Raw genomic sequence first — 136,019 nt, forward strand, 5'->3', positions numbered from 1 at the left:
TCAGTATATGTGTCCAATTACTTTTGAATGATTCTGTGTGTCAATAGGAATTTGACTCTGGCTGCATCCACAGCACTATACTTTAGTTTCAAGTCACTGTTACTAAGTTATGTTTGTCGTTCACCCTACCCTGGAGTTACTCGTACTTTGTGAAAGGTCATGTGATGAGCTTTTCAGCTGTGTTAGTGTGGATGAAGATTACTTCTTATATGGAGTTAAAATGCTTGTCTGGACAGAGATAGTTTTCACTTTAAAATGGCATTCAAAACTCAAATGTATTCGTACAGATGTAGCCTATGACCGTAATGGCCTAGGAGATGGAGGCATAAAACTATCTGCTGCTCTGGGATGACAAACAAGTGTGAAGGACAAAGCAGGTGATAAGTGCTGCATGATTAGGCCTACATGATGCCTGGAAAAAGGTGCACTTGAGGAGAGCTTGTTTTGTTCTCCATCAGACTACCTGCAAGAACTCCACTCACAGATTTGGGACACACACATTCACACACACAAAGACAATTCTACAACAAGGAAAAATAAGTCTAGAACCAGTAATAGGATAAAAGAATGTGTGTCCTACCCAGTCAAATCCCTACAGACACCTCTTAAGATGCGCCAAAATTTAATCAACGTATTGAATGAGGTGTTATTGCATTCCGGCAGCATTACATTTCAGCAAACATGGTATACAGACTGGGAAGTTAATAAAGCACAAGGCATTAGCATTCAAATGAAAGTTAAAGGCAAACTCTTGCTGAATATAAATCTTGACCAAGAATGTATCAACTGACGGAATCCATCTTTTGCAGTTAAGGAAGAATGTGTGGGAAATGTGTGTGGAGGCCAGAGAGCTGGAAGTAAAGGACCTGCTCAGAAAGATGAATGCCATTATGGAGTGAGAGTGAGACGGTTAGGTGGAATAATAACTTCCTCTGCCACATTATGTTAGTGCACTTCTGATAAGATCATTGGAAAATGGCAGCTGTTGGAAATAATGCAATTCATTCTGTGTTGCTGCAGGACACTACAGGGGCCTAAATGAAGCATGTCTTCTATTAGACCCCTAAAGAAACAAACTAATAGCCCTGCAAAGACTTGCCATTTATAATATGACTATAATTCGTATGATTCATTAAGCAGGAACACAAAATGATAGTATACTCTGATTAGAATAGTCCTCGGGGGAAATTCTTATGTTAATTTATTCTCAAATCTCTCATTGACTAAGAAACTTGTCGTGATATTGTGTAGATTAACTCCCCAGGTCACATTGTATTGTAATCTCATATTGTTTCTTCATTTCGTGCAATAGATTTATGTTGTTTACATATTTAATAAGTCAGCCCATATTTGTCTTTACAGAATCAACCCTTCCTCTACCTTTACTAAGTACTGATAATGCTCCTCAAGGAAGTTGTTACTCATATACACAATAAATGTAAACAAATAGTAAGTATCACTTGTTACCAAGTAATTGAAATCAATACACAAGAATTTAAATTATTCGCACTGGGCCGAAGAACTTATTAAAAGAAGCTGGAGAGCAAACTAACTTAACCATTCTTTATTTAATTGATCATATGTATTTAATACAAAAGAAATACAAATGTATTTCACAGAATTAAACTCCTGTATCATCAGTGCTGCAAAAATGCTGAATAGATTGTTCTGTTATGCTATTATTCTGAATAAATGCACTTGAAGACAAAACAGTTTTGTTTTACAGCACCAGATTGTATTATCTTTATTAGATTTCTGCAACATTCAGGGAGAGTCCATGCATTTATTGTTTGGAACTGTAGGTTGAGTTATTACAGCACAGCAGTGGTGACTGGGATGAACAGTGTCTGCCTAGTCAGTTGAAGCTATGAATCACATCTGTACTGTACCCAGTGTTACATTTTGTACAGAACAAAAAAGGCAGCCCTTCCTTTGTTACCAGCGAATCTGACTTGAAGCTTTTTGAATTCAACTCAGCATTGTTTGGCATTTCTTTAAATTCCCAGTGCACTTAAATCAAAAACCCTCTGTTCTTTTCAGTTTCTTCTAGATGGCCTCCTATGCCCAGCTAATTAGTTTCCCTTCCATCAGTATTAAGGCATTTTTTCAAAGGTAATAAATGACTTCCCAATGGCGTTTTAACGTCACGTTAGGTTCTGCCAGTCGATGGTTGTTTAGTGGGGTTGCGATCAACGAACATTGGCACTTGACTGTCGTGAATGCCTGATGATTGTATTTGTTTTGTGTCAAACCAAACTGTACATGAACATAATAGGATTTTCATTCCCTCAAGTGGTGAATACCAAGAATGGAACTTACAAAAGGCGGATTAGCAAAAATGAAACGTTACCACATCAACATGTTAAGATTTCATCTCATTATCATAAAGCCAATGATTCTCCTACCTGCACTGATGAATGTAGCTTTCATTGTGTTTGATCCCTCCGCCATCTGGCAAAGAGTCGTGATGGATAGATCAGCCTTTTCATCTTCTGCCGGTGTTTCAAAGATCTTGTAGTGCTGTTTGGCGCTACTTGCTATTGTTGCCATCCTGTGTAAATAGCATTGTAAATGCTTGTCTGTTCGGTGATTATTAACAATCTGTATTTCTCTGCAAATAGCATTTACTCATTAAAATGTAGTGTACTTGTTTAATAGGACATATGATCCTTCTGTCATCATCACCTACATGGGCTGCGTCTGCCTATACTTTACATTGATAGGTTGGTAGATGGATATGCGTCTGACATTGGCAGACTATAGTAATGATCTTTGGCACTATGAAAAAAGTAGTCTTTCTGTTTGAATGAAGGAAATGAACTGCTAGTTTCATTGCCACTACAATATGGTCATTAGGAGTAGAAACTACTACCATCCTAGAAGTCCTGTCAAAAAAAGCTTTCACACTGCAAACATTAAATTTTACTCAGGACCTTTGATTGTACCAGGTGAAACTGCTGACTCTGCTGAAACTGCTGAAACATGAAAGTACAATCGTCAGGAGAATGCAAAAAGCTTGTTTGTTCTTGGAAATGAAGACATAGAAATGACTGGGGTTATACAGCAACCTATGCTACTTTCACTATCCTCTGAAATGATCTCACAATATCATAGAGTACTATAGCAGCCATTATCTTAACGTAAACATACAAACAGTGTGCTGACAAGTGTTGCTTTACAGTGGGCTCGTTGTAAGCAGTCGACAGCAGCAGGGTTTCAAACTGCGGCTGGAAAAATGATCAGCCCCCTCACACCCGAGTCATCTGTCAGGAGGATAATTGGTCTCTTCTTTGCTGTGTTTCACCTTGCAGCTGTACACCCTCTCCTCTCCTCTGAGAATGATGGGGATAAACCTATGTGCATGTTGGCATTTGTGAGTGTGTGTCTCTGTGTGTTCACTTGCAAGTTTAAGTCAGTGGTGGTCTAGGTAGAGGTACTGGTGGGTTCACCTGCTTGGTCCAAGTCACAGTCCATTCATCTAGCTCTATCAAGCAGCATCCTTGCGGGCACCCTTGCTGTGGGGCTCCGTGAGAGTAATGCATCCACATCAAGGCCACGCTTTGTTAGCCCGAATATCACTTCTTAATTATCTCAAAAGTCTTGACCATCATCATTTTCCTGCTGTAAACACCACCAGGGATGCAACTGTGAAAGATCAACCCTCCCGTATGTTGTGCAAGGGCAAAATATAAAGTATTTTCCTATTTTCTGTGCACACTGTTCGAAGGCAGTTCTGACTTTTTTTTTAGTCTCTCTTTCATCTAATAACACTAAAAACACAGTAAACAAATATAGAAAAAACACTGTATCTATGACATTGTATGAGCATGTGAAATTTGCAGAACGATACCACAAACATTTTTTGAGGGATAACATTTCAGTGCATTTAAAAATTACTATACTACAAGGATTTGACATTGTTTTTGTCCATGTCTGTGTCTCTTTCTAACTTAAATACAGATCTTTAGTACATTTGAAAATGATGATATATAAAATATACACTTGAATAATTGCAATCAAGACCTTTAATCTGGAATTTATGTTTGACTGGTGAAATTTGTCACAAAAATACCCTTTATTTGAATTCTTAATGCATCAATTATTATGGCTCAGAAAAGTAACACAACTGATATATGAGATAAGGAAATGACAACGACTGTGGGTGTGCCAAATCTTTAACAGTTACTGATAAGCAAAATTGACTTCTCTCCAGTAAATTAGTAAATAACTGAAATATACTGTTTATGGTGCATATACAGATATATGACCTCTTTTATTTGCACGTTACTTGGATCACTGTAACAATAAGCAAGGGCGAGTCTACAACCACGCCTCATTAACACGTATTAACTGTTAATTCCTGGGTTTATTGATATATTGATTGACAACAAGGTAGACCAATTGTTTCATGTGCAGTTACTTAGTTGCTCAAACAGTGGATAGGATGGAAGCATTTTACCAAACAGTACCAGTTACCAATGAAACCAACAAGTAGGGTACTCAAAATGTCCTTAAAATATGTCTAAGAGCAAAGAATAGAATAACAGCGAAAAGGTAGGAAAATAGAACTATCACTGAGAGCAATTGCAGTGAGTAGAGGAGAACTATTTTCATTCAGTAGGTAGAAGGTGGTGTTGAACCTATGATGGACAATTGGTTGCAATTTTTTACAATTCAGACAAGTCTGAAGTAGGAAGGTCAATGCAGAGGGAAGCAGAGTGCAGAGCAGGTGGAGTGATACCACAGCAGAGCAGAGAAGGGAGTGCTACATGAACAGAATCATGGTATGTGAACTGCAAAATGTCCTGGAGGTACTGTACAGAAGTGGATCTCTTGTACTGAATTTCCCCAAGTTGAGAATTTGATAAGAGCAGCTGGCACCTGAATTCCTGTTGCTCTCAAAAGCAAGGTGACCTTGTAAATCCACAAACCACAGAATAAAACACCCCAGTTTTATCACCATTCAATTTATGACTTATCTCACTGCTGCCCCTCATTTTCATTTCTTTCAAATCACAAGGACTTGCCCTGAGCTAAGAAAAAATGCAAGCTTTTTTTTTTTATAACCTCGATACGTCTTGGATCAATCATAGATGCGTGGGGACTGTTCTGGAGACTTTCTGCTCACAGGGTCATCTGAGAGTCAAACACTCATATTGTCAGGTCACTTTAACCTCTCTCTCTGCAGGAGTGACAGCAGCAACATGACAATAACCACACGTCATCTGAAGGGCTGCCTGCTGATAAGACAAGTGCAGAGACTCTGAGTGACAGCTATCATATTCACTCTCATTTCAAGGAGAGTTTTGCTTCACCTCTTCAGCTCTCACCCCTTTAAATGCAGAGGTTTGCATCTCATATAAAGCCAAGGTGTACCACTTCATTGGAGGTGTGATTTAGAAAAGGGAGAACTGTGACCATGTGTAACCTTTTACTGCTCCAAACTGACTGTTATCCATTTATTTTCATGCCTTTCTTTTCTCTCAGAGAAGTGTCTGTACACTGTGCAGTTTCCCCTGTGGCAGATGTAGCTGTACTACCCATGATGCAATTCCAAATACATGCAGCTTTACTGTAGAATTGAACCACATTCCTCCTCGCAGTTACCTCCACTAACAAAAATCAGATCACTTCAGAAGCCTTCCGGTCCCATCTCTCCTCGCGGCTAGAGATGCGGTGTGACAATGACCGGGGCTTTCACAAACAATGGAGTCATCTTTGCCGGGCCTGGCTAACTCCACCTGACACCTGACACTGAGCATGAACTCCCATCGGGAAACTGAGAGCTCTGTGGCTGTGAAGTCTGACTGGGCACTAGAGTGGCCCTGGGCTCCGACAGAAGCCATGGCAGGAGTTGATCCAATAGTTGAGAGTTGTTACCCTGGCATTGTCCTTTGCCAAAACACCAGAACTTCAGAGTTTAAGGTTGAACATAGAACACTGAACCACAGCCCTCATACTGTCGAACAATCTATTTTCTAATCTCGGTAAGTACAAATGACAACATGCTGACAGTGCACATGTCAAAGGCTCAGGTTCAGTGATAACTCTATTGTTATGGGTAACTATTGTGGAATTCTGAAGGAGAACAGGCCTATAAGAATTAGTAGTCTACGATATCAAAGTTAATTTAACTTGAACTGCATTATGAACATCCGATAAATGTGCATTCTTGGCTTGCGGGGATCCAAACTTTGCAGTATCATTAACCACCAAGGCAGAAGTAATTTGATCAAGGCTAATTTTGTTATTAGCCTGATTGTGTCCTCTGCCTGACCTGGGCAAGGCGACAGAGATAAATAGAAGATCCTTCCCTTTGGTTCCTTGGGGCATGCAAATAAAAAAAGAAGCAAATAATTTCCAAGTGTTTTCCCTCTTTTGATTCTTTTTCATTAGCTCTTAAAATCCCATGTGGCTCTTCATTTCACAGTTTGCAAGAATGTGAATTATTTTCACTGTCAATTAAGTGGCACAAGGACATTTTAATTAATACTTTCATGTACACAAGTTTAAGTTATGTTTGAGATACAAATTCAAGTGATTCATTGGAAAAAAAAACTGTTAAGGAACCTCTAAAAATAATTGTAAAAAAAGTGCAAGAACATTTTGATCCTCACTTGAAAATCTGAGAAATTCTGACCTCTCAGTATTTTTTAGTCAATCTGTAAAACAAACAAAGTTCTTATGAAATTAAGGCAATCACACACTGTGATTGCTCCTCAGTCGCACAGCTGCCTGCGGATCTGAAAGGCTCTACTACTTCCTCCTGCACAAGCACCTTGATGCTAATCAGCCGTTTTGTAATTGAGACTGACAATCCTGCTCGCTACATAGGATCTCTCGGTAGCCATGGAAACCAGAGAACATTCTTCATCATGAGAAGCCCACGCCTCCTGATAACATCTTTTTCATTCCTGATTGAACCAGTCATCCGTGGCACACAGGAGACTTGAAAAGCTTCAACAAAAGTGAAGGCCGGATGAATTATCTGTTGTTAAAAAAATCAGGACTTAATTGTTATTGTAACACAAACCCAACAGCACTTCGACAGATTGCAAAAATCTTTAAAGTGGAAAGTGAATGATGGATTTACCAATGACTTGGTTGGGAAGGGCGTCATAGGCCAAAAACCATCATTAAATTTAGGCACAGATCAGGACAAATGGGCTGATTGAGGAATATTTATCACTTTAACATTGCATGACAGGATGCTTTTTGACATATTCACCAATTACCCAGGATAATGCATGGATCTTGATGGAAAGAAAAAAAAAGCATATTTAGTGGACTGATATGAGTGTGTGCAATTTGTTCCGTTTTGATGGATTATAAAGTTACTGTTGGGAGTTTGTTGTGGTGTGTGCTCCCCTGAAGTGGTTCTATTCCCTCTCCCAGTTTAAAAACCACTGGTCTTTATTCAGATGATGTCATCACTAAAACAGTGTGAAATGCTGATGGCTTGCAAAAACTGGGATGCATGTCTGAAATGCGCACAAATCAAACTGTAGAGTTGACTCTTGTTAGAGTGGTAGTGACAGCCTGCTGGCCTCTTGGGCAGTTGGAAGGGCAGCGTGCTCTCCTGAGTTTTACCCTAGTTCTTCTGCTGCAGCCCCAAATACAGAGAATGCATGAAATGCTTGCAAAGCCTGGAAACCTCAAGCCATGCATTTCCTTTGCCACCTAACCTAATGTGACATGTATCCCTACAGCGATGCAGAATTAATGCTGGATAGTCTGGCTTTTCTGACTGTAGCCATGTGGGATCCTGTTTGGAATTTGGCACATCTTCCTCCTGCGAGAATAATTTCCTTTTACTAACCCAACAATGTTAAAATTGAATCTTGGGTCCTTTTTTGCAGCCTGTCGATGACAGCCCAGCTGAGAGTAAAATCACAGACGCATTATTTATTCACCTTCAGAGAGGTGTAACTGTTCCTTTTCTTTGTGGCAAGCAAAAATTGGAGTGACGGCTTTAAATGTTCAATGGAATGCAATGTCAATCTTGTGATAGTTTTCCTGCAAGTTCAGTTCATTGGGAAACCCCAGTGCTCTGTTTCTAGAGGGCTAGTTTACATATGTCGCTTTTTCCACTGCTGGTAAGAGATGACAAGCTGTATGTCACATTAATTATATTCTATCTTTTGGCTATCACACCCATAATAAAGTCACTGTGGTTCACCCTGCAGCATACATTGTCCTCATCTCATTTTTGCTGTTACACACACTGGCATCACAGCCTGTTTTACTATTCATACTGTGAACATACAACGCCTTGGTGTCCATCCGAGTGAAAACATCTGTTGAGGAACTAAAACGTATGCCATACGGTAATCAAAAGCATGATAATCACTGCACTAAAATCAGATCCCTAGGACAAAATACATTATAACAGCATCATATGGCAGCCCCTACTCTTATTTCAGTCCCTTCATTACCTCTGATGTCAATTTATTATATTTGCTGAGACACACTCAATTCTCCAGGGCTTGTTGTCTCAAGAAAAGCTGCATCAGCAGTGGGATCATCTGAAAAAATATAGCTGGGATAGAGAAAAGCCATGGAACATGCATATAGTTTCTATTTTGATTTATTGCACTTTGTAATTACAATAACCAAGGGGCATTGCACTGATGTGCAGATATTCAAGTACAAGCTGATTTATTTTCTTGCCACACAGTGAAAATTGTTATACCCTCATGTAGTTTGTGTATCGGGTGTGTGCGCAGTATTTGTGCATGCATGCAAATGTTTCATTGTGCAAAAGTGAACACGTCTTGGGAAATGAGTGCTGACGTCTGCAGTTATAGGAAATTATATAAGCAAAGTATCTGGTTGTGATAGTGTTTAGAGTTTGACGAAATGAAATGCCCGTCTGCTTTAATTTAGAACCAACAATTAAACAGTATAAATGAGGCAACAGAAAAGCCAGAGCTTCCACTCAGGGATAAAGCCAATGGTCCAAGTGTCACAGTTCATGCATTCATTTATTCAATGTCTGTCTTCTCTATATCCTGAAGTGTCAGACCCTCTTACCCTGGCTTTCCTGCCTTTCAGCCACCTGAGCCTTCCCTGCCCCATTCACCTGTTCCCAATCTTCCCATTTTCACTCATTCTTTGCTAAATTGTCTACTATAACTGCTAGCTATAGCTCGGAAAGGAGGGGAAATGCAAGTTCAGCATTTCTGTAAAGATATTTGTTAGGAAAAGAAAAGATAGAAGTGGACCTTAAGTTAAGGTTACCTTGGCCATGAGCCATCATTTCTATCTAAGGTTATCTGAGAACAAATCTTAGCAAACAGACCCTCTCATAACCCTCCCTGATGTCCTGTGTTGATCAAGGATCGTTGGAGAAAATGTTTAATGTAAAACTGCTTTATTAAGTCTTTTAATGACGTAGGTAGTTTGTTTGGAGAGAAGGACACCTGCTGATAATCGGCTTTCAGTGAAAACCACCTGAGCAGTGAACACCGATGGCAATCTGAGGTAATGTTAGCAGCATCTCTGCTCACAGTTTAACTGTTCTACTGAGCTTGAAGCCTCTCTAATATTTTGTTAATCATAAAAACATGGATTAATTTAAAATAGGTACACAATGAACTGGCAAGTGAGTGAATCAGTAGAATATATCGTTAAAGATTGTCACTATAATTTCCGGGGGTTTTCAAGCTGTAAAGAGTCACCTTATGCAGCAGATTTGCGATGGATTATAATTCTCTAAAAATCAATCATATGGAAAAAAATGTCACAGGCCCAATTTAACATGTAGGGACACACAGTACTGTTATCAAGCCTGCAGCATTCAAATTAGGAGACTGATTGCCATGTAGATTTATGATGATGTAACCTGATGTCCTTGTTAGTCACTATCAACCAGCAACAACGTGCTCAAGCTAATCACAAAGTCTTCAAAGACTATAATTTACTCTAATTGTGTCTCTGGAGCAGCTCCATGCCTTATTTTCTTGCCATATCTTGATATGTGCGAGTGTAAAATAAATAAAATGATACAAAAGACGTGCACACACATTAGTTTTCAATTTAAATCTCTATGATTTGCTAAATAATATTTTGTGATCTAATATAATAAACTTTGTAGTGCCAGAATCAAAGTTAAACATCTTGCATCCAGTGAGTTTTAAATCCATCACATCTTTCTCCTTTTCTCCTTAAACCTGCCGTGGTGTCTCAGCCAGCCGTAGGTATGCTTTGGTTTCCAGCCACTTGGCATCTCTGAAAGGCCTCATTATAGGTTCCTCTCAGCGTTACGGCAGAGCTCTGACAGGCTGTACTTTGCAGCCCTCAAATCAACCGGTCAGTAATGTTGGGCCTAAATCACACTGTTACATTAATCACTGCACAGATTCGCGTGTGGGGAGCCATGTCAGTATCCTATTCTATTACTGATCCCCTGTATAAATTCCTCGGACCGAGATCAGCGGTGAAAAAAATAATTGGAGGGACAGGATGTGCAAAGGCGATGCGAGAGGAATTACTCATCTGCTGACAGCTGTGTCTTATCCATTAGGCAAGATAGAGGAAAAACAGAAGCCTTTGATAAAAGAGACATTAAAGTAATACTTCAGGGAGGCTGTTCACTAAAATTACTAAATCAAAACTACATTTCTCTCCACAGTGCTTTGGGTATTCACAAGGTTTTCACATTATGATATGTTCTTTTTTACTTTATTTAATGTAGCAACATTTGGTCTTGGAAGATATTCAGGTGAAATTAAAGCTGTCCCAATCTTTGTGTTATCTACTGTGAGAGCTCTGACACTGACAACTTCGTAATGTTTTGCTCCCTCCACCACCATGAAGACTCTAAACTCACCAATGTATTTGCAACAGCCTGAAGCTCCACTGATCTGTTGTACTGCAGCATATGTTTGCAAGCAGTTTATAATGGATTTTTTTTAAAACAGGATGTATATTTGACTTTGAAGAGGTGCAATAAACCTGCAGCTGAACAGATTGTGGGGTTCTAATTGTGGTGGGTGTTTTTGTATTCACTGAGCCATAATAAGCACTAATGGCTGAATAGATTCAATGAATGGTTTGTTGGTTTTTTGCTTGTGAATACAACCATGTTTTCTGACACTGCACTAATCAATTGGTATATCAACAATAGATTGAATTAGTACTTATAATATTTTTGAGTTTCTAACAGTGACAGAACCACAATTATCACACAAAACTCTCATTCCCCTCAGTTCTTCTCAGCTTTTTATTATCTTCCAGCTTGTGGCTTTGGTATTATTTTCTACACCTGCTTGAATTCAGTGTCACCGCTCTGATCAACCTCACTTTCAGCAGCAGTAGCAGCAGATAGATGTTTCCCCCATCTGTCTGCTGTTTGGAGCTGGGCAGGTAGCATGAGCATATAGCGAGCCTTTTAAAGTCTACGACTCCCTGGCGAACACAGTGGAGCGTGTTGCAGCTAGAGCCAGATATTTGCCTCAGGAGTTAGAGGAGACTAAAATAAAAATAGGAAATGAGAGGGAATATGAGCCTTACATTCACCAGATGGTCAGAAACACAACTCCATATGAATGATAATATTTCTCTGTGCCTAAAGTATGTGTTTATAGAAAACTGTTTGTTAATGTGATATCAACAATTTAAGTTGAGGTCTGTTATGTTGTTATTGAGATTTTACCCCTGACTCTCTATGCACACATTCTTTTTCATGTACTTGGGTTAAGCATATCTATGCTGGCATGGTCTGACAACAACAAGCATGGCGATAGTAGAGGAGGTTGTGATGATGTACTTCTTTAAAAGAAGCAAAAGCGGCCATGTTGTAAGCGGTGGTCTAAGTTACCAACTTGCAACGTCTATTCTCAGGATGTTTTGCCAATTTTGAAATTTCTTCCTTGTGGCCCATGGTTGTCTCACTTGAATTAATCAATACAGTACTACTTTGTTTTGTCTGTTTTTTCCATATCGGTAAGCTTTCACAAAATGTGCAAAAATACAGACAAAATTAGTATGTCTTCACAATGTGTCAAACCTTCCTCAACATCTCCAAGAAATAACTCTGACCATCATAGTTTTTTGTTTATAGCTCGTTCAGCTGACCCCATGTGGATTTAAATCTGCAACATAAAAAAAGACTAAATCAAGAATTAGGGTATACATAAATAATAAAATAGATTGAGAGGATCTACTTTACCATTGGTCAGTGAGATCTTCAGATATGAAGGCTCCCGCAGAAGAATTTGAATAAAACCTAGCTTGTTTCCAGCTTTTGCTTGAATAAAGCACTAACGAGATAGCGATCACAGAAGGCCCAACTCCAAAGGCAGCCTGCTTGCCTGGCAGCGCTTGATAATCTCTTCGTTGGTTTCACTCAGCTTCCTTTAATCTGAGTTCACATAATCCTTTTTTCCCCTCCTGATCAAGTAAATGCTTAATTATGGCTAATGAATTCCATCCAGAGCTTGGGTAAACACGTCTATCAAATAAGATCACGCTGATTTTGAAGAGAGAAGAGACGGGACAACAAAAAAAATAGGAGAAAATAGGAGAACAGTCTCTAACGGTGAACATTTTAGCACCAAAATGACTGTGGTCCCACTTAGTACTTGGAAGAGAGATGGTTCTGAATCTCTAATAGCTGCAATTTACTGCTAAAAGGAGAGAAAGATGTGCCGTATACTGAATTCCCCTATGAAAGAATTTATGTGAGCACATTATCTTTTCCAGGATCAATCAATCCTGTTATGATATGCACTGTTCCCTCCTTTGATTTACAAGTTATAACTGGAGTTTCAGCAAAGAACTGCACAAGGAAGCAGGGAGAGTAATGTTAGTCGAAGACATTCAGCGAACATACAACGCCTACAGAATCTTTACTGTGGATTCGTAATATACAACATATGCATGTAAAGATTGGATTTTTTCTAAAACAAAAGATAGAAGGATGAGGTTTACTGTATTCATCAGAGGGATAACTTTTATTGAGCAGATTTAAGGTGCATTCAGACATGCACTCAAGTCAGGACATATACATTCACATTTTCAGGAGGGGCTGAATGTAAAAATGTGAATGTCACAGTCAGTTGCTGCAGAGTAAGTTGAGGTAAGAATACAGCAGGAAAATGTCTTGGAATTTCATAGCAAGCGAGTTGGCTTGTTGATGACATCCACGAAGAATACAATTGTCTCCAGATGAAAAGGCAGTGCCATGCACGTTAAGGACACCATTTAAGACGTCAACTTGGAAAAACAAGGAGTTACAAGGAAAATACCGGTGTTGATGTGCTCTTACCAAATATGTGATTTCCATAGCGGTTTTTATACATATTGTTCTGCCTCCTGCATGCTCTACCTGAGCCTGGGCTGCTGCACTCTTTATACTCTGTATGTGAAAGACATGTTTTTTGAGTTCATGTCTGAAAACAGTTTCATACTAGCAATAGTCAATGTGAAGGAAGAATATCAAGCATATTCTACAAAAATTTAGTATTGGAAAAATTGGAATTGGGCTTTGTTAGGGGAATAGGAACTTTTGTTATGCTGGCTTCTCATATACAGCAGATGCTTGTTTTTCTTGGCCTCTGTGCCTATGTGCGGATAAAGTTCATAAATTGTTGATGAGGGGTCTGCCGACGCCAGGAAAGCCAGAGAAAAAGCATAAAGCACTGGCAAGCTACTACTGTGTCTTTACAAATGTAGTAGTCCACTAATTTGGGGGACTTTCTGCTTTTTGTGCCATTAGATTGAACCATGTAGCAAATGCAAGTAGATATTGTTATTCCATGGAGTTTAACACTGATATTTATTTAGTCAGTCAGTGAAAATCAATAGATCTCAGCTGAAATAAAAGTAGTAAAATAAACATTTGTGTTTTGTAGGCAGTTATACATAAATGAATAAAAAATGGAAGTGTGTGCATGTGTGTTCATGTCTCAGTAGTCAGTTGATTGGCGACCAAGCTGCCCTTCCCAAGATAATATTTATTTCCAGGGGGCGACCACATTGAACCAATTTACCATGGTGATACACAGGTGATGATTATGACACACTCCATCAGTTTTGGAAGCTCATTGATTATCTTGGCTTGAATGTTGTTTACTGTAGGATTTCAGCGATCTGCAAGAAGCGACTGTTTACTTTGGGTTGCCATTGTCATTCTCTACCTATGCTTGACAGTTTGGTCTGAGCAATTTGTGCTTGGCATCCCTGAATAGGTTTCCCCTAATGAGGCTGATAGAATGACCATTCATCCACAGGGGGGCTCTTGATGTGCCACAGTTCAAATGTTAATCACCCGAGCTACTTTGGCAAATTGACAGAGTTCCATTCACTGCTTGCTCTGTGAATGTGTTCTCTCTAAAAGCTAGGCCTGTGTGTTTCCTCTCATCTCTTGATGTGGGACTCGACACAGGCGGTCCCCACTGACCCTGTTTTACAGTCCTCAGCTTACCTCTCCCTCATTTTTTCTATGTTAACGGACAGAGCGGCACCCTCATCCGCTGTGGCACTGCTTATAGGGATTGGCGGTGTGGCCTGCTGACAAGGTCCCATCCGGACTCCCTCCATCATTATGTCAGCTTTCAGTGGGAGTTCAGTCTCCTGAACAAAAGGGTCTTGTTTATACGTACAACTCAGCTAACCTCCCTGCCCCGGTGTTTACAGCCCCCTTCATTGAATCTGCATAACCAAACAATTTTAATCAAAGTGCTGTTTGAATTAAAAAAAATAAATAAATATATATATGCACTACATGGATAATCTGTTAACGTCCTCTGTTTTTTAATTAACTGAAGTAATTCATTCGGACTGGTATTTTTTTCTAAATTATCTGAGGAATCATGTAAATAACACCTTCATGTCATCAATATAACATTAACATAAAGCCCTAATCATCCAGTTCATGGTATCTTTAGAAGTTGTACATAGGCAGCTGGACGTGCTTGTGTTTCTTGAAGGTTGTTCACCTCTCATCCAAAAGGCTTTGTCAGTCCTCCACTGAAGTCTTGTTGCCAATGTACACTTGTGCAACTTCTGAAGACTACAAGAAATACTTTTTTGATCTCGACTCTTGTCAGGCAATTTTGCCCTATTCGTCTCCTCCCATAACATCCAACTCCAGATGAAATACAACCCTCCCTCATACAACAACCATTCAAGTATCAACCAACTTCTTGCTGCTATGTTGTACATCCACAAATATGCTCCCTCCACTGAACCTCTTCAAAACAAGCGCACCAGTCAAATCCATACAGGTTATGTTTCTTTATAGATTGACCTGTTTACCTTGAGCAAACAAAACTGGCCTTGGTCATATGTTAGCAGGGATCTAACCCTCGCAGGTCTTGGTTATGGATTTTGCCCCCTTGAGAGCAGAACAATATATATTTATTTATAAAGCATGAATTCTACATGATCCAATGAGATTTAGTGTCATCTAGGTACTCCATCACAAAGTGCACAACCTGCTCATACAGATCCACATGATTACACTCTAGTAGTGTATGACTACACTGCATTGCTGGGCTGTGGTTAAACCCTCAGTGGTCCTAATGGCTGGCAGCAGTGTACCTCCCTTGAAGCAGGTGATGAATTACAGCTAGTGTTACATTTCAGCTGGGGAATCCTGAAGTAAATGGGCTTCTTTCTTGTCTGAGGTATTTTTGTGACACCAAATTGAGCCAAACATCAGAGGGACACTTGTTGTTGATACCTCCTGTATCAACACGTATAGCTAGATTGATACTCTTCACAGAATAATGCACACAAGGAAGTCTTTCTGCTCTTGTCATGTTAGTCTATTTTAAAGAGCCTCCTCTGCGGCAGCTCGGTGTGGCGGGAGGGGGGATCGTGCCATCTGTCGCTGACTGTAATGAAACAGCCATTTAACGCAAGGCGACAACCAACACGTGTAGAATCATCACTTTCTCAAGGTGTGGAAGTGGCAATGTCATATTCTTAATCATAATATTCATCCCTGCTCTGAGGCCAGATTAAACAGACCGTTACCCAGAATCTCATTAAAGTGAAGACAGACACCATCATAGGTAGAATCCATTGTCCACAGTGGAGGGATATTTTGCACATAATTCTCTATAGTATGTCTCTAATTGAAATCCTTTTCAGTATTATAATTTTGTCAAAACTATTTACCGGTGATCGATGTGTCTACCTTTCTGTTCAGCTTCATGACTTACAGCCAGGGGATAAACTAGTGCTGTCACAATTGGCCAAAAACGTCATTGTTGCTTCTCAACAACCCAATTTTACATCTAGCTGCCTGTTAGTGAGCCCATTGCTAAGGTGGCTACAATTAGTCCCACTAGCGCCTAGAGCTGGGATTACAGGCAAGCCCACAAGGAGCATCTGTTAGTAGCATTTGAAATTTAACAGCTGATCTGGAGTTGCTAAACTAATATCACATCAAAGAGGATGGGCACAGCAGTAATATATACACACATATTTAAAGAGCATGCTTAACCCCTCTGCATACTGGGTATAGACCCACTGCTCTTGATACAGCCCTCCCTAGGAAGCTATTCCTGTTCTAACCAGCATCAGTGCACAGCTTTTTATCTAATCTGACTTCAGTTGAGAGTCAGCCACAGATTGTGGTTATAATAAATATCATGTCTCTGGCTAGCATGTAATAATAATATTGAGAAATACTTTCATTTGAATGAACTTAATAATTCATGTTTTGAATTTGACTTACCTAGTTTCAGAGTGGTCCTATAACTAAGATTACTTTGCCTTAGCCTGAATATTTTCTGGATTAATTGATAGTCGATAAATTGCTGCTGAATACCTGGATTGAAAAGAACACCTGTTTGACATGAACTTTACAGACACATTACCAAACACTGATGAGACTGGCTGAGATATTGCTCTCTACATAACCGCAGCCAGTGCTGAGTGCTTGAAATGTTAACATGGTTAGACCTTGGGAAATAACAAAGATTTATTGCCTGACAGATGCACCGTCTTAACCCAGCCTTAGATATACAAGTGTCAAACGGCAGGACAGATAACATGCTTTAATCACTGTTGTTTACACTGCATGTACCTCACTCGGAATGTTACACTGTAGACATAACGGAGGAGTTTCTCAACCAAATTACAAAAAATCATTTTGTACTTGACGTGGGCGGAATATCCATGAATATCCAGGCTGTTCATGTGGAATCAACACAGCTGCAACACAGCTGCAGGGGAACATTTAATACAAATAACTTTTGATTAATAGTTCATATTAATTAAAACAATTAAACATGTATTACAATAAGATTCAATAGACAATTCTATATCATAGTATCACATATTAATACACTTTTTTGCTATTTTGACATTGCGATCAATATCAGACAAAATTAATGTTTAGCTGATTGTGTCAACATTACTTTGTAAATGTAGGGAACATACTTACTTAACTTATATTAACACAGTTATGTTAAAATAACTTTTCAGCAAATCATGAGAATACCTAGTTGAGGACTGAATAAAAATAAAATAATAAAAAAAGAGCAGAAAAGCCAGAGTTACATTTCAATGTCACACAGCTGGAAAGTTTGTGGGATAAACTCCATGACGCTATTAGTAGATAAGGAAGAAAATGAAAAAGATTATAGATTAAAAAAAAAAGACTTTTCCTTGCCCGACATTTGGACAGACAAGTGTCAGTATACATTCCTCCAGATCCCAGAGCATTTCAGGAAATGAGAACACAAGCAATATGAGGGCAATATCCAGTAAACACTCAGGAACAGGATTAAGATTTTCACTTCACAAAGATAAGCAATGATGGACTCAGTCAAACCTGTTAGCTTCATCTAATTGCTATTTTGTTACTATTAAGTACCCACTTGAATATAACTACTGCTCACACATTTGGGTTTTAATGTTTGGAAAAAAATATCATTGGAATTTTAAGTGGAAGTTTTCTGTCGATAATGTTCACTGTAAACACTTTAAAGTAAAAAAGGTCTTTTTGAATGAAAACAGCCAAAAAAAAAATGGTCCATGTTATCTGAAGTTAAAGGAGACACATCCTCATATTCAGGTTTATAATTTTGATTTTGGTTATTACATTAAAAGGTTTGCATGCTCTAATCTTTAGAAAACATATCACTTTTTAAATAAACACACCAAAAGAAAATGAAAAAGTACATTTTGTCTACTTGAAGCAACAAATCTGCTTGTCCTGGACAATAAATAAAAATTGATAATTTGACTATTGTTTGAAATACATAAAAATCCTCAATTTGTATTTGATACTATCTGACCATGAAACATAATTTTATGAAGATAATCTCAAATTAAAGTGGTGTTTTACATTTCTTAACTGTGCAGAATGTTTTCTTTGATTGAGTCATTTACACTAAACACTAGATCCACATATGAAAACTAGCCGTAGGGGGAAAATAAAGCACCCTTCCCAAAGTTTTTACCTCCTCCCTCGGGCGCTGAAACTTTTAAGGCAAATCTGCCAGTGGGTGGAGAGGGAGGCTATGCTCTTCATGCTACAGCTCACCTGGGAGCCTGACAAGACCTTGCTTTATGGGTCTGCAATTCCCTTCATGTACAACATTTGAGTTAATAGAAGTCTTCATCCCTGACCAACCTCATCAGGAGCTTACTGCCAAGGAAATTATGGGGCTAAAAATGGCGGCATGGCAGCAGCAGGGTAACTGTAGGGGGGAGGGGGAGGCCTGCTGAGGTAGGACAAGGGAATATCATTACAAGGTTAGATGAGATACGGATATCACAAAAAATAATAATCAGAGCTGCATTCACACACACACAGAGTGTAGCAGGGGGGATACTTCAGGTTAGCACATTGTAGTGTAGTGCCTTTAACAAGCAATGTGCCAACTTTCATTCCTGCACTGATCAGGCAGTAGTTTGTACATGCAGCTCAACAGAGGAAAACCTCTGGGCACATAAATTATGTTAGATATACCAAGTGAATAGAAGGTGGTGATCTAACAACCAAATAAAGGCCCCGTTCAATTTTGTGTGTGGCGTCTGGGAAGTGACTGCCTAAATGAGCTTTTTGGATTGATGCATTATAGGAAGGACAAAGGGAGTGCCAAAACTATGCCGTCAGTGCCACTTATGAGGGGAAAAGCTCCAGATTAACATATGGTGTATTCAATCTTGCTAAGCCTTGTGGTGGGGGGGCAGCAATGAGTGATACAGTGAGGAGTTCCATTAAGGAACGGCTGCTTGTATTTGCACTTTATTATTACAAATAGATGCTCTTTCTCCTTCGCTTCCATTGTTTCATGAGCGCTCCATTTTCTCTGCTGATGTCCCCCTTGACAAAGTGCCGTTCGGGCTCTGCAATTTAGATTTTTGCTCATCTTTACTTCCATTATTTTGTTGAGTGGAAAGCTTGTACACCAATTGATCAAGTTGTCTGCGTAGAATGGTCAAGTACAATGCACTGCTTTTCATTTAAGACAGCACTGCTAAACAAATAAATGTTTGTCTAACATATGAGAATGTCAAGCCCTGAAATCAGTCACTCAGGGTGCAGAGTAGGAGTGTAACTTAAAGCAAGCATTCCTTTGAGTATTGGGGACAGATTCATTCTCTATGTCAGGAGAACTGTGAGCAGTAAGCAGGCATCTCACTTCAGGGTTTATTGGTTTTTCCAAACAGTTTTGAATCCAGGATTCTTGCCAAGTGTTTTGATATAGGACACCGCTATTCACCCAGATTACAGACCTCAAGCTCTGCCAAGTTAATGTCCTAACCCTCGCTAAAGATTGGTTAAAAGAGAAGGTAAACCTCCTCACAATCATTCCAACCTGCATGGAAAGACATCTGTCAGAAACATCGGACAAATTGGGGTCATACATTATATTTTCCTCGTAGTTTATTCACCCCGGTAGATGTCAGGAGAAGGCATTTAATTCTTTTTACGTTGAAGCAATTTCTCCATAGAGCCAGATGCAATGTGTCAGGGGATTATAAATAACACCTACCGTTTTTGAGGAAATAACAAGTGATAACCTTCAACTATTCCAACAGCTGTTGTTCTCCAGTAGACATATCATCACAGTAATATGTTAAGACACGGGGAAAGGTGTTTTCTGGAAACCTTGTCAGGTAATCGTTTGATTGACAATGAAAACATGGTCTGTCTATGTCACGGCGCTGCATGGGAGGAGGGAAGAAAAGGAGTGAATAAAATTAGAGTGAGAGGAAAAACAAAACATCTTCTGCACCTGATTTGCAAAATATTTGTCGTGACATCCAAAATACTCGGCACACATGTACGGCGAAGACAGTGCTGGCTGTAAGCGCTGTCATTTTTAGCTGCTTGGGGAATCGTCTTGGCAGGGCTGACATGTTGCCATTCCTCAAGATGTATAACACGCGCTCCAGCCAAATGAAATGTTCCCTTGAAATTGAGGTCATTTCTATTCAAATATTTGTTGTCCTGACGATCGAATGGTAGGGGAAACACATTACAAAAATAACTGTGATGACTGTGGAAATATTCAGTCTAATCATAACATTGTCAGGCAGCAACCCATGAAGAGAAATCTTATTTTGTGTGTGTGTATGTAGCAAATTATTTTACAAAATTACAGTGAGTAATGAAACATGAATAAATGCATGCCAGAGTTTTATTTGCATTAATGGTGTCCGTTTATAACCCTGACATTTGTGGAAGGGTCAGTCTTTACAGTGTTAATCTATAACTGCTGACAGATGAAGCCTGTTGTTTTTGTTGAAAATTTTTGCACATTCGTTATAAACCATGTGATTTGAAAGGATTTGTAATGCAACATAATTTGGCTGAGCGTCAATTATAATATTTTACTTGCTTAATCAAACTGCAAGAAAGGGTAATACACAGCACTAATTGGATTTAGTAATTTCATTTAATAATGAACACGAGAAAAAAAATAAACAAATGAGCACCCTACTCATTTATGCAATTTCTTCAAAATTATACTGTCAGTGTCAGTAAATGTAGTTATGTTAAAAGCTTGAAATAATGCCAGTACATGGTCAGGTGAAGTAGCTGTACTCCGTTTGATTATGTTTAGCTGCTCAAACAGATAAAGTAATACTCAGATGTAGTACAGCCGTGTTACGCTTTCCCGGCTTTAATCTATCACCTGCATCACTTTGCACCTGCAATTTGCGTCCATAGTGAACCGTATTTCATTTTACACACTTCTCTATCAAGTGTCACTCTGAGGCCAATGCAGTGATTAGCTACAGAAACTTTCTAACCACGCTCCCTTAATATCAATGTTTCATCCACTGAATATTTGATATGGTGAAAGATTCTGCACCTCACCCTTTGGCATTATAGCCCTCAGTGACACGTCGTTATTTGCACAGCTGTAAAACACAAGTTGAAGTCCTGACGTTATGGTAGCACGGCTGAGTTTAAGTACCTCATAAAACATGGCTTTGGATGTCATGATCTGATTCTGATAAAATAAAGTCTGATTTTATTATGCTTTTAAAGTAAGGCAGCATAGTCCATGATACCCCACCACACTACACCAGATTACGCACAGTATTAATCATCACACAGTTTGTACTGTAATTGTGGATTTCTATTCAGATTAGGATGCAATTTAGCTAATCTTGATTCATCTTTGCAGAACAACATAGTTATCAGGCTTGTCCTGCCTGAAACTGACAGGATGGAGACGGGCTGTGGTTTGCCGGAGGCTTCTTCCCCCGGGAAAACCCAGGACATATGGCTGTTTCAATGCAGAGACTTGTTATTCTGCAGTAAAGGAGTCCCACAGGACCAGTTAAGTAGTAATGACAGTACGGAATGAATTGACGAGAGTCATATTTCCACAGGTGCTGCACTGAAGTCCCACCCAAGGTTTATGTGGCCTCTTTTAAACTGATGCCCTGGTTCATCAAAGAGCATATTTGCCTTTAGAAAAATGAAGTGATATCTGTTGTGGTATTTCCCTGAATGCTGTGAACCTGCAGCACTGGCTGGGGTTGTTATGGTGCTAGAGGCTAGTGCTTACCTTCCCTAGGCTAATAAGACTCTGATCACATTTGGTACATCCTGATCTGGCAGGTCAACAAGCGTGTAAAAAACAGTGTTCTCATTAGAGCACGGAACATTGATTAAGATTAAAATGCGCAACGGCACAGTGAAGCCCAAGGACCATGCATAGGAACATAAGCACGTTTTAATGCAACACAGCCTCTGTTTACTCTATCACATATTTTACGTTTTTCTTTGACTATTCTCACAATTAGTATGTAAATGATTATGCATTATGCTATAAGAAAGAAGTAAGTCACAAACACATGTACAGCCATTGCTGAATGTGAATGTGAATTAATAAAGAGGATGGGTTAGTTTCCTCAGACACAACTGGACATGTAGGGCCAGCTGAGTGCTGCATAGAGGTGAGCAGCTTCTCAACTGTCTTGGGTCCACTGATTATGATCAGCCTGCGTCAAGCAGCTCCCAGCAGATATCAGCACATTATCTCAGGTTTAGTACAGCCTCTTAATCACACCAGGCACAGAATTCCATTAGTCTCTGTCACTTTCTCCCCAACTCAGGAAGCTAGATACCAATCTGCCATTTGAACGTTATGGTCTCTCCCTCTCTGTCTATTTTCCCTCCAACTTTTTTTTTTCCTCCATCCATCAAGATGTTTCCCAAACACACTGCCTTACCATTACCTTTTCTGCATTTGTTGCATACTTTGTATTTCCATTTGTGTCTGCAATCTCCCTGTATATCATCCCACGATTCTATCAGCTTTATCCCTCCAAAAACAAATTTTCTCCTCATGCCTGTGTCAACAAGATGTATGGTGTACAAGACAATCTTGCAGCTGGAGAGCTGACATTCTTTCCAATATCATGCCTTGGGCATGTGAAGTTGTGATGCGACAATCATATTGCATTTATTTTCCTGAAAATTGATATAACCTTACAGAAAAGTTGTACTGACTGTGATTTACTTTATTTCTAGAAACAATGCATCAATTGCAAATGATGGCAAATTATTTCAATATGTATACACAGTGAATATGCAACAGTATCTAAAGTTACAATGTCCCACATGAACCAAACAAAAACATTCAAATCTTGATCTTTAAAAAAATTGAATATTTTCTGTTGCCTTTTGCAGACTATTTTTGCTTATAGAAAAATCAATAGAGCTTGAGTTATCAAATCCAACGTGTGTTGGAAGAGAGTGCCAAAGGGGAGAGCGAGAGGCAGCAAAATCGATCCTGAGATATTGCCTGATTTAACAGGTGCCATAAATAGCCGCATTATGATGTTAACTATTGCTGAAGTTACAGAGAGGACAAGGAGAGGTCAGACTACATGTTACACTCACTCTTTACCCACTCAGATATGTCCAGTGTCTCATCCAAGTATACAGTAGCCTCTCCTGTCGAACTTCACTCCTGTAGCCAGGTGCACTTCCAGTGTCTTCCGCATTATACTGCAACCAGACCACACTTACCAGATTTCATCAGCTAAACAGGGATCACTCATCTGCTTATGATATGGTAATCTGTAAACCAAACCTTTCTGGAGGAGCCAGAGCATGCACCCTTGCAAAAATAAATGTTCAGTCTAAATAAAGGGGACATTTGTGAAAAGATAGTGAAAATGTATCAATGGAGACAATTAGGGGAACACAAGCAGTTTACAGAAATCATTCTATCAATAAGGCAATACATCATTTTGAAGAGGACTGGCAGGGCTAAATGGATTCCATTAGTTAAATAAAAGTATAATCAGTGTGATTAATTGACAGATGAGGTGCATTAATAGAAGAAAACTACTATAATAAAAGAGAGAATGAAGGTTAGGAGGGTCTAAATGCTCAGAAGAAATGAACTTTGTTAATTGCACAGTAGCAACAGCAGCAGATTTATGTTGCATGAATGTACTGTAAGAGAGGACTGCATGCATTTATTTTAAAATTTGGTTTCATTCATTAACTCCACTGTGGATTTATATTACTATTGTGGTGAGGCTACTGTCAGCTGCTGCTTTTCTTATAATTAGCTAAGGCCTCCATACATAATATGTGACTATGTGGCAATGCTCCAGCAGCATTTGCTGAAGCTGTGCTTCCACCCTTAGTGTGAACTACTGCAAGTGAGCCTCAAATTTAACCTCTTCCTAATCCTTCCACCACCTCCCCACTTGCCTCTGCACATGAGCCATCTTGGCAGAACTACAGAGAAAAAGGGGGCTTAATGGAAATTGTATTTATGTTGCCCAACGTCAAAACTAGGTCTGCTTGACATTCAAGGATAAATCTTGTTCCTCAAGTCTAAAAGTAGCAGGATTAAAATGGGTAAACTAAACGTGTGGTTACATCTGCAGTGTTGTGCATTTCAAACTAATGCTATGAACTGTAGGTTTGCATTAGGCTCTATAGTAGACGGACGTTGATTCCATAGTCTTAACTATTGAGAGTAATGTTATGATCCCACTATATTTTCGTTACAACCTTTATCTCAATTTTGTCACCCAAGATCAAACACAGATCCTTTGCTATTTTTGTAAATTGATTCTGTAGTAGTTCATATTTGGTAATTTTGTGTCCATGTGTGCATAGAACATCTGTGGTACAGCTATACATTAGGTAGGTATATCATTCTGTTTGATCAGAACTAGCGATAGCCCTAGCAAATCAAATCTCTCTTCTCTTTTTTTGTTTAACAGTACTGCACCCCCTGCCACGGTGCAATGACAGCTTTATAATGGATAGTCGACAGGAGCTGGGACCTGCTTCTGTGCAGATGAAACTATTTATGAAAGAACTTGCAGAGTTGCAAGGTGCAAATAAAGTATAGGGTACCTCACAACTAATCTAGGACACCTAAAGCATAATGCTGATGACAGGTGATGTCCATAAGTCATTTGAAAATGCATTTCTAGGCAACTTAAAGAGCACTGTTATCATTAGATTTAAACAGCTAAGCCATCTAACCATTACTTTGGTTTAGATCTAAAATAGACAATATGACAATGTTGCACAATTTGAACACCACATTTCAAATACTACTGTCACTTTCATACCTATATAGTTACATATTTATAAACCACGACACAAAGCCCAGCTAATCAGTGTTGTCATGTTTAACAAGGCCATTTCTTGCTAGTGTATATTACTGCAGCATCTCAGCACATGTACTTGCACTGGGTGTTCTCTCACTGCAGGTTCAACCTAGACATTCATAAAACAGTATTCCCTAGAAAGGCTTTCTAATTAGGCTGGCAGACATTTTGTTTCTGGCGAGCAGAGATGCACCTGTTTTGTGTCTTTGTATGTTTATCCAAACAGGAACGGACTGTTGGCCACATCCATAACAGAGAAAAAGGGAGAGAGAAAGACGAGTATTGCTGTCTTTGCTGTGACAGCTACAGAGGCAGAAGAAGAATCTTTAGGTTACAGGTGCCATGCTGCAAATGCCACACTAATAGAGGAGCTCATGGGGTCTCCAGCACGGAGACAGAGGAGGGAGATGGACGAAGGGGTTAACCATGCAATGATGATGAAAACCAATACTCGTTACAAGACTTAAGCTTGACATTGACATGTTTCATGGTAGGAAATTGAGAATCAGAAGTCATCCATCCAAATTGTGCTGCTGACATCAAAACCTGAAGGTCACTGCTGCCTTTTAAGGCAACAGCGGCATACACCACAAACCAAGCAGTTCTTTCAAGTCAAGACAAATGTTCTCTCCAATGAGGAATAATGACAAAGGCTGTGGCCCGCATCCGCGTCGATCCATCAGTAGTGAATGTTATCTCAGATGCTGCTAATCTAGGAATGATGAATGTCATTGCTTGAGAAACACATCATCAAAGTCCCACTTGACAAGTGAGGGCATTGCCACAGTTAATGCACATAATGCTACTGATTGTATTTGTAAATTCTATGGACCAGTTTTTGAACATTTGTGTGGCTCTGTGGTTACAAACACACACAAATAATTACAAAAACTGCTCATTTGTATACTGTATTTTTTAAAGGTGCAGTGTGTAAGATTTAGGTGAAAGGGATCTATTGGCAGAAATTTTATGAAGAATAATCCTCATGATGTTTTCACTAGTTTGTTTCATCTAAATTGTATGAATTGTGGTTTTCTTTACCCCAGAAAAGGCCCTTCATATTTAAATACTTTATATTTACATCGAGGGGGCCGCCATGTTTTTTACATTAGTCAACACTGGACAAACTAAACATCTTTTGAGTTTTTTTGACAACTGAAGCTTCCACAGGTTCTTTTTCATGTTTGGAAGGGGAGGGTGAGGTGAGGGGTGTTCAGCTGCAACATGTAATCTCAACACTAGATATCACAAAATTCTACACACTGTACCTTTAATTACCTGCCTGTAAGTGGTGCTTAAACATTTGTTTACTTCTTCCTGATTGGTCCAAAGTAGATGTATCCTTTGTAGAGAATGACAGATTGTTTACTGTTTTAGAAATCTCATTCTTGCAAGTGACTGTCCCTGAGGGATTTAGTTTTCAAGTTTCTCGTTTGCTGTCATTCTTGTCATTTTTTTAAATCTACTGCCGTTCCACTATTTAATGGTTCATAGTCAAGCACTGGTGTATGTTCCATACAATACCTCTCATTATTTTGGAGCTGTTTGTTCAGTTACAGCAGAGTCACTGGTGGATCGAGCTCAACAGATGAGGTCTCTCTCTCTGAGCAGCTGTTGCAGGTTATTGATGACCTCATTAGAATGCTGCCTGCGGCACAACGGCTGACTTTGAAGGACTTCCCATATGCAATGGCACAAACTGCCAACGTAGCCCGTGCCACTCGTTTCATGCCAGACAGCATTTCCTAACGGTCTTTTAGTCGCAGAAGTCAAAGGAAAGGAACTGTAAAGGAGTATTGTGGTTCTGAATCCTCGCTCTGAACTGGAGACTCTTTATTGCAAAGTATAACTTGAGAGCTTGGACAAATTCCAGTTAGCAGCTTTACAGTTTTCACTCTTGACACAAATAAAACGAGATCCTCTTCATTTAACACTTCAACAATACCCACAGAATTTAGTTTTTCATATAATTGATCTCAGAATTATAGATAACACATTATATCTCCAAATGGGCTCTTAAATTGAATTACTCAGCTATTTCATGCGGACAAAAGAGGTAATACACCATCCCATTTATGCTCGGCTACAGGTGCTGCCTCTTTATCTTTTATATCTGAGACACTAGCTTGCATTAACAAAGCCTCATTGAGCAATAATGCTCTGTAATTAAATATGACTTTACATTTGGCCCCACTCATAAATACAGGCAAGAAGGATCCACAAAAATAAAACACAGTGGGGGGGACATAAATTGTGATTTTCAGAGGCTACACATTAACATTTCTGCAGCTTTGTGTGGACATTAAAACTAGTCTAGCACAACAGAAGTCATCTGCCATAAATACTGAAAGCAAAGCGCAACACACATTTTAATCATGCACTTTACAGCTACAGTGTGACTTTGTTTGCAACCGCAATATTTATTGTTCTATAAGGTGATGTAAGTTAAATGTCTTAAACAAGGTAAACCCTGTCAAGAAAACATATCCAAAAGAGTTGAAATCAACTCTTAATAGATATTTATCAGAGTATAATTTGAAAGACTAAATGAGTTAAAGTAAACTAATTAAATGAATTACTATTTAGATGTCCAGAGTCTATTTATTTTAAGATAAAATGCCAATAAAATAGGTGTTTGTGGGATATAAACAAAAGTACTTGTTTGGTCATCGAAGTCCAAAGCAGCTGTTCTGTCTCTTAACCACCACATATTGGGTTAAACAAAGCTCCCAGCCATCGCTTGCAATCCCGCTTCAGGTGCCAAGAGAGGTGTATGCCAAGTCCCTCCAACTGTCACTTCCTTATTTAATATTAATGAGCAGTTTATGGTACACACATGCCACTACCTCTCAAAATGTCAGACAGTTTTGAACAGGAGTTTTGATTGCTCGGTGATCGTCCTTTTCCGTCAACGTTCCATTGGAGCGCGACAGAGGGAGGAAGGTGACAGTTCTGTTTTGGCCTCCATCTGCACGCAGCTCAAATTGGCCTTCACAGCCCATAAACTTTCCCCCAGCTAGCCAGACACCCTCTAGCACCTTCCCTGTGGACAGGCCATATAATGTCCTCTTATAGAGGAGAGGAAAAAAGGAGAGACTGTCTGACTTCCATCATTGGGGATTTATCATGTTTTACTAAGGAGGCAAAGAGAGTTTTGAAAAAAACACTTTTTTAGCTGGTGGAATAGTTACTTTTTCTCTGCAATAGTGAAGCAAAATTGGCCTCTGCATCTTGTTGTAGAAGAGAGCCTCCATTTCACTTATCATCATAATCAAGTCATTATAATTAATATACCAAGTTAGGACAGCTGCTGCTATGCTGCCAATACTCAAAATGTACTCACAGCACATAAATGGCTTTGCAGAGACAAACCCAGCCATCTGTAATGGTCATAGATGAAAATATTGATTCTATACAATCTATATGTTTTGGATATGCATACTGGTGTTTTGTAAGAACATTTTAGGGAGACATGAAATAATATTGCTGCATGCATTGGCAGATTCCCAAGCCAAAGAATTGAAATGTGGGGACACAGTCTGATAGAGAATACCAAATCATCTGCTAGTGAACTTCATCCCCCTCTGGAACCAAATGGAATCTGGTCCTGGGCCAACATCAAACAGCCTTGCTGTAGGCTGCAGGCAACCATGGGATAAAACACTGACAGCATTTCCTCAGGTAGAAACAAGCAAAGAGGTTTGGAGTTCCTGTCTGATGAAGAGAGACTTGCTTTGCACTAAAAATCCAGACATACCATGGGGCCATTTTATTTAATAATTCTAGCCAGGAACACTCAAGCTCATCTGTTAATGTTGACAATGAGAATGCAACTCAAGATACTAGCTCGTAACTTATAACCCTCGCTTACAAACAGATCTGCGTTTACCAGAGTGCCAATTCACCATTAGGGGGAGCTGATCAGCTATTGGAACTAAGTAATTGTGTTAATTTATGCCACCTAGAGGAAAGAAAGCAACAACAACAACATGCTCTGCACTTATCAACGGTACAGTATACTAAATTAGAGATCTTTTGTGTTATTGCAAGAGGTGTGAAAAAAAGTGTTTATTATGAGACCATTGCTGGACAAATTAAACTGTGGTGGTCCGCCACACTCAAGGTGATTAATAGGGAACATTAAGATATGGTGATGGTACATCCCACTGGCAAAGAAAGTAATAGCTGCTGCAATTTTTACTGGAATACCTCCTGCAGGCAACAAGCATTACACCTCTACAATTAGATGAAGCTTGCTTGCAACTGCATTGCAATGTCAAAGCTGTCCCTGTTTCATCAAGAACAGACTCAGTTCTTCAATGCTTGGACTCAACCAATGCTTGAGGCTTTCAAGGGAATCTGTTTTTGATGACAGGATAACATCTAGCATTTTCTGAAGTAACTACAATGAAACATTCATGTTATGCTACTGTTTCAACCATCTCAAAGGTTTTCTTCTGGTTTGTGATCTGTTGTTTGGGCTGATGGTAGGTCTTGTTGCAGCAGAAAGACACGGCAAATGCTGGATGTTTTGAGATGTGTAATCTGGGTGAAATCACTTCAAATCTTACGTTTAAACAATCCCAGTTATGACAGTTGAGCAAAACTGTAGACAATGAATGTTATAGGTTATGAAGGCTGTTGGTATCCTTAATGCATGACATCTTTGTGGGGCAGGAAGTGTCTGCTTTTTGCAAGTGACTGTCATAATTGTCAGATTTGATTGTACCTATGCTTGAAATTTTCTTCAAATCAACCTATGATTGGAATATTTAATAGTACTGTAATGGTGTAACATACATCTGAAACAACTTGAAACATCCATTTTGGAAGGTTGATTAAAACTGTACATGTTTAGGAAGAGCGTGCCATTCCAATAATATGTTATGGATATAAATTATCAGCCTAGTATTTATGACCGAAAAATCCCAAATGACCTTTGAAATACTAAATAGCAATCAAACATTATTCATCTTGCATTATCATTAAGTATTATTTGATATCAGACAAGGACATTTGATGTTATGTGCATTACTTAATGAAATCACATTAGCAAAAATAACACTGGGACAGAGACACATGAGCATGTGACAAGTTTACAAATTACAGCTACACTACCAAAATATGGAAAAAGGAAAATGTCTGGAATAAATTCCAAATTTATGAAACCCAGGAAACCTCATGTTTGCCAAAGAAAAACGACATGTTCAGCCAATGTCCTTAAACTTGAGGTAAAATCGGAGCCATCTTGCAAATATTAAGATATAACATCCATTTATTATAGTATAACTGATGTCAGTGGATGCTGCTGCATGCTAACAGTAAAACATTGAATAACATACACACACTGTAGAAGAATGATTTACATAAATGAAGGGGTGAACCTAGCGTGTCTATACTGAGTGCATAATATAATGTTAAACTGCAAAAGTACAGTACCTTCTTGACAAACACTCCTCTGCAGTAAACCATCAAGAGTTTAGTTTTATGTACACTGGAGCAAATTTGCCTTCCATCCAGTTCTATATTTATATTCATAAAAGCCTTTATTCCAGTCATTATCAGGGTCAAAGACGGAACAGAAAGAGCAAGTCACTAAAGCATTTCATGGGCAATGTCTCTAACAGGCTATTTCACATAAAGTCAAATGGATAATTCAACATGGTAGTGAGAAGATAAAACTCTGATACTGGTGCTGTGAGTGATTTGCAATGAAAGAGATGGGGTCTTGGATAAACAATTGTTTTCTCTCATTCAGCCATATGGCATCTCCCGGTGCAAACACAATACATGTAATGCCAAGCTCAGTATGAAGGGGAGAATATGCACAAGTATTCCCACTGTGGTACCACTTCATTAGAGCAGTACGGTGTGCTGTAATTACACACCCATTAATTGTTCATCCTTTTTAATGTTACCGGGATGGAAAGTGTTATCGACCTTCTATTAGTCATGTAATCCAGCTCTGGCACGCTGCCCATGTATGCAAGTGAAAATGTATTCATAGTTTTGATGTTTGACCTGGAGCACGTAAATACATGTGATGAGTCTCTGGTTTTCCTTTTAGTTATGAGGTCAAAGTTAGAATTTTTATATCCCTCTAATGTGTGATTAACATTCAATGTTTGCCACCCATTGTCTCTAATTGTAAAGTACATTTTTACCTCACTGAAAAGCTGGATGTGCAGTTTGAAGAAAAAAAAAGAGGTTTGATATCATACAATCCTCAGGAAGAAGTTAAATTCCATGCCCAGTTTTTAATACTTTCTTTTATTTTAAGGTGATATCTACAGCCATTCCTCCAGAACAATTGTTATTTAGCTTCATATCCTATTACAGCTACATATCCTGTGCTTCCTGAAGGGAATTCAGTTTTCTTGGATGATGACATTGCCCATAATAGGGTTCAGTGCACACTGGCCCTCCCATCAAGCCAATCCTCTGGTGCAGCTTCAGCCAAGATGGGTCTCTCACCCACTGGGTCCACGGAGATGGGCATGGCACGGGTCAGCCATTCATTCACCCCCAAATGGGTCAATGATGCACAGCCATTGGGCTCTAGCACATCACCCCGGAGTGTGAAGCAGAACATCACGCATTGACGGCACTGTCAAGGTCATCAAAAAGAGCACTGCTCTGGACGTGTGCCATCGGAGTGAGAAATCCACCATGAGCCTGCTTGAGCAACAGACCAAGGCAGTTACCATGATGGCAAAGTCGCTAGAGGTCAGCTTTAGGTTGTACTTTGTCCATGCAGAATCTCATTTGTACACTATATGTGAGTATAAATCTGAGGACATGAAGATGAATCTGTAAATGTAACGCAAAGTCCAAATGTCATTCATTACCTCAGCTATTCACATCATTAGGGACACTATATAACACCACTCTAGATAAATAGTTTATTGTCCTGCATTAGGCTGCAGCCCATTAACATTAAATCAAACATAGACTTTCCATTATAAAGAATGGAAAAAAAACCCTGTCCCTTTGAATGCAGCCTTAAAAGCCTCTCTAACATAATTGAGCACCTCCACATAGAATTGCCTTTGAAAAAAAATGATTATTTTTAATAAAATCCATTTTGTAACTGTGTAGTTTATTTTCAGGAAGGCTTGTGTCTTAAAATAGTCTATATTCACTGACCTACTTCCAGAGATTGCACTCGGTTTTCAAGCTGAACATATAGTTAATCTTTAAAGGCACGTGCACAAAGTATCTTGTGGTGTTTCAACTTCTTGTTTGTTTGGTGTCGATCTAGGAGTTTTTTTCTATTTCCTTTAACATTGTGAGATTTGACATCTTTTGACATTTTCCCTGATAATGATATAAATAATAAAACTCTATGAGTGTATGTTATTTGGTCCACATCCAAATTCATTTTGGGATCTTACAGATTTCAAATGCACCTTCACAGGCAGAATGTAAGGCCTTGGTAGAGGTGTATGCTCTTTTGAGTGCCATTCTACATTCACTCATGTCCTTTTGATATTTATCTCATCTAATTCCTGACTTGTCTTCCATTGCTTGTATCCTATAACTAAATCTTCCTCTCTTCACACCAATCCCTTTCCTTCTCTTTTCATGCACTCTCCGTGTATCGCTCAAATTGTTGTGGGTGTTCCTTTGAAATCGTTCCCTTATTCTCTTTGGCTTTTTTCCTAAAGTCATCCCATCTTTTTTCATTTTGCCCCACTGCTCCTGCTGCCTCCACCTCTCATGTCCTTTCACATCTTTCTCTCTTCATCTGGCTGGCTCCCATCCTCCCTCTATTTCCCTCTCTCTCTCTTTTACATACTCCCGATGTGCTCCTGCTGGCCCCGGTCTGTCCAAAGGGATTAATTGATAGTGAAAGATAATAAATCTTCCCATTAGGCGCAAGGCCCCTGCCCATCGCTCATTATGAACCCGCTGCTCCTCAACGCCATGGCCTGGGGTTTCCCCTGCTTTTTTAACAGGCACGTCTACCATCTCGATGCCAGCAAGGTTAATCTCTCTCTATCGCGGTTGATTGGCTACCTCACGTCACGACACATTCTCATTCATGCATGAGCACCGTTTGTGGCGGGTGTTTATTCCTTCCTTTCTCTCTCGATTTGCAGTGCACTGGGTTTTACATGAGAGATCCCAGCCTCACCGTGCAGCAGCTGTTGCATGTGATTGCAAAGGTACTCTGCTGTAGTGGTTTGAATTTTATGGATCTCAAAGAATTTTCATCTAGCAATGTGCATTTTTCCTTATTCACTATTGTAATGATGGATAAGAAATATAAAAACAATTCTAGTATCTGGGGGTGGTACTGAGACCTGTTTGAAAGATCTTCAGACATTCAATCTTCAATGGTTCCTCTTTTTCTTTGTTCAGACCACAGGTCTCTTACCTGCATTTGCCAGTTAATGTATTTTTCTCCCAGTCTGGGCAGCTACCTTCTTTATCTATCCTTACACCTATGGTGAGCGACATGCCATTATCTGCCCTGCTTTGTTCCTGAATAATAACTGACAAAACATACTATGAATATGTTGTTTACCATAAGACTTTGTAGTAGTATTTCAGTAGAGTAATACTATAAGGATGTTCTGAACTGTAATCGCAGAAGCTTTAAAGTGTGGGCATCAACAGTACATTTGATATATAGCAGTCAGAAACCAAAGGTCAACTAAATTTGTAAATTATTGAAGATGTTTCCCTGGAGACATAGAGATGAAAACCTATAACATTTTCTTTAAAAAGAATCATAAAGTTCATATTTGACTTAGTTAACTTTTTAACTTCTGCAACACTTTAATAAGATCTGTACCAAGCAAGCAGAGATACAGTATTGGTGATAATCCAATAACTGTAAGATAAGTTATACTAAGTTAAACTGAATTGCAACAGTGGACAAAATGATACTCACTGCACATCATAAATGACTGTCACATGTTTGCTTACATGATTTAAGCACAGCAGCACAACACAAATCAATCGGCAGCAGAACAGGAGGTATAGATAGTTTGTATTTTTTATTTAAAACTTCATATAACCCATACAGCAAACTGTACAATTGAATTATTCACAGTGAGTTAAAAAGAAAATAATTCAATAGCTTTTCTTAAACATTTTGTTTAATTTCCCCGTGTTTTACTCAGATGTCGGTTATTCTAAGGTTCTCTTAACACATACAGTTACTAGGAAAACAAAATCTTTTTTTCCCTTTGTTTTTTACAAAACCTTACAAAAAACTATATTCATATAAATTCTGCATGTCCACAAGGAAAACCCTGGTTGGCACCAACATATTAATCATATTGTTTGAGAGGTTTTCTGCCAAATTATAGAAGCTCTGCAACTGAAAAGAAAGGAATACATAAAAAGGCATACCGTCATGACTGTTGGAAAATCAAAACTCACACACTGCTAATGGAACACAGGTTATGTAGCTTACATTTTGCATTACTTTTCTCTCACATTTCATACAATTTTGTGTAAAATGACATTATTATTAACATTGATCTATAAAAAGATATATATATATATATATTTATATATTCAGTAACCAAACTGACTGAATCAGCCAAATCAGAAACCCTGTTGTAACTAATTTTGATTATGATTTCAGTTCTTTTGACATATTAGAGACGTGTAATACACGCAAACTTGAGTCTTTGACCTGCATGAAAAGCTACAGTACACATGAGGGTAACGTAATGTAGTGTAGCCAAGTATCAACTGTGGCCATGACCAGGGGCCCTATTCACAACACTCTCAGACATCTCCAAACTTAGCCTAAAACTTTCCAGCTTTCCAGGAAGTTTTTGGAGGAACACAGTAAGAATAAGACAAAAACTGTTGATTGCTAGTATGACAAGTTATATTTAAAGGTGTGGAAAAAGAAATGATAAAAAAAAAACAGTGGAAGCACTGGAGAGATGAGCGATGTTTAATCTTAACTTAGTTTGTGGACACGTCTAACACCATTTTATAAGGAAACTTCAAACCTGATGTTACAGCGCAAGCAGAGAGGCAGGTGAGGGTGAATATAGCAAAGCGAGTTAACGCCTCCTTCCCGTGCAGCACCAGTGTCATAGCCATGTGTTCTGCAGTCTAAAAGCAAACATGGAGATTGCAGCACAGAAATTGGATTCTTCATGCACAGGTGAGCGCTGTGTCACTTACTTACAACCACTGGCAACGTTATCTTAAAAAAAAAAAAACGTAATAACACAATTTTCTGGTCAGCTTAAAGAATTTTAAAGCCTCTTAAAAAATCCTTGTCCCTGCTCTTAACAGTTTTTCACTCAAGGGGGCTCTCTTAAGGACTAAGACTCTTAGTGAATACCAGGATCTTGTCTTACCTGTAACAAGTTTCAATTCAAGTAACATTTTTTTGTAGAAGCTTCATGAATATGGCCCCTGGTCCTTATTGGATTCTCAAGAGAAGTATAGGGGCAGTTACATAAGATTATACTCCAAGGGAGTGTCCCCTAAATTCTTGGGAAAGTTCAACATTTTCATTTCACATTCACCTTGTAGAAATATACTAACCATCAAATAATAAAATGCATTTCCATTAAATAAAAAGAGTTTGGGGGCTATGGAACTGGGGAAATAGTTTAAAGTGATCTCTCTAATGAAATAAATAGCATCTATAACATATTTGACTGTGAACAGAATTCATTTATAACAGTATAAATTTAGCAAAATACATTTTCTCCTGCTGATCTTATCTACATACTCTACTTTGCAGAAGGGAATCAATAAACAATTATACAGAGACTCTCTACCAAACCAACGCTAAGTTTTACAGATCAGAGTTTCCTTGAATCATATATTTAGTCAGATTTTTTTTTTCCTCGACATTTCCACAACTTGAATCTCACAGAGGTTTGTTGTTTGTTCAGCTCCCACTTGGCAGCAGCTCACAGACTCTTCGAATCTTCCCACAGCTCTCACTTACACTTGCTTAACATATATACTTACTCGACAGACATTAAAGTCAACATGAACACACGAAACGTCTGTCCTCAGTCTATTCACCATCTATTCATCACTTTGTCCTTCAGCAAGTTCACACACAAGAAGTATGGAATTACTCTGTTCACACCAGGTAATGGGGTTAAAAAAAAGATAATCTTCAAAATCTTTCCTCATTTAAAACCAAACCGTGGCCAGTTTTCATTACACTCAGTGAAAAATAACTAGTTTCCCCCCCCCCCAAAAAAGTCTTTTGATTCACGCCTGTAAAATAAAGTAAGTGTTCAAAAACATGTTCAGAAAAAATGGGGACATTGAGCAGTCAGGTTGCCATGAACAAAGACCAGCACATATTTTGATGGATATGTCACATTAAATGCCCTCCAGTTTTAAGGACACAGTCTCTGTGCCTTACAAGTCTTTATTGATACAATGCCTTCCACCCCATTCTGTAGCATGCTACCATTTAATCATGGTGAAAAACTGAACCTGGACTTTTGGAATTGATTAATCGTTCACAAAGGACCAAAGTTATTTTTACGGATTAGGAAGTTCATCCAGTAGTTTTCTTTTTTTGATTGCTTTGTTGAGAATGACAGTTTGAGGTGAGGTTGTTTTTGGAACCAAGCAAAGACAATGCTACAACTGCCCCAAATACAATTCCCCTTCTACATATTACCCTGCACCGAGGGATTCGTAGAACCCTTTGATAATCCAATTTACACCAGTCCAATTTACTTTGCATGGACCACAAGGTGAGTGCTCTCTAAGAAGCTAAGTGAGCAGCTATGGCTCTTATTTGTCAGTATATATTCTGTTTAATGTTCAGATCTTTGGCAATTTAAATGATTGAAATTCAGTCATGTACAAAATAATTTTTTGAACAATTGATGAGTTTCTGGTCAAATTTATCACATAACACTGATCCAGTCATCAATGGCGGAATTTCGGGTTTAATATGGATTTCTCTCCATTGTAGCTTGTTTTGCATCAATGATTAACTTGTGAGCAACAATATACACATCGCAACTATAACCAATGAACTGCTGAACAGTTGTCTCGCTGATCGAATACTTTTACAGTGTCCCTGTGAACCAAGCTTTCAAACGATCCTTTATCATATCCTACTGCCTTTAACTCAAAAATAACCATATAAGCCTAGACAACTGGTTTGAGGTAACTTTATTCTCTGCTGTCAAAGGCCATTTAGGATTTTGTATAAATCAACAGGATAAAGGTTAGAACGTGATATTTAACAAAACTGATCTTCAATCTTCAACTGCCCTTCCTTGTCCTTTGTATGTCTGTAATTTATTGCCATTCTCATCAAAGCCTTTCGTCTTACTTCAGTCCAGTGCAATTCTCAGTCTTTTCCTTAACACTATGTGTATTTCCTTGTGTTTTTGTGTTGCGCACGTAAACATCAGACTTAAAACTGAATATTTGGGTGTACTCTTTTCCCAGAACCCCCCCCCCCCCGCATATTTTTTATTTTCAAATCTTTTGTGGTTTGGATTAACGTTGTGAATGTTGTCATACCTGTGTGGCTGATGCTGCCATTTTGAGATGCCCGTGTTTTGTTAGTGTCCCCATGTCACTGTGGTTGATGATGTATCTGGTGATTCCGTCTATGCCATTGTCTCTAGTCTCTGGCACTGCCCCTGACACATTGCTCATGAGGTTCTTGCCCTGGGGGGAACACAATGTCATGGGAACACAGGAGTCATCCCAGTGCTGCAGCTCATGTTGTCCTTTCCTGGGAGTCGTCGGTCGTTGTAGGCGTGCATGTTTATCACTGCATCCGTCTTCACCATGACCGGAGGCTGAGGCTTGTGTTTCACCCGCCTCTCGCAGGTGAACGACAGTCTGATCTCGTCCACCATGGCACTGCACAAAGACCTCTGGGCAAAAAGGGAGGATGCGGGGAGGAGAAAAAAAGGAGAAGAGGGGAAAGGGATGGGGGGTAAATGCCTTAGCTTTAAATTGTTCTGACAGTAGAGAGTGTCAACAGTCTAAAGAGCACAAAATGCATTAGAACACAACATTCATATTGTGTTAATGCTTGTGTGTGTGCGTGTGTCTGTGGCTGTCAGCAATGTCAAATTGCAGCTCCACCACATGAAGCCTGCACACAGTTCATTATTGTCGCTGTGTCAGAAAGCGTGAACAAGTAGGGTGCACAAGCATGCATGCAACAACTCGCTTAGCATGAGTCAAATTAGGTATTTACAACAGTAAAGGGTTCATGCTATTCTAACATCTCCAATGACTAATAATGGATTAATTCTCTATGCTCCAATTTGCAATTATGCCTGTTAAAATAAGTAAAAGTTGTAGTGTTACGGCCAAGTACTCCTGGGGATTAGCCACAGGCATGCAAATCCTTTTCCAACATGTTGTAACTAAAAGCCATGAATAGAGCACAGCTTTGGTTTGGAGGCTACGTGGTAAAAAACAAAACAGGCATGATTAGAAACTTCTTTGGTAAAACAATGTAAAAAAAAGAATTATAATGTGTGGAGCGTAATTAAATTAATTATAGATTAATTTTCTATCTATTCAGCCAAACCACAGAAGAGAGATCAAATTAAGATAAAATAGCATGTTGTATGTGATTTATGGGGATATATACCTGCTCACGTTCTGCAGTCTTCCTTAGCTTGTAGATGAATTCAGCAATCGCCACAAAGACCGACAGCACTAGGCCAGAAGCCAGCACGATGAATATACCACCCAGGTTCTGGATACCCATGGGGCCTGTCTCACGACGCTCTTCATCCAAGCAGCTGTTCCCGCTCCACCACTTCTCTTTCAGCATGTGTAGGCGCCCATCCTCCAAGATGCTTAGGATCGCTATGGTGATTTTGTCCCTGTATGGGGAGCCTGGAAGCGACATAAGGCCTGTTTTACTTGGAAGAAATGCCAGCTGCAGTCTGTGATTATGTGGCTCATAAACACATTGTGGCACACAGTCTGAATAGTACGGAGAAACAACCATCTTGTCCTGCTGCGTTTTCTAAAAAGCTTCACCCTCATACTTCAAAAGGTGACAACTCATATAAGAGCTTGATTTGTTTTATGTCACCATGATTCTCAAATATATTCACAGGTGATTTGCATGTCTTACCGAGGGGAGTGCCAATGCCGTAGCCTTTGCTGTCGATGAGCCCTCCCACCTGGGTCAGGTTACAGTTCCTCCTAGTGATGTAATCAATGGTGGTGGACTCCATTATGAGGGCATAGTCTGACTTCAGCACCCTCTGAATCCCATCCTCAATAGACTTCACCAGTGACGTGCTTGGCTTGCTGCTCATGAAGGCCCACATCTTCTCAAAAGTAGAAACCTTAGATTTCTGGAAGAGATGGAAAACATTTTTTTGAACAATCTTTCTCCCTACAGAAAATAGTTGATAAATATTTTTACCACTGGGAAATAATAAAATACCTATATTTTGAAGCTAGAATTACTGCTAACTTTGAAATATTGTTAGTGTCCCTGATGAAGGGCAGAATAACTGTACACCCATGGGGAGTTTTAAATGCCTGATTAAAAATGGTGAAAGGCAATACATTTGTAACAGTATAGACAAATTTCTTTCACGAATATGGATTCTTTAGCCAGTGACCAAACAGATTTATGTGATTACTCCCACAGATCTCCACTGTTACAGGATTAAAGGGGAGTAAATTGAAGCTTTGTGCACATCTATTCTCATAAGTGCTACTGAAGCAGCAATAATAGAATGCCTCTCCATTAGTCTTGCATCAGGCTATGTGGTATTTCATGCAATTTTATGTGAGGTCACATTTATGCCATGTCTAATCCTAGATAATTACTGTCTAAAGACTTTAAGCCATTTCAAATTGTGAAAGATGCTGTTATACGAAGCCCTCCATTATGTGTAACTCCAATAGACACCCAGTATTTGTTGTTTTCTACTGTGGTACGATAGTCTGATATTAAAACTTAAAAGCACCAATTAGGATTACTTGCAAGTATTGCCATCTTATAGGTCGGTAAATTTTAAAAAGAAACAGGACCATATGGCAACTTATGACAACTGATGCTGGTTTGAATTATAGCAGTATGTGATTCAAAAGGTCTCCTGATGATGAATCCCTCTCCCTGCTTAGAGTACAACATGGCATACAGCCACATCCAGCAATTTCTTTCAACCTTTTCACAGCAGACGAAAACTTCATTCTTTAGAAGCAGTTGACTTGTCTACATGTGCCCTTCAGTGCTCTTCATATCTTGTGAAATTTAACAAAACAACAGCCTCTCATAGGAGGACATTCGTTTGACATGGCAACCCAGCCCAAAACTTCAATTGTGTCTTCTTATACCTTGTCATCACTTAATGATTAGCTCGGTGGACATTTATTGAAGTTAGTATCATACTGTATTTGGTATTTTGGGGTCAGTGTATTTACTTACTGCATTTCATTCCAAGAATATTAAATGTGGTTTAATAATGCATATTTAGAGTTACATATGTCTGGATAGACTACAGTGTCTCCAGACATATAAATAGATTGCAAAGATTATAAATACATGTATGAATTAAAAAGTACATCAATTTAAGTTATTTTATCACACGTAGAAAATACTTCATTACAGTATCTGGTCCAATGTTTTCACGTTTATTGCCACAAAAGCGATTTTCCAATTTTTTTCTATCCACTTCCACAAAAATCTATGACACAAAAAAATGTCCATGCTATGGGAGATTCTCTAAAGCAGTCCATATATTTAGAAGGTCGTGAATAAAATCAGATATCCTAAAAAAGCTGGAACAAAAGCCTACAGGCAAAAATTTGTCAGCAGTGGATTTTGCAGCAAATCACAACCACAACTACTTGTCTCTAGTATTGTATTGTCACAGAACAACATCTGGCTCATAACTAAACATCTGATATCTGGTGGTGGTTACTCATTTGAGTGGTCTTATCCTAAACTACAAATCATATCACATATGAGTAGATTTAAAGCAAAACAGATCATTTAGTACGTCACCCTAACATAACTTTAGGGCCAAATCCCCCATTTACATACATCTGCAAAGCCCTTATCCTCAGTATTTATCCTGCTTCTCTGCCTCACTGAGTCGACATCATCAGGCCCTTTCTGTGAGCGCAGGCGAGAGCAGAGGGCACTCGAGCCTTGCAACTTTGATGAGGTAATTAGACACCTGCGTCGCTTCTATTTATGATGCGACAATCACAACTACAATTTAGAAAAGTTCACAGAAAGATCTAAAATAACTTCCCTTTACATGGCTAATCAGAAAAAGTGAAGGTTGATTTGTTTTCAAAGGGTCAATGAGTTGAATCAGATCCAAGCTCCTTCTTTATCATTACACCCCATTTAATATTCATGGGATGAAATGTAATAAGTAAGAAAACTCACATTATTATATACTAACTAAATACTTTTCTTAAAGGAGACATATGCTTTTTTAGATTTTCCCTTTCCTCTAATGTGTTATATACACTCCCTAACAAAGCCAGGTAAAGAAAGAGTGGAGAACGACTTTTCCTTCATGTGCTTGAAGCGTTTGACCAAACCCAACATATTGGTCCAGTTAGCCAATCAGAGCAGACTGGGCTTTACAGGGAGGGGGGGCCTCAAAGAGACAGTGGCTAAAACCAAGCCTTCAGATGTGTTTTTGTGAACATAAGAGCTTGTAAACCTATTTAAGTAATAACCCAAATTATCAATTTTATTAATCTTAACCTAAATAATAGCATAATTGAAGTACATTTACACAACAATGTACAAAAGTCATCACTAATGTTTTAAGTGCACGTCATATGCACAAATATCCCAAACCCAATTATGTTCTCAAAGCTGTGGGATCCAATTCATAAACCTTTCAGCAAACTCAACAATGAAGCTTACAACATTTATGAGCAGGGCATAAAAATATGGGAGGAGGGTGCCCAAGTTGAATCCCATCTCTTTTACTTTTCTATCTATTGACTGTTGTAAACTTATGGACTATCTTCAATATAAATGCGTAGTGTTTTCATTTTCTTACTTGGAGAAACTGTAACTCTGTTACATGTGTTATTCAGCACCAGAGCAGCAGCAGCAGCAACATCTATTGCTCAAAAATAATAAAATAAAGTGAAGGACCCTGCAGGCAAACGCTGAAACTTTGGAATAAAAAAATCATTATGGAGGAACACATCAAACAGTGTAGAGGAGTGGAGAAGCTGAAGAATGTATCTTTGCTGTGGGACTTAAGATCTAACTGCGGAGAGATAAATAAATAATAAAGATATAGAAAGAAAAGATATAGAATTTTTTTCAAAAAAACTCCACTTAAAAATTCAAGATTCAACATCTTGCCACATTTCTGAACACACACACTTTAAAGCATTATTACTGTATGAGTTTATATTTGACATACTCTAGCTACAGTATGTTTTCACATTGGAAAAATAAATGATTACAACAATTTCAGTAACGATAAAATTACTGACTTATGTAGTTTTAAATGTGGCTTGATTCAATCATAGCTACTCATTAATGTTGGTATCGTACCTTGAAGAAGGACATGGTTGCACCATCTTTGACGACTCCATACTCAATCTTTGTCTGCTTGGCGATGTCGTCAGCTGAGTCCACAGCCGAGTCCATTCTCTCCACAGTGAGAAAAGCTGTTAAATTAGCTGTGTAAGATGATATGATGATCAATGTGAAGAACCACCATATCCCGCCAATGATCCTGGTTGACAGGGCTTTGGGCATCAGTTCTGAGCCTGTAAGCAACACAAAGAAGAGAAAGATGATATTGTAGCTGCCAACTCTGTAACAAAATTTAACAAATGCAGAAACATGATCACTGACATCGCTGTTAATAAGCCTGCAAACATTTCTGGCAGTGCAACTGGTGTTGATCAAGGTACTGTCAGTGTTGTGGCAGGTTAGCCAAAACTCCAAGCTACGAATATCAAATAGGAAGATCAGACCTCTAACTGTAAATTTCCCAGGATTCTACACTGGTTGTAAAAAAAAAAAAAACTCTCAGTTCAGGCTTTTGTTGCAGATGGCCTTTCAACATGACCCATAGTTTGTGTGTCACTACCATAGACTGTATATAGAGATGGATGACACATTTCTACTTCCTCCCACTATCAAGAAATGTAGCCAAAATATGCTGGATATGAACACTTGCACATTTGGAGCCAGAGTCTGCGTGGTAGACGTGGTAGACGTGGTAGACGTGGTAGACGTGGTGGATGTGGTGGATGTGGTGGATGTGGTGGATGTGGTGGATGTGGTAGACGCGAGGTCTGATTGTGAGCCATCTCAGGTGTCCATCATGAGGTTTCATTCAGTTTTTATGGCATCAGATAACTAAATAAAACGAAATGAACACTTGAACATACATCAGTGTAATAACAAAGAGGATGAAACCACCTTTGAGTAAAATTGAGTTTGACATGCACTTTGACTCTGCAGTTCGGTCCATGTCCCATCCACTAACATGGAGGAGGGTTAATGACCTATACTGCAGCTAGCCATCAGGGGGCTATCAAGTCCCGTCTGCTTCACTTTCGGGGAGCAGTCTGCTGTTATGACCCATGAGAGTATGTCCTGTAATGTAATGGTGCCCCTACATGGCTACAATATAAACCAAACTGTGGTAGTTTGATTTGGTTCTCCCACAAAAAAAACACATTTGTTTGACATAAGAAATCATTGTTGTTTGGGTTTTTATTTTGCCTTTAGATCTAACTTTAATAACAAAATGTCTTAATTGAAAATAAAATATGCATCAACAACCTTTAATGAGCCAATATAGAAAAGTATTGTAAGTTATAAGTCCCTGTAAAATTCTAACATTCCTGAGTCATACTGTCTGGACAGCACTCCTACAGATTTGCAAAAGGACTTTTGGCATTAATTTCCCAACTTAGATTTATCTTTTGAGGATTAATAGCAGTCGACCCTCCTCCCATTCTTAATTAATCTTTTGAATATTTTGACTGAAATGAGTTTTGGTGAACATACGAGTTGATGTATTGCTGTGAAAACAGCATTGCTGTAGGATGTCAGATCAAAGATAAATGAGACACATCACACTGCAGTGGCTCTGTTAATGAATTCTAAATCACCAGAGGTCTTGTTTAACATGTCACATGTAACAGACACAATTATCATTCACTCGATTTTCCTTTTCTTTTTTTATCGTCGTCAGGTTTAAGAGACGTACACACGGGTCTATTTTGCAAACACATCATCACAGTCTGTATAAATAAATGCAAAAAGAATAAAGATATACAATTGTGCTGAGCCCGAGTGACAATACAGCTCTGAATCAGCCTTGACTTTGAGTGGTCCTCTGCTGAGTAATACTATGTTTACAATGGTACACTGACTGGTACTAAAGTTACTTTATATCTCATCTCTGACAACCTTTAAAATACCCTTGTGCTTTGTGCACTCTGTTACTTTACTGAGAAGATTTATGAGGGCAATTCTGAAGAGTAACAAGCCCACAGAAGGGGGGCAGAGTGGTCAGCTCTTTAACCTCTCCCACCAAATTTGATTGGATTTGTCCTTTGAGGTTTGACAAAGACTACATGGTTGCAAACAAGGGAAGACAGGAGCGTCCCTTAATTCACTCTGACTTCAGAGGGGGAAGATCCAGATGCATTCCCTGGTCGCACTAAAAATGAAGTGAAGCAACGGGTAACTCAATTGAATTCCACACTATAAAGTCCTGTTGTCAGCAGGGAACGGTGTGTTGCTGCATCAGAAGACTAATAAATTCAAAAAACAGATCAGTCGTATTGTGCCAGGGAAACAAAACGATGTCAAAATGGTATATGTTTACTTGAAGAAGGACTTCCAAGAAAACCAAGAAAAATGTAACGTTCTTTCGGGGAAGACAACACTGACTCTGTTACAGTAAATATCACATATCTCACTGACGGCTGTGCTGCTCATTCACATGAATGTCATAAATGGTTGTGTACAATTATACATACTATTGTTAAACAAGAGTGTGACCAAGTTCAGGATTTTATACAATATGAATTAAATTAGCATCGCCTAAGAAGAAACAAAAATGAAAACATAAGGAGCTTTGAGTTATAAACTATATCACATTATTTTATTGTGAACAGCAATAGTCTGGTTCAGAGAGACTCAGGTTAACTGTATTACCCTGTTTTTAGTTTTTATGCTGGCTTCATACTTAGACAATTTTAAGTTTATTTTAGTTCAGGTCTAAGAGAAAATTCACTGCATTATGAACTCCTGTTAAATTAATCTTTTTATGCAGTCTCATGATTAATGTATCAGGCTAAATATGTAGTTTAGAGTCTTTACATTTCCATTCTTGATGATTCAGTTATTCTGTAATATTAATATTATTGAGTTTGAATATCCGTGGTTAACCAGCACTTGAGGAAACTGTTGTATAAGTAATTTTTTGTGAGAGTTAAATAATTCCAGTTGTCTATTTCTTCTGTATGTCTTACGACCATAGTGAATACATGTGTAGTTACTATATGGATATTTCTGTAGCTTCTACTAACACGACAAAGCCCCCCATTTCTGAAGAGGAGATCACAAAGAAGTCACTCTGCAATTCTCCTTTGCGTAAATGAACAGTCTGTTTTGCATCTAATGATGCTTTTTGAGTGCCAGTCTTTTGGGACACAAAAAGCTGTTCTCTGTGAATTTACGAGTGTCTTGTGCTTAACATGATGCCCCCAATGTCTGAAGTGTTTCTCCCCACTAGCAATGCCTCACATTAACATGAGAGAATATGAGAGAACTGGGCTTTCCCATGAGAACATTACCTGCACTCAGCTTTTTCTCTATAGAATCATCACACAAAAGCTGCCTTTTAGTGCTGAGGGCGTTTACTCATTGTTAATTGCTTTGAAATAATGACAATTGTGAATAGAAATATTATTGCATCGCAAGTGAATCTTGATCTGAATCTCGAGAAGGGTAAAAGTTGCAGCTCCAGTTTCTTAACCACAGACAAAATGCCACTGCAAATTAGATCTTGCATGAAGAACCAAATAAAGAATATAATATTCCAGGCTTAAAAACTACGGGTAGAATATGAAAGCAATAATGTCACGGAGGTTGAGAGAATAGGGAATAAATCAAATATGCTTTCAAAAATTATTTTATATGGGGAAACCAATTTGCGGAAAATGATCAGACATATGTTTGTTGTGAGCAAAACCCTACTGAGACCCCCAGGAATGCATTTGAAGCGCACAAAGTGTTTGCTTTTGCACCTCCTCGTATTTTGTGTTCTTTGTGTTATCTGTGACACCTCCCTCCCACAGACAAGCTGGTAGATTTTTTTTTTTTTGGATCCCCTCAAACACGCCATTTGCATTTTAAACATGTCATGGAAATGGCTCCCGTCTCGGTTGCTGTCACTATTTGGCAGACGAGCAAGAGTAGCCCGTTTATGTGACACTAACAAAATATACATCGCTGCAGATACCAGCGTGCAGCATGTGCTACAAGGCGCTGTAGGACGACTGGGCGTCGCAGGATCCCACAATCAGTTGTGTCAAATCAAAACACAGATGACTCACATGTTCAATTTCACTGTCAAGATATTTTGACAGTGTTTCATTTAAAGATCATGTCAAAATTTTAATGTAACATGACGGAAAATATGCACCATATGTTCAGACATGAACTTCATGTTAACTCTGATTTCCCAGTGAGATTTTTTTTCCCCCCATATATTTTCAGGGAGCTATGAATAGGAGCTGATTAGCAGCTGCTTTAGTCAGCCACAGTAAATATGAGAAACACAGAAGCTCAGGCATTGACAGACAACACTGTGGGCCACTGTATAAATTATAATAGCAAATTCTCCACTGTTTAGTTTAATAATATGGGCTACTAACTAGCTCATTTTGTTTTGATTCCCTCTCCTCTCCCTCCTCTGCAAGCTGCAGCTACATCCGTAGCCCTCTGTCTGCACCAGCAAATTGGCAGAGCTGCTATGCAGTTTCACAAGAGTGCTGCCGAGCTTCTGTGCTTAATGAATTGCTGAATGTGTTTGCTATCCTTACGGGCACAGATCCACTCCCGGGTCTCTCCGAGCCTCCTTGATTTGTCTTGTTACATTGAGGTTAAACATTTTATTACTTGGGTCTTTTTCCCTCCACAGTTGACTTCATTAAGTTATTTCTGGGGCCTTCATTTGATTATCTATCCCTTTAAGCGACACCTACTGAGTGAAAACCTATTTGTAATCATTTGGTTTTTACCGTCTAAAGGTAGAATTAAATCTTCAGCTGAAATTTTTGTATGTTGGGATTTTCCTGTTGTAAGATGAAAGTGCTGCTGTTGTTTTTATGCTATAAATGTGTTCAGTACATTATACTGGTGCAGTGCCCATTCTAAACCAGCCTGTTTGGGGTGGGCTTGACTTGTAATAATGCTGGGTGCAGCTCTCCTTCTTAAACTGTAAAAGTAAAAACAGCAGCAATAGAGCTGCAGCTAGTAAAGACCTGCTGTTGGACTCACTCCACAGAACACTGAGCCTGCACCACCACTGCTGCACAAAGAGCTTTCCACCTGTTTATTTAAAGCTTGATAAAGCTCGACTCAGTATGCAGAACCCCCCAACTGGAGAATCAATGGTTGCTGTTGTTGTGATCGACAACATCACTTGCATTGAAGAGTCCCAGCCTCCACTGTCCCAGAGTGTCAGTTTATTCAAATATTGTCAATATTGAACGTTTCACATGTCCAAATCGCACCAAATTCAATTTTGCATTTTGCCACTTCCTTAACAATACACTTGCTAAGTGCTCCCCTACAAAGATGAACGGTTTCTGAAATATGCGAGCCACATACAGACAGACGGAGATTTCTGAAATTATTAGATAGATATACGGCCCACTTGCCCAAGTCAATGGGAGCTGTCACATTGTCCATATTTGTGTGTATACACATATATATATGTAATTAATAGGCTCGGTGTTTGGCTATTTTTACTGAGATATATGGATTCTTTACAGCAGGTCACCAAAAGTCCATTTCATACAGCACTGAAAACATCACACCAGTCAGTTGGAGCATGGCTGACAGCTGGCATTTGTCAGACATGTACTCCGAGTTACCCTTTTCTGTCCCGACACTCAGAAAGCTCTTGTGCAGGGCCAGCGACTGTGTTATGGAAAAATAAATGCGGCAATGTTTTCTATCCTTACCTGCCAATCTCTGACAAGTGGCTGGCACCTACTCTTCTTTTTTTAAACAGCAGGTAGCTGACAACAGCCTTCCTTTGTCATGAGCTCTGCAGTTGTTCTTGACAGGTAAATGTCTTATGAAACAGTCACAGAATGGAAATCATGGAGCTTAAAGAGGCAGAAAGTAGGAGCTAGCCATGCACAGGAGAAGAGGGGCGGTGTGACAGTATTGTTTTTGACAGGGAAGGGAATGTGTGTGTCGCTGTACCTTGTTGCATTAAGGAGCCGACACCAAACCAGAAGCTGTTGAAGAGGGTGAAGTTGTTTTCCACCACATCTGATCCGGGGTTACACGGATGTGCATCGTACCATTCATATGGACTGAACCTTGGGACGAAACAAGAATTTAGAAAGCTGTTTTTAAAGCTTTACCGATCTGAGAAAATGCTAAACTTCCTCTAGTATTTATCCTTTCTGAACACTGTGAATTGGAAAAACTGAATCAGATTAGCATGAGAGCTATTCTGAGATTTGCTGCTATTTTCGAGTTTCACCTTTTGTGTCGAGTAAAAAGAGAATGAATTATTAGGAAGGCAGCTCAACAAAGTAGTTCTTAAAACAATCTGAATTAATTGTTCCACTTGTGGCAGTGGAAAATACAGCAGACAATGATCCACCTTTGCAATACTGTCGTTTGTTGTTTGTCTGCCATTTGGAGGTTGGCACTCAATGTACATTTGGTTTATCTAAACATTTTAGCTGAAAATTGCTGCTTGCTGCGTCTAGAAATGAGTTTGACATTAAAACAGCGTGGCTATCGACTCTAAAACAAACAATGAGCTGAAAACACACACATAATAAGACTTGGTATGGCTGATGGTCACAAAAGAGTTGGTTTAAACTTGTTTAATCATCACTGACAATGACACACAGATGTTTGAAGCGTTCTTCACACATAAACAGTGACTCATGCAGCTTTGTGTTTGACCATGACATGTATGTGTAGGGAACAATCTACAGTTTTGTAAATGTAAAAACATTTCATGAAATGTCAAGTCAAATACATTTTAGATCAAAACGATGTTGGTTTTTAAGTCTTACCTTTAGAAACCGCCTGAACTGTTTCTAATGTGCTTTGTAGGTAAATGTGACCAACGAGGCACTGAGTATTTTTCAGATGGTTTAAAATGGCACGTTTGAGAATGTGAGGACTTCTCTTAAAGTAGCATGAAACCAAATATTTCCATATCTCTGCCATTTAATGTGACACTTGCCTGATAATGCTTCACACCTTTATTGCTCAAGTCATTTTAAAAGGCAGAAGTTGAGATAAAACATACTTGATGTCACAGCCTTCCCCCTTTTGAAATACATATTTATATAATGTGTAAGAATTCCAGATGAATTCCAGCAGAATTGAATCACTGAAAGTGCAGATACTGTCTCTGATATAAAGGCATATTTATTACTTTAAGGAGATACAGAAAGTGCTAATGGCAGAAGAAGGTCTTACAAAACCAGATAAGTAAAAGAGTCCATATCACTGGAACCCACCAAGCTGATTCCTAAAGACTGCATTCTCCATTGTGATGGGCTCTAGTGAATATAAAAACATTTTACATTATTCAAGAGATAGATACACTCCAATTTAATTACATGCTGCAGAAATATTTGGTAATGTTATCCAATTTAATCAGATGCTCAACAGAATTGTTGGCTAATCATGAAACTGCTTCCTCTATTCAAATCATTCTAATTTAATGCACGCAATTTAAACATCTGAGGTTTTGAGCAAAAGGCTTTATTTTGGTCGTATGTTGACTTTTCTAGGTGCAGTCTCTGCATTTAAATTATAAAATATACTGACTAGTGTTTCCATTTCAGAGTGTTTCTCTTAAGACTCCAGAGAGGCCTTAGGCTGCTGCCGTACTAATATGGTGCTCCTTACAATTTCAATTAATTCCCCTGGTCTAATTTTTGTTTTACTTTGGAATTGAAAGCCATGGTCAGATAACTTAAGCAGGTTGATAGTGAAGAGGCACGGTAAATGTATTTGCTCTCCGCACATCCAAACCTCTCATGAATGGGACATAAACATGACACAGATTAATGAATATTATTTTTAAATCTATTCTGAGTGCTGTCTCGACACAGGAAATGTTACAAGACTGATTTTTATCGCCACGATTTTCTGCTAATTTCTAAAAAGCCATCACATTCAGACTGTGCACTGTGCGACCACATACAAAATTGCCTGCTAAACAACACTATTATCCGTTGGCCAGGAGAACAGCCTTACATGCAAGAGGAGCTCTGGAAACCTGCTTGGCATCCAAACATCATATAAAGCAAAAGTGCCAAGTTTGCAGACCTGCACTTTCCACTAATGTTTCAGTTCTGCTAGTCATTAAATTACACTTATTTCCATACTATAACAACACTGACTGCATTTTATTTTCCCACACAAAGCTCTAATGCATTTGTGATTTATGGTCGTCGGCAAGAATTTACAAGTTTAATGAAAAACATTATCCGCTATGGATAAATTTGATCACAGATGCATTTTATGACAAATTTGAGCTGGTTACAGCACAGTCCTTTTAAACCGCATTAAAGTAAAATCTTTACCTACCCAATTATTTTGGTTTTGAATAATATGATTTGAATGATTAATGTTCTCTTACACTTGACAAATCCTACAAAAAGACAACAAATGTTGTGGTCTTCCTGCTTCCTTAACATTGACATCTTCAAAAATAGGCATAATTAATTTTAAGGAATAAATGATACCAAAAATGTATTTGCAAAATGAATCTACAGATGACAACATAATTCGGTAACACTTTAGTTTAGGGAACACAATATTAGTCATTAATACATAACTAATAAGGATATCTATTAGTGCTTAGTAAGGTTTTTATTAAGCATCTGCATACATGTATTAGGTCTTAATTGAACACATTCTTATTTTTGCTTAACAACTGGTTTATTCTTGGTAAATGCTTAGAAGGCCACTAGTTGGCTATGATCGTAAGTTATTAGTATTTAGTATGGGTCAAGATAAAGAGGCTATAGACTCCGTATACACTGTCTTAATATACTACTAATTGAGACAGAGTAGCAACATATTGCGACAATGTATTAGGAGTCTACTTTGATCCATACTATATATCAGCAACTTAACCTCAAGACTAACTAGCTGCTTATTAAGGGTTTGTCAAGAAAAAATGACCTATTCAGTAAGAATAAGAAATTGTTGAATAAATACCTAATACATATGTAGTGATGCTTAATGCAGATCTTATTGATCATTAACACATACACTTATTACTCATGTATTAGTGGCTAACATTGTGTTCCCTTAACTAAAGTGTTACCCATAATTCTCACTCCTGGCAAACCAACATATCTTAGCCTCTGTATTTTTGGGGGATATTTTCATTCTTGTATATGGACTTAATAAAATATGCTAATCTAGTATTTATTTACATTCACCCAAATCATTCTTAGTTTTAAGGTAAAGGCTAATACAGGCTAATACTCTGCATTTTATTCATTTACAGTTAGGAAGTAACGTGTACCTTTGAACAAATAAGTCAAATGTACCTCGCAGTGTGATAAATGGGATCTAGCAGATGTTTCGAACAACCAAACCTTGAAATCTTTAAATTTTAAACTGCCATCTTGTGCTGAAGTGTCCTCTCATTGTTCACTTTTTCGTATCGTTACATGGTGCACATTTGAAGATGCAGCTTTTTAGCTGCTTAGGCCGACGTCCCCCCACCCCCCAACAAAAAAAAAACTGATGCAACAATTTAGGATGATTTTGTATTTATGTGAAGCCACTCGAGAATTTGTTTGGTCTCACAACAACGAATGAGGAAAGAGGAGTGCAGCTGTTTGCTCTCAAACCCCAGAACTCCTTTCAATGCCCGATTTTCGAGAACTTCCTCAAGCACCACTTTGCATGAGAAGCAGCAGGAAATACTGACAATGATACTAACAGGATATTCATAACGTTCATGACCAAAAAGAAAGAAAAATACAAGTAAAGTACTTTTCAGTCACATTGATAATCACTATCCATAATAAATTTCACTTATTGCTGCCAGGAATTTTAGTTTTTATACTGAAGATGAACTATAAATACTGTAGATTCTACTCATGGTGCTTCATATCAGGTGTGAGAACCCATGCAGACATAACTGCCTTGATCACTACCTTGCAGCTAACACAGTAAGAGAAACTGGCTGACGTCCTCAAAAGTCTGCAGTAGTAGTTGAGAAAATTATGTTTATTCAAGGGTCCCATGGACAAATGCATGAAAGACTTGAGAGAAGACTTGCATATACATTTTGCACTTACCTAGCAATGACAAAAAGGACACAGCTAACCCCTAGGTAGGCGAGCAGGATGTAGACCCAGATGTCAGGAGTCATGGGATTCAGGAAGGAGAAGAAGCCGTTGTTGGTGGTATTGGGTTTGCGATACAGGATGCTAATGCCCATGCTCATGAAGGGCTTAGAGAAGTCAATAAACTTTTCACGCATGTAGGTTATGGTGAGAGGAGCCACTGCCAAGTCTGCTCTCTGTAGAGGACAAACAAAACTGTTTAGTTTTTTTTTCTCTTTGTTGTTTGTTTGTCATAAAATAATTGCCAATACATTTTGTACAAAAATTCATTGTACCCAGAGGATAAATCTTAATAACACTGGTGATGAACCTGACTGTATTATATATCACTTTTTTAGTCTTCTAACAAACACTGCCGGCACAGCAATCAGGGGCCATTTTAAACTCAGTGTCTTGCCCAAGAACAGTCATTTTGATAAATATATCTCAACTATGAAATTGTTTCCTATTACAGCATTTTAGCATTGTTTGTCCAAGCATGTTAGCAAGCTGACATTAGCATTCACAATTCAAAACAATACTCTGAATGGGTAAAATCTCCAGAGAAAATTCTATGGAGTATTAGTCATGTTATATCATTGATACTGTGACTTGTGTGTCAGGAGACTATAAAATGTTATTTTTAAGATTTATTTTATTTAGTGTGGAAACACGCATGCATATACAGTCATTACTTTTAATTATGATAGTAAAATTGGTAAATGGTAAATGTGAAACATCTTTCTCTCGCCAATGAAAACAGACATTGTTCTAATCACATGCAGCTCCATCTTTACTGTCATTATCTAATGTCGATAGAATGACATAATGACACCATTATAGCATTATACAAAGGACTTGACTGAGCATGACAGATAAGTTTCAGTCAGCTATTGTGTGTGAATGACTGCATATTCGGAAGGTTACCGTTCATTTCAACGTCCCCCACAGCTCCCCCTGCACCATGTCTGGACAGGAGGTTAATGAAACCAGCTGCTTGGTTCATGCTTGAATACCTCTTTCTTGCAAGAAACCAGACCCATCACAAAGAGAGACTTTTTTTTACTTCCTACACAGCGAGCGGTGGAAGAGGAAAAGGACCTGCTCATACAGCACTTCACCGTACAGCATTTTTACCAAGTAATATGAGACAGCTTATGTGTTTTTTATGCAAAACCCTGACATCTAACCCTACAGGACTGGAATTTGCCGGTTCCACAAACACATACAATCTTAATGAGATGAAAGGCTGAGCTGAGTGATGCAGCTATGTCCTTCCCTCCTCTTGCGAACTGATGTATTCTATGTCATCTTCTCTGTTTTTACCAGCTTAACCATCGTTTCTATTCATTTTCGGGGCCCTAAGGCTATTCATAACATGAATTTAGCTTCCCCTGTGGCTCAGACAGCTCTTCCCACAGATTCACTTGATAACTACTACACAGCAGTAAACAAAGGTCAGAAAGAAAACATTTCCACTTTGCATGTGGCACTGTGGATTATGTACTCCTGTGGTCAGCACCATGGTGGTTAAATGCACAGTGGACTCTGAAGAGATAGAAAGATGGGAAAACCAGAGCATCCTGCCGTGCCTCTGCTGTCTCTCTTAAAATATTCAAATTTGTACATCACATACTGCTCCCTCTGTTCTCTGCTGCCAAATGCAGCTCTGAACCAACCTGCCACTCAGCCGGAAGATCAACCAGCATGCGATTGCAGACATCCCTACGGCAAGTTAATATACATGCTGCATGTCCTTGTTCTGCTTACCGCTTAGGCACACAAACTGGGCATATGCGTGATAACCTGATAGTGCATGCCACATGGCTTGGTGTTATCTGGGTTTGCAGATGGTGGGGCTTTGCAGTATTCTCCCTCTGGACCTTCTCACCTGACAAACAGTCTGGAGGATTTATGAAGTTAAAACTAAGATAGTCTGACTCGCTGAATATAGGCTTCAGGTTTGAGCCAGCCATTCTCCCCCTGTCCACTTCCTGCTTGTAAACCTTTTCGAAGTCCATTTAGCTCTGTGAAACGACAACTACCTCTGAGCTAGTAACCTACAAAGGCATGTTTTGACAATCATTTGGATCATAGAATCACTCCTTTGCTGTTTTGTGCCGTTTCCTTTCTGTCAATTTGGTCATTTTCAGTGAAGTGATTACTTCCCCATATGCACATGTTCCAAAAGTCCCTCCCCTTCAATACAGTTTTGCAGGCGCAGCGTAACTGCATCTTGGGTTTAGTGGCACCCGAGACAATTGTGATTAAAAGACAATTGTGTGTGGTTAAAAAGAAATATAAACAAGCCACAGCATTTTCCCCCATAGCAGAATGATAATGGCTGCAGTCAGACCATTCTCCTGAGCTGACGCAGCTCTGTGGAGATACGTATACCTTTGCAAGACTGCAACTGAATTAAAGTTCATATTTTTTACCCACTAACTGTATACTGCACTTACTTAACATCAGTATTTTGATCTGCTTCTTACAGCTGTTAATGAAATCATTAAAACCAGTGGATGATATTAGTGCATTTATTCTAACTCCAAAAATGCAGTAAAGGCTTTTGCCACTTATTTGCACACTCTGTAGTTTATATGCATCTTATTGCAGGTAGTTTAATATAAGAATAATTTAAATAGTATGATTGTGTTGCAAATGTGTTATCCTAATGATTTAGAACAGATTAAAATGCAAATTATCAGAGGATTGTGATGTAATTTTAGAAATACACTTTGCTGAAATAATGGGTTGGACAACAAAGAGCTATTTTTTGTATTGGCATAAAAAAAAAGTTTCATTAGACATTGGTATGCTTATACAAAAATGCATTGTGGGAAACAAATGCACTGTGTGACGTTTATGTACTGACGACACACAGTAATATAGATACATCCGAACACTCTCATATGCTGTAGTCTGGTATCAAAATATACAAAGGGCTAATGATGAAGCACACTTAATGTAATCAAGAAATTGGTACTTTGCATAAGCAGTGGGCTTCAGAATGAGGTCGTCTGGAATGTGATTTACTTAAGAGAAATGTTTGCTGCTGTAGCAGTTTAATGCTCTTACAGCTATTGGTTAGCCACTCTCACATCTACCTAATCCTGCTTCCGAGATTAAAATCAAGATCACACACACTTGCAGTTACATGTTTCCCTCATAAAATGCCCAAATATGGATGTTTTACCTGAATACAAATTAATGACGTTGCTTCAGATTAACATTCAGGCCTAAGTCTTGTCCACTATCTATATGTGTAAGAGGATTTGGGCTGGCTATAACTTATCTGTTGAAGCAAAGATTGATTGCCATGACTGAAACAAATGATGTGCTATGCACGCTGTTAACATTAGCATCACAGCATGATTAAAGTGATCATCTATTGTGACTAAATCAAGTTTAACAAGGCCTGTTGCATCATTTAGCACCTTCCAAACAATGCCCTTTGGCACCACAGCAAGCTTTGTGACTACACAGAGGCTAATAAAGGGCTGTATGTTACACAATACTAAATCTCTGCACTTGGCACCGTCGCAGTTACTCATTCAGAAGCATCAGTTTCACAGGGATTGAAATGTGTAATAGTATCGCATTCAAAAGACATAAAAAGCTTACACAGATTTTTACTCTCTGTCACATCTCATTCTCTGCAACAGATCTTGATGGATTACAGACATGACTGGACGCTTACAACTGATTTTAATAAACCCACTTAAAAATAAGAGTCATTCAAACAGTTTTGTGTAATTTCTATAGTGCAACTATGATTTATGAGGCTACACTATGGGAGCGGATAGTTTTAACGTATGAGACTTAGTGTTTAAACACCATTTTATCAGCCGAAACCAACACTTTCCCCTGTTTTCTACACTACCACAGACCTTATCTAATGTCATGACCCTTTTTTAAGTAAAGCCACTGATCCCCAGTAAACTGTTACAGATCTTATTTATCTGTTTTACCGCGTGGGGACAATGGGTTTTTAAGAGGTTAATAGAAAGTAGTTATGAATACAAATTGAACAGATAAAACTATGACTTTGGCCAACTACTACCTTCACTATCTATTTGTATGTGGTGTAAACAATGAATTCTTACAATATATTTTCCAATGGACCATTCTGTATGGATCCCGACTTACTGCATAGTACATTTCACAAGTTTAGAGGAAATACAGCTGCAGTAGTTTGTAGTTAGCTCTGTCGCCTCGCTGGCCTCTCATATCACTCGAGGGTCAGATCTCTTGAGCTTGCCTTAACGTTTATGTTTCAGGTCTGCTGAATCACGAACAGCTTATCCATACCGACAAGGGTAAGGAAAGCACTAGACCACAAAATAGAACCGACTGAAAATCCACAAAGGCGACGTCATGCATCCTTGGTCATGTGATAACGAACAGTAAAAGCAATAACTGGCAGAACAGATTGTAATCTTCACTTCTGCTGCTATTTACAAAGGCAATAGATCTAAAAAGGCTCAAATATATGGTGTCTTATCAAAAGAATCACGTTCAAATGCATTTCATGAACTGTATTTGTCTATTGCTTTATAATTTCTCAGTTTTTAAAGATGCAAACCAAATGCAAATTGAGCCTATATAGAATATGGACCGCACTGTTTTCAGTAGGTCTCAATCACCAGAGGCTACAAAACACATGTAAACCTCAGTCACACTCATTATTTTTCTCTATTTGACTGAGTTAATGAACAAACTAAGTAGACACCTGCACCATCTCCCTTTAAACCAAAGAATAGACTAATACAAAGAGTGAATGTGCTCTTAAATGAGAGAACCATGCATCTTCATCTTGGTGTCAGTGCCTTTAGTAATCCATTTGTTCCCTCAAGGTTATTGTTATCAACATGGATCTAGCAAAAAGCTTGGATGTTGATACAAAGTGCTGCAGTGGAAGTCCACCTTTCCCAACCCTTTCAGCACCAAGCCATTGACTCCTGCCATACGATTCCCTGCACTAAATGCCACTTAAGCTATTACAAGTTTTCAGCTGAGTACAGCGCTGACCTGATGGGGCTGAGGACAAAGAGAGAGCACTGACGGGGACACTTATGAAATGCCAGCAGGGAATTGCCACCATCACTTTGGTGTAGCTGCTGCTTCATGGCCACTGGATGTCTGAGTCTGGTACAGACAGCTGCGATTGCCCACTATGCTTCAACAAGATTATCAGTATCCTTACAATATGCAACGCATTTAAATTGCTCATCCCAGATCTTCAGCTGAAGGAAGTGGTTTGTCTGGCATCGACACACTTGTAACATTAGGCAACCTTGACATAATTGTGCCATAAATGTAACTGACAGCTTTGCAGGCTCCCCCTGACTCGTACTCAATCATAACGATGTCATTGTCCACACAGAGGACATAACCAGCAGTTCACTTCAACGGCATGCTTTTGAAAGTTCATGTGATAATGTAAAAAACATTCACAGTATATGTAGCTGCCTTATTGCAGAGATGCAGCATATTCAAGGAATAGTTTGACATTTTAAGGAAACATGCTCATTTGCTTGCCAAGAATTGTCTGAGAGGATTAATTCCACTCTCTTGCCTGTGTGGAAAATAAATAAAAATAGCTTAGCTCAGCAATAAGAATGGGAACAAGGGGAAACAGCTTGCCTGAATTAGTGTAAATCTATATACCAACACCTCTAAAGGTCACCAATTAACATGTAACACCTCATTTGGAACACAAAGCAAAACATAACCACTAAACTTCATCTTGTAAGTTTTTTTTTATAAGACTATACCTGGGGTGGAGTAGTAACTTCTTCTCTAGTTGTCTGACATCTGCTAAGCTAACTGGCTGCTTGATCCAGCTACTTATTTCCTGTATAGTGAGTTTCCAGAAATGTCAAACTGTTCCAATATGAAGTGCAACTTACGTGTTCGATAAGTTCCCTGATCATTCCGTTCCACTGGCCCTTGTCGTCCTGCGAGCCGTATTTTCCATCAGGCACCAGGCGGATCTCATACGTGAAGCCCAGGATATTGGAGAGCTCTTTTAACAAGTCGATGCAAAACCCTTCGAAGCGGTCGTTCCCAACCAGCGCCTTGTCAGACTTCTTAAGCATGACATATGGCTCCTCCTGCGCAGACCCAAAAGATCAAATGAAAAGCAATGGTGAGGTCAGCTTTTTCAATTTGTTTCAGCACATCCACCTAATTGAAGCAAAGTGATATGAGCTGATGAGCCGCTGTTGCATTTAACAGGCAGTGACAGCAGATTCCAGCTCGGTGTACGGCTACAGGGAATGTTAAAATATGAAAGAAGGCTGAGGTTTCTCCTACATTGATGTATTAGTGAAAGGAGACCTGAGCTACTTTAAGACTCTAATGCGGGTAAATGTCTTTTAAATTGCAAAGCCCTAACCAGTCTTTGCTATAGTGATGGTAATGCACAGAGAGGGAATGTTTGTACTATATTTGTAATGTTGAGCTGACTGAACCTATATACATGAAGCCGGTCCACAGGTTGGTCTATTTAGTGGTCAGGTGGCTGCCACCTTTTACTGGCCAGTAATATCCTGTCTGGCTGCCCATTGTTTTGTTCTGTGTAAAAGCTTGATGAAGGGCAGAATACAGCATCATAATGTAACATGCCCACCACATTACCTTCATCAACTGTCACCAACCTCCAAGGGAGAGCAAGTGAGCTGACGCCTGCAGTGACAATGACTAACACAGAATAGCTCATAAATGATTTCCTTTATTTAGTGCCTGTTACCAATTTGCTGCCAGATAGACCTGCATATCCTGCTGTGCATTTCAGGACATGTTGGTCTATTCATGCAAGGATTGTAATATAAATTATTGCCTCAAATAGCCAGATGTATAATTTACAAACTCACTCAGGAGCAGAGTAATTATTTAGTGAAGGTAACCCTTTGCTTTTTAAAAAAAATAGGCAAAGTGCCCTTCATTCCACTAAAAAAATGTTTTTCATGGGGTCAAGTGTAGGTGGGGACAACTAAAGTTATTATATCTAAAATACAACATCATGGGCAGGTGGCTTTTAGACATAGTTTTGTTTTGTGCTCTGTAAACACAACATAAAGTAAAGATGTCTGGGAAAAACATACAGCGAAAGATAAATGTCTTTAATTGTTTGCTATTAAAACACAGAGCCACTTGGACACTACAATTGGGATGGCTTTTTAAATAAATGATAAGATATGAATACTTGATAACAATGCATTTAGGAGTAAGCGCTTAATCACAAACTTTGCTCAAGTTGTCCAATTAACTTCATCAGAAAGTTTGCATGTTAAGGGAAAAAGTCATTACCATCTGTTTCTAGCCTTCCAATTCTTGCTATTCCCCAAGGTTTGAACTCAAATCAAAGTGTTTATACCAGTTCTACCCTCGCAGTCGCAGCATGGGCTAGCATAACAGAAAGAGGAGGGAGGTGGGCCTGTGAAGAGACATTACAGGCAATGGAGTGCAAACAATTAATGTAAGGAGGAAAACACATTAAGTGCCTTAATCTCTTCGACAAAGTTATCACTATAAAGCTGTCAGACGTCTTGTTCATGCATCACTGGAATCAGTTTGATGCAATATCATTACGCCAAGAGGAGAGATTGATATTAAGACTGAATTCTCTTCAGCAATTTGAAAGTAGCTAGTTTTATGACCTTAAACTAATGATTCCCAGTAAAATAGCAAATCAAAGAACATGTCAGAGATATTCAAATGTATTTTGAATTTTTGGAAAAGCTGAATTGAACTTGAAACTCACTGAGTACTTAGTGATGACTAGATCTAACACCACTCAAACTCTGATGTTAAATCAGAAAACACTGGCACTTCCTTGTACACAATTTCAATATTGCACCACTAAAACTAAATTTGATTTCTCCACTTTGAGATGGAATGAACAACAATGGCTTCTGTTAAGCATTAATTATGTCCTTCCTTGTCATCAGTCATCAAAATTACAGTCTTGTGGTCAAACACAGGCATATATGATATTGTGCTACAAGAATGTGGGGCTGAAGCTGCATGCAGGATCTAGGCACAGACTTCTCACCAGCTGTGATGATTCAAGACATTAAAATGAAGATGCAATATTATTCTTATATTGCAGTGAAGGATTTTAACGTAAAGCTATTTCTGGTTTTACATTTAAGCTTCTTCAAATCCAGTAAAGAGCAGAACAGAACAGCCTCTAATATGAGCCAAAATTCTGAATTAGCAGCATTTTCACAGCAACGAAATATTACACAGCGGCTGTGGTGTGGTGAACAGAGCTTAAAATGAATGCAACCTTAAAAACTGTTGATGATGAAATTTTCCTTGGCCTTAGAAGTAATGCTGGGTTCAGTTATAGTACATATTAGATTCCAAGGCTCAAGAGTATGCAGATAAAAGTGGCTTGAGTAAGATTAGGTTCAGGTTAAGGTAAAAGAAAACGTAAATCAACAGGGACAACAGACTTTGACCCAATAACCCCTCCTCCTGATCCTTCATCTAATCAAGTTCTTAACTGTAAGGAGGCAGCTTGCTGGGCAACATTTGCAGCTTATGTTAGAGCACATAAAAACACTGCTTGATCCATTCTTACAGTTGTTTGTAGTGGGCAATATACACACTAGTAAAAAGTGAAATTTCAAATCATACATGCAATAAACAACGCATTTGAACGTACTTCATTGTCAAGTATTCTGTGCCTAGTTATAGTTGTTAAACTATGACTGCACAATGGAGGGTAGAGGGGGTTTAGCAAACCATCAATTATAGTAAAATTTTAGTACAGTATCTGATCTATAATCTGTGATTTGTGTGCTATGTTTAGATCTGGCAAATATAATATGTCACAAAGATGTGTTGTAAACTGAGTGAATCTCTTTTTTAGTGTTGCCGTAAATCTAGAGAATAACATGGCTGATGCCCTCTGGATGACAATGCATATCTCTACAGGAGAGAGAGAGATATAAGACCTTATGCTGAATTTCAAGGTATTATCTTTCACACCAGGGTGCACAGGTGACCTACCAGGATGGTGGTGATGACGAGGGAGCGGTTGGCCAGGGAATCGGTGATGTTCATCCCCTTTCGCTTTGGCGCTTCTGTGATGTTAAGACCCCCTGACACACTCCACTTCCCCACCTGCGGAAGATGAAAAGCCTGTAGTTAAGTGTTCTGTGTCTGTTGGTGGGCTGTGACCCCAGCAGACAACCCGTCCCTTGCATTAGAGCCAAGTTGAACACATCTCCTGAAGCATTAGATGAGTCACCTTTGTATCAACTGAGTCACCTTCATGTCAGCAGGTCAGAGGGGTTTGGAAAGCAAAAGGTAGTTAGGTGTATGTCTTGAAAGAAATCAGTATGATGGGCAAACTAAAGAAATTTGAGTCATTTCAGGAATTGTATGTTATAAACCAGGTTTTCAATATTAAATTTGATTACTGTTTGATTATAGTACACAAATAGTAATATAATGTTTAATGTGGTGCTGTACTGCTGTTGTGAGGATCTGACATCCATGTAAATGTGAATAACACAGAAAAAAAAGTCTAAATAATGACACTTAAACAAACAGAAAAATTATTAAAATGGCAAATACTGCAAGAAGGGTACAGTTCATTTGTATGAAGGTACATCATGGGGCTGCCGGTTGGAATACACTGTGAAAGTAATTCTGCTCTGCAGTTTCAGACAGAAAAGCCAAGAGATTTGAACAAATAAAAGGAGTTATACATGCGAGAAGCCCTCAGGCAAAAACCTCTGCATATTGTAGAGACACACTCTGGAACGTATCATTAGCACAAATAGTCCTCTGGCTGTCGGCTACAATCTCTGTTTGCAAGTCAAACCCTCTACTAAAACCCGCCCTCCATCTTTACTGCATCCTCTATTACCACAGACACAGCTTTTAATAATCACAGGGGTTTCTGCTTGAGGTGGATCCATTTAAAGACACAGCAAAAAGCATGTAAAAATGTCTGTTAATGTCCTCCCTGCCTAATCCAGAGAGAGGCATATGCTCTAATTTGAAAAGCACATTAGTTACAGCTTGTCACACAACCAAAGAGGACTGCAGGAGAGAGATTTAGACATATCTGTGAATGCTTTCCGCTTTGCAAAACTCTATGTGATTGTACCCAGTTACAATTAGCTCAATTCATTACACATGATTTGCAAAAGGACTTGATTTAAAATTATTTACTCATGCAACCACACAGCAAGCATTGCATGTATTACACCCTCCTGAGCGTGCCAGGCATGGAGTGAAAAGTGGCACTCTGAGAAACTGTTCATAAATCCAGCACAAGCTCACATTTGGGCTAATATTCAATTACAGTGGATTAGTTGAGAAAAGTCCACATCTTAACAGGCTCAAATAGTTAAAGCCGATTCCATGGATATTAAAAAAAAACTGCATTCCGCAGCACCAGACTGGATCAACACGAACATGCTTGAGTGTAGGATTTGTCAGTCATGTGAAGATGCAAATATGTAATCAGATACTTTTTTCAATTTGACTGTGCTTCAACTTAATTGACTGCTTGCAGGACAAGATGCCAGTAAAAGGAGAATAATTTCAAAGCAGCAGTGTTGCAAGTGAATATCTCCGTTCTTGAACAGAAGGGTTACAAGCTGAAAAGCCCCTGCTATTATATGGTCCTGAGCCTTTGGGGAGTACTTGAGGAAGTCATAATGGGACTTATCCCTATTTGATGTATTCATAATGTATGAAAGCCCTCTACTAGAGAAAAGCTGTTATAGTCCAGAGGGTACTTTGCCTTACACTATAATAAAATAAGTTCTACATTTCCAACCTCTCAGTTCTTTTTCCCCCCTTTTTGGAAAACATGTTTATACAGCTCATTACCGCCAAACAGCATTTTGGGCATCACCTCGAATTATCATTAAGAGAGGCTGCAATTAACACCCTAATGTGTACCCTAATCCAATTTGCTTTATGATCCACTAACTTATGCTTATGTTGAAGCAGCCAATTTGCTTCCTTGTTAGGAGGTAAATGATACTGTCAAATTTGCATTATCCGTTCCACCTCCAGAAGCAAATAGAAGATGTATTTCTGGAATCAATATTCCATTATCTTCTTTTTATGGTGTAATCGTCACAGAAGTTTTACTTTTTTATAAGCTGTGTGGGGTGATATACATTGCTGTTAGTTTTATTCTATCTCGGCAAAGAACGCATTGAAAAAGAAGATAGTATTTCAATAAAAGTTACCTTTTCAAGTCCATCCTCCTTTAGACTGATGATGTCCAGGTCGAAGTCTGTACGTAGACCAGTTGTCTTGTTGAATGAGAGTCTCCCTGTCAAACCATCCCAGTGGGACTGAAAGATAATACTTATTTAAAACCATATTAATTGATCAAATTCCACAGTCAATGTAAAATGATGCACACAGCATTCTAAACACCTGCACAACTAAATACAACTAACAAAGGAGTCTAACATCATTATAATCCACAACTGTCGCCCAGTAAGATTGGTTCAGATTTGATTGTATTAAAAGTTATGGCGCTGTTGCATCACTAGTATTTGGTGCATATTGTAATTTGGAAAAACATAATGACAAAATAATCGCAGAGAAATATGCAAGGGCTGTCACCAAAACACACTCCAACATCCTCTATCTTCCTCTGAGAGAAGATTCACACTTACACATGCATGAACACCCACTGACCAAAAGTACACGAATCGTACAGGCTGCATTTCCCTTTTTTAAATTACATTTTACATCTCAACGCCTCCAAAGCATTTTCCCTCCAGACTACAGAGTTAATTAACAACCATCTCCTTTTGCTTGATTTCCCATGAGGGGGAAAAACACATAACTGCCCCCATTACGATTCCCTGATACCCGCCACCTCCATAGACGTACGCGTAAGCAAACACGACAGTCCCTGCTAAGTACCTGTTTTTCTCATACTTAGGCTAATAGAGGTAGCCATGTATCAGCAGTAACGGAAGTACCTCTTCTTTTGTCATTGGTCTTTTCAGTTTTAGTTTAGTCCTGGCATTTGTATTGTATGCCATGCTATACAATCGATTTTTAATTGAATTTCTTATTAATCATATTTCCTTGAATTATTGTAGTATTTGTATCCATTGGTGTCTATTTCATTCAGTCACAGTCTGTAATGCAACAGACCATATATTTAATAGATCTTGTAGTTTTGTGATATTTCAAATCCAAATTGTAACAACCACACAGGCTATAACTCTATTGTCCCCTCCTGTCGCTTGTCAGAACTTATTGTGAGGAGATTCAAGCTTCAAGGAGAAGTTTGTGGCACGCTCCTTTTTCCAAGTCTCGTACCTCATTTCATCTTGCCTATCACTGCAGAGGTGGGTGTCATGTTCAAACTGCTCTAATTCAAAGAGTGACATAAATGCCTCAGCCACATCACATCTGAAGGACCAATTCGACCTTCAGAACATGTCAGACACTTATCTTGGAGCAATCGTAAATCAGGTCTGAGTAAGTGTTTTTATAACCTCACACGACAGTCTGTTTGCATAGGAACAACACTGTAATGATATCTTATTGACTTCAGTCATTATCACACAAATTGCTAACATGACTGTTAATGGGATATCTCAGGATGGCTAACAATGCTCATTGTTTCAACTGACCACACACACACGCACACACACACACACACACAACATTGTTTGTTTTCATTGTGATGGTGTAAGCCTATGTGATATTGTGTTTGCGCATTTGGCAGACAAGCAGATATTGTTCCTACAACTCAGACACAAACAATAGTATTCGTGGATCTTGTGCCAGATGGGGATGTGTAGCTGAGTAACATGATAATAAGGGGCATCAGTTTTCCGAGCACACTTTGCACAATGAATTCTGGGTGTTGTGGGAATGGTTGGAAACAGTTGCATCGTGAGCGCAAGGACAAAAATTACATTTTCTCCCAGGGTGTTCATCATGGATATGTCATTGTAAATGGATGGTTACATATTGTTGCTCTAATTCTATTTACTCAGGGAGACTACTCTCAACATTGAATGCTCTTTACCGTGGGCCCTCATTTTTGCCAAACCACAAATTGAAAATTGGATTTTTTGTGCTTTTAAATTCTCCTGAAAGACACTGCCTGTACCTTTACTTACTTTGTTAGAGTGACATACCTGAGTTCATATAAACAAGGTGACAATAATAATTGTGACAATAATAACCTTTCACACAAACCTTTTATTACAACCAGCCACTCTCAGCTAAGAGGAAATGCACAATAACTGTACCACATAATGCCTACTGGTCAGATTACCATGACTCACTGGAATGACAAAGTGGGACTGCTTTCGCAGATGACACAAGACGCAGTAAAACTGCAGATGATGGTGGGAAATCTCAACTCCTCACTTAGTGCACTACGTAGCTTTCTATATCTTGGTAGCCAAGAAAGCATGGTGAATATTAACTGATATAATACAATCACCTTATATTCTATTGTTAGGGTTAACACCCTGTTCACCCTCTGATTGAAGGTACAGATCATTGGACCAATAGATTATAGAACAGAACAGATTATATATCTATCAATTAGAGATACCCACTTATCTCTGAGCATCACAGGGGCACAGGAGTCAACTGACACTGATTGAGAGGTGGTTTACACCATGGACAGGTCACCAGCCAACCACATTGCTGATGCATTTAGACAGAGAACTGTTCACAGTAACACCTGTAACATTTGATGTTGGCCAGCATAGGTACAGTGGCAATCTGCTTGAGGTGTATAAAAGCCCCAAGCAGTGTTTGTCAACCACGGACACCTAGCCGCTGCAGGGAGAAAATCTCTAGACAAAGTCGTGGATAATGAGTTGAATTGTGTTACAGAAAAGTGGATTGGGAAAAGGGTTTAGCTTTGCCCTTTTATATGGACAGCCCCCTGTTCACTCTTATTTCTCTGTGGGTATATGCAAATGAATCGTGCAGTTCCCACAGATGATGGATCCTGGTTACAAGCCGAAGCCTTGATGAAATACCGTAGCTCCAGGTTAATGCTTTATTTCTGCAGTAATCTGAGTAATTATGAGATAGAAAGAAAAACAAATGGAATTCCTGCCATTTCTAGACCACACCCAAGACAAAGAAATTCTAATGATTTTGTTGTTTGAACAAATCAAGATACAAATAGTAGCATCTCTGCACACCCTTCATCTGCCATTTTGCCAAGACTTGTTTGTGTATTCTGAGTCACTGTCAGACTCTCATGTTAGATGAAATAAGAGCTGATTACACAAGTTGCACTTTCAAAAGGTGACAGTACGTGCTTTCCGGAAAATAGGTTATGAATACAGGGAATTTATAAAGCTGACAACAATGCTGCTTTGATGTGTCTATCAAGACTTGGTTTTCTTTATATGTGGATATTGTTGATTTACTGGGTAAATATCTAAGCCTCAAATGACTACACGGTCCTCACTCTACTCCTATTGTCATGTTCACCACTCAATCAGTATACTTTAAAATGAATTATGCTCAAATCACAATGTAGCAACATGCAAAAGGCGTTACATCACCTCTTTGATGAAACTCATGAAGCGACCTCCAAATCTCCAGGGTTTGTGGCGGTGGCACTGCAGCGAGTTTACTGTCATCTGCGGAGCGTGCTGATAAGACACGGATACAATGTGGACCGCATCATAGGTCAGAGCTGCATCTGTCTGGAATAAGGGGTGAACATTATTTCAGCTGATGCCTGTGGAAAGATGAGACGGTCGAGTATCCATCAATCTAAAATGCATGCTGATATGGGACAATCTAAAGATTTGATTTTGTTTTTCTAATATCGTCATTTTTTACACTTGTAACTTAAGTATTTTAATGATTACTTCTATGACACACTTTCGGTGCAGACAGTGTATTTTAGAAATGAATTATATACTGTAAAGATTAAGCCTTCCTTCAAGTACATAAATGTTTCACTCTCTTTAAACATCAATCATACAAATTTTCTGCAAGTGAAATTTAGATAAATCTACTTGTACAATTAAAGAGGTTAACTGTATATGACAAATTACCATCGTTTATTCTTCAACTGGTAATTGAAAGTATATTCCTTCCTTTGTCTATTTTACTTCACATACAAATGCAACTTAAGACATTAGAAAGTTGAATTTAGTTGCTGTTTACTGTTTATTTGTTACACCTATCAGTCAGTTTTAAGAGTAATCAGGCTACACATTTGCATTTGGTTAACAAACTGATCCTTTAGTAACATTATTTTTTAGAAACTCCATTGGTGTGTCCTGTTCTTTCCAGGACTGTCTCTCACTTTATTATACCGGAACAGAGCCAGGATTTCAGAGCAGGTGGACATGTTCTGGACATGGACGTGGACATGGTCATGTAGCTTCAGAGATCTTGGCTCATTGTGGCTGTAGATAATTGGAGTTGTTATATACAAACCTTTGTGTTAGCTTCACTTGCTTTGTCTACTAGGGTTAGGGTTAGGTTTATCGTTAAGTTTAATCAAAGCTTTTATCAAAAAACTAAATTGCCCACAAGTGTCACTGGTTAATAAAAGCATGTACATTGAACACATGAACAATTGTTTATAAGATGCTGGAACCAGTACGAACGATCATACCTGTAAAAAAATATTAATTGTCAAATGTGTCTTTTCCATTCAATATGTAGTGAAAAAAGCCGAACTACACGTCTGTCTACATACATACATACATAAAGCAAAGCCTCAAAGAGAGCTGTTTGTGTAAATTAGAATCATGAATTGTGTGAATTACTGAAGTAAAAGCTTTGAATCTAATAGTAACCCACAAAAAAATCTCATTCTCACCATGGGCAGGGTTCCTTATGTTGACATTTTGATAACTCACTTTAAATGGAACAACACAGAAGTAATAAGACATACCGTCATGATGCCCTCCAGCAGGCCCGAATCAGGTTTAGGTGGTATCTGCCTCTCCATCGACCATTTATCCACAATGGTTGCAACCTGGGGATTATCCACGTTGAGGATGCGGAAGCCGGTCATGTTGACACCACAGAAGCGATATGGCTCCAGGTCAATGGCCATCAGGTCCTTTTTTTGAGAGACAGCGGGATTCTCATTTAGTGTGGTGAGAATCTTTATTTTAAGTATTTATCCTGGATGCGTCCTCCTCACATAAAAAAGGAGTGACGCAGCAGCTGATTGAAGAAACACTATATTAAGACCAAATCGAGTGAAAGAAAGGAGAAGTATTGTTTTCAATGTCACATCAGGAGATTTAAGTATGTTGTCTAAAGCAGTGTCTGTATAATAAATGAAATCTTGAAAGGCTCTTGTGGCGGAGTCATTTTACTGCAGGCAAATCCTTTTAGAATTGACAAATTGTTATTGTTTTTGTGCCTACATAGCAATGAATTACACCGCACAAGCAACATGCTTGTGTTATGTAACTTGTTTTTCTTTATTATAATCAATCATGCAAAATCTATAGATCCTTATTTCTAATTACTGTCTGTGGCTAAGGAAAATTTGCGAACAAGAAAAAAAGACAAAAAAACACCAGTTCTGTTGGATTATGTTAATAATTCAACACTTGCATTCCCCCAGCAACTTCTGAGCAAAAAGCAATTCAATTTGAGTCGCTGTAATTTCTGGGGCAGCCGTTGTAGTTGAAGTGTGAAGTCACATGTTGACACATGTCGTGTCGGAATGGGCCAGGGGGCTTGGAAAAGACATTTGGATGAACATGGATATTTCATTAGCACCCTGTGGGGTTAGTGCTGAGGGAACAAGAGCGTGTAAGACACTTACTAAAGAACGGTCGCTGCCAGTCACTGAAATATTTCTCCTCATTTCTTTTTTCTCTCCCACTAGAATCTAGTACTGTACTATCTTTTATGAACAGATATCAAAGTAAATCACTATTGTTCTATATGACATTCAGAAGCACTCAGCAAAGTAGATCAGGTTACGAGTTTTGTATCTTTGAAGCTAAGAATACAAACTAACTGGGACAGAATTGTTTGTAAAATATAATTCATCTTTTGCGACATCCTCATTTTGTCTCAGGGCATTTTGGAAAGTCAGAGAAGTAAGTTGTTCCAATTATAAGTTGACTTTTCGCTGCACTGCCTTTTACACACGTCGATGAGACAAAAACATTAACAACAACATTACACAGCAGTCCTCTTTACCCAAGGAACACACCCCATATCTCTGAGTACAAGGAAAAGTGTTCTGTATGTGCTCAGCTTTAGGTTCTCAGAGATAGCTGCTGTGAGACGAGAGCTATGACAGACTCATTTCACAAGGACAAGGAAGTTATTACCCCAAACCACTCTGCTGTTGCCTTTTCATGCTCTAATAAGTCGCCATTTCCCTCACCTCAGAGGATAAAACACAGACATCAGTATATTCCATCGAGGGGAAATTGTATTGCTCTGTAAAACCATGTATTCATCATTTTCAGTCAAATCAAGCCACTAGGTATAATCGTATTAATGGTGTGGCAATCAGTACGACAACATATTTAGATCCCACAATGAGATCGTTGCAGGAAATTATATAAAATACGAGTTTTTAAGTCAAACTGCAAGTAAATATATTTTTCTCTTCCAGTTATTTCAAAACTGTTACACTTAACACATCAACCAGTGCACTCACGATAAAAGGGAATTTCCCTATTAAAGCAAAACACATGCTACACCAAAATGACGCATGGCAGAACAATATCATTGCCACGCTGTTGAGCATGAAAGATGACACCCATCATGCCTGGACCTCTATGTCATATCGCATTATCACAGACTGGCCGAGTCCAGAGAGACAGCCAGTGTGTGTGTGCACAAGGGAGGCAGAAACAGACAATAACAGAGAGTGAAAGGAACAGCATCGAACATGCTGCTATTCATTCCCATTCCGTCTGTTTGTCACCAGATAGCCAGTGTCACAGTGAAGAGCAGCCATGGCTTCCTGCTGGGACGGCTTATATTAGCCCAACAAGATCATTTTAGCTGAGTAAAAACAGTGAAAGATATAATGTTTTGGTTTATATCAGATATACTTATGATACATATATATACAGGTGCCAGTTTACTAGGTACACCTAGCTCAAACTAATGCTCTGATATAGCTGCCATATCTTCATAGAGGTTACATTTTTCAGTTTTCTGTGATTCCACCTCAATACTTGTAAGGATGGAGGAGAGTTATTACTGAGAATAGGCCTATTTTAGGCCTACTTATGTTTTTATTGATGTAAACAAACCTTTCATAGATTCTGAAATCAATAACTTATTTTAAAATACTTTATTGACTTAAAAGCCAATTAACTGAGGAATCATATTCAGTTGAAAATCTGGTTTAATGTTGGTGCTGTAGTGTAAGCAAGTTCACTTAAATTACTACATATGGCATGATTCTGTAAAAGCTTATAATGACCCAGTCTGAAATCTTTTGTAAAATAGAAATCGTACAGTTTTGAATCTCAGGCTGTTATTTTTTTCCCTTCTGCCACCTCAACGACTTTTGTTGACTTAACATAAAGCAGAGTGTTTTCTACAGCACACTGAAGACTCCATTAAGCCTCCAGTTTGTCAAACAAAATTGATATAATGGACTGGATCCAAAGCCCATTGGCAATTAGCCACTATTCATCATGAAACTCAAGCGGTGGGGAGATGAGAACAAACGAGACTCTATTTGCATTAACAAGCATGATACATTACCAGAGTGGTGAAGATATAGTGGTAATACTCTGTCATCATCCCCATGGTCTGTGCCTGGAAGGAGATGGAGACAGAGGATGGGAGAGGAAGGTGTGAATGGATTGGGACAGGGGAGAGAAAATGGTCATTTCGTCATGCCAGGGTATTTTAGAATCAACAGCACGGCAAGAACAAACGAAACCAAAGAGTGACACGGAATGGCTTTCATAAGCAAAGGAAAGAATATCCAGTTTTTAATGAACATATTGATGAACATGCTGTTCATTTTGTGGGCAAGTGTCTGTTATCACTTGCCGAGATTCCTGCTCCATATGTGTTCCATAGAATTACAGAATAGCAACTGTACTCAATGCTTTTCTATGCATTTAAACCGTTTGCGATGGCTCAGGACATGTGACGTTATCCCAGCAGCGAGGCGAGCCTTCAATCAGAGGAGCGCGGTAATCTTTGTCTCATAACCCAACACTCCATCACTGCCACTTGTTTCACTCAATCTACATTCAAAGGCACCACATTCCCATGGCGGCTGTGCTTCCTATTTAATTGTACCATCTGTCGTGGAGGAAAAAAAAGCCAAGGTTATGGAAATAAGATGCTGTGCTTATGTGGAGGCAAATTTCCCTTCTCCATCTATAGACATCAAGCCAAATACATGACATTGAAAACATGAGTGATGTTTTGTATTGTGAGCAGGAGATTTCATTAATTACAGTAATGTATTTACCAACTGCAGGATGAATTTAGAGTATAATGCAATGTGATTCTGTCAACATTTGTCTTTTTCATCGGGCTCTTATTTTAGCTTATCTCCATATGTCCCTGTTGTCACCAGTGGCACAATCACGTTTTGAAATTAATAAGTAAGACATGACATAATGAAGGGCAAAAGGAGAGGTTTGATTTTCAAAGACAGCAGGGACAGACTTCTTATTTTCATGCATCCTGTCAGAGAGCGAGTGTAACCTGACGGAGGCGTGTTGAGTTCAGGTGAGCTTGTCAAAACAAAGACGGGACCCAACATACTGTTGACAAGCACAGTGTGACAAAAAAACATCCCAAAGGCACAATACAGTAGTTTCAAACCTTTAAAAATACAGTCGCATCAGATTCTCCTTTATACTCAGGCACCACTCAGGTCACATTACATTCAGCGCATCAGATTTTAACTTATTGTCTTAGAGATCAGCCGCTTTTCTGTGAGGCTGTAGTTGAGAATCTTATCATACTATAGTTCATAAGATGATCTGTTTTGTCACACTACAAATCAAAACTCTTGTGATATTAATTCAAGTTTTTGCCCTCAGAAAGAAAGTTTATTTTATTGAGAGGTTGTGTATTATGTGCAGCAGTCATAACAGAGGAAAGATGTACTAGATTGTTAGAATGTACCATAATCTATATCTGTTATAAAGTATATGTTTATATTCCATTTAAGTTAAATGCCCAAATCTTTCTGCTTCCAGCTTGTCACATTTCAGTATTCCCTCTTTAAAGAAATATATTGATTAATATATTATAATTATAATTATTATTATATGTGGAATTACATTTATTTTTTGGTTTGGTTGATTCATTTATCATAAAATTAGTACAGTTCAGATCTTAATTGTCCTACAACAGTGAATTCGTTTGGCAGCAGCTTTGATTGATAGAGCCTGAAAACAACAAAAAATTAAAATCATACCACTTAAAAAAATAAAGACAAATACATGTTTTATTAGTTTTTGCCATAATCTTTATCTAATAATTATGATAGACAGGAAATATGGTCTTTTATCAAATGCTGTATTTTGTAAATTAAATATGCACAAAGGTTTTCTTGAAGGCATCACAGCAAATTGTAATATTTTCATTTACTACATTATTATTACATGGTACTTAATTGAATGACCTTTCTCATGAACACACATAGAAACTACGACGTCCTGATAATTTGTTCATGGAGAAGAACTGTCTGGAGCAGTTTTGCCCCTAAACCTTCTCTCACTTCTGTCAAGTGGACACTGTTTTCATGGTGCGAGATGTGTCGACTGGCCACGAGCACACGTGTCAACTTAGATCTCAGTGACTTGGGAGGACTGAGTTATTTAAATAACTTGGAAAGAGATGAAGCATTTGGTAAACATGTTAATGGAGGATGACAGCATCTGAATGGAGGAGGGGGGGTGTCCAGCAGCCTGCGAATGACATCTATAGAGCATTAGACCACCTACACAATCTCCATTCATTTCTTGCTGACAGCTCTTTGTTGACTGATGGTTGTTTATATCAAAACACATGTATAAACAGGATGTATATCAAAGTCAAATTTGGCGGCAATTTGTCCATAACAAGCAGTTCTGTCTCTTGTCTCCTCCCACTTATCCATTTGCGTTCTTGGTAAGTCAAACCCTTCATATGTTTTTCCTCCACAAATATAATAAGAAGTAGCTGGTGGCAAACAAAGCTTTGTGGAAGAGGACCATGTGATTAAATTTGTCTGGTTAGACTGGTGAATGCCATTTTATGAGATGCTCGCACTAACCTGTTTGAGAATCTGTGCAGCCATTTGGTGACTGCAGTCGAAGATGATGCGGAACTCGCGACTTCTCTTCATTTCCTTGAGAAGGGGTCTCGTGTCCTGCGAGTCAAGAGGAAGCTGACGTATCTTTAGCCTGATGTTGTACCTGGACGGGGCCATTATCAGCTCCTGTAGCCGTATAAGGCCTGAGGAAGAGAAACAGCACTAATGACGGCATGGCCTCACAGAAAATGCTATGACAATGAGGTGCATGTGTTCCTTCTGTAACATTATAATAACATTATATAGAAGTATGACAGTAGACATGTTTACATGGACACTTACAATCCAATAATAACCTGATTAAGACAGTAGTCTGAATAAGACAATCCCATGTCAACAGCATTTACAGTTTACCTTAACCAAATGAAGAGAAGTGAAGTATTCTGACATTTTTATCATCATACGTCTTGATCACATCATAAGGTCTTATTGGAGTTTGTACAATGTTTTACGTTATACAAGGCAGTTATCAACTGATGATGACTGCCCTGATTTTAAATGTAAAAAAAAAAAAAGAACTTGAAGCTTTTGCCAAATTAGACAGAAAACGCTTAAAAGCTCCTGGAGGGATCTTCAGACAGACAAACTAAACTCTGCAGAATGGAAGTTTAGAAAATGAATGGGATATTCTATAAGAAGCTTACATAAACATCATAATCCAAATAAGGTCAATAGTCAGAATATTGCTGTCCATGTAAACACAGACAATGTCTTCACCTGTGCTGTCATCATATACAACGGTGGCTGTTTTCCATTTGAGAAACTGCACTAAGTCCAGGATGGCATAGCTAAGTGATGAGTAATCCGGGTATAGGTTTGCGTAGAAGGTGTCCCTGTTGTCCATCGGGTGGTGTTTCCATCGCACCTGGATGTGCGGCACTTCCAACGCATTGCAGATGGACTGCACGGCATTTGATGATGAGCTGTGTGAGGGCCCAAATATTGCAACCACTCCTAAAGACAGTTGGTCGCAAGCTAGATAAGAAAAAGAGATGGAAAGCTTGAGAAGAAAGCAACTCCTGATCACATTACAGGGATTAAAGCTTCTAAGAAATCATAGTCATGAAACATGTACTTGTGTCTTTGACCAACCAGCTTCTTGCTGTCCTTCCACAGTGTGATCACAGTCCTTGAACAAACACAGAAGTCACTCACCTTTCCTCGATGCCTCAAAGCTGTCGTAGATGTTAATCCTCTGTATGTCATATGTTAATGTTGTGTTTGGCAACAAAGTCCTGTTTCTGTTGATGTTATTGACTGCAAATTTAAATGCAAGCTCCTCCGCACTAACAAGTGAAACAGGTCCATCAGTTTGCTCGAAAATCCCACCTGAAAGAAAAAACAGAAGAATACGTAAAGCCCATGACAGTTGGTCTCAAACATTAGCACAAGCAGAGGTAGAAAACACAGGATTCCAGATATGGGACTAAATGATATCGAGAGGCATTTGCACTTAGGACTGGCAGAGAGGGGAGCAGTGCACATTTCACAAGGTATTTAATTTGCTCAGCAAACATGGAGCAACCCTCTCTATTTTCAGGGAATGTGGAAAAAACCAATATCAGCTTTGAAGTCCAAAGCCATAATGGATTTATGTGTGTGTGTGTGTATGTGTGTGTGTGTGTGTGTGTTCCATCACACCAGCAGAGTAGTTTAGGCTGCTGTCTCTCCATTAAGGTGTCTTTTTATTTCAACATACAACCACATTGGTGGAGCACATATCTGGACGAGTACTCTTCTTTTACATGAAATTCAAAGTAAAGTATTTTTTTCAGTTTTTTACATGCTGCTCAAAACCTAGAAAGGCTGTTCACATCAAAGTAGACATTAGACATTAGTGCTGCACTTCATCCTTCAGATAAGGGAAAGAAGAAAAAGCTTTTTCTATAGTTTACGAGGTGACTGTTACTTTACATGATATGCTGACCTAAATTTCAAATACAAAAAAAACGTACATGATCAAAAATAAGGATTTTATATTTAATTGAGATGTAGGCATTTATCATTCAGAGTGGGAAAAATAAATAATGCGATTTGTTGCATTATGGGAAATGGGGGATGAAGTGCTTTTGGAGCTGATTCCATAATGGGTAATAAAAGTGATCGGCCTTTTTTGCTTCGACTTAGATAGGTGATGCTGAATGTATTGAAAACACAATTTGAATTTCCTTATGGAGGAAAAACAGGGTAGGTATGTGTGTGGGTGTGTGTTTTATTCCATGCATTAATATCTTCATAGGACTGATCTTAAATCTCTTGTAACCTGTGTTAATTATTTACATTGCAACATATTCAATCAGTTAAACTATTTACAAAAATCCAGTTATTTTATTTCATTTAAAAAAAACATTATTTGATAATCTGAGTGTTTTCTTTGGAAAAACTCCACTGTCGTGTCCTCGTCTACCACATCTGACAATTGTCTAAGTTACACAATGTGTGTAATCGGTGAAGTAAGAAACACAAGTACTGTCAAATATGAGACAACAAAGTCCGTCTGTGTTTCGGCTGCAGCCTTGAAGACGACAGCTCCGACAGCTTCCTGAAAAGACGCCTGTAGGAACATCAGCTTATGGAGAGACCGGCTCCTCCACCTCCACTCTCATCATATTATCCCTTATAATAATATGGCTAAATGCTCCTGCCTTCTGCTGTCAAAATGGTCTTCAGAAGTTACAAATATCTGTATTTAAGTTGAACCTTCATAACTATAGTTGATACAACCTTTTAAAACAAGCTTCTTCTGCATCCAGATCACGCATTAATAAACACTGAATCATCACAGTGGAAGTGAATATAAAGTTAATGCATGTTAAAAATTGTTAATGCTCATTGAACTGATTTTCAGTCAGGTTTCTCTTTAAATGTTAATCATTTGAAATGACTCTGCTTCATGGTAGTTACTAGTTGGTTTGTGCTGTTGCATAATATTTGAAAGTTACTTATTATTTCATGCCAACATTATACTTCATTTTCAAATACTTCAGTTTGAATCTGTTTTCTTGGTTCAATTAAATCTTTATCATCCAGTCATTTAAAAGATTTAAAAACTTAACTTATTTTCCTGTTTGTTGTATTATTTGTTCTTTGGATCTTGCACTTCCATGGCCTAGTGCACAAACTTTCTGGAAGCCTGGTATTATTTCACTAATCCGAGAGAATACCTGGTTGCAGAGAGCTGAGCTTGTAAATAGCATCTGTGACCCACTGATGCCCCTGAACAGACCCCCAGTGCCCAGATCACAGAACCATATATCTACTGCTGCTATGGGCACAGTGGCAAGTCTGGGAGCCAAGATCATCTCACTATTTATGACTCAAAGCCTTCCCGGATTGCGAGGGGACATGATGCATAAACCGCCCGGTGGAATGCGTCACATTAAAATAAATGAATCCTTCCATTTCATAGGGAAATCTCATTAGAGTACATTAAGCAATCACTGGAGTATATAGTAATTTGACTGTTAAGAGGATAAAATGTGCATTGCTCAGAAACACTCTAACAAATTTAATAAACAAGAGGAAACCTGCTCCTTGGGAAGAAAACCCTGCAGTTAATTTGGTTTCCCACTTTTAGAATTCTGCCACAAATACAACAGCAAGGCGTAATGTACAAGAGCTGCTGCAACTCCATCAGATGAGGGAAAATCAGTTCTTTTTTGCATCACGCCAACTTAACTCTAATGATGTAGCGATTGGAATATATGGATGGAACGATTTTACCAGCTCCCATTTAAGCAACTACGCTGAATGTTCATCATTACAGTGGGCGCGCACGAATCGAGATGCATGAATTTGAGACTTGATTTTGTGAATCATCGTCAAAAGGCTTGAAATTAGCATGTCTATAGACACAAACACAAAGCCCTTTAATTAGTCTCTAAGGTCCCACCGCAATATATAAATCCGCCACTAATTGCAGCTGTTTCCATAATTTGTAGATTGGCTGCATTCAAAAACCACAGACTGATGCATGTGGAGAGAGGACTATGCTCCAATGGCAAAAAGCACTTCAGACTCGACCACCAAAACTTAGACACATGAGGAGGGGCTACTACTTGTGCTGTATAATCAAAATCTGATTCTGACTCTTATATTGTGCAAAATTATACAACACACATAATACTTGAGTTTCACTGTATTTAAGTCATTCTCTAATTTGTTCTTTAAGAAACAAATCACTATTTTTAGTTGACTGTTTTTTAAAAATGTGTTCCAAGAGAACTACTACACAGATTACCATGAAACTTGGTGGAGGGATACAAAATGGGTTGGGGAAGAACCAATCAATTTTGGTGCAGACCTGAATCAGGGGAATTTCTTTTCAAAAATCTTTAACATTGAGAAAGTGCGTTTTCTATTTAAATCTCATTGATCTCTCAGGGAATCATTCATGGATCTTGATGAAAAGAAACCAGACACATTTAGGGGACCAATATCTATGAGTATGCAAAATTTTGGTGCAGTTTGATTGAATTTAAGATTGAATTTAAAGACTGTTGTGCCTTGGTGCAGGTATTTGCTGTACTTAATGCCATTCTACTGCATTCTTCCTGCTTATCCTCAGTGTTGATGGTGCCAAAATCCATTACCACTCATTATATGTGTTAAGCTTACAAGATTTGCAGATGTAATTATACAAAACAAGGGCATCAAGACAGTAGAAAGCCAGGATAAGTTGATGGGGTTACAAATGAATCCTTTATAAAAATGTACAATGTACATCGTAAAGTAGATCACAGAGTTAAATCTTGATATTAGAACAAAAACACATGTTCATCAAGACATAAGATTGTTCACCTGATGAGCGATGAGTGCAAGTGCAGGGATTGTAATTATTTAAGCTTGTAAATACATTAACACAACATTTGGCCTGCATGCAAATGAAAGCCTTAGGTGATCTGTAGTGAATGAAAATCAAGCTGAATTTAACTCTTAAACAGAAGCCGTGAGTGCAGAAGGGTCTGCAGGGCCTAAAGGATGCAGCCTGCACCAAGTATAGTTTCAGCTGTAAAAATCCATGCTATAGCTTCAGAGCCCCACACGCCATGAACCCGCAAACAACGTGGGCAAACGCAGCAGCATAAGCACACTCTCTCTGCTGTTGTGCGGTGGCAAGCTGCCAGTGAGCCAGCTTAGTTGGTTAGGTAGGAATCATGTGGGTACCACAGAAAATACTAATTTTTCACATGTACTGCATTTACTGATATAAAACTTCAAAGACTGTGATCTGAGTTACAGGGTGACAATCGGCCAAATCCAGCTGCAACATTGAAATAGAATTATGTCGGGTTGTTTTTGCTATTTGTTGTTTTATTTCACACATTAACATTAAAGCTGTCCAGAAATATAGTTTAAATAAATTCTGTGTCACAACCTATCTGATTTTCTGATATCTGGTGAGACTACTCTGAGGAAATGTTTTATTGTGTTTTGTTTTACTATTTTCTGAGTTGATTCATTTGTTGGAGAAAAACGTTGCATTTATCTTTCTGAATTAATTCATCATCTAAACTAAATGCAATCTCATTTAACAGCTGTCTTATTATTGTGGGGTCATTCAAAGAACAATCTTTTTCATCTATGATCGTCATCCAATAGTTTGTGATTGTAATGCAATGTAAACACAAGTGTAATTACTGAAATCTACCAGTAACACATGACTCAAAGATTGTTTTGACCATCTATTCTTTCAAGGAATCAGAACATTTTCACGTTTGTCTGGAAATGATCCCTTCCTAGTTTAAGCAGTTGACTAGATTATTTTTTATTCTTTCCAACAAAGTGTGTCCAGAATAAAACAGTGTCCACAAGCAAAGCAACTACTGGTACATGTGGAAACAAACAACTCTGATTTCATAACCCCACTTCTCCTTCTAAACTTTGCTGAAACTGTTTTTAAACAAGACAAAAAGAAAGTTAAAATAGATGAATCATTAAATCATTTTGTATATAAATACAATGAATAATACATATGTATATACGAGTAGGTAAATATTATTTTTATCGCCCTCCATTGCATTATACCTGGAGCTTGTTAAAACAAACTCTTTGCTGCCAGTGCTCCAGCCTAAACAATGAAACTAGCTCATTATGCTCTTGGATACATGTGCGCTCGCCCACTGCATTTCTGAGTGTAGCTCTTTTGTACTTTCTTGTTACTGGTGGGATTCCCAATCTCCCTGTGAATAGCTCCCTGTCTCACTGGACGCACAACAGCACTCAGTTTCACAATGATGGCAGCAAACAATGACCGGCGCAGAGCACACACGCAAACTGCCACGAACGCTCGGAAACGCAGCCAATTTTGGGAAGAATATGTTTCTTCATAATTACGGGTAACAACAGGACACTTGGGACCATCAGTTGCGTTTTGTTGAGCCCAGTAGTTGAGTTAGCCACTGCTGTGCATGCTATCACAGAAAATACAGGCCAGGAATCTTTTACATTTAATCAATGATAAGTATCATGGCAGGAAATTAAGGGTGCTGGTTAATTAATGGTGTCTGGCAGCGTGTCGGCTCATTAGTCAGCAGAGACACCTCACAGCAAGACAGTCCTGGTTTGATCCTAGCTGTGGTTCTTCTCCACATGTTCACCTGGGTTTCACCCCACCGCTCTGGTTTCATCCCTGCAGTCGGAACACATGTGGCTCAGGTGAATCAAAGACTCTAAATTGCCTGTGGGTGTTGGTGTGAATGTGTTTCTGTGTTAACCCTGCGGTGGATCAGTGACCTGTTCAATGTGTTCCTGTGTATTTCTCATAATGCTCCAGCCCATCTGTAACCCTTATCAGGAAGAAGGGGGCATAGGTGAGTGGGTGATTAATTACTCTTGTGAATAACTTGGAATCTCAAAAAGTGAATGTATTAAAGTTAATATAGAGCATTGACATATGAAGCCACTAGTATGGTGGAGCAGTATAGGTCCTCATGCACTTCCACATTGTATTTTTCATTTTATTTAAACACAACAGTTCTAACATGTCAATGTTTGCACACATGTTAACTGCAAAATTCTACAAACCATTAGTAACACGTTGAATGGAAGTGAAATGGGAAGTGCTATCTCAAGACATGTTGGTGTGATTGCAGCCTTGCATTGTGATTATATTGCATATAAAACAACTAAAACATATCACATTAAGTTATTCATATAAAATGAGATCTTTTGAATATTTAAATACCTAAAAGATATCACTTTGCCCTCTAACATTATGTGTCTAGCATTATTATTCCCAGTACTGGACATATATTTGCAGACATAAGATTAAAACAATGTTAGGACCATGAGCTCTGTGTTCTCTCTGTAGATCAATATGCTGGACATGATTATCTCACAGAGCCTTCTTACTGTGTTTTGGTAATGTGGGTGATTACATTACAAACTAAAGCTAAAGCACAGTATAGCTTAAAGGATTAAATGGGCCATGTTACTTCATTGGTGGCTCTTATGTAAGCATCTATGTACACTGGTAATGTATTTACACAACCAGAAGAATAAAGCCTTCATTCTCAGAACAATTTCTATGATTTAACAATAAAAATGACATTTAAACTTACATCAGCTGAGTGATATATTGTACATCTGATCTTTGGTGTTTTCTAACATTTAACAGCTGATTTAAATTCAGTTTTGCTTGACATCAATGTTTAATAGTTTAGTATGATTTATAACCTCAGATTATGACTTACTCTTCTTTAACTTAATGTATGTTACAAGTGGCATCTGGTAAAGATTTGACAATGTTAACTAATATTTAAAAAATAACTTCCCAATGTACTTAAAGCAGCAGCTGTAACAAATATGCAGAAATAAAACTCACTAACAATAGAATATTATTGTTTTTATTCATATTGAGACCAGTGCACTATTGAAGGAGAAACAAATATGATTTTCTATTTGAAATATCAACCAATAGACATCCAGTAAAATATTTCTCCGTTAATATATCACCTCAGAATAAATATATATTAAACATGTTCACACATGTCTCTTCCTGCAGCGTGCTATAGATAACGCAACTTGTCTCTCACACACACTGCCTGTCTGCTAAGCTGAAGTCCATTCATCATTCAGACTGATTCATTCCGTCTCCATTCACGTCTTAATGATTTATTTTCCTTCATATTGTAGCCACCAATAACATGGCAAATAATTGTCTCCTCAAACGCTCAGTCTCACAGCGATCCATTGTGAGGAATGACTCTTTACATTTCTTACTTTTGACAGACTGTCCACATTATTGTGTATACATTGTATATAGTTGTATATATTACTCATATCTAGCAGCTTATAACGATCAATATTGATAATTGATTGCAGTAGGAGTATTTGGTTTCGGATGGAGAATAATAACAGAAATTCACAGCAAGGAGACAAACATCCCTGGAAGCAGCTTTTCTTCCAAATTTGACATCGACAGTCAATGACAGTGTTTCAAGTGTCACAGCATTTAGACGAATGTGTTGTAATGTGCGCAGCTTTCAAAGGCCATAATATATTATCATATAAATTGAATTTGGCCTGTAATAAGAAAGGATGTTTTAATTAGGTTATTTCTCCACTAACTCACTGTCCACATTGGATCTTCATCCAGCTCTATCACAGCTGAGAGGCATTCTTATTTATTTGATACGATTAGTAGCACTCTTGCTGCCCTATAATGTTGTGATATCTCCTCTGTCAGTGGACTGTCAGGTAACAACACATTTGTAAAATCTAATTTTATGCTCAAGTGGTTCTGCTTCTGCAATTTATCGCAGCTATCGCTCACCCTCTCCCCTGCTTGCTCCTGCTCGCTTCCCCTCGCTCCTGCTCCCTCTCCAGTCTCCACCCTCTCTTTCCAGCTTAGTGAGGTGTTTTGATCTCATTATCATTCCCAAACATTCACACCGGATAATCTGTCAGGGCGGGAGCCTGTGCTGTGCAGCATGCAGGGCACCCTGGTCATGATTAGGGGTGTCGGGGCGTGCTTGCAATGAAAATACCTTTTTCTTCAAATTAGAAGTAATCTGTGTATCTTTCTCCCTGTATGCAATGAAAACTCGGCTGTGTCAATGAGATTCTTTAGTCAAATGAAGCTGCCTCATACTGTATGAGAACAACTGTGGGGCAACCCGGTGAGGACACTGAATTGATTAGCCAAACGGAGCAGTGGGATTCAGGTGCCCTTTCAGAAACCACAAATCCCTTTCCAGGAACACTGCACAATGCACAGTGAACCTGCATTAGACAATCCCGTTCCACAATGCACGATACAAACAGCCACCTCCCTCCTGTCTGTGGCCTATTGTTATCACAGACATAAAACCCATCTCATGCCAAATCCTCACCTCACTGCCAGTTCAATCAAACGTTGTGCCAGGGAAATGGGGAGCGAGACAATGGCGACTAATGCCAGGTGGATGGTGGCTCTGGATGTGCCAAGCTACCTGTGTCCATCACCATCCCTACCCCATCTATATCCTCACCCGCTGCCACCTTTCTTTGTCCACATATGGTGGTAGAAAATATGCAGACCTGCAGCCCTGGCACTTAGTCACAGTGGGACACAAAGGTGTCCAGCAGCAGGAGAAAGGCTCCACGCTGTGCATAAACAACAGTTTTAGAAGGTACATCTTCAACAATCCCTTTGTGTATGAGTGTGTTTCTATTTTGGAAGTGGACCTACATAGAGATAACCACAACAACATAAGTAAAGCTGATACTTACCAGCTAACTATGGCGGCCTCCTCTTTAAAAAATACAGAGCAGGTACTCTGTTATCTTTTTTGAGAGAAATACAAAGCTTATAAACTCACATATAACAAGATAGACTCCATGTAAATACATATTCTGAATTAAAATCTTATGAGCAGGCAGCAGTGTGGTGTGCTTGAATAAATCACAGATTTGTTTTTTTAAGGCATATATCTAACCCACTCATAATCACTGAAATTCTTTAATTTAGGACCTTATATTATTTATGTCATATTTACGTTTGAGAAAGGTGACAAAAAATACACTGAATATTCGAAAATTGAACCAAATATTAGATCAATTACCAAATTTCTAGTATTTAGTATTACACATACTGCTGTGTTACTCTTAGTTATTCAAACTTTTTTTATTCTATTCTAACTTAGGTCTTTAATCCCATTGCAATGTGATTTTTTTACCTAAAAGTTACTGTTTCACATTCACCAGCTCAGATGTCTCATTACCATTGGCCATATATTCACTCCCCTGCAGTCACAACAAGCCCAAATAATGTCAAATATAATAATTGAGTGTCCATATAAGTGGAAATGGGAGAACTCCAGAATTACTTCAACATCTTATAATTTTTAATGGCAATGTAACACCAAATCCAAAACTCTCCAGTACCATGCACTACTAAAGTGATGTTTTCCCATCAGCTATGAAAAGAAAAATGTCAGTCATGTCAGCATGAAAATCATTTGTTTAAGAACTGTGAGCAAACAATATAACAGCATGAAATAAAAGTGACGGGGCATGTCCTTTTCTCCCAGTCTGAGTACTTTAAAGAAGGGATTTACAGCACGTAAGTGTGCAAGCTAGTGGGCCTCATCTGCCAGGCGAGCAAAACAAAAGGAGAGGTTTTCTCTCAGCTGCTTCTGCTGCAGAGTAAGGCAGCATTTGTACGACAGCACTGTGTAGAAGAAAAACCAGCCCCTTTCTTTGTTTCAATGAGATCACTGTGTTAGTACAGCAGGGGTTTTTATTTTTGCTTCGCTCATACAGCCCTCATTAAATGTAATGTTGTCTTTTTATTGTTTGTCGTTTAAATCAGGTGATACAAGAATAGCTGCAGCGAAAAGTTAGCACTCATTCTAACTGAAAATAAATAAATAAATAAACTACATGAAGAATAACTTTTACTTTTAAGTCTTCCAAATGTCATTATATTAGATTTATGTCAGAATCAATATAACATGATGGTTGTCAGTAAAACAGCGGCACTGAGGGCTGAGTCCTCAAGTCCTCCCCATCCAGTTTTATGTTCATATTCTTTGTGTTGGGTCACTTTGGGGATGAGGGCTTCATTTTCATTAGCGGCACTTTGAAGGGGACATTTTAATTTTACGGTCACAAACCTGCAGCTGACCAATTGACTCAACCTGAGGGTTAGAGCTCCACGCTTCGATGTATATGGGCTCTAAAGGGGAAGGCTAGGAAACTACTTTGGGTCACAAAACCACGCAGTAGAATTGACATTGATTTTACAACTAAAGGTGCAATTAATATCAAGGCCTTTGTTTATTGCTGCAAGCGGCTTCAAAGTCCGTACTAAAACGGAAAGGCATTGTTTAATCTAGGCCACCTTATTACCGTGCAGTTTTGACAACCACTTAGTTGCTTTAATGCTCAACATAATTAGAACAAGAGTTTGAGTTCAGCTACGTATAAAACTCTTTGACAGCGCTATTACTGTCCCCACCCATAGAACTTAGTGTGTTTTGCCAGAGGCATAATGAAAACAGGACGAAGTATCTTCTATGATCTTTTCTCTTAAAAACATCTTCGACACAAAGAAAGAAAAAAAAGCTTGATTGCAACCAAATTAATTCCAAGCAGTATTTATAATAAAACTGTTAAATATCAAACTTATGTATGAAGTTCAAATATATATTATAGCGATGGGGAAAAGGCCCTGGAGCTGAAAGGTTGACAGAGGTCTGAATAGTCACCCTGTTTTTCAAAGTCATTGCAGGCGAGGCTAAATATAAATCTGCCCCACTTATTACTGGATGGACCACACATGCAAAGTTAATGTAGACAAATGAAGGGGAGGTGCAGGTCAGATCATTTGGGACACCTCTGGCTAGTTTCTGGGACAGGAGGCACTCAAATGGAAATTAACTTCACTGTGCCTGCAACAGCGTTCACATCCTCTGGAAGAAACCCAATCTCCCAGCATCTGAATTGAGGCCCTGGGCGCTCGCTTTTTATCCACGTTCTCTTAAGTTTGCTGGTGGTGTGAGGAGGATGATTATTCCCCTTGGGGTGTGTATAGAGGGCCATGTATGTACTCAGTGGGATTAGCAGAGAGCGAGGGAGCAATGACTGTAAAGAACTAGTCGGCCGTGGGACATTAAGTGATGGCCTCTGAATGAAAATCAACATTTAGAAATTAGAAATACTGCTGGTACGCTTTTCTCACTTTAACACATTTATATAAAATCTACATAGAAGGACATTCCTTCATGTGTAAATCAACATGTTTGACTGACAGCCAACATGAAACCTCTCTTGTAAAAAGTAGATCTATATTTGAATCAGGCTCTCGTACAAGGATTATTTTTCTCTGTTTCAAAATATTCTTGTCAAATCAACATATCAATGTACAGCTTTTGTCCTGCAGACTAAAAAACAAAGCACAACAAAATGACAGGTTACACTGTGTGTGAAAACTGTTGCATACACATTGTGAGGATTCATTCTCAGTGTGCAGAACAAAATATGGTTTGACTATTGTAGGTTTATAATAAAAGCTTCCTGTTTTATCACAGAGCACAAGCGTTATTCCTAAGCACTTTGCACTGTCTTTTCAAAGCCGATTAGAGCACAGAGAAGGAGGCAAGCTCATCCTTGCAGAAGCAGGATATTTACATTTCAGTGCCATGTGCAGGGAATTTAAATTTGGCTGCTATGGTTTAAAAACGCCGGCTTCCTAGCAGTTTCACACATGAGTGCTTAATGGCTTCGTTAACATCCTGAGGGACTTTCCTCATTACCTGATCTGGTCAGCTCTGACAGGTGCAACGAGTCTCATCACTGATCTTTGTTCATTGTGCCAAGTTCCCTCGCACCAGCGATTGCGGTGAAATCGGAATCAAAGAAACAAGTGTGAGTCAAAAAGCCAATGCATGGAAAAAAACGTCAGTCAGAGGCACAGGGGGAAAAATTCTAATGAGATCAGTGCCCTTGACAAAAATTTACGGCCCAAAGTTAAATCTAGTCTAAATTATTCCTGCATTGCCTTCCTGAGAGTCTTTGGACACAGACCAAGAACACCATTAGGCCATTTTAAACAAACCCATTAAGTATGTGTTTCATTACACAGGCACAGATAAAGTCCCGGAGCAATGCTGTAGAAAAATGCTTAAGATTTTTATGTTTTCTCTATTAAATTCACCAAAGATATCAGATAATAGTCTTCTAGCATCCCATGGATTTATCTCTACCTCCTATACATGAAAATCCCCTTACAGCACATAATTTATAATATTTTAATTCAACATCACTTATCAGATGTTTATCCTGAAGGTCAGAGAAGTTGCCTATCACAGACGACAGCTTATTTTCCCTGTAATAATTCAGTAATTCAAAAGCCTTGTTTGCATTTTGTTTTCACAATACAAAACATCTGCTGTATACCTGACATAATTAGAGGATGTCCACATAAGCACAGTTCACAGTGTCACTTTGTTACCAAACCTTCCTTTGTGTTGGATCATCTGTATAACTAGTGCAGTACCTGTTCTGAACACGTCTGTTTGGAATGGGCAGTTTGTTTGGCCTGTGGTGACGCTGGATGCAGCTTTATTTCTGAAACTGTAAAACCTGTGACCTGCAGTAATTGAGTAAAGACCAGCTGCAGGACTTAGCCCACAGATCCCTAATGCTGCGCCCCCTCTGCTGCACAAAGAGCTTTTCCATTGCCATTGTCATTGTGATGAACCTGATTGTGCTGTTGTTGTGATCGACAATGTCAGCTACATTAATGAGTCCCAGCCGCCACTGCTACAGAGCGCTGGCTGTCTGTTTATTCAGAGTTTATTAATATTGAACGTACTGTGTCCAAATGAGACACTGAACTTCCTCCTCAAAAACTAATGGTTCTTGAGACAGAGATTTCTAGAATTATTTGATAGATGAAAACATAAGGTGTACAACGGTTTCTCTATTTATGCCCATGCATTGAAAAGTGCATAGTAGTACTCGTTTTGGACAAAATATGATTAGAAGATGAAGGAGTCAGAGAGGCATCCTAAAAACAGCGCTGTCTTCTTGCCAACATCCTCCGACCACACCAACTTGTTTTCTCACACCGCTCCCTCCACCCTCGCCCTCAGTGATGGTCACACATGCTGCACAGCATAAATTGTCTTCAGTGTTTGCTTTGATCCCTGACATGGACATGGCACCCCGCTGAAGCAGCTCCATGTGGAGTACTGACAATCAGCCAACACTTTGTTGTGGAGAGAACACAACATGTGTGCACCTTGTGAATTGCCCATACAACAGGCTGTGCATCATGTCTGATCACCCACCTGAAAAACACAGTGGAAATACTCACCTGTCTGAAGTATGGTAAAGATTTCTGTTCAGGCTCCACACAACGTTCAAACTAGACGAGCACAGACTACATGTAAAGAAACTACTGGAACAGCAGGGCCAATCTCTTTTTTTTCTTGTACACTGAGAATATTTGGGTTTACTCTAAAACCATATTAAGCTATAGAACTTTTTTTCAACCCATCCATTTTTGTAGTTAGGAAATATATTGGAATGAGTGTTTGTTTTTTAAAAATAATCGGGCTCTCAATTTTTTGTCTTGGGTTTCACCTGTGAAGACTGTTTATGTTCAAGAGGACAAACCCCCATGAAGACCAGAGTCTATGGGAGAAAAGAAAACCATCATGAAGTGTATGAATGAGGGAAAATCTTCCACTTGTCTGCTGAGCAACATTAAACAGGTCGACAAGGGGAACGACAGCAGTTGAAGGCACAGACGTCAGAAGAAATCACCACCAACCTCCACAATGAAGATCTTAGAAGCCACTGTTTGAAGAACACTCCAGGAGCAGAAATATAGAGGCCTCTCCGCATGATGCCAACCACTCATCAGCAGAAATAATCTGAGCACCACAGTGGAATTTACAAAGAAGGGATGACAAAGCTCTGGAACCTTTCTCTGGACTAATTGTGACCAAGATTTGCCTCTAGCACAGTGACTGAAAGGTCAAAGTGTGGAGAAAGGATGTGCTCATGATCCACAATAGAAGCTCATCTGTGATGCACAGTGGAGGTGGTGTCATGGCTGAATCTAGAGCATACTCACTAATATTTATTTATAATTTTGCAACAGAATTAATTCAGAAATTAACAAAAACAAATGTCTGCCAATATTTATTCAAATATTAAATGTTACTTACAACCAGTCAATTTACTTTTGCTCACTTAAAAATGGGTGGGTTCATACAAATGGTGCTACGTCCTCAGTTTTTTTATTCAAGAAGATGTGCCCCATATTCAGCTTTTGATTTAAATCCAAAATGTATTGGCCTTTCTGTTCCATTATTTTACGAGGACTGTATTTAGTGAAAGAACACTGAATTATGCTATCGTTATTGTTCATGGAAATCTGCATATTTGTGAAAAAAATAAAACTACAGTTGAGTAAGGTCGGGTTCAGCACTCAGTAATGGCAAGCATTAAACAAGAAGAAATATGTCGGCTGTAAATAATGTTTAATAAATCTGGCTCTTTATTATGATTTTTATTTTGCAATAAAGCCTGCTATAAGATCTCGACCTTGTTCAAATGCTCACTAAGGTTGATCTATTATTTCAGAGGATAATGTTGCTCTGTTTTTGCCTATTTGTTTTAATTATTTTAGTTTTGGGACCATTATATCTTAATATATCTGGTATTGTCAATTTTTTACACATTTAATTTTCATATATAAATCAAACATGGAAAAATATTTCCATCATAGATTTTCAATGTGATTTAAAATTTCCAGAGCTATTTAATTTACAGCAAACATGAAATACAGAAAGACCCACAAGGGCTTTGTCCTTTAACAGCTCCTTGAAATGTATACACATTTTGGGCTAATTAACTTCTGTTGATTGAATTTTCAATTTAATTGAATTTATTTTATTCAATTAACTAATTTGCCGCTCTATATGTTAATGCATGTAACTGCTGATTAGTGAAATATGAACAATATAGAATCCCAATTGTAAAGATAGTTTAACAGTTTGTGACTTTGACTTTGTGACTCATTTTTAAATTTATAATATTAGCACCAACAATGAATAAATATTGGCTTGTTAATTTCATAATGTGTTTGACAGGTTTTGTTGCATTCTTAGTGACACAGTGTAGTTAAACTGATGTTTTATTGTTGTTTTATTATGCGATCAGGTAGTTATTATTTAATCAGAAGCTCCACTTCTTTTTGTCCATTGAATAAGCTTTAAAGTATCACAAGGCCATACAAGGTATAATAAAAACTTCATCCCACCCACTGCAGAGTAATGTATGCTGCCCGAGCAGAGTGCATTTTCCTCTGCCAAATGAAAAAGGCAAGAAATCTCAAACAAAGTGAAAAAGGAGTGAGGCAAATCCATACCTCATACTAACCTCCCCTTCTCGTGCAGTCAAGTCTCAGTGCTTTTATCTGGCAGGCCTAATACTATTGATGTGCTCTTGAAACAGAACAGAAAATACTGTCGCTACAACAGCATTTTGGCTTCTTAGCATTTGTGGGAATACACAGTAGGAGCATTATGGGAGCAGATTATTTATTTTGAATGAGAGGCAATTCAATACCTTGGGTCCAATGGGAGAAGCTAAAATGTGTTCCTGGTGCAAAACAAGCAGCCAAGCAGAGACTTGAGAAATCAAGGTGCTGAATTGAATAATAACAGAAAACGACAAAGCCAACAAACTCTGAAAGCTCAGAGCTGACAAGTTCATTACCCACTGAAACCAGCAGGCTAACAGCTTTTCTGATGAGGTTTTTTACTAATAAAAGGTTTCAAAAATAACTGCACACACTGCGATTTCTGTATGGCCACCACAATGCCGGTGGCTTGGTGTCAAATCAAGGTCATGTTTTTAATCCCATATTTCCCCTTTTCACATTCAAGCTTTGCTTTAGCTGCTGTAACATATCAAACCCAGTATGTTTGTGTTCCATTATTCAACCACAGAGGCTGCAGCTTGTCCAGCTCATACAAAATGCATTTTGATGGATAGGAAATAGAGAGAAACCAAGATATTTCTCTTGATTGGACAGATTAGAGAGAATAAAAACTATCACTAGTCCTAAGTAGAAGGATCAGGGTACAGAAACATACACAAATGTACAAGACACGTGTATTTACTGTGGGGAAAACACACAGAAGAGATACCACAGGAAACATCACTGTAGCTCCCCTGAACAAATGATTTTGTTCAACTCTTTCATTTGTATACACTATAATACAACAGCAAATACACTTTCAAGAAACCTAAGGGCTTGTGTCCATATTAGTGTTTTGTTATCCCAACGCCCTTATTTCAGAGCGCTCTACCTTTTTTAGTTTAGCTGCTTCTAGTAAGAACAACGATGTCATCAGCGTAGCTCTTTTTTCATGCAACCAATCCGATGGGGGCGGGACTCATCACCCTGGTAACTAAGAAAACGGAGAAGCTTGCTCTGGCCGTGTCTATCCTGATCTGTATGATATGTCAGACACAAACCGTGTAGCGAAGAGAAAAATCTTTCAGGAACCGAATGTTGTTGGTGAGTTTGTTTGTGCTTTTGTTTTGTTGTCATAGAAATAAATTCCAAGCTAGAACGTTTCAGCAAGAGGAAAAACTATATGGACACACAATCTAATGCATCTCAAAATATCAACAAAATGAGGCAGTGTTATTGTTTAGTGTTAGTCATAAATTATTAATGATGATAATATTAGCTAAATGTTCACTGACAGCATAGTTCTTCATAAAATTTGCAGCGTATCTTTAGCCTAAGTACTCTGGTTGCCCAACGTTCAGAGTTCTAACCCTGATCTATTGCATCGTTGTATAAATGTATCACCAATGTATAAAACTTCTAGGAGACAGGGTTGCACAGAATTCTGTTGTTGGGTATGTGTCTTGAATATACTTGAAAATCAGTGGAACTCTGCCCTTTAGCCTCTGTGAGAGAAACAAAGGAGTGCCATTGTTTGGTTTTTTTATGTCTATCTAACAGTATAATAAAAGCTATATATGAGGAGGCTACAGCTAAATCCACCTTGCCAATCTCAAGGGTGCTTGTGGGATCAAGAGACCAAAGCTAGCATTACACCTGGTTTAAAGAGAGCAGGCTGTGTGGCAAGAAGGGAGAAGAGCACCTAGAAAAACAACCGTGATGCACTCGCTTCCTTAAGCACTTTTACGTGGCACTAGTTTAGTAACAGTCACTCCAACGGCTGCACTTGAAATGTGAAAGCAGACGTGCTATAAAGCTAGTGTTAGCGACTGCAGTCAAGGACCTGTTTTGTCATTCAAAGCAGAGATGGCCTGAAGCGCTAAGATGTTTGAAGAAACTTAAATATGAACTGCTCTACCTTGGCCATAATATCCTGTTACAGTTTTCTGAGGACGGTATGACAGACTGTAGAAAATCAAGTTGTACAGCTGCGTAACTGTTGTGCAATCACTGAGACCAAATCCCAAACATCAAAGGGGCTTCACTGTCAACTTTAAAAGGACGCATGCATGTGATGTGTGTTTCATGCGCTGTCGTAATCTGTTAACACTCTTAATTAAAAATCTGAGTGGCGATGCAATCATGATTCGGTCGACTGCCGCAACAACGTCCACTGTTTGTTTGTGCAACCTGGATTCAAATGGGGATAGTCAGTCAAAATCAAGTCATCACTTGGTAATGCCCTTGTGAATGTGACGCGCGTCACCAATGACTCATGAAATGTGTTACTCTGATCACAGGTTAAATCCACATCGTCAATCCTCAAGATTAATTTGACTTGGGAGATGAGTTACTCCATAATTCATTGTGTAATATTTGCCTGCAAATTAATTCTTATTCAATGTGACAAGGAAAATTAAATGATTGCTTACCAGGTAAATTGGACATAATTATTCTTATTTCAAGCTGTGGTCGGCTCTACAAAAAAACCTTCAGGCTTCATCGTTGTTTCTGCCAGGTGCTGTTGTTAAGACAAAGAACCAGCATGTTTGTATTTCCCAGAAGATAAAACAGCTAAGTTTAGACTGGAGCATATGGAAATGATTCATGTACTTTGGATGTTGTTCATCTCACTGGAAGATTTACGATTGGTATGTTACACAGTGTACTGAATGATCACCCTTTTGCCATATGCCCTGATAAAATCTACTGTTACCACATTTTTGGGGAAGTTTGTGTGATTTTTAACTAGTTTACACAATGAGAACTTTCTTCCCCTTCAAACCTTAAAACATACAAAGAATTAGAGCTAGGGCTGGTAATCCTGGGAAAGCTAGCGAGTTAGAGAAGGCCACACTTTGAAAATGCAAACAACATCCTCCCCCTCCCATCAGCCCTCTTGCCAAATCTACACTCTCAAAACGCATGAACGCGCACTTCTGCTGTGAGACGACTTTCCAGGGACTCACTCACAAACTTCTGGCTATCGCCTCTGCTTCATGTGCTATGAGAGCACTAGCGGGGTGACCAGACCAGTACGCCAGCCGATCATTTCATTCATGACGGGCCGTTTCCATTGGCTTTTTTACTTTCTTTTTTTCCCCCAGACTACTTAATTATTGATGGCTGTCAGGACGTCAAGAGTATTTCAACACATGAGATAAAAATGATTGAAAAACAACATAACAATCCTACCTTCAAGCCGTCTCCTTCTGGTGACCAACATTTCGCCTGAATATCTGTTTCATATTGTGAAAAAAATTGATACCTACAGCTATGTCAAACTTCATCATATCAAATTTTCCAGTCGAACAATAAAGTATTTTACACTTTGAAATTGCTGCTGTATTTGTAAATGCAAGTCAAACTGAAGGTCAACATAATTAAGAGTAAAGTTGTTAAAGCCTGACTCCAGAATTAACTGTAATTATACCAGTCTAAGCAGCAGCACTTCTATGAAGTGACCTCAAAGGCAGTTTCTCATTCACCGCCTGACAGAGTTATTACACCAGGTCGTTACGATTACTGCTGAACAACAATCCCGTACGCTGACATTTTAAAAGTGCAACTTTAAATCTATAAAGCGCACCACTGGAACGGGAGGAATGATTGCATTTATTATGTTAATTGAACGTGAATTGAGTGAGAACCATCCATAATTCATGCATCAGAAATGCCCCAGCTTTATAAGGGGTTAGGGTTAGGATAAAAAACAAGTGCGATCAGAAACACTCAGTGTGAAACAGCCCACTCTGCAAAGGAACAAGTATCTCCTCTTTACTCACACCTGCTGTCTACCTGTCAAAAGCCTTCACTGTATTTCTGGTTCACCTCCTTCACCACCAACCCCCCACTCACACGTGAAGCCTATTCACAACTGCAGGCCCCCTATTGCGGTCCGTCAGATGCCAGCCTCAGACATAGTGCACCACTGCGCTGCAGTCTCTGGAGCTAAGTGTCACTTATTTTCCCCATGCTTCTCCTGAGGAGAGGGAGCGAAAAGCACAAAAACCCACTCGGGGAGGAAAGATAGCTGTCAGCTGGTGCTAGAAATCATTAAGGCAAACACATATTGGAGGGCATGTAATGTTAGTTCTGTCAGTGGTGCTGCTACAGTCTGCTAAGTGAGAATTTGTGGCCAAAGTGTTTGCTATAATTATCCCTTACTTCTTGTCTACCTATATGTCACTTAGATAAAAGGGAAAAGGGCGATAACCCTGCAGTTTAACTTCTTTCCATCCTTTTCACCTCAGTGCAATTTTTTTTTGTCTGTTTACTTACTGGTTTGATTGTCAGCGGGAAAAACTGAGGAACAGATTTTCACAAAAGTTGATGGAAGGATGGCACATCAGCTAAGACTGAATCGATTACATTTTTGCAGTAGAAAATGTATTATCACTTTCACTAACATTGCGAGAGGGCATTTATTTAAGGCACGGACCTTGACCATGGATTGATTTCCATGTTTAGGGGACTGATATTTCTCAGTGTGTACAATTGTTAATGTCCATTCAATGAAAGTATGCGCTGTACTGAGTACCATTCTCACTTGGAAAGGTAGCTACCATTTTCACATGAAACCTTAAATTTTATTTGACACGTTTGACTTTCTTATTACATTAACTAATACTAAAGCTACCAAAATTAACAAGTATTGTGTTGTCTTTCAGCTCATTGTTTTGTTTTATGAAGCCCATACATTTTTTATGTTGGTTCAGTCCCGATGCTCAAATCAACTCCATTTTCAGTCTCAGTCTTCCACTGTTTTCAGCAGAAATGCTCTGACATTCACTGTGCACTACTCATCCAGCATGGAACACAGAGAGTGTCAGGGACGAGCTACGAGCGGCTGAACATCGTAGAGTACTTACATCCATCACATGGCCAGAAACATGACTCCTAATGAATGTTAATGTTGCCCCCCACCAGATTTGTGCCAACACATCTTTATAAGGTGAATGTGTCAATGTTGTGTTTACAGCTCGTCTCCATCGAGGAAAAGTCAATAATAAATGCAGGTTCAAACCTCCATCAGTTAATGTCTATGTAGCTGGTGTGGATCATGCGGGAGCTGCAGTGACATAATGGAACCTCTTGTGGTTTCTGGCTCAGTAATTCAAAGTTCATCTATGAATGGAATAATAAGGTGTCCCAAAGAAAAACCTCATCTGGACAAATGTCTGTATGGTCAGGACGTCAATATGTGAACCTGCCCATTCCCTGAAAAACTCAAAATGAGTCATAGGATCAATTTTAATTCCAGCTGAAACATTTTTTAAATATAGTGTGTGTCTTACATTATAGCTTTTAATGGATTTGTATTGGTATCATATTATATTTGTGTATTTGTACAATCATTACAATTTCTTAAACACTGTGGTGTATGGCAACAACATTTTCTTAAACGATCTGTTAAACACCCATCACAAGACTGACAAATAGTTAAATGTACAAAAAATATCTTAATACTGCAATTTGATTAAATAACTTCCATCATAACTATGTGCCTGTTATGCCAATAATCCCTCATAGGGTTTTTGTGAAATTTTACTGTTGACATATGGACATATGTTAGTATTTGATGAGACTTTCATTACATTTTTTTCCTGATGTAATGACAGTGGATCACAGTTTTTTATGTACATATTCCATATTTCTATGTACATGTTCCATATTTTATATACAACTAAGCTGTACTTTCTGTCCTCAACCACTACTTGAGCTTGTGCTTTTGTTGTACATGATATTGGACGAGTGCAGCCCAGCTGAGTTAATCTGTTTTCTGCATCAGTGACTTGCAACAAGTCCACTCTCTTTTTCATTAAGTGACTGAGTGATCCTGGAGGCTGAGCACAGCATAGAGCAGAGCTGCTGTCAAACCGCCCTGCCCATCCATCACACATTATTAGCAGGCGCCCATTTTCAGAAATAACAGGTCTTGCTTACATTTGTGCCTATAAACAGACACACACACACACACAAACATCATACACACTCTCCATTGTATTCTTGCAACAAGTTAGCATGGTAAGATTTCCCCAGCAGAGGAATCTAGTTGGAAATGTTTTCAAAACTATGTATAGTATTGAAAAAAGACATATCAGATGGATTATCCCGAGGCAAAAGTCTTTGGCAATCTGTTTGTGTTTAGGTTTCTCTGTTGTGCATAGAAAACTATTGTTTACAACTTTTCTTGTAGAGGAAAGAATAGGAGGGATCAGCGTCCTAGGCCACGAGGTGCCATCATCTCCTCTCTCCATCTGTCTGCCCACTCTTCCGAGGGCTAATTATCCTAATCCCTTGAATCCAGAATGTAGGCTGGTGGCACACGCCTCAGTCCCAGGATGCAAGCGTTTTGCCTCCCAGTTAAAATGTGGAAATTAATTACCGCCTGCCCTGCTGCCAGTGGGAGGAGGAAGAGGAGCGGCAACCGCAGGAAGGCTTGTCCCTAGCAGGTGTGGGTGGGTGCTAGGGACTTCTCCTGTGAGCCTGATATAGGGGCCATGACAGCAGCTCGGTTTGTTGAGAGCTGTACGCTACTATCAGAGCCTTGTTGGCCATTTGAAGTCACTGTAGGCCCCCATACTGTTGAGTTCACCAAGCTACATGTGTGGAATAGCATGAGATACAGTATTGTATATGTGTGAGTAATGGAAAAATAACGGTGATACAAAATGAGCCATGCTGAACAGTAAAGTCTTATTCATTTGACATTATTAAAAAAATGGTGAGAATAACTTCATCCAATGTAAACTATCGTAAGCCACTTTCAAATGATTTTTATACTGAGAGAAAATAAACATAACTGATGTATGGCATATGTTTCTGCCATTTCTTTAACACGGTTGAGAGGATGGAAAAATAACCTGCGAGATATGTGAAAGCTTGCACTCGATTCCAAAACACCCACATGGCCAAATGACATAGACATACTTAGTCACGCTTCTACTTAGCCAAGAGAAACGGGGTGAGAAATACCACTATTAAAATGATATTCATTGCTGAAAAATTGCAGTTTTTGGCATCCACACTTTCTATTTTTCTCAGGGGGGTTTGCTCTCATTAACACAAGTACTGGTCTTGAAAATGAACTGCCTGAAATGATGCCAGTTTCTAGACAAGGATCCTTATGAATTTATAATCTAAACCCTTAAGACTAACAGAGGAGAAGTTCTGTTGACATTTGATCTGCTTCGGAGCCCGAAAGTTCTGCTGAACATGGGAAAGCGTTACACCTGTGGACATATCTGATGAGAAAGTAATTGGAGAGAGCATTTTATCACATGGGCATTGACCACAGACACCAACTTCACAGGCCAGCATGTGTGTAAAAAAAAATTATGTGTTTGGTTCAGAGTTAATCCTAAAAAGACTACTCTGGCCAATTTTGCCAAGCATTCTTGTGGTTGTCACTCTACGGGAGGTATTGACCTTGACACATATCTAGACTAGAGTCCAACACATTCAGCATCAAATTAAAAAACCCTTAACTTCATTTACATCTTAAAAATAAAACAAAATAGGTAATTGTAAAAAGTCTAACTTTTTGAGTTGAGCAGGCATGAATAAATGCACCTTTGAGTTTTGGTTCAGTATTGGTCTCTGTGGATATTTTCTTAACAGATATTTTCGCATTATTTCCCAAACACTTGTTTTACATGTACACACAGATATACAGAAACCAGAGTTTTATAAAGTGTGCACTTTTAAAGGCGTCTAACCCTAACCCAAAATATCTGCAATATTCACTCTATATACACATGAAAGTTTAAAAAATACATTTGGCTCCTCACAGACATCTGTTAGGAATAACACACCATGTAGCAGTGAAGCTTATGATTAAATGAACCTGTATATGCACAGATGGTTTCATTGTAGTCGAGGACTCCTTTCAGCCTCTCCACATTTTCTTTGGCCTTGTGTGTGAGATTGTCAGGAAGTACATTTTATTTGACGCAATACATGGCTGACCTGAGTGTCAGGTGGGTAATGGGGGTCATCAGTGAGCACGTTGCTACAGAGATAATCAAATACCCAGAGGTGCTGAGCGGGTGTGCAGTGTCAGTGGTATCATGCTCTTTCCTGCCCAGACAATGTTCTCTTTCTAAAGCCAAGATAGAGCTGGCTTAATCCACACTGCTCATTTGCTGATGCGTTTAAGAACTGACCAATTTATCAAAGTCAGGTCTCTCATTGAAAGAAATGTGTTCATTTACAATGATCAGGCACTGCATTAATACAGATTTTAATGTTGAGGCTGATATGTGTTATATCGTGAAAAGGCAAAAATAAGACCCAGATACACAAATAACACTTTGTACAAGGAAGTGTCAAAAGTTGGCACCAGTGTGCACCTTTACCAAATATATATACTGAGTTAGGTAGGTAGTGGCATGCATTACTGTCTTTCTGATAGGAAGTCCCCAATATCAGACATTTTATAAGCCTGCCCTTTTCTGATTATCAATCCGGTTGTCTTTTTGTCTGGTTTGGTCTTTTCTGAAGCTTTTTTTGACTTATCAGACCTTTGTGTAACATTTTGTCATAATAAACACAAGAATTATTCAAGCCAAAAACATATTTTGTAATATCACACTGACCTTTGAACACCAAATCTATTCATTATTGAGTCCAAGTGAACATGTGTGCCAGATGTAAATAAATTCCCTTCTGACGTTCCTGATAAATTGTATTCACAAGAATGTGACACACATGAGGTCACAGTGACCTTGACCTTTGAAGAATTATCAGTTGGGCACTGAGTCCAAGTCAATGTTGCCAAATTTGATTAAACTCCCCCAGGCCACTAAGATATCATGCTTATGAATGAGATGAATGCATGAACAGATAAACCCACAAACATAATGCTGCTGTCCACTGACCAATGACTGTATATAGAGATGGACAATGTGTCTCCACTTCCCCCTACTGTACAAAAATGAAGCCAAAATATCTCGGATAGCTGCCGTTTTGTCTGCATTGCTGTGATTGGGGAATGGAGTCGTAGTATCGAGGTCCCGCAGCTATCATGTCATCCATCTTTAGACATAGTCTTTGGTGCAGGATGAGTTTAACATCAATAATCTAGTCACAATTAAAAATTTGTGTTTTTTTAATGGTGTTTAATATAAATTTTACAAAATAATAAATGTGTAAATGCTCTTGTAAAGCAGTATTCTATGTTTGTTTTTCATATGGACATATTCAAACCTCTCTATCGCAGATACCTGACAAGACCAGGCTGGGACTTTCTCCGATTGTCTATTATAACCTAGGGATAAGCAGCCGTGTGACAGGAAATGGCCAAGAGTTTACAGGTTTTTATTCCACCCAAACACTGCAGAAGGTGGTTTCACTGATTAGCATGCCTTCTAGCTGACAGAAGGAACCAATTAGTGTAATCACCTGCTGTACCACGGCACATGGTTTTTCCATCGTCGCTTTAAAGTGAGGCAACTGAAACAGTGCTAGCTAAGTTGATTACAGCATCTAATGACCTTGATAGTGTGACGAGTGGGCCTGTGTGCATTTGTGGCTTTTAGCATACTGCTGGAATCTTAACACTTCACTTGACTTTCAGAGATGTGATCCCACCTTCACATTTCCTCATTAGGAACCCTTTGCTGATCATTAGCACCTTAAGTGCCTTTAATTGATAGTCATCTCTCACAGATGACTTTCCCATTATTTGCTGACTAGCCCCTGCCTGAGTCAACCTTACAATTGCTCCACTTTTCCACCTCTCCCCTCCGACGAGATTGGACAGTGATGCATTGAAACGTCACTTATCACTCCTTGGAAATTGAAGCGTGTCCTGCTCTACTCTATGTGACAGTGCTGCAGGACAGAGCAGGTCATTTGTTTTACTATTCAAAAATCATTTCCCCATAATGCAGCATATGATGCCTCCGATGGAGCGTAACAATTTGAAGGTGAGTCAAATTAGATGATATTTTGGGGTTGGGTCCCATCAACGGAGTGCTATAGAGTGAGTGACAGATGAGTGGCTGCTACAGTCAGAGCCCTTGTCACTTTTTCTCTCTTTCTCCTTTATAACCAGTCCCCGCACAGCCATCTATCTTTCTTGTCCTCCACTGCCATCTACATCATTTGTTACTGTGGTTTCCTTCCATCTTCCTGTGGATCTCGGCTGAACTGCTCTGTAATTTACATCAGTGACGCAACTCCTTTTCAAGTTTATGACAGTCTTACCGTACAGTTCTTCTCTAATATCTTACATGAGGAGAATATATATATAAACGCATGAGGGCAAATCTCTCCAGGCTGTATAATGAATTTGCTGCTACCCACTTTCACTGTAAATTATTTGCTATGATTGATGCAATGGACCTATAATTAACTTACATTTGCTGAGCTGTGACTAGTGACATTAAACAAAACGCCATAGATGCAGTGAATAACATTTTGCTCCAGTATGTTTTTCAGTACCTATCATTATTTCCAAAGACTATAACGGACTTTCTTCATATTGAAAAAGTAAGGCAGTGTTCAATGTATTTCAAGTGAGCTCCTGAATAAAATTAACTTTTGCAGCTGCCTACATTTAAGCATAAGGTACTGAGCCTCTGCATGTAGGGAGTCACCACTTGGTTTGAGATGTCTTTGAATAAATTTTTACATAGTGGGTCGATTCCTGATACAATAGATGTGATTGTACAATCACCATTCCCACTAAATCCTGATGAAATATTTCAAATGTCATAGAGACATGCCAGCGCTGCTGGTTTATCTGTTCACAAATGAATGAACAGACATCTAGAGCCAGCTCCTGTTTTTCTACAGCAGCAAGAATTTGGCAGCCAGTGTCTGACCTCCAGGCACGCTAACAGGCTAATGATACGCTAATGTGTCCCATTACGCCCGATTTGCCAGGAGGGGATTCTTTTGGTTGAGCATCACGCTGCTGGTGGATTTCAGATGGGCAATGTATAATGATGCACGCCTTTCTTCCTGGCTCATAAAAGATAGAAGGAGCAGTCCTGCTGAGAGTCATTAGAGGGCCATTTACACTGTGCTTTTCTTATTCACACACTTTTTTGTGGTCTTTGAAGAGAGCCACAAGGCTACGCAGACATCATGAAAATGAAACGTAAGCCGCCACTCGGGCAGAAAGTATTTCTTGTGAAGGAGAACTAAAACAGCTGTTCTGCTCTTACAATGATCACCAAAACCAGTGTTTGAGGTCAATGCTTCCCAAGTAGCCAAATAAATAAATAAAGTACATGGAAAACAAAAAAATTCTAATTGTGTACACAATTGAGGAGGGGGGAATCGCAGTTTTGGCTTTTATTTCCAGAGCATGAAACACAAATTAGCATGGTGTGATGCAAGCGAGTAGAGCGAAATCACATACCATTTTCTGCCTCCTCTCTCAAGCTTTCCTATTACCATTCCATCGACAAATTGAATCCAAGGCTGATTTGAATTGCACCACCGTATAACCTCTTATTTATTCATTGCTTTTTTTCCCCTCCCCTACGTACTATTAAATCTAATAATTCTTTTCTCAGTACAGCAGCAACCACAAACTCTGAACACCAGAGTGACTTGATGCGTCCCAATGCAGGCTTGCAAACGAAAAAGGGAAAGTGAGATTATGTTTATTAACTTCATCGTATTCACCACAGACCCAACTTTGGCATCATTTTCCATCATGCGGATCGATTTTGACTAAAACGGGGACAGCTGCTTGCTTATTGGTGTAAGTGAGCCACACAGCACTCCAGGGGTTTGTCATATGGCAGTTTATAATCAGGTAATGTCATTAAGAATATTTATCGTGATATGAAACATTTTCTGGAAAACTATCAATTTGTAATTGAAAAATTAAGTCTATAGATAAAGAAACATTATTTGCCTACTCCAGCAAATTAAGCCAAAGTAAAAAAAATGGGAAAAAAATCATACAAAAATCCAATCCAGAGTATGAAGAATAAGAAAAGATTCCAGAGTCATCAGTCTTAAACAGACGTAAACCAAAAGGAATACATAATCAATAATACCATCTATCATCTACCTTTTAAATCATTTCCAAAAACACCTGTAATATGTGTTTCTCTATATACTGCACAACAGTGCATGTGAACAAGCAAAAGAAAGATAAACAAATTCTGAAACAACGAATAATGTTGCATCAAAGTGCTGTAAGAAAGCCACCACCACCAAACGCTTTGCATGATCAATTATTTGGTGCTGGATGAGGAAACGGCATCATGGGAAACAATGGACCTCTGATTTAACAAACTAAGCTACAAAAGGAAACGAGTCATGGAAATATAAACCTTATATGAAGATTGGTTTTGATTCTGTTGAACCAGTGTTAGTGAGCAGCCATGTCCAGTCCACCACTGACAGGGAATACTCCATTACAGTGATACATCTAAGATATGTCCACTGTTTATTCAGTGCTTGCCCTCTCACATTACACTGCTGTGGTTGACAAGAAAATTATGAAAGAGGCAGTGCTGAGGCGTATGTTTGTGTGTGTGTGTGTGTGTGTGTGTGTGTGTGTGTGTGTGTGTGTGGAAAGAGAGATACAGGTAATGATCATGGTGTACTGTGTGTTAAGTGTATTTAAATTCAAATTTTTTCCCTTCACATAAACATACACTTATCTTACAAGAGTATGTTTATTTTTCAGTTAAACACTGTCATAGAGCATGACAACCATGGGGTGATGTGTGAGGGAATGTAATACAACCTCTTCCTGTTCATTAAGAAGAAAGTAGAGTGAAGAGCAGTATCACTCCTCTTTATATTTGAACAAACTTTGCACTGATTACATTTGGAGATACACTGACATCACTTTGGCAGGAATTTAATTGAAGGTCATTTCTCACACTGAAACTGTGGGCGCTATTACACTTTAATAATAACTTTGTTGAAGTGATAATGTTTTCACTCTGCTGGATGTGGGCAAAATGACAAAGCACCATGGTGGTTTAATGTGAAAGAGACTGTAAGGAGGGGAACGTTGCTCAGCTTTAGAAAATACATTGAATCACAACAAAGTGATAGACTGTAGCCACAGAACTGACTTGACAATTCTCAAACAAGTGGTAACCCACCATGACGCCGCCCATTGGTTTGTGAATCGCTGTTTTAAAGCTGTTAGTTTGGCATTTTGTCCAGCGACATCTTGTTTTGTTTTTTAAACCATAAATAACCATATTTGGAGGAGTGGGGGATGAGCCTGACTGAGAGCTCGAGGATGTTACACTCTTACCTACAACTGAAACCTGAACCCACTGGATGGTACTAGCCGTCAGTCTCAAGAAATCGATGTCCCTATGTGTAGTGTGCTTTGTCAGTCATTTTACTCTATATACTCTATAAGTCAAGTTAGCGGTATTTTCCTTTTCTCATGGACTTCAATAACATCTGAGTTTATAGCAAACAGTGGAGTTGTCCTCTGTTGATTATTTTTAGAGAATACAGGTTTCAGGCACTTTCGCAATTTGCTTCACTTTCTGGACCAGGAAACTACATCCATTTTTATACACAGTCTATTTTCCCAAAATATTTGTGACCATACAAAATCAGTACACAGCTCCTCAAGCCACAGCACAAGTTAATCATAATGTCCACATGCTACATTATCAACTACTGACTCCCACACTCCTTGTTGCTCCAGAAAGTTTATGAAATTAAAATGTTGTCTGCCAAACACCAGTTGAACTGATATATGTGCATAAACATTGACCTTTTCCACTGGAGAGGGCCAAGATCATAATGTGCATAATCCCCATTGGGAACTGTTTTTCTATTCAACAATCATGTGGCTTAGCATCATGATATGAGGTTGGCTAAGTGGGTCCACAAAACCAGGTTACTGACGTATCCTGGGGGAGTTCTTATCTCACTCACAAAACCCACAAAACTGCTGTTCTTGAGCAAGACATTATACTAGAGATGTTTTCTTGAGCTTTCTAGCGTTTTTTTTTTTCTTTTTCTAACAATGGCAAACATTGTTAAAAAATTCAGTTGGACTCCGCAAATACAAGTTTAGACTGCACAACGTTGTGAGACAAAACTGACTAGCGATAGAGTCAGACAATATGTGATCTTTAACGTGGATAATTCCCCACCTAGTATGTGTGGTCTGCTCTGTCCTGCCCTCTGATTGGCTACAGTTGTCGCCATTTTGTCTGGATATTTAGCTCGCTAGAAATCTAGTCCAACGAAGCTGTGTGTCAACAAGTCATCCTAAATGCATCTAGCACTAAATCTTTTGGTGTGAACTACGCATTAAATGATAGCTGATTAAAAAACTGTTGATTAAGTGACTAATCGTTACATTGATTAGTTAGTTATATCTTGTTCATAAACAAAGCTGGTTTGTCTATGAAATAAGAGGGGCAAGATTGTGATAAGGACCACCTCACATTAATATTTAGCCCCTCTCTTCTGACCTATATACTAACATAGGACTGTACCATACATACTGCAACATACATCTCAGAGAGAAAGGCTTGAATGTCTTTGAATTGTAAAGCATTTGTACATTATTTTCTACATCCCCCACATTTCTCCTGTGTTGTCAGGGTGAATAAGCATGTTCTTTCTCTATCATTACTTGGCTTTTGATTTTCAGACACATCTCGATGCTCCATTTAAGTGATCTGAACACACAGCACTGGTAGACTTTCTGTCACAATGCTGATTTTTCTGAGAGAGAATACAGAAAAGAAAAATGTCTTCCAAGGCACAAGCTTGCTCACAGACACCCAGCTACAGCTTGTCAACAAAATGACATGCCTTACTTTGAACTGAGGGGAGTGTATCTGGCTCCAGCAGTGACACATTACCAGGGAGGTGTGAAGCTTTGCAAGGTATTACATTTCATTCAGCCCGTATAGGAGGAAGACACTAAGGGGGGACAGTGGACTCAGGAGTCATGTTTCAGCCGAATTGATTTCCAATTCCTCTGGAACTGTATTTGAGTCATAAAAGACACCAACAAATGTTGAAAGCAAAAAAACACTTATTACACATTTATTTTGAGCATGAAACTATTTGACATAACAGTTTGTGTCATGTCTCCACCACATGCCTTCTAGCACCATCAACAATCAGGCAACACCTTGGACGAAGCAGGTTTAATGTTTAATATCTGCTCAGCACAGATCAGTAATGAGCTCTGATTCAAGTAAGTGTGTGCTAATGACAGAATACCTCTTGTCACAACTTCTTGTCGCCTTAGTCATCAGTGTTAGTGACTTCTTGCTCTTCAATGCATATTAAATAACTCTACATGGGAGGGATTATATAAGCAGCAGCACCAGCATTGAGGTGATTTGAGGATTACTGCAACTTGCATGAAAACATAAAACTTATAACCATGTAGCATAGAAAAGCAACGGCTTGTGTTTCAGTTACACCAGATTTCAAAATAATGATGCTAACTTAGTTAGATAGAATCCTATGATTAAGATGCAGATGTGTCTGTGGAGCATAATCAGACAAAAAGCTGGAAAACATTGCTGTCAAATGAACTATTTTGCTAATACAAGGAAAATCTTGTTTCACAGCCGGCTTGTGCCAAAAGTAATTGCTATCATCATCATTTGTATCTCAATTGGCGTTCTGCTGCAAAATCAGACACATACAGCTAAGCAGAGTTGGTATAAACCAACACGTCATCTTTACCCTGGTTATAGTACTCTTTAGGGACCCTTGACAAAGCCAATATTTCTTCACTGGCCTCCCCTTTGATGCACTGTGAACACCTAGACTAATTTCTGGAATGTACCAATGGGGCAGTGAAGGCAGTAGTTCAAGCGAGATGACCATTGAGCAAGAGGAAGAAATTTGAGCAATAGTGTAGCTTTTTGAGGAGAGACTTTCTGAGTGTGTAAGAAACTACAGAATTGACTGCTACTTCAACGGAACAAAACTCAGTATATTATGATAACTTCCTTCACCATCATGGCGATGGTTGTTATCGTCAAAAAGTTTCAACTCTTTGTTGCCCTTGAGTGGATACGTTGTTTAACAACAATGCAAATATAAAGGATGCAAGGAAGTATGAGTGCAGTGACTGTCACATTGCTTGAAACAGACTTGTCATATGCAAGGGAAGCATGTATAAGCCTTTATAATGACAAGTCAATTATTTGCTACAGCCCTGGTACATTTTCTTTTTAATACAAGTCTCCTTTGGCACTGGAAAGTCTAACACCTAGGTCTGGCGCTGGCTCATTTCATTCAGGAGCTGTGACACTATCTTTATCAAGCAAAAGCAAGACAGAAGATGCGTTTTATGCTTGTAAACTTGCCACAGGTAAAATTACTGAGACTGTAATGGGTGTATAAGGAAAATGAACCAACATAGAGAGACGATAACACAATGCCAGAGGAGCAAGAAAAAAAAAGTAGTGCAGAAGTAAAACGTTGAGTATTTCTTTCCTCTACTTGTTATTTGTATTTTCCGCTGCATGAGGGGTGGATAAATATGGAAAAATATACCAACAAATGCTAGTTATTACATCCAATGGTTGACAACAGGAAAAAGCCTATTTTGTGTGTAAGAAGTCAGAACATGAATACGCCTGTGCCTGATAAAAGCTGGCATGCAGTTAAATCTAATTGCATACATCAAGAACAGTGGCAAGTTATTCAACAAAACGTAGAGGTCTTCTTTTAAATTTGAAGTTACACGATCGTGTGTGTGTGTGTGTGTGTGTCGTGAACACTGGTAATGGCTCCTAGAAAATGAGGAAAAACTAGGAACCTTGTACCTTGGTTGAATAAAAAGCAGCTGCTGGGCTGAGTGACAGGAGGCCATCTCAGCTATCTGATAAATGGCAATGTCTTAGAGTTACGTATAGACTTTACCTGCTGGGCCTTTCACCATAGACAAAACGAGAGACCAATCGAAAGTGTAAACACAGAGCCTGATTAAGGGCTGATACATGCAAGCCACAATTGCTTGAATGAATAGTCCAGGCTTTTGTCTCAGAAGACTCTAAAAGATTTGAAGATTGATAATATGAATATTCATATTATGAAAAAGGTCATTCAGCTGTAGGTTTTTGCAGGGTTGCAAAGCTGATGGACCCTAACCTTAAACACTTGGTGCTTTGGTCATGTGGGCAGTCTCACCACCACCAACAACTTCATCCTCAGTCCCTGTAGAAGAACGTGGCCTCATGCTGGATTCCCTGCATATGATAGAGAAAAAGCTCCAACTCCAGTGTCTCAAATGTTGCTGACGCTGTACTAATAAGCATGAGCACCTCAGACATCTTAAGAAAGAACCTCTCTAGGCCTCATAAAGACCTTCCTACCTTGGTGTGTGGAAAGTATACTTACAGGGTGTCTAGATGGTCTAGAAATTACACCAGCTGAGTCGTAAAGAGAGTGATTTGCTCGACTGACTCACTTTTTTATCCTTAGGTTTCTCAGCGTGTGACAAATAAACCTTTGAATCCTTGAAGCCATTACACACATTTTCTTTGTGTTCCGACCCATTAAAGGTGCAAAGTCTAAAGATTTGCTTCAAACTAATGTCAACTAGATGTTTCACAGTCACGAGTGCAAGTCTCAATTTTAAGAAATTCAAGTGTCACTGGAGGCTGACGCCAGGACATAAAAATAATTAATACAGTTTTTGATGTGATGAGTTCTACATCTTGGGCAGCTCACCCATATAAACTGTATGAATCAATAACCTTGGGGATCCCTGTTCTTACTGCTTTGACTTTCAATCACCGATACCAATTCCATGTTTATAAATGGCCCGATGGCAATTCTTTTCCAATTGCCTGACTAAAACAGACATTATACTGGGCCCATTCGTAGCTTTTGGTGTTGACGGAGACGGGGAGAAAGAATAAGCACAAATGATGTTCCACATTTCTTTAGCTGCATCTATACAATTCAGTAAGTTATTATAAGGCACCATTCCTTTGACTAGCATCTGTAATTGACCTTTTTATTTTCCATTTACTGTTCAGGGTGTCACTGGGAGATTGTTCTTAGGCCTTAGAGACAGAGGATTTTCTATCATGTTGTCACCTGATGATAACTGGCAGCTTCTGAATAGATGATATTCTTGTGACACATCCCTTTTTGTGTGGAGACATTTCAAGTGTGTGTTCTGAATAGAGAAGGGAAAAGTTAAGATGAGATGGCAGCCCACTGGACACTAAAGCAGTAGGAGGTTATGCAGAACGACAATTATGAAATTCAGCGCAATCAAGGGGGTCCCTGACAGGCTCAGCGAAGACTGATGAGCCACTGTGTCACTCTGGGGGCTCCACAGCTAATCAACCACCAAGGAGGGGCTTGAAGAGCACGATCACTTGAGCCCTCAAACACCACAAGCGGAGGTCAGCAATCACCAGCCCATTTCCATGTGCTGCTATTCCCACAGTCTCAAATCAAGGTGCACAGGGACATGACCAGGGAAGCACTGGTTGGAGGCAAAGTTGGCTCGTTGTTGCAATCAAATGAATTGTTAAAAAAAGAACAAGAAACCTTTTTTGCATTGAAAGCAGATTATTCAAGCAAATAAATGTCTTTTAAACAATCATAAACTGACTGAAAGCACAGGGGGAAAAACTATAATGAGGCTCAGTTCCCAACCAGCAGCTAATAAGAGCCTAGTGATTGGGCTGGCAATTTGAAATGCAAGTCTGCAAGACAGAAGGTGTGTGGGTCAGGAAAGGTGAGAGAAAAGAGTTCTCATTTTACCCTGACAAGGGATTAACACAATGAGTGTATGTTAGCAAGGTCACAGGTAGCAAGTGTGTGAAACCCAAACAAAAGCTTATCTTTTGCCTCTTAAAAGAACATGACTTCAAATAAATTGTTATTTCTTTTCCCAAATAAAAGATGACTGGGGGAATAGAAGGAGTACAGAAAGGGGTAAGAGGGCATTCCTTTTATATCATCATGATGTAATGTAAATGAAAAATGATTTAATAAACAGACAAAAGTTTGATGAGGAAGCAGCTCGATGGTGCTCAGATGCACCACAGCTCGTAATTGGAGGTAATATCTCCTTCTGTAATCTGTTTTTACTTTGACAGTGGCTGGAGAGGCTTCCTGCCCTGATGGGCTTCATTCAGAAAAGCACACACATGCGCACACCAGGCTCATCCTGTCATCTCATACTGTTCCCCGATGCTTAGGCAGAATATTGACAAAGAACATGAGGTCTCTGATATATCTGGGCTTGAGCCAGCCACATTAAAGACTGGAAATCCAGCTCACAAAACCCTGCTGATTGTTCCCTGCCTGTCTAAAGACCCTGATAGAGAAAAAATAAATAAATTAAAATCCAGTCTATTTAAAGTCCACCCTCCTCCTTGTATGGTTAAATCTCAGATTTTCTATCGCGCTGGGCACAAAGGAGGTATGAGCATCTGAAACAGGGGTCTTTGAGCTGGCTACTGTGTCAACATGACGGTCAGTGTATACTTTAAATTAGAGCTGCAAGTAAACATTTAGCCATATCATTGATTAGCTCACTGATTTATTTTGGGCTGCAACTAATGTTTGTTCTCATTAATGATTCATTTGTCGATTATGTTTGGTCTGAACAATAAAATGTCAAAATTGTAAAAGATGTCTATCACAATATCCTAAAACCAAGGCCTATATAAATTAAATGTTCTGCCCAAGAAACAACACAAAAAGTGCAGACTTGCCATCTAAGAACATACTAACAAAGAAAAAAAGAAACTTTAACATTATATAACATTTTATAAAATACTAATCAATAATAATCATTGCCAATTAATTGTAAAGTTTTTCTTTATTTTTAATAAAAAATGGTTATTTCATATATTAAACACTAACACTGACAAATCTAAAATGTCAGTTGTATATGTACAGTATATTGATCAACCGCCAAAAAAGTATTACATTTATGATCATATGAAAAATCAAATCATCTGTATTTTTACTTACTGTCTAATCATTTCAGCTTTATACTACATTTCCTGATTAAGAGTTTGCTCTTTTCTGTGTTCTCCATACAATAGGAGTGGTCCTAACCACAGTCCTAGCCACATTTGTGGTAATTACCCCTCTGGCAGACATGGGATTCCCATGTGAACAGTGCATGGGGAGGCTGAGCAGGACATTACCAGAGCATTAGTCCTGTAATGCCAGTGTGATGCCAATTATTTTAAATGTGGCCAGTGTCCTGATGGTTGTAAATTTATCCAAGTAGCACTCAAGATAAAATAGATGTTCCTTAATGTAAATGAAAAGGACCAAGTCTTTTGCCAAAGAGAGAGCAGCATTTTTGTGGTTCAGGAATAAAAGAAAGAATCTTTAGTTTCGTGCTATAGCTACTTATTTTCTTAATAGTTAAGTTTAGACATGTAATCACAGTGAAGAGCTCTTTTACTGTTTTGAATCACAGAAGCCTTCAGCCATGGCTGCCTCTCAAGGCCTAAATAGCATTTATTAAAGGAGATGAGCATCAGAATTTGTGATTTCTTTCCACACGAATATTAAATATTCCGCATGTTGAAGCCACTGGAGACGTTTTTTTAAGACCCTGATAATATCTGCTGTTAATATTTCATGGCGTTTTTAGGCTAAAATAGGGATTGACAATGCCGTGCAATGTTTTCTTTCCCCAAAGAGAATAATCATCAGCATTTGTACACTGCAAATGTCTCATTAAATTTACATATGATTATTGCAGCATCGGTTCAATTGATCCTTTTCATCAGAACCTATAATACTCACTGATTGCAGTTTGCATTTTTGGCACAGGCAGATTTTATGTTATTATGTTCGCTCGTGGTGAAACGCAAATTCAGGAGCATCATTTTCAGAAATTAGCCAGCTTTCACAAAATTATTTCTCTTTCTTTCTTACTCTGGACATGTAAAAAAAACTCTGAGGTTGAGGGCTTAAACGAAGGTGCATTATTTTCTCTGATTTTGTTGCATCTGGAAAAGGAAAAAAGAAGCAGCGGCAGATTTATTTCTTAAAGGAGCAAAAACCTTTACAAAGGGTAGCACAAAAACCCATCCTAATGTCAGTATTATATAAATAACTGTGTATCCTCTAATTTATGTTTAGGGGCATTAAAATGATTAGTTGTAAGCTGTAATGATTTCCAAAATGTGTATAAAATAATACATTTGTGCTTAAATTGATGTCGGGCACAAAAAAAAACAAAAAAACACAAGCAACACACAAGACTGATCAGTAAAAGAAGAAAGAAAACACACTGGAGACTGGAAAACATGATTTAGGAACAAAACAATCAGAAGCCTAATTTTTCATTAACTCTGTGATAGGGAATTGATTAGTGAAAAACAAACCCTGCTGCTCAGATGATAAGCAGTCCCATGCTATAATCTCCAGCATTCACATTCTAGTTTGCCAACTACGTGAGCTGCGGTTACTATGACAGCCATTTCTCCTCCTCAAACCCCACCTGAAATAGTGAAAACCTGCAGGGACCATTAGCTACTACCCTTTTCTGGCTCTAAATTAAAGGCCCTAATTCATATGAGCATCACTAACCACTTTACTAAAATGTACTGCCAGCCTCAAACCGCCCACAATCTCTCCTCCTCTTTCTCTTCCCTGTCAATGATAATGTCTGTCTTGTTCCATATATCTAAAGCCGGTCACATGCAGACAAGCTGTCTTCAGATGAGTCACGGGGGAACGTTTTGTGGTTAACCACAGTGCTCTCCGGGAGCAACCTGGGCAGTAGATCGGCAGCCACTAAAACATTTGCAGAGACCGGAGAGGCCATCCCAGATTGTCTTGCCTGTGCACAGCATGAGTGCTGAGTGGAATCTTCCGGGTATTGGCTGTGTTAACTAAATTGACATTGGCTTCCAACCTCCTGGCTATCCATCAGGGGGAAAGAAGCAACCCCCGAGCCTTATGCACTTCCTGTGGTTGTCCTCGCAGGGATGAAAAGAGAGGGGGATGTGTGGAGGAGAGGATCTATGTTTCCCCCGATATTTTTGGTGATAACCATTCATTTGTAGTGGTTTTGGCCTGAAGAGGTTTGTCATATCTGTTCCTTCCCCTTCGTCTCTGGGGGGAAAATAGAGGGTGAGTCTTCTCTAGCCTACTCTCTCACCGATGATTAGTAACTCCTGCTCTACCCCTACGCTCCAGGGATTGTATGCCAGCTCCCCTTATACATCCCCTTGTCATGCACACACTCGCACCTCCTCTCTTTCTCTCTCTCTGAAACACACACTCATGCACATGCAGTCATGGAACGGCAATTTGAGGGAATCACACAACCAAGACCTGACATTTGCGGTGCACCTATAACAATGGGAGCTTGATTAAAAGGGCAAAATGAAACAGTGTCACCCTCCACTCATTGTCCTTATCCTAAGATAAATAGGATTAAAACATTGTAGCATTGTCGCTGATACCTCCACTGTTGAATCCTGATAGCTGTAAAGCATTGAGAAGAAAAGGTCTTGTTATTGTAATGCATGCATGTAACTGTATGAAACTGAGGTGTCAGAGGTGACCAAGTTTACACGGCGCATCTGGGAATAGATAAGGACGACACTAATGTGAGGGGGGAAAGCAAAGCTAATACTGCTCCGGCGAACGCTGTGGTGTTTGAAAGGCGCGGAAATAAAGCTTGGCTTTATCTGGCTTGGGGCAACACACAAAAGGCACCAGCATTGCAACGTGGCGGGTTTTAAAATTGGGATCAAAAGGTTCAAGCTAATTAAAAAGCTAAATAAGAGTCCCCTAGCTTCATCTAAGTAACTACCCTCCTGCTTTCTCCCTCCCTCTGTCTCGCCTGCTGCATTACTTTCTGTGACTATATGGTGTGAGTGTGCCGTTTGCCAGTTTATACAGTGTCTGGAAAAGTGAAGACAAATTGCTCTGCATGCTGAAACGTAAAAAAAAAATCACCAAATTACCACCAACAAGATGGTTCTAATTAACTATGCAATGTGACCATGAGAGTGAAATGCCCCGAGATCAAGCTTTCTTCTGAAACTGTTTTGATGTTTCTGGCAGAGCCCCGAGGAGGGCCGATATGGGAGAGTCAAATAGAAAGGACAAGGGCATGTAATAAAGACAAATGGCTAGAGCATGAAATTTGATTCATTGCCTTGGTACAGAAATATTCATAGGGAAATGGCCAACATTGACATGCCATGAATTTCAAAACACTGTCAAATCCAAAACGCGCACGTCCTGCTGTAATGACATTGAGTCCCTGAGGGACCTGCAGGGGGACTCTGGGCATATTGTGGATCTAATCAATCAGGCTATTGTTTCTGATGGACATATATTTATATATATATATATTTTTTTCATATTTTCATATTCTCATGTTTTTATTAACCTGCTTTTCATCTGATTCAAATGAAGGTGACAGAAATGTTGTTGTGTGTTCACAGCACTATAATAATAATTTATCTTTCCAGAACCATTGTCCTAATCACTCCGCATAATCCACAGATGTCATTGTTTTTATCTGAACAATTTACTCACAAAAAACAAGCAGTGAACTATTTTCTGTAAAATAACATCTCGTGTCCATATGAGAGCAAATTGATTGCTTCACTTTTTGAATGAAAATGATGAAATCTGCAGCCATAAGGAACCCAGCGTCTTATTTATTTCAATAGGCATCAGAACCATATGCTTGCAGCAGACCTTTCACTGCAGAGCACCCTCTTTGTAGTACGATATGAAAACACCATCTGGTGTGTGAGCAGCAGCTAGGCTAAGCTAACTGGGGCTAGATAGGGCCCTGCTGTGTCAAAGGATTATCTTACTGGTTGGTAGAGCCGCTCTATTAGCCCCTAGTGGCTGGGATTATTGGATGATCATTATTATGTGTGACTGAACAAGGAGCTAAGTACCTGCACTTCCCCGATGCAGTTAAGTCTTGTTAGTATTAGTGATCAGACACATTACGAGCACATTTCGGAGCATTACGTATTTATTGCACCTATTCTGGGACATAAACAAACTGTTTATTTAATACACTTTGAGCTGGACTCAACACTGCAGTTAATACAAGCTGACTGGTTTTACCGACTCAGAAAGAAAAACAAAGTCTGCGGCACGACTGGAACATGTATTTGTTTGTGGAAGTAGGATGTTCCTTTCTAATGCATCTGAAGAGGATCACAGGCGAGTACAGAAGACAGCACGTTCAGAGACGGACCCTCTGCTCAACAAAACGAACATCTGCCGTTTCCCATCAGCGAGATTGAAGCTAATGACGAGCCGTGAGTGTGCTGACAGAGAGAATGGAATTGGATTGTGTACAAGAGGCCCACTGAGACCAGACATATGTTTTGGAAAATGTTGTGGATCGAGTATGGGTTTTACATAGTGTGTGTCCTTGTGTGTGTGAGTGGAGATGCTGGAGAGTGGGAGAGGCAGAAAATAGGCCTCAGCTATTTCTTTTGCAGTTTGTTTATCTGTCCATGTTTATACAAGTGGATGAAGGGGAGTGTGATAGTGCAGGTAAAACAAGTGCTGCATCCCTGTCCCTTCAATCCCTGCTTTCACTAACAGATAATGGAATTACACATCAGAGAAGCTTCTCCCTGTATCCAATTCTTCTGTGACCTCTACCAGCCTTTGTTCATATTCACCACGACAACTCCCCGGGACCGAGCCTCCACCAGCAGGCTTCTCCTTGTTTCCTCCCTCTGTGTAGGGAGAGATTAAATTTAGATGCAAATGAAATATTCATTTCCACTCAGCAACTGATGGCCATCTTAATTTGATACAACTTTTTGATGCAACATCCCCTCATTGTTTTGCATCATGAAACGCTTTCCTTAATGTCCCTCTCTTTGCAGACGGTACCATCCTCTTGTGGGTGATCCTCGATAGAAGCGCCCCTTTGGATTCGACTTTGTTAAAACTAGAATTCCAAAGAACCATTACAGCCTTTTGGAGTCTCTTGAAATATGTCTGAGTCATTTCAGATGAGACGTTCGCACAAACCCTCGGCGAAGACGAACTCGGGGAGCATGCGAGTGGAGAGTGCACTCTCTGTAGCTCGCTGGAAGAGTTAATCACATGAAAACTTCTCAGTCTCTCTCTGCTGCTGTTGCGGGGATAACGACAAGCCTCTGAAGTGGCTGTGTTTGGAGACTTCAACCAAAAGTGGTGACCACAAACCCAATTTATCCCTCTGAAGCCTCTGAGTGGTCACACTGCATGCAGCTTCGAGTGCTGCACATTTGTCAGCTTACGTTTACTGTAAGTCTCTGGGCCGTTTCACACACAATAATTAAGTCTGGAGTCATGGCCGCTCCGAAACATTTTAGGGAAGTTAAATGAAAAATGCATGTGAGCAGGTGTAAGGGAAGAGTGAGTAGCTGAGGAAATGAAATCAACATGAAATCATGAGGGAGATTGATTAACTGGCACTGATTAAGTGCTTTAAGTATTAGGTAGATAAAGTAATTGATTATTCAATAAATCCTTGTCAGGCAGCAAATAACCTCGCTGAGAGAAAAGAGAGGCAACAAATGATGAATTAGTTTCATTAAATCACAGATGAAGTAGACGATGTATAATAATCTCTCATTACTATATAAATAATATAAATCCTATACAATTCCTATCTGATGTGAGAGCAATGTATGTAAAGGCAGAAAAATGTGCACTGGAATAACAGCGCAAGGCACAAAAAGTCATGAATTCATCAGTGTGCTACTTTAATATCCATATTAATGTTTTCAAGTTGGCAAACATACACATAATTTGCAGACACGCTATCTCCAGAGAGAAAAATCACATCCACTTGCTTGAGCACATTTGTCTTTATTATAGCAAAATTGCATGATGAACTCAAATGGTTCGTAGTTGGGATTAGAGGTTGAAAACATGTAAGAAAAGAAAAACAGAAGAATAATGAAAAGGCAGGGAGAGGGAGAGTAAAGAGAAACTCAGCGTGTAAGAGGACAAATACCGGAGGAGGTCTTTTATTCCCTCCGACAAATAGAAGCTCCAGAATGAGACGGAGCGACCATCTGGCCTCAACTTAGAGCAATGCACTTTAAAAGCACTAAAATCAATGGCAACAACTCTACTGTGGATGCCCACCATTACCCAGATGGAGCACAGGCCACCTAACTAAGAGCAGACACAGCACACACCGAGAGCACCGCACACCACCGCCGCCCACCTTGATGATTTCCACTGGTATTTTGTGTTTGTAACCAGTGATGAGGAGCAATGTTGGCCATTGTGCACTGACTAAAAGAGAGCCCTCTGTTGGTTTTGGGACACAGGGCACGCACACACACACACACACACACACACACACACACACACACACACACACACACTTGCAGCGCTAAGAACCAAATTACAAAAAATGAAAAAAAGGTAAAGTAAACATTGAAAAAAATACACTCATCCCCAAACTAAACCTCCAACAGTGAATATTAACTGCAGCATGTCTGCAGTAATAATACTCACACATAACACACACACACTCCATCTTTTATCCACACCAATTATAAAAATTATTATATTCATTTTTCGGCGATTTCCACAAGTGTATTTTTGAATAGACAAATTAAAATGGATGCACACATGGCTGTTGAACATAAACACTCTGCTTCAAAAGATCATATGAAGACATAAGCCCTTTGAATTTTCTTTTTCTTTTTTTTTGCAGAGAGGCAAATTCAGCAACCGTCCCTCTTCTCAGGATGTCAAAAAAACAATACCGGGAACACACACGCGAGCACACACACACACACAAACACACCCTGCGCCACAAGCAGTGATAGATTCTATAAAAAGCAATAGTGCGACTGTAGCACATTTCAAGGTAAATTTGTCTCAGCACTTTGACATTTTTTAAAAACAAAGCCTGCCAAGTCTATTTCAGGTCTTCATTTGAGCTGCTGCTACAGTAAGAAGGGGAAAAAAATTCCTTTGACCAAACGATTTCAGATCAGTCAAGAGGGAGCTTTAAGGATTTATGCAGTTTCGTAAGACATCGCCAAAGTCCATACACAGCAATGTCAGAGAAGTCATGGCTCCACAGACTGCAGCAGTCAATCACAGGGACGAGCTGGGCCCTGCATCCCGTCAGCTGCATGTGATGCTCGGGGGTAAACACCATTCTGTGCTCTCACACTTTTCAGCTGAAACTTATTTTCATAATTTATAGAAAATGTAGAAAGGGTCCCCAAGGTTGTGGAGCTGTAAAATTTCCAGGCTCTCCTCCATCCAACTTTCATTTGAATGAAAGTAGCCTCTCATTGTCCACCCACTGAGCCTGACAGGAATCATGAATCAAAAAATCAGTCAGGAATCAGAGTGCAATCTTACTGATATGTCACACAAAAAGACGACTGGTTTCTGAGACGCCACTGACCTCAGTGCAGAGCACATTAGAATGGATTTTAGCAACATCCCTCCACTTTCACCCATCGAGATAAACTCGCTTCCTGCCTGCCCCGGTTCTCCAGGCTGTTGAAAGTGGTCTGTGTTAATGAGGGCCAGTGCCATTTTGAGTAATTGTCCTGCATGGCACTCTGCCAAATGTCAAAAACGATTTGCCTTGTGACAAAAACCCCGATTGATCTTCATTCTGCTCCTGTCGTCAGCATCAGAATGACAATTCTCACATTGTTCCTCAGTGAGGGATCGAGCCTGCTTCTTTCTCTCTTTGTCTCACATGGACGATCAGCAACATTGGACTTTACTGTGCTATTTCATCAGTTTATGTGTGTGTGTTCATTTGCAGTGATGATAGAAGATGGAAGAGATAAGAAATACACTTAACTAACCGACCTGAATAAACTAGTTACAAACTTTCTGATGGTGTGTTTCCTGACTGGAAACTGTAGCTTTTAATATATCAGACTGTCCTTTTAAAAAAAAACTTACTTCCAGAAGGCATGGCATTGAGCCTGATGACTCAACACACTGGCTGCAGAAAATGGAACAGACAAAGCAGGGTGCGTAGAGGTCACACTAACCCACAAGATCTCGCTGCGCGGAGCAGGCTTCCTCAAATTTATAGGCAATCGTCTACTATTAATGCACTGCTCTCCTGTTGCTCTCTACTTGCTCTCCCTTTCAGTGCAATGTCATTCACACACGCGTACGCACACAGACGGGTGTTCAATAAAAGAGACTTATTCCCATTTACTCCAAAAACTAACCGCTGCAGCTGAGAGCGCGCGGATGAGACGCACTGAAATGAGCCGAATAGGGAGCAAATTTGAAGGTTACAACCGCGCGCGTGTGTGTGTGTGTCAGTGCGTGTAATAGCAGATGCGAACTTACCTATTCGAATAACATGAGGCATCCCGTAAGAGTACTGAATCCAAAAGAGACATAGAATCAGCGAGGTCCAGTATTCCCAAATCGCGCTCCGGGGACACAGCCAAGTATTTCGCATGGTTGTAAAGTCGTTGGATCCACTTTTTTAAAATTCCAAAGACGGCTCTGAATTGCTCCTAAAAACTGAATTCGACGGAGCATATATGGATTTTGGTGTCTGCGACAAATCTGCGCTCATTGTACTTGGTGCGACATTCTTCCAGGATTTTTTTCTATCTCTCTCTCTGTTACTCACAAGTCTGAGCGCGTCTCGGTCAGGATGAAGCTCCAAGTCCCTCACAGGCGGATCAGTGATACACCTGCGAACACTGGCTGCTACAATTAGCCTGCAGGAGTCTCTGTATCCCCTCCTACAGCCGATGCTATCTGTCTATTGGCAAGTGCAGCGGCAGCAGCCGAGCCCAGACCCCTGCACCGCTGTGGAGAAGAACTGCGCCTGCGGAACTTTGGGTCGCCTCGAATGATTCTGTCTCCTGAAAGACAAAACCCAGAGAAGCGTTGCACGACGAGAGACTATGGATGTGCACGCACTTGAGACGTTAAAAAAAACGCTTGCCGCTGTCTAATCACTCCAGTCTCTCATTGCAGTTCGTTAACCACAGGGATACTTTGTGAAGGCGGAGAAGCCGACGTCTCCAGTTGCGCACGGTGATGGCACAAGGATGGTTATTGAGGAGCGTCCAGATGTGTTAAAATAAAAGTCTTTGTTACAGCGTCCATCAAAATAAACCTTCTAGTTTGTGCTGATTTGAAACGAAGTGCAGAGAGCTGTGCATCTGCGTGCGTCTGACGACCATCCTTCCACAGTGCCACTAGAGGCACGCGTCGTTACGCATTGTTGTCAACTATGTCCAAGAAGTATTTTATGGGGGTGAAAGGGAGCGATGACCCGGTTCTCCACTTTGTCAGATGCTGCCTGCACACGAGTATGTTTACGTCCTCACATTTTATAGCTTATTATTTATCGCCCGTTTTTTTTTCGGGAATGGTAAATATTTTTTTAATTTACTGCACAGACGTGGAAACGGCAGAGATATAGAGAAGGAAATCCCCCGGGATGCACAGTGTGCTGTGAATGGGATGAATTCTTTGCATGAGGGAAATAAGTGTCAGCTGAGGATTGTTCCATTGACAAAAGAGGCTCCTTATCACTGTTATTTGAGACATTCTGTCTGTGTCAATAAGAGTATAGAAACCTCTGGTAACTGCTGGGTGACTATCTGGTTCCCCATTTTTAATGCCTCACAAAGAGCCATCAGATACAAACTGCAAGTTACATATACAATCACACACTCAGTCACACACACACACTGCTCCTGTCTCTCTCACCGCTGCAATAGAGGAGGCACGTACATGGTTTGTGGATCTCAGTAAATGTGTTGTGTATTTGGTGAGAATGAAACTTGTAGCAGGATTTAAAAAAATAAGTTTGGAGATGAAAGCTGCAGCATCAGGGATTCATTTGTGGCAATTCTTTATGTAGATTTGCCAGTTAAATGACCGTACTCTCAATTTAGATCGATGGATAGATTGATAGATGAAATCACAAATTTAAAAAATGATATTTTTACATCTTTGAATTCTAATGACTTTATACCACAAAACTGCATGTTCCCCATTAATGATATGGAGTTATTAAAGATAATCTAAAAATGCACTGCTACATTATTTGGGCCTAATAGAACGCAGTTGATGAGATAGTGCTGCGGCTCATTGGTTTTATTTTTCTGTTTGAAATGGGAGAGAGGAATAAACTGTGCATCAGGGGGCATGCAAGCAAGAACAAGCCAGACTGACTGCCGCTGCATATTCATGTCTCCCAGAGCAGATTTATCGCCTCTTGGCACAATGTAAGGACTATCAACGTGAGTTATGTGGCCCGGCTCTCGCATTATCGAGATTCATTGACTTGCTGCTCTTTCAAATACAAAATGTACACAGCTCTAGCAAACAAGACATTCTGGGTGTGCGGGTGCCCTCTATAGAGAGACGGCGGTGTTTGCTCTCAATCACCTGTGCTGATAACTGCAGGGTCGGGCCCTGGAGCGAGAGGGCTCCCCCACTGTGACACGCAGAGGAAATGTGAAGCACAAGATGATGATCTCTGCTAATTTTCGACATTTTGAAGAACTGCTGGAGCAAACCGGATTTGAGTTGTTTGTGTTTCTTACAGCAGTTGGCAATAACTCTCCCATGAAGCTATCGGTTTTGTCTTTCCGCCTCTCTCCTGTCGTTGTAAGGAGACAAGAAGACAAGACATTATATTGTAGTGTCTCCTGCCATTAGCACAAGTAGTAGGAATGCACTTTGGCAGTGGTGCCACAAGGGGAGCAAACCAGGAGGATTATTCAAAGAGACCAGAGCAGTGCCGGTGTGTCCTGTGTCGTACAGATGACTTTAAATCAGTGGTGGAACATGTACTCACATCTCCATCACAAGTCATTCAAAACCATGTTTAAAATGTACACATAAAGTGTATATATACATAAACATACAATACTAACTGTGCAGAAATGTTTCCCTGTCTATCATATTTTATAGAATGATTTTATAACTGATAACTACTGCTGCCATAAAGCATAAGTAGTATTTTACTATTCTGGCTGGGTGAGTAAAGTACATTTTACTCATCCAGTTGTTCCCAACCTTGGGTCACAAGATGATTGAGGGGTCATGAGATGATTGATGCTTCGTTTTGCTTGTTGGGCTCAAATTGTATTTCAATGAAACCATAAAATAAGTTAAAGGTCAAATGCGTCTTCAGTGAACTGCTAACTGAACATCTCCTCATTTAAAGTCTGATCCTATAACCATACACTCATTATATCAAACTGCTTAATATACAATCTTAAACTGATTTTAGTATTAGAAATAGTAATAGAAAGTATTAACTCCACTGACATTGAAGTAAAACATACTATCAAATGAGAACACTCAAAGTACAATAATTAACAAGTAGGTGAACCTGTGCTTTTCACCACCATTATAAATAATCTGGAATTCTATGTAAAATTACATAAGACATATGCACACGCTGTGTTTCAGGAGCACCATTCACCTACTGTACAAGGAACCAGACTCCTCACTTTGACAACTCCTACTGTATTTTCTGAGGATTGTCAAATGATATCTGAAGTGGCTGTACAAGGCCCCATTGAAGCAACAAAGACACTGAAGAACACTGGGGACTATTACAACAGCACAAAACCACCGCTGAGATAACTCAGCCCAGTCTCTGTACTTTGAGAAAAAATTAAAAGTGGTTTAAGTTGCCACTTTCTAAGCAGGTCACACATCCATATACAGCAGCGCAGTCAGCCTTATTTTTTTCAAATGATTGCTGTTACCCTTACAACTGGCCAGCAATCAATGCCTCATCTGGCAAGTTGCTCGTAACTAATGGCTCCAGAAGCATCAAGTCCATTGTAAAGCTGGAGTCATTGACAAGACGTGTACTTAGTTGACGGGATTGATCAGCACATTTTGTTTATTTTTGAAGAGTGTGAGAGAGGAGAATGAGGACAATCAATTTCCACACGGCGCCTTTCACTGCCTGCGTATACACCTGATGATTGCCTGGAGAAGATAGAAGATGTGCGAGCCAAGATTGTACATAATTATTTGAAGAAATTGCAGCGCTTTGATTGAGCCTCAAGAATGAATCGTGCAAAATGTGTTCGACATTGATTTTGCTTTTCTCTTCACTAGAAACACAAAGAACTTTGTCACCAGACTGAAGATCGAACATCTCCCGTCAACAATGAGTCAATAGGAACTCATCTCTGGGTCTAATGTGGTTATAAATCAGACGCCGTTTACAGGTCTTTTTTGATGGGACTAACTTTTTTTTGACAAAGCTGTGGCTTTGTTAAAAGACAAGACGATTGTTTCATCAAAAGGCCGCAGACAACTTTTCAAACACTGAGGGAGCTGTGTTGATCTCTCAGAACAAAAGATAGACAAATTAAAAATGTGGTTGAAGGCATATAATCTTGTTTTCGTTGCTCATTCATCATTTCATTAAAAAGTAAGATGTTGTATGTTTCTTTTTTATATGTTTGCAGTACCTGTCCCCTGTCAGCCTCACCATACAACAGCCTTAAGAATCCAGCTGCTGTGTCTCGTATCTGTTGCTCTGGGTTTGTGGCAACTCCCTTACATCAGCTCTACAATGCCTATGCAGCTTTTATGGGCAGAGGCAGATAATTAAATGACGATTTACCCTCTTTGGCTGTATAGGGGCAACAACATCGCTGCTTTGCTGACAGATTGAACACTTGCTAAAGCCCCACACTCTTATGATTCAAAGCAAGGAGCCACGCGCAGACAAGGTTATGAGGAATTGGTCCAATTCTGGCGCTGATTGCACCGTTTACTGGGTCTCTACACCGCTCTAGCTCAGAGTTAGAGACTGCTCAAGATATATGTGCTGCCGTTGACGTGGCGGTGGTGTGTTAGGGCGAGGGGAGACAATCACAACCCTGATCAGTCATCCAGACAGTCTGTGAGATGGGAAATGACTGCTGGCGGGGTTCAGCCACTGGTTATAGATGAGAAAGCCACAGAGTAATAATAGATTCCTGACCAACCTGATTTATCAATTGAATTATTAGTGTTATCATCCTTATCACACCCGTCATCTATCTTCAATAACCACTGAACGCCAGCTTAAAATTGTGAAACAGCTCTGAAGTGTTTATAAGGAAAAGAAAATCTCTGCAGCCATAGTTTCATGACCATTAAAGCCACATGTTTATGTAAGAGACTTTAAATGAGTAGATATAATCTTAATCTTAATCTTAATTTCAGAAAAACATAATTAACACCATAGTTACAAAGATGTTTATTCTTTATTCTCCTGCTTAAACAAAACCCAAAGTGGCTCAGCTCTGAGCTCTGAAGACCCTCGAGGTCAAGGAGACAAAGTGGTGAATTAAAATCACACTGGAACTGGAGAACCTATGGAGTGCAATCAGGGAGAGATTCATTTTCCAGCAAAAACTCTCAATGATTATACTTGACCCTGTGTGCATTGTCTGCGTCACCAGTCCTGACCTGTGCTCCAGCACTCATCAGAATACAGTCAGGACCAGAATGTTGTTTTTGTCCAGAGCAGAGGTCACATTATTTGCATAGTTTATGTCTTTTTTTTACATTTTTCTATTGTGTTATTTTTGTTTGAGCTCTCAGGGCTTAAATTAGTTAGTTTTATGTTTAAATGTTCTTGCAATTCGTAGCTTGCAATCCTCTACATTTCCTGTCTGTCTCCACTGTCGATTTATGTAAGTGAAAAAAAAAAAACCTTTAAAAGAAAACATAGATACTTGAGATAAGAGTCAAAGTAAAATTCGGTCTATATCCTCATTCTCTATCATCACAGTGTCAGATAACATTTTAAAAAGATATGAAGATGCAATTTTAAAGCAACTATAACTATTTCACCTTCCTCTTGTGTCTGCTTTGTACAGCTGGAGAAAAATGCACTTGTTAACTTATTTACACCTAAACAGCTCTGTCATAAAAACCTTTACACATCTAATAATGTTCAGTTTTTGGAACAGTTGAAATGTGTAAATTAAATTATATATGTGTAAATTAATTTCTCTGGTCATAGTCAAAGGTATTGTACTGGAGAGCATTATATCGCGAGGTGTCAACAAGGGTAGGATGTTAGAAGGTCCCGATGGAAACATAATGTAGTCCAAACAACACCGCCAACTATGAACTCACTGCAAGAACATCTTTCATTCACACCTTACAGGCACCATTAAGGCAGAGCTTGTGGTGAAACTGTTGTTTTAGATTGCATCAAATGGGCAGCTCTACTAGAGTGGCCACTGATTGTATATTCTCTCGCTATTATTGTGTTTTCTCAATTATAAATTAATTCTGATTTTGAAGGAGACATATATACGTTTACCTGAAACCAACTTTCCTGCATACAGCTGTTTATACTGTGATTGTAATCAGGCCATTATTAAAATGTTTTATCATGCACTGTTGAACAATAGAAGCTGAATCCTCAACAAAATGAACTGCAAGCAAACATCTTCAAAACCGTCATAAACCCAAATATATAATGTTTTTTACAGAAAGTTTATATTTTTTCATAAAAAAAAACAAATCAATCAATTCATTGACCATCAAATTTGCTGTCGAATTAACAAATTAATGACTTGACTGATCGATTCAGCTCGACAAACTTTACAAAAAACTACGCTGAATAAGAGCAGGATCTAACTGAAACACTTTGGCATCAAGTATTTATGTTAATTATCTCAATTATCCTCAGTAAAACTGTGTGTACAGTGATGTTGGTCCTTCCAGTCTCGCCACAGTATGTCCTCCAGAGAGCTGGACTTGTGTCTGAGCTGAGATCAGTGCAGAGCGTCAGGTTTGAACACTGGCACAGTGAGAATCTTTGTAAAAACGTATGGCTAATTATTTAGTGTGGAACTAAGAAAAGACGGCCATCATAAGCCAAGCGCCCTTAAAGTGTGTTTACCATCTAAGAGTTTGTTCAGCGCTTCAAAGTGAGGCAGAATGAGAGGCCAGTATCATGACATGCCATGCAAATACTCAAGCATCCAGTACCCATAAGGCTTTGTTTCGGAGGTTATCTTCACTCGCCACTCGGTTCACTCGAGTAGCATATCTATCAGTGACGGAAAGGGAGCAGTGGTGACAGCTGCAGTACGATTAGACACTCTGTCGGCTAATATTGCGCAGGCAGTCGAACAGGGCCAGCCTTTGTTGTTGTTTACACAGCGTTTGCCCATCATTAGACTTGGCAGGGCTGGCTGCCTGCTCCTTTTATATTAATTAAAATGAATATACAGTAAAGACTGCACGTGTGGCTCCTGGCCAGAATTTTGTAGTAAGACTCAATTAACCTCAATGACCCAGTCTAACACAAACAATGAGAATTATATGCTGCACCCAACCCAAACAAGCTTAGAGGCTTCAAAACTACATTATAAATGATTCAGAATGCATTTGCACCTTATTTTTGTTTGTGTCTGCTATATCAATGGCCCATTAAAAAATCTGCAGTAAAATAAAATGGATTTCATGAAAGAGCAGGTGTTAGCAGGGCAAGAGAGCTCAGAGAATTTGTCGGCTTTCGTCCATATGATTATTTGTACATAGGGAAACCACTGATTTGGCTTTAATGTGAGACAGACTTGTCAAATAATTCGAGACAAGGATGAACACCATGTCTGTGTGTCTTTCTTCACCTGAAGGAATGCTGCATTTCAAATCAACTCGAAGCTTGAACCTTGTGTGCACCCCTGTGTGCCTTTGTACTTGTGTGTGTTTAAACAAGTTGCACAGCGACACATGCGTACACACATTCAGACAACCTGTGAAAGAAGTGTCTCACTAATCTGAAACGTGTTTGAAATTGTGCACAATACAGTGATCCGCACACTTTCATGTTATCACATTGGCAGTTATGAGTAATTGCACCCTGCAGCAGTCCCTACCCCTGGACAGCTTTTAATTATGTTACAAAGTGCACATGCTCTCCTGCATTAATGTCTCCGCTGGAGTCCCACATGATTACATTCACTCTGGTGTTGTGCGAGGGCCCAGCTTCCCTAAATCGCGAAAACATGTTTTTTAATCTTGGGAGATAAACTCACACCCTGGTATTTGTTGATCTGAGTAGGGGATTACCCTTTGTGTTATTTATGATAAGGAATTTGAAAAGAATATGTAGCAAAGCAGTGGGATGCTCACAAAACCTGAGAGACAGCAGGGGAGCTGAAGTTTATTTATGTATTTATTTCTGAAGAAAGAGAATAGCAGAGAGAGAGAGAGCGAGAGAGAAAGAGCGCTGACAACATGAGTGAATGAAACCACTGTAACATATTCTTCGGGCACCATGGATCATTTATGTCTTGTATGGCCTATGCCTGAAACATCTCTCCCTGTGGAGCGGGATGTGTGTGTGTGTGTGTGTGCTGTCCATCACTGTAGGAGCAGATGAGTGTGAAGTGAGGCACATACCAACCAGCAGCTTGTCACTCACACTTTCATGTTGGGCAAGTCCCTCCTGTCACACTTGAGTCGAGGCACCTGTGGAGGCATGATCTCTTCACAACCAGTTTTGACCAACTCATCAGATCTAAAACACGAATCTTTAAGAACAAGAAGAAAACAACACTCTAGTGATATTCCTACTTTGTGACTGTGTTTTATTTTGCTACTCATGTTATGAAACCACAGCCTGTATTGTCCTGTATGGACGTAGACTCGGGGTCCGGAAAGTGAAGCCAACGTAGAAGTGCCTGAAATCTGTATTCTTTCCAATGACCAGCAGAGGGCGATTCTACTTGTTGCAAAAACAATTAAGTTGCCATTGAACACAATGACCCGACTGCTCACTTGATTTATAATGTTCGTATGATGGTGAATGTTCATATTAAGTCCATCTGATTCTTTGTTTGCGATTTGTTTGAGTTTGAGGTTTTGATAATACGTTTTGAAATATCCCAGTTTATTTCTTTGTAAGGAAAACTTTGAGGACATAAATCATTAAAGAAAAATGACCAACACACTTATTGAAGTAATTGTTGACTGGGTTTGGAAAAAAAGAAACTGTAATGAGAGACAGGGGTCGTTTGGAAATGTGCTCTTTCAATCAATGTACACTGCTCCACACTTGCTTAATCAAGATCTTGTACATGGATAATCACTACAAGTGAACCTTGCCTGGCTGTTATTTGCATATATTGAGTTACAGGAGTCAGTCTCACTCCAACGATATCTGGTGGATCATCTCATGTGATGTTATCTGCAGAGCCACAAACATCAAAAGCATTTTTTTTTCATCAACCTTCAGTGTTTTTAGAGTTTGATTGTAATTCTGTTTAATGGAGCTGGAGCACAATTGTAAATCTATTATACAGTTAGTGCAGTTTAGTTAAAGTGGATGTGGAAAATATTACAGATTCATGTATTATTTTGGAAGTGAACTCAGAAGTGCAGATAATGTGCAGACCTTTGACCGACCATCAATTCAAAAACTCTTGTGCATTAATTCATGTTTCCTGTCCTGTAGGTCTGGTAGCTCTCAGTCTAAGTCAGTGGTTCCTTACCTGGGGTTCAGGGACCAAAAGGATTGATAGGAAAGAAAAATAGAACAGAAAACATATTCCTGCCGGAGTTGGTCATTTTCTAAATTTGTATCCAATCTACTAGTCCCGAAGGAAATTCTTGTGCCAGCCGACTCCAAGATCACATTAACAACAATATATAACATGATGTGAATGAAAAAAAACAGTAAATAAAACAATAGAGTATTACACTGTAGTGTATTTGTAAATGATATATATAAATTGTCACAGAAATACAGAATAAAGATCACAATAGAAATGAGAATAAAATGAGTAAATTACATGAGAGAGAAACTAATACTAAACTAAGGCGGGAGTAAGCAGTAAAAAAGTAATATGGGTTAATGCATTCAATAATAATAATTTGTCCATGATAGTGAAATATTAGGATAAAAGAATTAAATAAATTAAAATGACACAACCACAATTAAATGTTCTGTTTAAGCATGTTTCTAGGTGAAGATATTTTTACCTCTGATCAGTAGAAAGACACATGAAAGCTACATTAGTGCCGATGGTTTCACAGGAGATCCTAACTGAAAGTAAACTCGCAGTGGACGTTCTTGGATTCTTTTCTAAAAAATAAACCAAACAAAGAAAAATCCTACAAAGTTGATTGAATCCATTTCCAATAGGACGTTCTGACTTGAGTTACTTCTCAGATTAATAATGTTATATGACAGAGGGCAGAATTTATAAGAGTTAAATCAGCAAATTTCAAGGGAAAGATCTGACTTGAGTCTCTTCTGCAAATAATAATAATGATAATGAAGAAGAAGAAACTGTAAGAAATGTTCTTTAAAGTGCTTTACAAGAGAGAGTACATTTACCTTGTCAAGAAATATATGTAGTGAAGACTTTAACCTTTGAGTCTAATGACTCTAATCCGGTCATTTCAGAGTCCAAGTGGACGTTTGTGTGAAATCTGAAGATGTTCCCTCGAGGTGTTTCTGATAATACGAAAGACGGACGGACAACCTGAAAACACAAAGCCTTCAGCCACAACTGTTGCCATGGTGAAGGTGGAATTACATGCCCGGAGTGCTTCACAGTAAAATAGACATTGAATGAGCATAAAAAACAGGGAGGGAATGTCATAAATAAAGTAAAATGCCACAGAAAATATAAATCCTCAATAATAATAATTAATATAATCAACGGAAAACCTTTAAAAATATAAAGTACAGTCTTCACAAGGCAGCAAAATAAAATGCCAAAGTCATAAAATCATCAGATTTAAAAGACAGTTCAAGGAAAATTTAAATTCAAGTAAAATCAGAAAAGCCTCTGATCTCAAGGATGGACTTGGAAAAAAATGACTGAGTCAGCAGACCTGGTTTCCTCAGGCAGATTGTTGCAGAGCCTCGAGGCCTTGACTACAGACGCTCTGTCCCCTTTAGTTTCTGACCATGTGGAATAAGAATGAGATAGAAAATACAGTACATGCAATGCATGAGATAAGGTGGAAATATAGTAATATCAATGACAATGAAGAGATAATCAAAAATAAAGTAGAAAAATACAATAAATGCATTAAATCAAGTTCAGCCTGTATCAGGAAAGTCAAAGGTAAAGGCTAAAGTGACTAAAAACATCTTCCAGGTTTATTTTGAAAATATTAAGGCGGCTGGTTTCCCTAATATCGATAATGAACATGTTCTGTAACTTTTGGGTGTCATTGACAAATTTCTGTCGACTGTTGCTGGGAACCTCTGCTAACCAAGCAGCAGGTGATATCACTCTTCTTTAGGCAAATAGTTAAAAGGCGAGTGAGCAATGTAGTTTGGTCCCATAGCCCCATTAAGGGGAAGAACTCTGATATCAATTAATAAAATGCCAGTGCAGTGCACATCATGGTCAATTGTGTCAAAGCTGCACTTAGATCTAAGAAGACGAGCATTGTGAAGTGATATTCATCAGAGTTTAGCCTGAAGTCGCTGAGGATTTTAAGAGCTGTGGTATATTTTAAAGTTCAAATAAAATTCCTCCAGGATATTTGATAAAGGGAGAAAATAAGACCCCGTACATTAGAATGGCCATATTTGAATTATCAGGAAGGAAAACACAAAAAACAGCAACAATCATGTTCATCTTTTTAGATTTTCCTCTAATAGTAATATCTAACTTTTCATCAAATAACAATGACTATAGCATCTCTAACAGCTTCAAGATAAGGATGATGGCAGTATTTGTTAATGCATTTTGAACCAGTGCTGATCATGTAGAGAGCGGATGTTGCTTCCACTGACGCTCCTGTTGCAGCAGAACTGCTCCTCATTCTGTATCTAAGCTTTTTTTCAGTGTCGCTCTGTTGTCACATAAATCCCTCTGAAGATAGTCATCATGGACCAGTACAAGTCTCAGGGGAATTAATTAACCTATATTGTTTATGGTGACATCCCTTGAAGGCCCTGTGGGAAATAGTGCAACTGAGTCGCTCCTCCTTTACTCGCATAGTCAATAAGAGGGAGTGACCTGACAAGAGCGTCAATTCTATTCAAGCTGTTGCACACGCATGAAGCTCAATGCTGCTCATTTCCTTTGCATCTCTTGCAGTCATATCACAACTCTCTTTGAAATCACAGTAAGATAGTAATCGGCTTATTGCCACTGGCAACCGAGAAGAGTTTGCATCTTTAGTGTCTGTTATCAGTCATATTATATTTTGACATCCCTCTCCACTGTCAGAGTGGAAGAGCTTCAGTGCCACATAAGCATCCACCATCCTGTTAAACAAACCACCAAGCTGTGGCTCCACCGGGAGCCAGCCGCACAGATCGGGCCTTCAACTCAAAGACCAGACATTTAAGTGTTTCACCACCGGGAGGTTGCAAAGGTCTAATTAGCCACCGTGTCTGCTCTGTCAGCGATGGCAGACCTGTACAAGGCCCTTCCTTCCACTGCCAAGTAAACTCCACAATAATGTTGCTCGATATTATGGTGTCAAGCAGAACTGTGCCTGTTTGCTGTGTGCTGCTCGGGTTTTCCCCCACGGGAAAGCTTCTGAGGAGAGGATACAGCAATTATCCACGGGCTGCAAAGTGAAAGGTGAAAGGCTTTGTATTTACTAGCCAGCGAGTGGTTAATGACAATACAATATGCTGGAATTATGGGGATTAGAAGTCAGGGATTTGTGTACAGTCAAGGAAATTTCAATCAACACCTTAGTGTTACCTCAGTAGATTGATGAGGGACGGGTTTTGAGTTGTGAGCTGTGGGCAAGGACAAATGAGTACACAATGATGTTTTATTATATTTTACTCATGGGTTGAATGTCTTGTCTATAAAGTATGTAAATAAACAGGACAACATGGGAGACATTAGCTGAGCATTAAAGTGACACAGGAGGGTTTTTCTAGTCAAGTCGAGTTTACACTCACTTTCATTTGCCCCACAATAATGAATTTCAGATCAGAGTAAATCACAGTGTACGATGATTTTGGCACAAAGCTCTTTCTCATGTTTGGTCATATGTCCACACGCAAACTGCATTTTAAGTCAAAAAGATGGATTTAAGAATGACAACAACATTACTGCACAATATTAATTAATTGGACCACAGAAGATCATGTTGTGATATCATGGCCGTGTGGAAAGAGACTTAAATATATATTCCCTTCTGAAATACATAATTCTTTTACACAAGTCCCTTGCTCCCATGTGGATGGAGTCACTGGAGTTGGCAGTTGCTACAGATTCAAAACTCAGTTAGCCAACTTAGTCTGAAACACGACGGTTGCCAACAGCTTGGCGTGGAAGAACTTTAAAAGAGTTGACGACGAAGATGCATGAAGTGTGTGAGCTGTCAGCGAGTGATAAAATGTGCTGGACATTTGGAAAGTGAGAGCATGAGAGTGGATTCATACCTGATCCCAAATACTTCCCTGCACAAAATACTGGCAGAGACAGCAGCATATGATGGATTTACATTCAACAGTCTGGTGAAATACATCTATCTCAGAGCGGCACTGAAGAAAAACCAACCTAATCTCAATTTGCTTACTCACAGCTGGAGCAAAGTTAAGCTGCATGTGAGTTTGAAGTTACATTCATTCCAACATTTATTAACATTAATGGATGGTTTTGCCTCAATGATTGTTAATACAAACCAATAATACACCAAAGCTTTAAGTTTTTCATACCATAGATGAATTCATTCATTCTTCTTTTAGCATTTAGTGTTGCTCAAAAAATGATCAGTGCATTTTCACGGTAGCTGAAGTTGGATCTGAAAAATAATTTCTGGGATGTTGTGCTTCTTTAGTGCTTCCAGACAGAAAAAGTCTAATTTAGAAAGAGTATTTACCTTAATGCAGTGGTAGTAATTAAAAGTTTATTACCTGATGGAGCTGCCTGACGAAATATATTCTCGCATTATGTGTGCATAGATTTCTATTTGCTTTCCTGTCACTGGTAATGTATAGAGGAGTGTTTCCTTTGCACAGGACACAACGACCACATAGAAGATTGCATTTACACAAAAAGCAGGAGCACTTTGTGGGAAGCTACGACATTAGACATCTAATATTTGCCCTTAATTTCAGAAGGAGCGGTGATGCTTTGCTCAAACAGCACTAACCACTCTGCAGAGAGTGGTAAAGTGGAAAAATTGGATGAAACACTCATCAGTGGGACTTTAGACTTATTATGTTAAGTACACTTGATGTAAATCATATAGCTGAATAATGAACCCATACATTTTTTGCCTAATCCCAGCCAGGCCTGTGGTAATAAACAGAACAGTGAAGCCAAAAGGGCCTTTCCTCATTAACTGTCTTGTGTTTTCAAGGAGGTGAAGGGTGGTGAAGAATACAGGCAAATAATGCAAATCACTTTACTGGTTTATTTCAGTTTAATTCAAAAAGTTGTCAGTGATTCTGTAGTTTTTATCTAAGGGACAACATTGACATTAAATGCAGACAGTAACAACATTCAGTGCTAGCATTTGCTCTGCTCTTATGATGAACGTTGCTATTGGATGTAAATTGTGTGATACAGATCCAATGATTATGGACACAATTCCAGGGGATGCTTTGGTGGTTTCAACTCACGTCTCAAAGCAATTTCACATAGATCTAGTAAGATGTAATTTCAAAACACTGCTATTGTCTTCTGCTCTTCTTTCTAAGTTTAGATTTTACTGCTAATTAAATCCATTCCTAGTATGAACTGTCCCTTTGATGTTCTGAACCAGGACTGTTTCTCGGGACAAAAGGCACGTGGTAAATGGTACTTGATAGACATTTTCAGAGTCTTGAATCAAACCTTTAAAATTACAAAACATTTGGCAGACAACCATTGGAATGGGGCCTCATTAGTGGGTTTCCGTCCATGGTTGTTACCTCCCGTACAGTGATCATAGAATTTAAAGGGATTCTCAGAAAGTTTTGTTGCTGTTGATCAGCCCTTCTTGAGGGGTTCCCTCTCCGCTCGGGGCCTCAGGCAATTGTCTGCTTTGTTACAATAGCCCTATGTGCACCTTTTCTGAGGTTCATACCTTTGGCAACCACTTTTCTACACCACAAATATTGTGTTATGTCTGCTTCTTGGAATTTGTGGTCAGCTAGTAAGCTTTTAACCAACAAGTGACATCTTTTACATAATAGATAGCTAATTATAACGTTTCCACTTCTAGTTACAGTGAGAGGAGCTTCAGTTCAAGGAGCTCCTCAGTTGATTATGTTGGTGGTTCATTAACTGAAGAGTGACAATTGCTTAGTCTCTCCATAAAGTCACGATATTATACCCAAGTAACATCCTGTACAAGAGTAGCATGTGCCCTAGCTACATAACTGTTTGATGCCAAGGTGTTTTCTGATTGCTGAAAAAGCCCGGCAACCCAGAGAAACCTAATTTCAGCCTCTTATATCATAGTTTTTTTCCCTATTGAAACAAGCCAAAGCTCCATAGATGAGGGTCGATCCAAAGACCAGAGCTTTGTCGTTTAGAACAGCTTAACCACCACAGTCAAATACAAAGGCTGTGATACTGTCGTGCTAGTCTACAGTGGCATATTGTGAAAAACCATTTGTCTGAAAAAAAGTTTCTCACAACACTTACAACTTGAATGATTTTCACAAAGGTTGACTCGGAGTAGCACATCAATTGTGACAACGCTATGGTCCAACCGTGCATGTAATTGAAACAATCGATTGCAATTTCATAAACACAAATGTGCATAAAGCACAGGACCGATAAAGTAAGCTTCTGTTGGTTGAGTGATCAGAGCGGCGTGCCTATCAATCTCTCCATCCCCCCAACCCCCCCACCCCCAGGCTTGTTTATTGTTTTCCCACTGCATGCTGGATAGGGAGGCACTGCGAGGGTCTTTTTTACCATCACAGGCAGAGGCAGTTTCTGAGATCCGCTTATAGGATCGGTTCACTCACTTCAACAGAACAAATGTCTTGTGTTACAGACGAGAAATATGACGTTGATCAGTTGAAATCTTCATAGATCAGTTGGGATAAATTGATTTTAGTTTTTACTTCTATCCCCTATTGATCAATCTTTTTATTAACGTTCAAGCCAAACCATTATTTGCTCTACATGTTCATGTCAGTTATCATTGCCCTTAATGGCCTCATCAAATTCCAACGGTGAAAACAGTTCACTTCTAACGAAATAAATTGCACCACTATGAAATACTGTTTATTTTAAGATATGTATGGTGTAATTATATTATCTATGTCACTAAGCTGTTGCTCTTTAAATTTCCTTCCAACACATTGTCTCATCTATTGGCGAAATGCTTTGCTAGGTTTATGTTGCCTCCTGTAGTCTGCATTTGTTTCAACAAATTTTACACATGACTATGTAAGTGAAATTATTCCATTCTTTTTAATTGCGTCTCAATTGTGGATTTTACATTTACTTGTTGTTATGATCCCACTCACTATATTTCCCTTATTTATGTATTAACTATCTCATAATCACAGCCATCATGGTAACGCTCCCAAGCCGTTATTTTGAGCTACCAAGACCTGACTGCTTTCTAAATTAATGGGAAAAAAGCCATAACTGCACTTTCAATAGTCACCACCGGAAATAAACACTGCATGTATAGAAACAACAGTGAGATCTGATAACAAAATAAATATAATTCTGAAAGTGTTTAGTGACTTTGCCAAACCTCTAAATTTATTAAACTTTGGACAAAAACTAGTGACATTTTTAGTGAGTCTCCGACCACGATGTTGTTTGGCCACCTGTACTTAGCTGATTATAGAATTTAAGGGATTTCTCAGAAGTTGTCGTTGCAGCGGACTAATGTAATCAGTTGTTCTCAGAGCCCCCTCTCAGCTTGGTGCCCCAGGCAGTTATCTACTTTGCATACCCTGTTACGATTCCCTTTCTTTGCATGTGCAAGGTTGTGCAACAACACAATCTGCTTGATATGTTTCAGTTGCTATAAAGCAGCTGACTGGCTGATCTTTGGTTTTATGGTTGTTTGTTTGTCTCTCTGATTTAACATCTCTGGAGTCGCCATTTCCCTTTGAGATGGATTTGGTTTTGTCTGTTTTTTACCAGCAACCAACTGACCAGTGAAACCTTTCAAATGGAGGATTACTCATTACTTGTCTCTCTGGCTTTTCTTGTCTCTCTGTCTGTTCCCCTCTCTTCTCCCTCTGCCTATCCTGCTGTTAAATTAGATGGGAATAGGTAATGAGAACATTTCATGCCAGAAGCAGTGGTAACGCTGATAATAAATGTCAATTGTTTTTTGGATCTGCTAAATATTAGGCATCAGGCAGAATTATCTCCTTATATAAAATCAAATGAATCAACATTTGTGGCCACCTGCTAATCACACTAATGTGCTCCATGGCTTGAAAATTGCAAAAATGAGGCTGCATATCTGCATGTTAGTATTTGTTCAATTTTATACTTCATAGGAAATTCCATCAAAAATGTATATTGGCTATTTTTTCCATCTGGTTGTGGATAACTGGTCAACTGTGAACCATGTGAGAAATCGTCAGTGCTGCAATATTGCAGATTTGATTTTTAAAAGATCTCAGCTATCTACAACATGTAAAGATCAGGTTTTGTGGTTAAACCCTGAGACACAAAGGGCAAGTACCCTGTTGCTTCCATGCTCGGCAGTCATTCAGGACGAAATCCATTACTGATGATGGGCAGGTTTTTGAGTAATAGCTGCATCTCCCCTTTTTGTGACCTAAAAAATCTCATTTTATTACTTGTACTGTTTTCCTAGGGCTGTTTTTAACCACACAAATTG

At 39.1% G+C, this 136,019-nt stretch overlaps 1 protein-coding gene across 1 annotated transcript; it reads right to left on the bottom strand.

Annotated features, from left to right (window-relative positions):
- Positions 1-34,063: 34,063 nt before the first annotated feature.
- On the bottom strand, positions 34,064-118,858 carry grik3 (glutamate ionotropic receptor kainate type subunit 3). The gene is made up of 16 exons (XM_069537442.1): positions 118,599-118,858; positions 75,056-75,229; positions 74,618-74,875; positions 73,862-74,043; positions 71,338-71,391; positions 68,531-68,701; positions 67,179-67,322; positions 63,855-63,962; positions 61,648-61,761; positions 58,536-58,739; positions 52,597-52,820; positions 48,500-48,618; positions 42,584-42,801; positions 39,161-39,386; positions 38,666-38,916; positions 34,064-37,932 (listed from the first exon to the last, which is right to left on the bottom strand). Exons 1-16 carry the CDS (start codon positions 118,711-118,713, stop codon positions 37,567-37,569), a joined length of 2,928 nt encoding a protein of 975 aa, XP_069393543.1. The 5' UTR covers positions 118,714-118,858; the 3' UTR covers positions 34,064-37,566.
- Positions 118,859-136,019: the final 17,161 nt, after the last annotated feature.

This window comes from Paralichthys olivaceus, chromosome 13 (assembly GCF_024713975.1).
Source record: "Paralichthys olivaceus isolate ysfri-2021 chromosome 13, ASM2471397v2, whole genome shotgun sequence".
NCBI lineage: Eukaryota > Metazoa > Chordata > Actinopteri > Pleuronectiformes > Paralichthyidae > Paralichthys > Paralichthys olivaceus.

Excerpts from the sequence above, each read along its gene's own strand:
- grik3 (XM_069537442.1), bottom strand. The coding sequence starts at position 118,713 with ATGCGAAATACTTGGCTGTGTCCCCGGAGCGCGATTTGGGAATACTGG. Across the intron at positions 63,963-67,178 it reads TCATGAGTTTCATCAAAGAG|TCCCACTGGGATGGTTTGAC; the intron begins GTGATGTAACGC and ends ATTATCTTTCAG. Across the intron at positions 39,387-42,583 it reads CAACCATGTCCTTCTTCAAG|AAATCTAAGGTTTCTACTTT; the intron begins GTACGATACCAA and ends CATCTCTTCCAG.